This window comes from Bos javanicus, chromosome 7 (genome assembly GCF_032452875.1).
Source record: "Bos javanicus breed banteng chromosome 7, ARS-OSU_banteng_1.0, whole genome shotgun sequence".
Lineage (NCBI taxonomy): Eukaryota > Metazoa > Chordata > Mammalia > Artiodactyla > Bovidae > Bos > Bos javanicus.
In genome coordinates, this window is record NC_083874.1 from 15,069,142 (window position 1) to 15,179,653 (window position 110,512).

The 110,512-nt window shown below is 50.7% G+C and overlaps 2 protein-coding genes across 10 annotated transcripts; one reads left to right on the plus strand and one right to left on the minus strand.

Annotated features, from left to right (window-relative positions):
• Window positions 1-4,849: 4,849 nt before the first annotated feature.
• LOC133250684 (WW domain-binding protein 11-like) lies at window positions 4,850-19,628 on the minus strand. 3 transcript variants are annotated; one of them, XM_061422195.1, is made up of 3 exons: window positions 18,697-19,628; window positions 17,105-17,184; window positions 4,850-5,294 (listed from the first exon to the last, which is right to left on the minus strand). In XM_061422195.1, the coding sequence occupies exons 1-2, from the start codon at window positions 19,140-19,142 to the stop codon at window positions 17,112-17,114; spliced, it is 519 nt and encodes a 172-aa protein (XP_061278179.1). In that variant the 5' UTR covers window positions 19,143-19,628; the 3' UTR covers window positions 4,850-5,294; window positions 17,105-17,111. The 3 variants fall into 3 exon arrangements, with proteins under 3 accessions (XP_061278179.1, XP_061278178.1, XP_061278180.1); XM_061422194.1 differs by lacking the exon at window positions 4,850-5,294 and adding an exon at window positions 9,285-10,577 and having other exon boundaries at window positions 18,697-19,624; XM_061422196.1 differs by lacking the exon at window positions 4,850-5,294 and adding an exon at window positions 11,841-12,269.
• Window positions 18,739-109,029, plus strand: SMARCA4 (SWI/SNF related, matrix associated, actin dependent regulator of chromatin, subfamily a, member 4). Of its 7 annotated transcripts, none has more exons than XM_061422161.1 (35): window positions 18,739-18,823; window positions 34,893-35,145; window positions 37,007-37,139; window positions 38,039-38,419; window positions 38,724-38,822; window positions 39,708-39,966; window positions 41,900-42,026; window positions 42,888-43,061; window positions 44,401-44,574; window positions 45,899-46,066; window positions 46,159-46,209; window positions 52,146-52,276; window positions 52,598-52,655; window positions 59,290-59,411; window positions 60,712-60,862; window positions 62,235-62,398; window positions 66,654-66,720; window positions 67,846-67,956; window positions 69,920-70,162; window positions 71,524-71,637; window positions 72,203-72,310; window positions 73,546-73,632; window positions 74,640-74,686; window positions 76,285-76,451; window positions 79,252-79,415; window positions 81,491-81,718; window positions 82,018-82,116; window positions 82,383-82,460; window positions 83,101-83,319; window positions 87,636-87,889; window positions 105,341-105,449; window positions 105,697-105,798; window positions 106,560-106,692; window positions 106,789-106,931; window positions 108,519-109,029. In XM_061422161.1, the coding sequence occupies exons 2-35, from the start codon at window positions 34,924-34,926 to the stop codon at window positions 108,549-108,551; spliced, it is 4,920 nt and encodes a 1,639-aa protein (XP_061278145.1). In that variant the 5' UTR covers window positions 18,739-18,823; window positions 34,893-34,923; the 3' UTR covers window positions 108,552-109,029. The 7 variants fall into 7 exon arrangements, with proteins under 7 accessions (XP_061278145.1, XP_061278148.1, XP_061278146.1 ...); XM_061422162.1 differs by having other exon boundaries at window positions 18,740-18,823; window positions 34,896-35,145; XM_061422164.1 differs by lacking the exon at window positions 82,018-82,116.
• The last annotated feature ends 1,483 nt before the right edge of the window (window positions 109,030-110,512 follow it).

Below are 110,512 nucleotides of genomic sequence, written 5' to 3' on the forward strand. Positions count from 1 at the left end.
CTACTTTTGCTTTATTGACTATTCAAAAGCCTTTGTCAGTGTGGCTCACAACGAACTGTGGAAAATTCTTAGACATGGGAACACCAAACCGCCTTACCTGCCTCCTGAGAAATCTGTATGCAGGTCAAGAAGCAACAGTTAAAACAAGATATGGAACGACAGACTGGTTCAAAATTGGGAAAGGAGTACGACAAGGCTGTATATTGTCACCCTGCTTATTTAACTTATATGCAGAGTACATCATGTGAAATGCTGGGCTAGATGAATCACGAGTTGGAACCAAGATTGCTTGGAGAAATATCAACAACCTCAGATATACAAATTATACCACTCTAATGGCAGAAAGTAAAGAGGAATTAAAAAGCTTCTTGATGAAAGTGAAAGAGGGGGGTGAAAAAGTTGGCTTGAAATTCAACCTTAAAAAAAACCCTAAGATTATGGCATCCAGTCCCATCACTTCATGGCAAGTAGAAGGAGAAAAAGTGGAAGCAGTGACAAATTTTATTTCCCCGGGCTCCCAAATCACTGTGGATAGTGAGTGCAGCCATGAAATTAAAAGATACTTGCTTCTTGGAAGGAAAGCTATGACATACCTAGAAAGCATATTGAAAAACAGAGACATCACTTTGCCAACAAAGGTCTGTGTGGTCAAAGCTATGGTTTTTTCAGCAGTCATGTGTGGATGTGAGAGTTGGACCATAAAGAAGCTGAGTGCCAAAGAACTGATGCTTTCGAACTGTGGTGTTGGAGAAGACTCTTGAGAGTCTCTTGGACTGCAAGGAGATCAAACCAGTCCATCCTAAAGCAAATTAACCCTGAAAATTCATTGGAAAGATTGATGCTGAAGCTGAAGCTCCAATACTTTGGCCACCTGATGGGAAGAGTCGACTCATTGGAAAAGATCCTGATGCTGGGAAAGATTAAAGGCAAAATGAGAAGGGGGCTGGCAGAGGATGAGATGGTTGGATAGCATCACTGACTCAATGGACATGAATTTGAACAAACTCCAGGAGATAGTGAAGGACAGGGAAGCCTGGCATGCTGAGTCCACGGGGCTGCAAAGAATCAGACATGACTTAGCGACTGAATAACATTAACAATTGTACATTTGTTTTCTATACCCATGACTCTGTTTCTTTTATGTAAACAAGTTCATCTGTATCATTTTTTAAGATTCCACAATAAGTGATATCAGATATTTGTCTTTGTCTTAGTTCACTTAATATGATAATATCCAGGACCATCTATGTTGCTGCAAATGGTATTATTTCATTTTTTTAGTGACTGAGTAGTATTCCTTTGTATATATATACCACATTTATTTATTCATCTTTTAATGGACATTTAGGTTGCTTCCATGTCTTGGCTATTGTGAACAGCGCTGCTATGAACAATGAGGTGCAGTTATCTTTTTGAATTAGAGTTTGCTCTGGATATATGCCCAGGATTGCAGGATTACATAGGAACTCTATTTTTAATTTTTTTAAGGACCATCCATACTGTTCTCCATAGTGGCTGTAACCAACCTACATTCCCACCATTCCTCCCACCAGGAGGGTTTATTTTTCTCCGCATCCACGCCAGTGTTTATTATTTGTAGACTTTTTGACGATGGCCATTCTGACACATGTGAGGTAATATCTCATTATAGTTTTGATTTGCATTCCTCTAAATAATTAGTGATATTGAACATCTTTTCATGTGCCTGTTGGCCATCCGTCTGTCTTCTTTGGAGAAACATCCATTTAGATCGTCTGCCCACGTTTTGATTGAGTTGCTTTTTTGATGTAGAGCTGCATGAACTATTCGTTTATTTTGGAAATTAATCCCTTGCTAGTAGCATCATTTGCAAATATTTTCCCCCATGCTGTAGACTGTCTTTTCATTTTGTTTATGGTTTCCTTTGCTGTGCAAAAGCTTTTAAGTTTAACTAGGTCCCATTTGTTCATTTTTGTTTTTATTTCCATTCATCTAGGAGATGGATCCAAAAAAGTATTGCTGACATTTATGTCAGAGTGTTCTGCCTAGGTTTTCCTCTAGGAGTTTTATACTATCTGGCCTTACATTCAGGTCTTTAATTCATTGCAAGTTTATTTTTGCATATGATGTTAGACAGAACACACTTGATAGTTTATGCTAACTCAGTGACTCATGGTGGACTCCTGGATTGTTTATGCTAACTTGATGACTCAGGGTGGGTGCTGTTCGAGCCAGAAAGACCAAACACGTAATTAGATAGTTAGGCCTGGAGTCACAGGATATTAGCCTGACTTCCAAGGAGGGTAGGTGGGGACGGGGGCAGGAGACTGAGCCACTTGGGCAATGATCCGATCATGTAAGGATTCAATCAGTGATTCCCACCTAATGAAACCCCCGAAAAACTCTGAACACTGAAACCTGAGTGTGCCTTCTAGGTTGGCAATAATCTCTGTGAATATTGCGGATGGGTGTGTCTGGAGGATAAATGAATCCCTGAGGACATCAGAAACTTCTCGATGTTAATTCTCCAGTGTCATTGCCATTGTCAATGCTGGAGAAATATTTGCCATATTTTTCTATATGACCTATATGTTTTTTATTGTTGTTTATCTTAATTTCTTCATTACTGTCTTCTTTGGTGTTTGATGGATTTTTTTCCTGGTGGGCCATTTTCATTCCATATTCCCTTCAGTCTGTTGCTCACCCTTTCTGCCATCTCTTGCCCGAAAAGTCTTTTTAAAAAATATTATTTATTTATTTGGCTACACTGGGTCTTAGTTGTGGCACACAGGATCTTTGTTGCAGCATGCAGGATCTTTTTTTTTTTTAATATAAAGTATTTTTAATTATTAACACTTATTTATTTGGCTGTCAGGTCTTAGCTGCAGTGCAGAGACTCTGCAGTTGTGACCCGTGGGTTTAGTTGCTCCGTGGCATGTGGAATCATAATTCCCTAGGGATTGAATCTGCCCCCTCTGCAGTGGAAGCGGGGAGTCTTGGGATTGAACTCAAGTCCCCTGCATTGCAAGGTGGATTCTTAACCACTGAACTGCCAGGGAAGTCCCGAGATGCAGGATCTTTAGCTGTGGCACGGGAACTCCTGAGGCATGTGGGATCTAGTTCCCTGGCCAGGGATTGAACTTGGGCCCCCTCCGTTGGGAGCTCAGAAGTCTTAGCTACTGAACTACCAGGGAAGTCCCTCGATGTCTTTATAACTTTTGACAGATGCCACCGGGAAATTGCCCCAGCCCTGGCACTGCTTTGACGGGGGTGAAACTGAAGCACGCCTCTGTACTAGTTCTTGGGGGGAGCGGGACTGAGGGCAGGTCAAATGCACAACCACGTGTTTTGAGAACAAGATCCACATTGCTCCCCACTCCCCACCTGGGGGCAGCATCAGACCCACAGGTTAAGGTCTCTGGTCAACGAGAGCGCATCCCAGTCCCTTTGATACCAGTTGCCACTTCAGGTTGTCCTCTGTGCTTCTGACCGACTGGCTGTAAATCAGAGGTACCCACGACACCTCCTTGGGTTCAATTATTTTGCTAGAGCAGCTCACAGAACTCAGAGGAACATGTTACTTCCTAGATTACTGGTTTGCTACAAAGGTTATGAAAGGATCTGAATCAACAGCTGGATGAACAGATGGACAAGGCGAGGTCCTGAACACAGGAGCTTCTGAGTTGGGGATTTGGCAATCTGGAAGCTCTCGGAAACCCCATCCTTTTGGGTTTTTATGGAGGTTTCATCACATATGCAGGATGGAAGAAATCATTGGTAGATGGTGATGGATTCAAACTCCAGCACCTCTCCCTTCCCTGGAGGTTGGTGGCGGGGTTAGGAACCAAAAGTTCCATCTTTCTCGTCACAGGCTTGCTTCCCTGGACAACCAGCTCCCATGCTCGGGTGCTTTCCAAAAGTCCTCATCAACATAAACTCAGGTGTGTAGAAAGGCACTGGTTACCACTGTCAAGACATCTTTATTGCTTTTACCGCCTAGGAAGTGCCGAGAGTTTTAGGAGCTCTGTGCCAGCAATGGGGATGAAGCAAATATATTGCTGTTAGTATTAGTCACAATATCACGGAACACAATTTGAATGTAGAACTGATGAGCAATACCAGAGGAACAGGATGTGAGGGTGAGAGAAAGTGAGGTGGTGAGCAAGACACTGAGACGTTTGGCTTGAACACCTGGAGGGGCGAAGCTGCTGTGGATGGACAAACAAGGCTGTTATTACTGTGTTTCAATTTAATTTTGCACTTTTTTTTTTTTTTTTGCCACATTATGTGGCTTGTGGGATCCTTGTGCCTGGACCAGGGATTGAACCTGGGCTCTCGGCAGTGAAAGTGTGAAGTTCTAACCACTGGACAGCCAGGGAAATCCCTATTACTGTTTTTTAAATGTAAAGTACTACCTTAAAAATAATTAAAAATCGTTCATATTTTGGTCTTTCTTCTCATTCAGGAAACACCTCTCAAATTCTAAAGCAAAGGGTCCTATCCATGGCTCGTGCAAAACCCATGGACTAGCCCACCAGGCTCCTCTGGCCAAGGGATTCTCCAGGCAAGGATACAGGCCTGGTTGCCATTTCCTCCTCCGGGGCATCTTCTGGACCCAGGGACTGAACATGTATGTCCTCCATTGGCAGCGAGACTCTTTACCACTGAGCCACCTGGGAAGCCCATTGGTAGCTCAGATGAATTAATTTATTTAAGGTTTGCTGAGCACCTACTACACACCAGCAACTATTAATATTACAGACACATGGGAAAAGTCAATGAACAATTCAAAGGCCCTTGCTCTCATGGAGCTCAGATGATAGTGGGAGGGGTGGGGGAGCACACAGGACAGAGGAGACGGCCGTTGGTGTAGTTAATATACTATTTAAAAATTTATTTATTAAAAAATTATTTATCTGTTTGGCTGCACTGGATCTTTGCTGCAGCATGTGGGATATAGTTTCCCTACACGGGATTGAACCCAGTCCCCCTGCATCGGGAGTGTGGAGTCTCAGTCACTGTACCACCAGGGAAGTCCCTAAATATACTACTGACAGAGTGAATAAGGAAATCAGAGAGCGTCTTAGAAAGTGGTGAGTGCTATTGAGAAGTGGGGCTGAGAGCGCTAAGTGCTGACAGAGGGGCTGAAATACCCAAAAGGGTGATCGGAGATGCTGAGACTCGAGTAAGTCTAAAGGAACTGAGGGAGGGACTTCCCTGGCAGTCCAGTGGTTAAGCTGCCCTGCTTCCACTCACTGCAGGGGGTGAAGGTTCAGTCCCTGGGGACCTAAGATCCATCGTGCAGCACACAGCAGCTAAAAAAAAAAAAAAAAATCATTAAAGGAACTGAGGGAAGAGCAAGGATTTCTGGAGAGAGATTGTTCCAGGCAGACAGACAGCAGGTGCAAAGACCCTGTGGCAAGACCATGCCCAGCAGGCTGGAGGGGTGGCGAGGAGGCCGGTGAGCCTACAGAGCATGGGCGGTGGGGACTGGTGGAGTGGAGGGCACAGGGCCTTGTGGGCCACAGTCGGGACTTCAGCTGAGGTCAGTGTAGCAACTGAGGCTAATCCTTCTAGCCTAAGTAGATCCCAGAGGCTCTGATTGCAAGAAATGCTGTCTTTTTTTTTTTTTTTTAATGGAAGATAATTTTGCTTTACAATGTTGTGTTGGCTTCTGCCATACAGCAACATGAATCAGCCGTAAGTATACATATATCCCCTTCCTCCTGAATCTTCCCCCTACCCCATTCCACTTCTCTAGGTTGCCACAGAGCACCCAGTTGAGCTCCCTGTGCCCACAGAGCAACTTCTCACTAGATATCTGTTTCACACACGGTAATGTGTTTGTTTCAACACTACTCTCTTAATTCGTCCCCGCCTCTCCTTCCCGTGCGGTGCCCGTAAGTCTGTTCTCTATGTCTGCATCTCTATTCCTGCCTTGCAAATTGGTTCATCAATGCCATTTAAGAAATGCTGTTTTTACCTTGCCCTAGTTGTGGTGCTGGAGAAGACTCTTGAGAGTCCCTTGAATAGCAAGGAGATCAAACTAGTCAGCCTTAAAGGAAATCAGTCTTGAATATTCATTGGAAAGACTGATGCTGGAGCTGAAGCTCCAATACTTTGGCCACCTGATGAGAAGAACCGACTCATTGGAAAAGACCCTGATGCTGGGAAAGATTGTGGGCAGGAACAGAAGGGGGCAACAGAGGGTGAGATGGTTGGATGGCAAATAATGCGATTTGCAGAAATACAGATGGACCTAGAGTTTGTCCCACTGAGTGAAGGAAGGCAGACAGGAGAAGTCTCTATGGCATGCCTTATACATGGAGTCTACAAAGAAATGACACAAATGAACTTATCTACAGAAAGAGACTCACAGACTTAAGGGAATGAACTTATAGTTGCAGGGGCAGGGCAAAGAATGGGGGGAAGGGATAATTAGGGAGTCTGGGATGGACATGTACACAGTGCTCTATTCAAAATGGATAAGCAATAGGAACCTACTGTATAGCACATGGGACTCTGCTCTGTGCTCTGTGGTAGCCTGGGTGGGAATGGAGTCTGGGGGAGAATGGATGTATGTATATGTATGGCTGAGTCCCTTTGCTGAAACCAGACCTGAAACTATCACAGCATTGTTGATCGGCTATACTTCAATACAAAATAAAAAGTTGAAAAAAAAAAGACCTAGTGAGAAGTCCCAGGGAGAAAATCCAGAGGAACCCAAGATAGTGAAGCCCTTCCCAAGCATGGCTGACGCCCCACCCTGCAATGCCTTTCCTAGGGGCCCCCTGCTGACAGCTGCTGATGCACAGGTCATGTTGGAGGAGGCCCAGCTTGGGCAGAGCAGAGATGGGCTTTGTTTCTCCAGTTCAGTGTTGGACAACCTGTTCTACCACAGGCTGGAGGATGCCACACCCCTGCGTAATTTGCACTGCAGAATGAGGTCAGTGGAAGAAAGGGAGAAGATGGCGTGGGAAAGGCAAAGAGGAGGCAGATGGAGGGGGGCCAGGTGAGAGGGCCACCTGGTTCTGTCACAGCTAGGCCGGCTTTATAATGTCTCTGCCTTTTAATATGCTGTCAAGTTTGGTCATAGCTTTTCTTCCAAGGAGCAAGTGTATGTGTATGTCCTGGTGTTCACCTGTATCTAGTCTGTTTTGGTGATTGATGGCTAATGTTATGTGTTAATTTGACTGGGCTGTGGTGCCCAGTCATGTGGTCAAACGCTATCCTGGATGTTCCTGTGAGGGTGTTTTTGGATGAGATTCACATTTAAATCAATAGACTCTGAGCAAAGCAGATTGCCCTTCATAATGCAGGTGGGTCTTGCATAATCAGTTGAAGGTATGACTAGAACAAAAGACTAACTCTCCCAAGCAAAAGGGGATTCTGCTGGCAGATTGCCTTGGGGGTGGAACTGCAGCATCAGCTCTTTCTGGGTCTCCAGACTGACGACCCATCTTGTAGATGCTGGATTTGCCAGTTTCCTTAATAATCTGGGCTTCCCTGGTGGCTCAGTGGTCAAGAATCTGCCTGTCATTGCAGGAGAGGTGGGTTTCCATCCTGGGTCAGGAAGATCCCCCGGAAGAAGAAATGGAAACCCATTCCAATCTCTCCTTCCTGGGAAATCCCATGGACAGAGGAGACTGGTGGGTTACAGTCCATGGGGTTGCAAAAGAGTCAGACATGACTGAGCGTGCATGCTCCTCCTCCTTGATCACCAATCACCTTAGTCTGCTCAGGCTGCCGTACCAACATACCATAAACTAGGTGGCCTCAAAAACAGAAAAACCTTTATTTTCACAGTTCTAGATGCTGAGACCGGAGAAGGCAATGGCACCCCACTCCAGTACTCTTGCCTGGAAAATCCCACGCATGGAGGAGCCTGGAAGGCTGCAGTCCATGGGGTCGCTGAGGGTCGGATATGACTGAGCAACTTCACTTTCACTTTTCACTTTCATGCTTTGGAGAAGGAAATGGCAACCCACTCCAGTGTTCTTGCCTGGAGAATCCCAGGGATGGGGGAGCCTGGTGGGCTGCGGTCTATGGGGTCGCACAGAGTCGGACACGACCGAAGTGACTCAGCAGCAGCAGATGCTGAGACATCCCAAGATCAAGGTGCCAGCAAATTCAGTTTCTAGAGAGGGCTCCCCTCCTGGCTTGTAGATGGCCACCTTCTTGCTGTATGCTCACATGGCAGACTTAGAGATGGAGATGGAGGGAGAGGGGAGAGACAGAGAATAAGATTGTTCCCTGGTGTCTTCTCTTGTGTGTGTGCATGTCCAGCTGCTAAGTTGTGTCCAACTCATTGCGACTCCGTGGACTGTAGCCCACCAGGCTCCTCTGTCCATGGAATTCTCCAGGCAAGAATACCGGAATGGGTTGCTATTTGCTTCTCCAGGGGAATCTTCCTGATCCAGGAATTGAACCTCTGTCTCTTGCATCTTCTGAACTGGCAGGTAGATTCTTTACCACTGAGCCACCTGAGACAGACAGAAAGAATAAGACTGTTGTCTGGTGTCTGCTCTTATAAGCACACTAATCTTATCATATCAGAACCCCACCCTCATAACCTCATTTAACCTTAATCATCTCCTTCTAGGCCCTCCTCCAAATATAGTCACAGTAAGAGTAACAGCTTCAACATGTGAATTTTGGGGGACACAATTCAGTCCACATCAAATCTCTTTCCATCCATGTACACATCCTATTGGCTCTGTTTCTCTGGGAAACCTCGACTACAGAGGTGAGATGAGATCTTCTAAATAAACCAACCCAAGCTCTCTCAGTCACAGACCACTGAGCCCAGGTGATGCTGGCCACTAGGGTTCCCCTTCTCTCTCTGGCTCTGTGTGCCACCTGCAGGCAGCTGACTCCTGCCCCATCGCTAGCCTGCACTTTCTTTTGCTCCCATCACTGGCAGCAGTGGTTAAGGGCATGGCTACCAGAGTCCATCTACCTGGCTCTGACCAGGCCAGCCTGTAAGGACAGCGTTGACCCTGGGTAGATTATTAACCTTTTCTCTGCCTCAGTTCCCACTATAATGTGGGGGCAATGGTAGGAGATGCAGCGAGGGTCATGTACATATATGGATATGCATGTATAGGTTTTAGACGAACAGACTTTAGTTTTCAAAGATTTATTTGGCTGTGTCAGGTCTTAGCTACGTCATGTGGGATCCTTCACTGTAGTGCACTGACTCTCAAGTTGTGGCGTGCGGGCTCAGTAGTTGGGGCGCACACACCAGGGATCAAACTCACATCCCCTGCACTGCAAGGGGGATTCTCAACCACTGGACCACCAGGGAAGTCCCCAGACTTTATTTTTTAGAGCAGTTTTAGGTTGACAAAAAATTGAGCAAATGGTATACAGTTCCCATATAGCTCCTCTCCCCATCAACCATCTATCCCATAGTTTCCAGGTTCCCTTATTAACATCTTGCATTAATGTGAGATACTTGCTACAACTGAAATTGGTTACAACTGAATCAATATGGATACATTACTACTGGCTGAAGTCCATGGTTCACATTAGGGTTCACACGTATTGTTGCATATTCCATTTTTAAAAAATAGGCTTTAATTTTTAGGGCAGTTTTAGGTTCACAGCTAAACTAAGCAGAAAGTACAGAAAGAACAGTACAAGTTCCTTAGAGCCCCTGCCCCCCTCACATGCACAGCCGCCCCCACTGTCAACAGCCCCCACCAGAGTGGTACATTCGCTGCAACTGCTATACCTGCCTTGACACATCACCATCACCCACAGTTTGTATTAGGGAAAACCCTGTGTTGCACATTTTAGGGGTTTGGGCAAATGACATGTATCCATCACTGACTGTATCATATAGCATGGTCTCACTACCTCTCTTTCACCCCCAACCCCGGGGGGAGGGTCTCCTTTTATGTTCTCCAGTTTTGCCTCTTCCAGAATTGCCAGAGAATTAGAATCACATGGTATATAGCCATTACAGACTGGCTTCTTTCACTCAGAAATACGCAATTAAGGTTCCTCCATGTCTTTTTCCCCCTATTTTTTTGGCCATGCTGCGAGGCATGCAGAATCTTAGTTCCCAGACCAGGGATCGAAACCATGCCCCCTGCAGTGGAAGTACGGTTGTGGGAATTGGGCTGCCTGGTCTGATCTTGTTTCTCTGTAGTGCTAACATTCCATTGTCTGGATTTATCACGGTTTGTTTATCCATTCATTTATCGAGGGGCATCTTGGCTGCCTTCAAATTTTGGCAATTGTGAATAAAGCAGCTAGAAACACTTGTGTGCAGGTTTCTGTGTGGACCTAAGTTTTTAATACATTTGGGTAAATACCTTGGAGCAGAACTGTGAGATGATAAGAGGATATTTAGTTTTTCCTTTTATTATTTTGTCTTTGGTTGTGCTGGGTCTTAGTTGCTGCATGGGCTTTTTCTAGTTGCAGCAGGTGGGGCCTATTCTCTAATTGTGGTGTGTGGGCCTTTCATTGCGGCGGCTTCTGTTGAGGAGCACGGGCTCTAGGGTTTGCAGGCTTCAGAAGTTGTGGCACTCAGGCTTAGTTGCTCTGCAGCATGTAGAATCTTCCCAGACCAGGGATCGATCCCGTGTACCCTGCATTGGCAAGAGGATTCATAACCACTTGTGCTCCAGGCAAGTCCAAGGATATGTTTGGTTTTGTAGGAAATTGCCATATGGTCTTCCAATGTGGTGGTACCAACTTGCATTTCCACTACATTTAAATTTACAGATTCCCGGCTTAGAATAGCAGCTGGCACCCAGGAAATGCTATGCAAGTGTTAGCTGTTGTTGCTCATATTAATTTCTGGTCCCTCAACGGCGGCTTGGCTTGCTAAGCTCATCCTTTCAACACCTTTGAAAAAGGATTCCCTCTTGTGTCTCTATTTTTCCCAGCAGAGGAAGGGTGTCTAACCTGTCTGGGGTGGGGAGGGAAGCTAAATCTAAGCCAAGTCTTCCTGTAAGATGCCAGGGAGGGAGGCAGAGAGATGGCATTCAAGCTGGGGTTGTTCAGTCACTGAGTTGTGTCTGACCCTTTGTGACCCCATGGACTGCAGCACACCAGGCTTCCCTGTCCTTCACCATCTCCCGGAGTTTGCTCAAACTCATGTTCATTGAGTTGATGATGTCACCCAACCATCTCATCCTCTGTCACCCCCTTCTCCTCCTGCCCTTAGAGACTAGAACAGGACAAAAGGGGACCTTGCATTAGGTGTGCAAGGCTGCATTCCCAAGCAGGTAGAGGAAGATCTGCAGTGGGGAGTGGGGTGGGCAGGAGAGGACAGAGCCTTGTGGGCCTGCTACTTCACAAAGCCTATTTCTGAGCCATTCAGGGTTTATTTAAAGTAAGCAGGTGCGGACTTCCCTGGTGGTCCAGTGGTTAAGAATCCACCTTCCAATGCAGGGGACATGCTTGCAATGCCAGTTTTCAGGCCCTGCCCCAGGTCCGCTGACCAGATGCTCTGTGGGTGGGGACCCCCTGCCTGATCAAGAAGATCCTGATAGACACACTAGTAGTGTGTTCTCTAGTACACGTTTACATCTAGAGTTTAAAAATATGGTCACATGGAATTAATCACGTGGCTACACTAGTTGTAAATTACTCACCAGACTCACCCTTGCCTTTCCCATTGGTAGGCAGGTGGGTAAGTTTCTGAGTCTGTGGATACTTGCCACTGAAATGATTGCTCCCTCACCTGTTCACAGACGGTACCGATGCCAAGGCTCACCTGGGGCACTTTCTTTTTTTGGCTGCACTGAAAGACTTGCAAAATCTTAGTTCCCTGACTAGGGATTGAACTCGTGCCCTCAGCAGTGAAAGCGTGGCGTCCTAACCACTGGACCACTACGGAATGTTCATTCCTTGGGCACTTTTTAATTTATTTATCTTTGACTGGGCGAGGGCTTTGTTGCTGCGTGCGGGTTTTCTCTAGTTGTGGTGCACGGGCTTCTCATTGCAGTGGCTTCTCTTGTGGCTCATGGGCTCTAGAGTGCACAGGCTTAGTTGTCCTGAGGCATGTGGGATCGTCTCAGACCAGGGATTGAATCTGTGTGCCCTGCACTGGCAGGCAGATGCTTAACCACTGGACCACCAGGGAAGCCCCCTGGACATGTTCTATGAAAAAAATTTCTAGAGCTCCACCAGATAGGGTCTCAGAACTTAAGAAAATTCTCCAGGCTTGTGTTTTGAACTAATCTCCCCTTGGCGATTCCCCACACAGGTTAATGTTTCTTTGTCTGTTTCTTTAGAACAGAAACCTCCATGGGGGCAGAGGAGTTGCACAGTACCTGAAAATAAATTAAGCAATGGATTAAATCACTTTTATTGAACTGTCTCCTAAACAAAAATCACTTACATTGAACTCCTTCCCAGCTGGCCCAGTGGTGAAGAAACTGCCTGCCGATGCAGGAGATGCAAGAGACTTGGGTTCAATATCTAGGTCGGGAAGATGTTCTAGAGAAGGAAATGGCAACCCAGTCCAGTATTTTTGCCTGAAAGATTCCACGGACAGAGGAGCATGGGGAGCTACAGTCCATAGGGTCACAAAGAGTCAGATACGACTGAGCATGCATGCACATACAAACACCTCCACCAAGACTGTAGCTCCCAGAAGGCAAGACCGCTTTCCTTTTGTTTTTTTAAATTTATTTGGCTGCGCCAGGTCTTAGTTGCAGCATGTGGGATCTAGTTCTCTGACCAGGGATCGAACCTGGGCCTCCTGCATTGGGAGCTCAGAGTCCTAACCACTGGACCACCAGGGAAGTCCCCTCCTTCAAATTTTCTTCCAGCAACTAAGGTATGATTACGACAGAGAAGGGACCCAAAATATTACAAGATGTATCTTCTTCAACTTGCTCATCTGTTCATTTGCCCAGATTTGCAGAAGTACCAGAAGTCAGACGAAGGTAAATAAGTGGATGTGATACGCAGTTCGTGGCATTAAGCTGAGGGCAGAGAGTTCTGCAGACTGCAGAATATTGTGCATTGTTTCTCCAGATGTTGACAGAGGGTGATGCCATTAGAGTCAGGCTGTCCCCTCTTACTGACTGCATTGGGAAGGAGGGGAAGCGGCAATTACTGAGTGCACTGACCAGATCTCACAGCGGCTCCTGTTGACTCTGCAGGGTAAATACCCAGGAAGGCCACAGAGGGTGTAATTACACACACACTCACACAAGAGCAGGAGATACCAAACAACCCAAACAAATATGGCAGGCCATGAGGTCTTTTTTTTTCCTTTACATTTTTCAAGCAACAACAAAATAATTTCTTTTGCTCAGTTCACTGCATAACAATTTCTACCCAATCCATTACACAAGAATCTTTTTAAAAATTAATTTTTATTGGATTATAGTTGATTTACAATGTTGTGTTAGTTTCAAGTATATAATGAAGTTTCAATCATACATATACATAGATCCACTCTTTTTTAATTCTTTTCCCATATAGGTCATTATAGAGTAGTATAGAATTCCCTGTGCTATACAGTAGTCTCTTATTAGTTACCTATCTTATAGTACTGGGGATATGTCAATTCCAATCTCCTAATTTATCCTTTCCCTCCCCTTTAACGCTTGGTAATCATAAGTGTGTTTTCTACATCTGTGACTATGTATGGATGGAGCCTGTTTTCCTTGTAAATGCTATCCTAAGCTTCTCCCTTCCTCCTCTGGATAGAAGGTTCAACACATCTGAGAAAATGCAAGTGATCTGCAGCTTTGCTTCATTTGTCATTTAGTCCCTAAGTCGCTTCAGTCATGTCTGATTCTTTGTGACCCCATGGACAGTAGCCCACCAGGCTCCTCTGTCCATGCAATTCTCCAGGCATGAATACTGGAGTGGGTTTCCATTTCCTTCTCCAGAGGATCTTCCTGACCGACCCAGGGATCAAACCTGCGTCTCCTGCATTAGGGGCAGATTCTTTACCGCTGAGCCAGCAGGGAAGCCCCCTAAATAAGACATACCTATAAAACACTTATAAAACTATGAAAAATGTGGGTAGTTTCCACCTGTAGTTGCAGAAAGTGACATAGTTTGCCGCAAGTGTAACACAACATTCTTGATCATCTGCTGAGCTGATTTAAAACGGGCTTCCAGCTAAAAGAAATCTATTGCCCTGGGTTTGTAATTTGGAAGGATGGCTTCTTGTTTTCTGCACAGCACATCTCATTGCTTGATTTGGGGAAACAGTTTTCTTGTGATGCCCATTTTTCAGGGCAATAGGTCATGTTTGAGGAATAAATATATATTTGGTTAATAAATTAGCAGTTTTATGCCTAAGTAAGATCTGAAGAGATACTCAAAAAAGTATTTCCTAAAGGAAATCAACCCTGGATAGTCACTGGAAGGACTGATGCTGAAGCTGAAGTTTCAATACTTTGGCCATCTGATGCAAACAGCTGACTCATTGGAAAAGACCTTGATGCTGGGAAAGATTGAGGGCAGGAAAAGAAGGGGGCGACAGAGGATGAGATGGTTAGATAGCATCATCGACTCGAGATGAATCTTAGCAAACTCTGGGAGATAGTCAAGGACAGGGAAGCCTGGTGTGTTGCAGCCCATGATGTTGCAGAGTCAGACACGACTGAGCAATGAATAACAGCAGCATCCACTTTACTGTGGCAACTGAAGAGTATGCATTTCACATTGTCACCCACTGGATGTGGGTGAGCATGTTATTTCAAGACCTTGATTTGAGTCAAAAGAGATTAGTCCATTTTCTCTGTAATGGTTCATCTTGTGTATCTGTTTGGCTGGGTCATGGCACCCAGCCATTTGGTTAAACACCAGTTCCTATGTTGCTGTGGAGACTTTTATCAAAATGGGATTCATGTTTAAATCGGAGTCACGATGTTGAGTCAAACCGTGGACTCTCCATCGTGTGGATGGGCCTCATCCAATCATATATAAGGCAAAAACTGAGGATTCCCAGAGAGGAAGGTCTCAAGACTGTGGCACAGAAACCTTGCCCGAGTTTGTAGCCTGCTGCCCTGTGGGATTCAAGCTCAAACACTGCAGCATCTTCTCTTCCCTGAATTCCCAGCCTCTGGCCTGCCCTACAGATCAAACTTCAGACTTGCCAGATCCTACAAGCCCCGGATGCTGGGAAAGATTGAAGGTCAAATGAGAAGGGGGCGGCAGAGGCTGAGATGGTTGGAAGGCATTATCGACTCAATGGACCTGAGTTTGAGCAAACTCTGTTAAGACAGTGAAGGACAGGGAAGCCTGCTGTGCTGCATTCCATGGAGTCACAAGGAGTCAGACATGACTGAGCCACTGATCAACAACAGTCATGTGAGCCAGTTCCTTAAAATAAACATCTTTCTCATTTATCTATATACATATATATTAATACATATATGTGTGTGTGTTCTCTTTCTCTCCATATGCATATATACTTCATTTCTCCAGTGCAACAGAATCAATAGGATGTGTGTGTGTGTGTGTGTGTGTGTGTGTGTGTGTATCTGGGATTTTTCAGGCGGTTCAAGTGGTAAAGAACTCACCTGCCAGTGCAGGAGATGCGGGTTTGATTCCGGGGTCGGGAAGATCCCCTGGAGAAGGAAATGACAATCCACTCCAGTATTTTTGCCTGGAGAATCCCATGCACAGAGGAGCCTGGCGAGCTACAGTCCATGGGGTCGCAGAGTCAGACATGACTGAGTGACTAAGCATGTGTGAATGTGTATGTATATCCAACATCCTATTGATTCTGTGTCTCTAGAGAACTCTGACACATCCTCTGAGCTACATGGGAAGCTCCTACCTAATAGGGCCACAGATACGAGGGTGTAGATGTGAATGTAGACTCTAAGACTCCTAAGACCAACTGGGAATTGTATTTTTGCCACGTGGGGAGTGATGCTGCAAACATCTGGATTGCTACACTCCTCTTTGCATCCTTGCAGAGCACAGCTTCCTCATGCCCCTATCTGGCCCTGTTCTGCCCACTGGGGAAGGCAGGAGGGGCAGCTATCATTGTAACAGGCAGCATATGGGGAAAGTGGACACAGGAGATGAGGGGTGGAGCCTAAAGCTCTGACTTCACTCTAGGCATCTCCCTAGTGGCATTTGAGACGTCACGGGTGTAATACTGAGGCCTCAACAAGCATCTCATAAACTCTGATTTTGTGTGAGAGGCAGCATGGGCCACTGGAGAGTGCTTCTTCAGCCTCTTTTCCATGCACCAGTCACTAGGCACTGTGCTAGGTGCTGGAGACAGACAGAAAGCTTATGTTCCAGCGTGCAGGATGAGTACAATGGAGAGAAATCACCTGGGGATGTAGGAGGTCGCATCTGTAACATTACAGAGATTCTCTGGGAGACACAGCCATGCAGGGGTCAGAAGCACATGTGCAAAGGCCCTGAGGCAGGAATGTGCCAGGTTTGAAGAATATTAAGAATTGTCCACGAAGCCCTGCCCTCCCCGGCTACTGCAGACCTCCCCCCACAGAGCCACAAGAGCTGTCCTCTGTTCCCACGCTCCTTTCCCTCTTCAGGGTCTTTGTACATCCTGTTTCCTCCACTGAGTGCCCTCCTCCTTTGGGTCTTGGCATATGGAGAGTCTGACCTGACTTCTCAACCCCAGGAAGACCCCATATTATCAACCCCCGGGGCTTTTCTTCCAATGCATTTAGATTTTTCCTATCAAGTATTATTAGTGTGATCGGTGTGGGAGATCATTAGCTGAACTCATGGACTATCTGCTCCAAGGGCCAGAACCCTGCCTGCTCAGTACATCACCACACGACTAAGACCAGCTCGGCGTTTTTGGGTTTTTTGGCTGGGTCAGGTCTTAGTTGCAGCATGCGGGATCTTTAGTTGCAGGGCACGGAATCTCTAGTTGTGGCTCTTGTGCTCTGCAGCATGTGGGATCTTATTTGCCCAACCAGGGATCAAACCTGCCTGCATCCCCTGCATTGCAAGGCGGATTTTTTTTTTAATTTATTTTTAATTGGATAATTGCTTTACAATGTTGTATTATTTTTTGTGCAAGGCAGATTCTTAACCACTTGACCACCAAGGAAGTCTCCTGCTCAGCATTTAAGATGTTGAAGGCACTTTAGAAATATTGCTTGAATGAATGAGACAAGCCAAAGTCCAGACCCCACCTGCCCATTACCTGTCCGTTATCCAACGTCACAAGTTAAGTCACCGAGAGCTTCTCCATGGCCTGTTTTCATGGATTCCTCATAACCAACCCTGTGGAGATGAGTGCTGTCACTGTTTTGACTTTACAGGTGAAGAGACGTGTGGATGCCTCCAGTAAACTTGCCTGGCATCCCCCAGGTACTAAGGAGAGTCAGGTTTTCAATGCAGGTCTTTTTGGCTTCAGGCCAAGGTATTAGCTGCTGCTCTATGTTCTAAGGGCCTCACCTTGGGCTTGGAAAGGCCCAAAGAGCTGATGATACACACTCCATAGAAGCTAATATATATTCAATTAAAAAAATATATTTTAAGGTATCTAGTGTGTGGCAGAGGGTGGCACCACACTAGACATTCGGTATTCACTAGGGACTAAAATTGACAACACTGTGCCATTCAAATCGAGGTTAGGGAGACAGATATTAAAGGGGTTACCCAAGAAATGTGAAAGGAAGGAAAAGGAGGTGGTGATCAAAGAGGAGGCAAGGCCAGGGGAGGTGATGAGTCAGCTGAGACCTGAAAAATGAGGAAGAGCAGGCCTGAGAGAAGCAGGGGTAGGGAGTCACAGGCTGTGGGACTTGGTCCTGGGGACCGTTTGTCCAGTTGTGGGGCTAGAAACAACGTATACAGACTCAGAGATACTCTCAAAATTTAAGAGATGAAGCTTCCTACAGTCTCCGGGCCTTCACACTTGCAACAACGCTCTCTCTCTCACTGCTTTTATGTCTTGACTCAAATGTCTTAGCAGCGAGGCTTTCCCTAGTTGCCCCATTTAAAACTTCCCCGACCCTTCAGGTGTCCATTTCAACATAGTGTATTTTACTGAAGAGTTTTCTTGCCTCGCGCCTGCCTCTCCCACTAAAATGAGCGCCACAGAGGCTGAGATTTCTCTTCGGTACTACAGCACCTCAGTCTGCGGCAGGTCAATAGATATCTGCTAAACTAATAGCCCTAGGTAAGTTTTGCGGAAAAGGTAGCCACGGTCTTTGCCCCCCAGGCTTTGCCGAACGGGCACCGCCATCATCGGAACATCGACCTGCACTTGGCCCAGGGGCCGGCTCTGCTCATCCCCGGCCCAGCCTGTCCGCCTCCTGCCTTCATGCACGATCTTGGAAGCCTCACTTCTGAGACTCAGGGGTCCTCGGCCACGCTTTCCCCACAGACCTCTCTACCACCCATCCCATCCCATCCCCCAACCTCCCCCTGCCGCCTCCATCACCGCCGCAGTGCCGCCTGCTCTGCGCATGCTCGGCGGCGTTGAGACGCGCGGCGTGCGAGGACGGAGAGCACCGCGCGCAGGCGCATGACCGTCCCACACGGAGTGGGGAGGCGCGTCGGGCGCTCTAGCTCTCTCTGGCCCCACCCACCTCTCCCAGACAACCCCGGCTAGACGCGCACGCGCGCTAGGAGCGGAAGGGCGGGCGGGCACGCGCACGAGGACGGGCCAGCAGCGGAAGCGAGAGAGGGAGTTCGTGGTGGGGGGAGGGGAGGTGGCGAGTGCGCGCGCAGCGGGGGCGCGGGCAGCGTGGGGGGGCGGCTGAGGCAGGCGGGCGCGCGCGCGAGGCTTACCCTCGCTCGGCGGCTGCGGCGGCTGCTTCTTTGTTTCGTGAGAAGAAGCGAGACGCCCATTCTGCCCCCGGCCCCGCGTGGAGGGGCGGGGGCGGCGCCGGGAAGGCGACGGCGCCGGCGACTCCCGGTAAGGAACGCGGGTCGCGGGGGGAGCGCGGCGCGGGGCTTGGGAGGACGGTTTGAATGGAGCCGGGCCGCCAAGGGGGGAGGGGGCCGCCGGCGCCCGGAGCGGGGCCGGGGTACGGCGGCGCCCGAGGGTCAAGAAGCCTGGCCGGCACCGCGCGCGCGGGGAAGGCCACAGGCAGTGAGGCCTCGGCGACTACAGTATCCGCGGGACGGCGGGGTGGGGGCCCGGGCCGCGTGGAGGCCGCGCGCCCCTCGCGCGCGCTCTCGCCAGGGTCGCCGGACAAAGCGCGTCGCCCCGTCGGCGGTCCAGTAGCCCACATCCCGGTGTCCGCCGGGGCTGCAACAATAGCCAGGCGTCCGGGCTTTTCTGGTTACGTTCTAACGGGTCCGACTCGAATGTTGGGTTTTGGCGAGACTGCAGTCGGAGCTCAATAGAAAAACCCTAGGTGTGTCCAGCGTCGCCCGGACACGAACATTAGCAGCCCCCCTGGGTTAGCCGACGTGAATTTTTATTTTTAAAAAAGTCACGTCGTTTTAGATTTTCAAGGAAAGGTAAAGAACTCTGCTAACCCCTCGAAAGTAGTGACTTGAGAACGTTTGCCCTGAAGCCGGGGGTCGGCAGCAGTGGGGAAGGACGGAGAGAACTGTTTGCTGTTGAAAGCATTGTTTTAGTTTTGCATCCTTCCCCCTTTCTGCCAATCGATTCTCCAGATTAAGGTTTTTATTTAAAACGCAAATCTTTCAGGAGAAGGTGTTTTGTGAAGGTCTTGAAGACACTAGTCTTGATATTTTCTCCCCCTAGTGAATCATTGGGGAAAGTAGGGAATAAGCAGTGAGAGAGCCACTTCCTAGGAATTTGGAACAAGTTTTCACTTTTAAATGACAGGCCTGATTCGAGTTTGACTCCTGGCTGTTGCTGGTCACTTCTCTGTGTGACAGGAGGCAAATAGCTTAATCTTTCGGAACCTCTCAGTGTCCTCATATGTGAAATGAGAATAACGGCACGAATGGAGCTGGTGAAAACCTGTAAAATGGTTCCTGTCAAGAGGGAAACACTATTGTTGTGTAGTCCAATCTCTTCCATTCTTGTTCAACACATACTTGTTGAGCCCAGCTGGGTGTTTGGTAGTTGGAGGTTGGGTGCCCAGAGCAGCCTGTTCGGTCTTGTAGGGGAACAGGTGGTAAATGTGGGAACAACTGGAGGCCTGTCATATGTGAGGAGCACAGCAGATGGGTGCGAGTAGTGGAACCAGAGATCAGGGTAGTTGCATGGAAGAGGGGGCCTTACTCAGGGTTAGGGAGGGCCCCCAGCTTGTGTTGGACCACTCGGGACCAGTCATTGCTCCCGTCTGCTGCTTTTGCACATGGTCATCTTGATCCTTTCTTGTGTTAGGAGTTCCTCCCGTTTATAATTACACATCTTTTCTCCAAGGGCCATCAGAGCTGTGTCTGTGTAATCTCCGTTAGTGTACCCTGGCCCAGAGTGTAGTAGGCCTTTAGCGAACATTTGTGGATGAAGGAGGAGGGTACTCTTGAGGATTGAGTAACCTTGTGTGTGAAGTGCTTGGCCCAGGACTTGAGGGCCAGTTGCAGACAATACATATTAGTTGCTGGTGCTGTGTTTTGCTTTGTTTTTAAATTTTTTTCTAAAGCTTTCCAGGCCATTTTCCCCAAACCTCGTTCCCTCAACAGTGAGGGTGTGGGGTGGTGGTTAATAGGAGGTGGTGTTGTGGAGTGCTGGTTCTGGAATTGGACCTCCTGGATTCACAGTCAGCTCTAAATTCTAGTTTGACCTCAAGCAAGACACTTACCAGTAGGTCCCCCAACTTGAGAAACAGATATGACAGTGGTGCCAGCTCAAAGAATTGTTGTGAGGGTTGAAAAGATAGTATGGGAAGTGGTTTAACACTGTAGAGTCTGGCATGTAATGAGCTCTCAATTTTTCAGAGGTGGTTTTGTTTATATGTATGTATTTGTAAATTAACTGTTCAGAAAACTGAAAACATAAGAGTCATCCTGTATCCCAGAAACCCCAGGTTTGATGTGCTGGTTATATACATTTTCCTAATTTTCTTGAAACTCAGTACATATACGATTATGAAAATAATAAGTGTTCCTCCTCATGCCACTTGAAATCATTTGTGCCCAACCCTTCAGGGGGGCTTCCAGGTGGCACAGTGGTAAAGAATCCCCCTGCCAATGCAAGAGACATAGGAGACATGGATTTGGGACCTGGAGGAGGGCTTGGCAACCCACTCCAGTATTCTTGCTTGGAGAATCCCATTGACTGAGGAGCCTGGTGGGCTATAGTCCATGGGGTCGCAGAGTCGGACACGATTGAGCACACACACCAGCTGTTCAGGAGATGTTGATTTTGCAGGTTTTTTTTGTCGGGGTGTTCATCGTGGGGTGACCTCATCAGAGCTTTGGTGCAGGGCAGTGCAGTGGTCTCCAGACTTTCTGTCAGTGAAAAGCACTCCAACATAAACACATATTTATTTTTTTTAAACACATAATTTATTTATACCCCTTTGCCTCTCTTGTGGGTCCTCAAAACATTGGGAGGTAACTGTAGACCAGCTTCCGGTCTTCACTGTTTATCAGATGTGGGAGAGGGGGAGGGACTCGGTGTGTTGGGTGAATATCCCTTGAGAACGTTTTGCCAGTGAAGAAACTGAGGTCCAGGCATATTTCACCAGGGCGCCTCGGATTGAACATACAAGTCTGACTCCTGGGTTGGCCAGTTTCCCTCTTGGTACCTCCAAGAAATGGGGTAAGTCCTCAGACATGACGATTGATTTTGGCCTGGGTCATCAGGGCTGCCGTGGCTCAGGGCATTCAGATTGACCCTAAACAGAGCACAATGTCCGTGGCGCCCCCCTGGAGTTGTGCAGGAAGTGGCCCACCCATGCATTCCCCATTCATATAGGGAACAGGCACGCACCTGCTATGAACCTGGTGCTGCTGGGGGCTGGGGGTTCGGCCAAGAACAGGCAGACAAGGGCTCTGTCCTCATTCACTCATATCCATCTCCTTATGTGCAAAGAGGGCTGGTCCAGTAATAGTACCCAACTTGGACGATTGTTGCAAGGACTGAACTACAGCAAAATGATGGATGACCGATGTTAAGCGCTTAGGAAAGTGCCTGACACACAGGAGTAGACAGTTTGGCGCTGTTGTTATTTATTAGGATCCCAACAATATCCTAGCGGGTTAAGATACAGAATAGATTTGTGCCCCATTGCAGTAGTTCCATATGTTTTCAAAGTGGTAGGAAAGGAATTGGTGCCTCCGTTCTGTCCTTAATAATTTAAAAATGCTGTGCTTTGCAGTTTCACCATACGGCACTGGAAAGAGGGAAGTGTGTTAGGTGGCTTGGATTTTGAAAAACGTAAAATGTTCGTTTTCCCTTTCACATATCTCCTCGTAACTGGATTGGAACACTGGAGAATCAAAGTTTAAAAAAAAAAAATAAAAAGAATGAGCAAAACCTCTAAAAGGGAAGTAACAGCGCTCGAATATTGGTGAGGGGAGAGGTCTGAGGGTGAATCTATGAGAACTGAGTTGAGATCATGTGAGCTCTTATCTTCCAGGTGTCATCCCTAAGAAGCAGGAAGCTCTTCAGTGTGATCAGTGATATCTTCGTGTTTGCTGTTGTGTGCTTAGTCATCAGTCGTGTCCAACTCTTTGTGACCCCCATAGACTATGGTCCGCCAGGCGCCTCTGTCCGTGGAATTTCCCAGGCAAGAATACTGGAGTGGGTTGCCATTTCCTACTCCAGGGGATCTTTCCGACCCAGGGATCGAACCCCCATCTCCTGCGTCTCCTGAATTGCAGGCAGATTCTTTCCTTGCTGAGCCATGGGGGAAGTTTTTCAGGATATGGATTTGATGGGCATGAGAAAGTGGGCCTCTGCTCATCTTCCTGAGTGGGAAGGGGCCTGGAGCTGCCTCCAGGCGTAGCTGGGTTTCTTGGGGGATTCCGTTTCCCACAGCAGAGGGAAGGGAAGAGTTGTAGTCAGTTCCCCTCAGGGAATGGGCATTGTTGTCCTGGCCTCTTCCTGGAAGCCAAGACTGGTTTCCAGAGCTTGGTTTTGGGGCTCCGTTACTTTGCCTAAGGGCCGTGTATTCATTTTTGTGTGTGGACACTTGTAACCCGGGAGCAGTCTTGAGTTTTGCTCACTGTGAAGTCTGCCAGCTCCTGGAGTGTGATAAAGAGGAAAGCCTTTACCAGTGAGGACCTGCTGTAAAGCCCGGGGGATTGTACTCAACATTTTGGCATAGCCTGTAGGGGAAAAGAATCTGAAAAGGCTTATGTACAAATATCACTGAGTTGTACACCTGAAGCTAACACATGGTAAATCAACTAGACTGCAATTAAAAAAAGAGAGGATGGGCTTTAAAATGGCTCCCTGGGGTGGGGTAAGTTCTCCTTTCACTGGCGAGTCGCGCCTCGCTGGTTCAGGAAGCAGGTGGCCGTGTGGCAGTTGCTGCCTCACCTGGTACCGTGCGAGACGGGAGGGGGCAGGGTTGCCCCAAAAGCCTCAGGATAGTTGGAGGGAGGGTGTCTCTTGTGCCCATGGCTACACTGATGCGCAGGGGGCTCCTCCGTGCGCCCTGGGAGCCGCTTCTGGCCCTGGTGAAGCTTCTGGCCCTGGTGAACTCCGCGCCTCCTCAGAACAGCCCTGGAGGCTCTTGCCTCAGGGGTGCTCCCTCTGCTGCACTTTGTGCTCCTCGGGACTCTCCTCCTTCTGTGTTTTCTGTTCCTCAGCCGGCATCGGTGCTCAGGCACCAGACTTAGACAGGCTTGAGGCAGGCAGGATTCTCTTCCAACGTGACTTTGGGCAAACAGCCTCTTGGAGCATAAACCCCCTGTTTCACCCCAACTGGGTGTGAGTTGAGGCCAAAATGCAGCCTCTCTGGGCTTTGTTAAGCCTGGTTCCAGGGCTGGTTGCCCCCAGGGAAGGGACACTTTCTGTATTTCTTTTTTTTGATAATTCTATTTATTTATTTATGGCTGTGCTGAGTCTTCATTGCTTCTCAGTCTTATTTTCCAGTTGTAATAAGCAGGGGCGACTCTTGTGTTGCAGTGCACGGACTTCTCAGTGCCATGGCTTCCCTTGTTGCGGAGCACAGGCTTTAGGTGTGTGGGCTTAAGTAGTTGCAGCTCCTGGGCTCTAGCGCACTGGCTCAGTGGTCGTGGTGCACAGGCTTAGTTCCTCTGGCATGTGGGATCTTCCCGGACTAGGGATGGAACCCATGTCTCCTGCATTGGCAGGTGGATTCTTGGGCCACCAGGAAAGCCCCCTGTATTTCAGATGGCATGCCATGTGCCAGCTGAGGCCCCTCTGGTCACTTTGGTCGTCCCTGTCTCCTCTTATTCTCTCACTCTCACATCCATTCCATCTGCTGGTTCAGAAAAATCCTCTAAAACCATCATCAGACCATGTCGCTGCCTGACCTGCGATATACCAGTGGTTTCCCATTGCACCTTGGGTGGACTTCTGCTCCTCACCACTGCCCTCCAGGCCTGTGGTCTGTGCTCTTCACCCACCTCTGACCTTGTCGGCGGCCTCCCCCTTCTCGCCTCCTCTTCTCCTTCAGGGTCCCACCCCAGGGCCTTTGTACTTGCTGGTCCTGTGCCTGCCCACGGCCACTGGCTCCCATCGCACTCCAGGTTTCTGCTCAGATGTGTCCCCGTCACTGAGACTCCCTGGCCACCATGACTGGAAGCGCACCTCCCATCAGCTTGACTGTTAACCCACTTGATTATGCGTAGCTCTTCCACCCACTAGCAATGTTGTGTCCTGTTGATTTGTGTCACTCGGTTGTCAGTTCCACCAGGCAGAGACTTTGTTCTCTGCTGCGTGCCCAGTCCCTGGAACCCGGTTCAGGGCGCGTGAGCTCTCCCCAAGGTGTTTGGAGGTGGCTGGAGGGCCTGTCACAACACCGCCACAGGTGGCACTTGTAGGTGCCGCACGTGCACTCTGTGCGTCCAGCCGTCTGCAGGAGTCACGGCTAATGCTCAGTGTTGAGTACAGAGCAGGCCTCGCAGCACACTCGGTGGTGGTCTTGCTGTTCATCCAGTGGGGCTCGGTCAGCCTTAACAGAGGAGAGGGGGAGAGTCTACCCAGGGTTCAGAGGCGGAGCAGGGTCAGCACTGAAGCTGAAGCTCCAGTACTGTGGCCACCTGATGCAAAGAGCTGACTCATTGGAAAAGACCCTGATGCTGGGAAGGATTGAGGGCAGGAGGAGAAGAGGGCGACAGAGGATGAGATGGTTGGGTGGCATCATCAACTCAGTGGACATGAGTCTGAGCAAATTCCGGGAGATAATGAAGGACAGGGAAACCTCACGTGCTGTAGTCCATGGGGTCGAAAAGAGTCGGAGACAACTGAGTGACTGAACAAGGGTCAGGAGAGAACTGTAAAACTTGTTATGGTTACTTGATGTGTGTTTATGTTGGGTCACCTGGAGTCTGCTGTGCTCAGTCGCTAAGTTGTGTCTAACTCTTTGCAACCCCATGGACTGTAACCCGCCAGGCTCTTCTGTCCATGGAATTTTCCAGGCTAGAATACTGGAGTGGGTTGCCATTTCCTCCTCCAGAGCACATGGAGTCTGGATCATAGTAAAAGAGTTTGTTGTAGATAGGCAGTGTTTGTGTTCTGGAAGGTAGACAGTTTTATCTCCCTGCCAGATTAGAGCTTGAACTCCCTGAGGGCCTGGTTGCCTGCGTGTCTCTTGCCACGTTATAAGTGGGGAGGTACTCTTCAGTGGTTTTCAAATGAATGAAGTACTTAAGGGCGGAGTGGGAGGGGGAGGATTCCAGTGCATCAAATGATGCATAATTCCCAGTGCTAAAAGTAATACTCGCTAACAATTTGGCATGTCTGCCTCTTCGGTGGACCTGAGAAGACATTGTCATCATCATCATCACCATCAGGACATGGTTTTTTAGTTTCTGAAATTTATTCTCTTTTAAATGCAGGGCAAGTTTTTACTACTTAATTCTGTTGCAGGGATAATGTTTGCCACAGAACAGCCAGCTTCAGGGCAGCTGTGGGCTCAGGAATGTGCTATTTCCATGTGGTCCCTGAAACCCCAGGTGCCCCGACCCACATGTCCTTGCTGGTTTGAGGACTGCTGCACCCCACAGCCTCAGGTCAAGTGTGGAGGGTTTTATTAGTTGTGGAGTATCTAGGGGAAGTCTCATTTTGTAGTTTAAATGTGACGAATGAGGCTGGATTTGCTGAAGCCACCTGGCCCAGCTGCCTTGAACTCTCTCTGAGCTCCGAATCATGACTTGACTGCCATGGAGCTGCCACTGAAATGTGTCTTCAAACAAATTTCTCCACACCTCAGAAACAAAACAGCAGCTATCCTGGGACCAAACTTAAATATATAGCCGGTTTTTAGGCAAAAAAAAAAAAAAAACCTTAACTGATCATCTCAGTAAGCAGATTTCAGAGGGTCCCCATTGCCCTTAGCAGCCTGTCCTGCTGCGGTGATCAGCCACCACGATCCTTTTAAGAGAAATCGTGGTCCTTAGAAGAGAAGCACTAAGGCCGGTACGAAAGAAGAAACGAGACCTCTGATACTGAAGCAGTCTGGTTCCACATCTGAACATCAGCACAGCAATTTTGGTGAAGTTGAAAGTAGATGGAAAATAACACAGTCTCCAAATGCTTTCATTGTCCTTGTTTATTTCCCCAGAGACTCTTCCTGGGCATCTTTTCTGGGTGTTGACTTCCCAGGTATTTTGTCTGACCTAGTCTTTTTTTTTCCCTTAAAAAGTGTGTGTGTGTGTGTTTAAATCGTGTTTACAGAGGTAATAGATGGTTAAAACAAACACACACAAAGAAAAAACTCCAGAAGTCTGTGATGTGGAACGTGTTAAGTTCCCCATCACACGCCTCCGTAGAGAGCCACTGGCAGTTTGGTGCATGTTTTCTTGGGGCTAGCTTCTATGCTTGGATTAACGTGAGGAAATTGTTATTCTTAGCAAAATGGTACTCAGGCCTACACCCCTGACTTTGACGGTACCTTCTTCCCCCGCTTCATTTTGGACCATCTCCATATACATATGTACAGTGCTACCTCAGTCTTTTTTTTTTTTTAACTTATTCATTTATTTACCTCTTTTGGTTTTGATTGCCTGGTTTGATTTGCTGGGTTTGGGTTGCTTCACGCACCCTTTCTCCGTTTGCAAGCAGAAGCTATTTTCTAGTTGCAGTGCACAGGCTTCCCATTGCAGTGGCTTCTCTTGTTTCGAAACACAGGCTCTAGGCACTTGGGCTTCAGTGGTGGCAGCACTTGGGCTCAATAGCCCCATGGCAGTGGGATCTTAGTTCCCTGACCAGGGATTGAACCCATTGCCTTGCCTTGGCAGGCAGGTGGAGCTCCAGGGAAGTTCTGCAGTCAGCCAAGGGAAGGCACCTTCCCGTGATTACTTTGTGACTGATGTATCCTCAGTAATAGTCACAAGTGACTAGTAATAGTCACACAGAAGCAAAACATAATCCCCCTGAATTTTGAAATATTCCTTTCTTTCTGTATCTCAATGACCTTGAAGCAGTTAAGGAAAACCTGCTTTCTCTTGTCACAGTACTTTTGACACCAAACATGTTTTTTTTCCCCCACGCCAAACAGTTCTCCAGGTTTTTATGGACGCCATTCGGGTGTCCAGCAGTTCATTTGAATTCTGGCACTAACCACCCAGAGTTAGTGGAGACCTCACGGGTTAGGGGTTCAGTCCCACGAGACTGATGCCCCTTCAGATGCCAGTTGCAAGTAGTGAGTGGGTTTCCAGGTTACCCACACCCCTGTCCAGCTTGGCTGCAAACAGGGATTCCCATGATGCCCTTGGCAGGTTTGATAATTTGCACTGCTGCTGCTGCTGTTTCGTCGCTAAGTCGTGTCCAATTCTTTGTGACCCCATGGACTGTAGCCCCCAGGCTCCTCTGTCCACAGGATTTTCCAGGCGAGAATATTGCAGTGGCTTGTCATTTCCTTCTCCAGGGAATCTTACTTAGGTTTACTGGTTTATAAAGGCTGCAGAAGAACAGCCAGCAGAAGAGATACGTAAGGTGAGGTCCAGAAAAGTTCTGAGTGCAGAAGTGTCTGTCCCCATGCAGGTGGGGTACACCACCCTTTTGGCACATGAATGTGTTCACCAACCCTGAAGCTCTGTGAACCCCATAGTTTAGGGTTTTTGGTGCTTTGTTACATAACCATGATCTATGAACTCAGTCTCCAGCGCCTCTCCCCTCCCTGGAGGATGGAGCTGAAGTTTCTAAACTATTAACGTCTTTCTTCTCACCAGCTCCCATCCTAAGTTATTCAGGAGCCCACCTGGAGTAGCCTCATTAGAACCAAAGACTGTCCTGTCTCTGAGGGAATTCTAAGGGATTTTGGAGCTCTGTGTAAGATGCTTTTATCACCCTTATCACTTAGGAAATTGCATGGATTTTAGGAATTCTGTCAAGAACTGAAGGTAGAGACCACAAATACATTATTTCTCATTGTCACAGATAGACATAGATTTCTTAAACAGAACTCCAGAACCATTAATTGTAGAAGAACAGACTTGATAATTCAGTTCAGTTCAGTTGCTCAGTCATGTCCGACTGTTTGCGACCCCATGGACTGTAGCATGCCAGGCTTCCCTGTCCATCACTTAACTACTGGAGCTTGCTCAGACTCATGTCCATTGAGTTGGTGATGCCATCCAACCATCACATCCTCTGTTGTCCGCTTCTCCTGCCTTCAGTCTTTCCCAGTATCAGGGTCTTTTCCAGTGAGTCAGTTCTTCACATCAGGTGGCCAAAGTATTGGAGTTTCAGCTTTAGCATCAGTTCTTCCAGTGAATATTCGGGATTGATTTCCTTCAGGATTGACTGGTTTGATCTTGCAGTCCAAGGGACTCTTCAGAGTCTTCTCCAACACCACAATTCAAAAGCACCAATTTTTCGGCACCCAGCCTTCTTTATAGTCCAGCTCTCACATTCATACGTGACTACTGGAAGAACCATAACCTTGACTAGACGGATGTTTGTCGGCAAAGTAATGTCTCTGCTTTTTAATATGCTGTCTAGGTTTGTCATATTCTTTCTTCCTTTCTTCCAAGGAGCAAGGGTCTTTTTAATTTCACGGCTGCAGTCACCATCTGCAGTGATTTTAGAGCCCAAGAAAATAAAATCTGTCACTGTTTCCATTGTTTGTCCATCTATTTGCCATGAAGTGATGGGACTGAATGCCATGATCTTCATTTTTTGAATGTTGAGTTTTAAGCCAACTTTTTCAGTCTCCTCTTTCACTTTCATCAAGAGGCTCTTTAGTTCTTTGCTTTCTGCCATAAGGATGGTGACATCTGCATATCTGAGGTTATTGATATTTCTCCCAGCAATCTTGATTCTAGCTTGGGCTTCCCTGGTGACTCAGCTGGTAAAGGAACCACCTGTAATGTGGGATACCTGCATTTGATCCCCGGGTTGGGAAGAACCCCTGGAGAAGGGAAAGGAGAAAGGGAAAGGGTACTCCAGTATTCTGGCCTGGAGAAGTCCATCGACTGTATAGTCTATGGGGTCGCAAAGAGTCCGACACGACTGAGTGAGTTTCACTTGATATATTGGACATCATTAAAATTAAGAACTTGTTTTCATCACTGCTGCTACTGCTGCTAAGTCACTTCAGTCGTGTCCGACTCTGTGACCCCATAGACGGCAGCCCACTAGGCTCCCCCGTCCCTGGGATTCTCCAGGCAAAAACACTGGAGTGGGTTGCCATTTCCTTCTCCAATGCATGAAAGTGAATAGTGAAAGTGAAGTCGCTCAGTCATGTCCGACTCTTAGCGACCCCATGGACTGCAGCCTACCCGGCTCCTCTGTCCATGGGGTTTTCCAGGCAAGAGTACTGGAGTGGGGTGCCATTGCCTTCTCCTTTCATCACTGAGAGACAGTAATTGTAATCACTTATCCCCAATAAAATGTTAGTGAAAACTTAGAGCCTGTATAAAAGTGGATCTTTTGGTGGCCATTGAGCCTGTGAAAAGGCACACTGTTCGTCACAAGGGAAATAGAATTTAAACCGTAGAACGATTATAAATTAAAAAGACCGACAGCACCAAATGTTGAATTAGAGGAACTAGAATGCTTACTCTGCTGCTGCAGGGAGGGCAGTGAATGTGATTATTTTGCTGATTTGGAAAACTGACGATATCTGCCAAGCTGACGTTATTATGCCTCCCTTATGACCAGCAGTTCCCCTCCTGGACCATGCACAAGGAAAATGTGCACCCACGTCCCCCTACTGACATTGTTCACATCAGCCTTACATGTGCTGGCCAAAACTGGGAACAGGAGAATTGATGGTGTCCCTGCAGCATGGATGCGCCTCCCAGACCTGACGTTGTGCAGAAGTAAACTGTATGACCCTCCTTTCAGACGGAGTTCAATAGCAGGTGGAACTAACCTACAGTGAGAGAATCAGAGCAGGGATTCCGCCGGGAGGGTGGTGGTCATGGCTGGAAGCAGGTGCTGTGGAGGTGCCATATCTGATCTAGGACTCGTGTAGCTGTACACCTGGGATCCGGACCCTTCAAGTATGCCACAGCCCGAGAGGCTGCAGCGGGGGCTGGAGGGCTGCTCCCTGCTTCCCTTTTCCTGTGCTCCACACCCATGCGATGCTGTAGGTCTGCCCCCCTGTGTCCATGGGTGGTACGAGCACCGGTGCCTAATGGGTTGCTTTTTTTTCTTAGTATTTATTTTGGATCTTAGTTACAGCATGCATGATCTTTGTTGCAGTATGTGGGATCTTTCGTTGAGGTGCACACACTCTCTAGTTGTGTCACACAGGCTCAGTAGTTGCAGTGTGCAAGCTTGGTTGCTCCTTGGCGTGTGGAATCTTTGTTCCCCGACCAGGGCTCGAACTTGCGTCCTGTGCATTGCAAGGCGGATTCTTAACCACGAGGCCACCAGAGAAGTCCCACATTTTTTTTTTTTTTAATTGAGGTATAGGTGTGTGTGTGTGTGTGTGTGTGTGTGTGTGTGTGTGTGTGTATGTGCATGCTTAGTTGCTCGGTCATGTACAACTCTTTGTGACCCCATGGACTGTACCCCACCAGGCTCTTCTATCCATGAGATTCTCTAGGCAAGAATACTGCAGTGGGTAGCCATTCCCTTCTGCAGGGGATCTTCCCAACCCAGGGATCGAACCCAGGTCTCTTTAATTGCAGGTGGATTCTTTACTGTCTGTGCCACCAGGGAAGCCCGAAATACAGTTGATTTACAATATTACATTCCTTTCAGATATACCACATTGTGATTCAAACATTTTTCTACATTGTACTCCATTTAAAGTTACCATAAAACATTGGCTGTTATTTCCTATGCTCCACGATATACCCTTGTAGTTCATTTTATACATACTAGTCTGTACCTCCTCATCCTCTACCTGTGTCTTGCCCCTCCTCCTTCATCTCTCCCCAGTGGTAACCACCAGTTTGTTCTCTGTATTTGTGAGTCTCTTTCTGTTCTGTTATATTCATATGGTTTATTTTTAGGTTCCATATGTAAGTGATAACAGAGTATTTGTCTTTCTCCTAATTGACTAAGCAGAGTACCTGGCAGGTCCATCCGTGTTGGAAATGGCAAAGTTTCAATATTTTCTATGGTGGGGTAATATTCCACTGTCTAGACTATTACTCCATCCATCTGTTGGTGGACACTTATGTTGCTCCCATGTCTTGGCTGCTGTAAACAATACTGCTGTGAGCATTTGGGTGCATATTTTTTTTTCTGCATGTATTCTTGCCTGCTTTGGTGTAGATTAGCTGACCCTCGTTGCATGGTTTGCTTCTGGGCTCTCTATTCCGTTCCATCGATCTCTGTGTCTGTTTCTGTGCCGGCACCGTACTCTTGATTACTCTGGCTTTGTAGAGCAGTCTGAAGTCAGGGAGCATGATACCTCTAGCCCCATTCTTCTTTCAAGATTGCTTTGGTAATTCGGGATCTTTTGTGTTTCCATACAGATTTTAGAATTATTTGTTCTAGTTTTGTAAAAAACAAAAAATGCCATGGATATTGTGATAGCGATTGCATTGAATCTGTAGATTGCCTGGAGAGGTTTGGGTATTATCTTTCAATCCACGAACACAGTGTACCTTCTCTTTGTGTCATCTTCAGTTTCATTCTTCTTTTGTGTGTGTGTGTTCGTGTGTGAGATTTCTGTTCGTTTATTTTGGCTGTGCTGGGTCTTCACTGCTGCACGGGCTTTCTCTGGTTGCGCAAGCAGAGGCTGTTCTCTAGCTGCAGGATGCGGGCTTCTCACTGCAGTGGCTTCTCGTTTTGGAGCACAGGCAGATTTTAGGGTGCGTGGGCTTGAGTAGTCATGACGCACGGGCTTACGGTGGCATGTGAAATCTTTCCGGAGCAGGGATTGAACCTGTGTCTGGTGCACTGGCAGGCAGATTCTTAATCCCTGGACTACCCAGAAAGTTCTTCAGTTTCTTTCATTAGTGTCTTAAAGTTTTCTGAGTAAGGTCTTCTTGAATCATCTCAGATTTTGCTTCCAAATGAATTGGTCTCGAATTTGTTCTTTGGTTTTTTACACTTGATCTTAGCCAAAAGGCCGAGAAGCAATTGTTCTTTGTTTTTTTAAAGTTTGATTTTTCTTGAGCACATTGGGTTTGGGATGTGTGGGGAAGGGATTGTGAGCATGTTCTCTGATGCTCCTGTTGGGTGTATTTAGAGTTCATCTCCAAGGCTCCTGGAGCTCTGGAGGAGACCCGGGATGCAGGCAGAATGGAGAAATGTTTGCTCGTTTGGTTGGGTGTGTTCACAGGCAGGGGAGGTATTTGGGCCTGCCGAGGTTTCTCATCCTCTTTGTTCCCGTTATTTAGTTGTGAAACTGGAGTGAAGAAGTACGGGCTTTTGATCTGTTATCCAGGAAGATACACCCGCACCTGTCACAGGAAGACCTTTTTTTCTTTTTTTAAATCAGGAAAATTTAAAATGTCCCTGGTGGTCTAGTGCTTAAGACTCCGTACTTCCAGAAGGAGGGGGCACGGGTTCGATCCCTGGTCAGAGAACTAAGATCCCACATGCCATGCCATGTGTTGTGGCCAAAATATTAGAAAGTAAAATAAAGCATGTTTAAAGTATCCCCAAAAATGTTCCTGTACCTTTTCAAGATTTATCCTTGAAATCAGGAGAGCCTAGTAAAATTTAAGTGAAAGTGAAAGTGAAAGTCGCTCAGTCGTGTCTGACTCTTTGCAACCCCATGGACTATACAGTCCATGGAATTCTCCAGGCCAGAATACTAGAGTGGGTACCCTTTCCCTTCTCCAGGGAACCTTCCCGACCCAGGGATCAAACTGGAGTCTCCTACTTTGTCAGGCGGATTCTTTACCACTGAGCCACCAGGGAAGCCTGACCTTCATGAGAAAAGAATCTAGAAAAATGTGGATATATGTATATGTATATATCCACTGATTCACTTGGCCAGTTCATTTTGCTGTACAGCAAAGTGATTCTGTACAGCAGAAAGGAACACAACACTGAACTAACTATATTGCAATTAAAAAAAAAAAGCAAGAGGGGGACTTTAAAACAACAGAATGCATCAGTCCCAGGAAACTTGGTTGAACCGCTAGAATTTGCAGCTTGCAGACTACTAAATGATGAAAGGGTCCTAAGTATGATTCTCTGAAGGGAAACCGTGCCTGGAATGTGCTGAGTAGCCCTGTAGAGCGAGCGTCTGCCTGTGTGTGGAGTAGCCTCGAAGGAGAGGCCCTGGAGTGTGGCGGGGTCCCGGCGCCAGCACCAGTCAGACCTCCTTCCTTTGGGGGCTCTGTTGTCACAGCTCTGGGGGGCTCTGAGGAGCTGTAGCCCTTCCTCCCCACAGATACCCCTCAGCTCACCTTCCTGGGAGGGTAAGAGGGCAAGACTGTTTCTTGCTGTCTGCAGGGCCAGCAGACACGTAACCTCTGAGTCTGGTGGGTTGATTGGTGATTTTTCAGTATTCTTTTTGTATTTTCCATATTTCAGCACTGAGAATGCCTTACTCTGTCATCAGGAAAGGGGTTGTTACATTAAGGAGAATCTTTGTTAAGGACATATAACTGCACAGCAGATTGAAAATTGAACCCTTACTATAGAAAGCCCTTATAAATCAGCTCATAGGCCAAAGGAATCATGACTCAGCTCACATTAGGAATTTTTGGGCTGATTTTTGAATCTTGTGGAGGTTCTGGGTCATAATTCTGGGTATCAGATTTTAGTTTGCAGCCCTTGAGTATCACTTTAAATTAAAAAAAAATTTTTTATTTGACTGCACTGGGTTTTAGTTGCGGCATGTGGGATCTAGTTCCCTGACCAGGGATTGAACCTAGGCCCTGTGCACTGGAAGCATGGAGTCTTAGCCACTGGACTACCAGGAAAGTCCTGAATATCACTTTGGAGGTATTTGAGATATCAGAGTGCCATTAGTTATGTAATTTGTTATTAGTTATGTAGTTCGTTATGTAACTATGCCCTTAGTTATGTAGGCTCTTTAAAGGAGCCTACTTTTAAAACTTGGATTCATTTATTTTAAAGGAAGCTTGGTCTCACTGCATTAAGTTGAAACCAGCATTCCTTGCCATGAATATTTGTTTTAGTTGAATTGATGAAGGTTCAGTCACATGCTGTTGCCGGCAAAGGTTTGAGCCTCAGTCACACTCCTCTTTTTTCTTAAATGGGAAGATGAGCAGGCATTCAGAGGGCATGAAGGCTGTGTCAGCTCTTCCCTGAGACGCGCCCTCTGTTATAACTAGAAAGCTGCCAGGGCACGCCAGGCAGTATCTGTCACCTGGTGCCCCACCTCCTGGGTCCCACCCCTTCCTCAAGGCACTTGGGTTTTTTGGGTGTCTGACTATCATCTGCTCGGAGAGGAATGGGGGAGAAAGGCCTGGGTGGCTGGGGGTGCCTGTCAGAGGCTCTGTCTGACCTGACCGTGTGTGATCGTCCTTGACCTGCTGTGACCCACCCCAGCCAGGGGCTGTGACCCGCACACTGACCAGGACTCTTTTCCCAGCAGGAGACTACTGTCCGCAGCTCCTGTGAAGATGTCCACACCGGACCCAGCCCTGGGCGGAACTCCTCGGCCAGGCCCTTCTCCCGGCCCGGGCCCCTCCCCCGGAGCCATGTTGGGCCCCAGCCCGGGCCCCTCCCCTGGCTCCGCCCACAGCATCATGGGACCCAGCCCAGGGCCTCCCTCGGCAGGACACCCCATCCCGACCCAGGGCCCTGGAGGGTACCCTCAGGACAACATGCACCAGATGCACAAGGTAGGGAACCCCGGGCCCTCAGCCCCACCAGCTGGGTCCACACGCGCAGGGGTGGGGGGTGCACAGTGTGTCCTGAGCCCCACTGCGAGCTGGCAGCCGTCCTAACCCTGGGTCTCTCATGCCTGTTGTTTTATTAATGAATAAAAGTGTCCAAATCCTGAAAGATGGCCTACAGCCCGTGGTTTCCTGCTTGGCTTACCTGCGTGACTCACGGAGCACAGCAGCCAGTGCCCTGTGTCCCCACTTGATCCTGTACTTGGGTATCATTGTCCTGACCACTCACCTGGGCACATCAAGGATGCTTTAGCCAGTGAGATGAGAAAAGCCTCTTTTCACACATATAATTTTCTCTTTTTTTGTATTCCTGGGAGGTGGTTGGAGGAAATACTTTCTTATGGATAAAAAGCATCTAAAGGAAAAGGTGCCTTTTTCAAGCATCTGGGATCACAGGTGGCCATCACAGTAGGAGATGCAAGGCCTGGGGATGAGGGGTCTCTGCCTACCCCTCTGGCTTCCCTGCCGGGCTGTCCATGTGTCCGTACCCCAGTTCACTTAATCCCCTCCTGCCAGCCCATCAGGTGCAGGTATGTATTGTGCACATTTTGCAGATGAGGAAGTAGGGTCTCAGCGGGATGGTCACTCAGCAGAGCCATCTCATCCCTTTGGCTTTCCCTGACCTCCGGCACAGTGAGGTGACCCCTCCCCCCTACCCATCACCCATATATTCCTGTCAACTTGGGTGCAGTATCTGTCTGGTCATTTCTTCTTAGAAAGCTGTTGAAGCTGTTGACGATTCTCTGACCGCTGCCCTTAATGCTGACTTAGGCCCGTTTCTCCTCCGTTTCCCCTCTCTGTTTTGTTTCTTCCTGGACACCTGACACGTCTCTCAGACACCTGCCATGTGTCTGGCTGGCCCAAGAGTTGAGGTCTGGTGGTCCCCGCCCCTTCCCCTGCCTGCAGAGAGCTCCTGCCCTGGGGGAGGGGAGCCTGTCTCTCAGCTCCCCAAGCCCAGGGGAGAAGGAGCAGAGGGCAGGCCCCACCCAGGGGTCTGCTCAGCATCCCAAGGGCCCTACGCTGCTTCTGGTTAGGAAGCTGGCCCTCTGCTCTTGGCCCGTGCCTTTTCATCCTCCTCCTTTCACGGTACACATTGAGCTGTGGCTGACTTTGCCTGGCCACCTCTTAGACCAGAGAGGTGGACATTGGCATCCGAGCCTGGGAGGGTCTCGGAAGACGTCCACTTTGCCAGCCATTCCATGGGGGGAGCGCTTAGTGCTGAACATCAGGAGGGAGGCTGTGTGTTTCTGTCCCACCAAGATCTGACCGTGTCTCCTAGGAGGGGCAGAACGATGTTACAAATGGCCCCCTCCCCGCTAGCAGGCAGGAGGCCGATCTGGGATCAGTGAGGACATTTGACTGTTGCTACTGTACCTCGTGGGCAGGAGTTACTGCCTGTCTCTGATTTACAGTCTCCCGGGCTAGAGGGTCCCTGTGGTCACAAGGTCTTCTTGTGACGGCTAGAACCGCTCCTGACCTGGAGCTCTGTGCGTGCTTCCCTTGTGAGATTTGGGCCATCAGAAACTGTCCCCCACCTTCCCCTGGGGTCCTCGTCCGGCCGTGCCCGTGCCCCTAGATCACCAGTCTGCAGGTCCCCTAATTGGCGTTATTTCACGCACAGGCTTTGACACCTAAGTAGGCATCAGGACCACGTCTTGGACCTAAGCTTGGCCATGGCGGCTCAATAAGTGCCTGGTGACTTGAATGCACGTTTTCAGTGACCTTGAACTTCTCTCGTGTGGTGCATTTCTGTGCTGTCTCTTCCCATGCCCCCTTGCTGATCCTGCCTTGTTGTCCACTCTCGCAGCCAATGGAGTCCATGCATGAGAAGGGCATGTCGGATGACCCCCGCTACACCCAGATGAAGGGGATGGGGATGCGGTCAGGGGGCCATGCAGGCATGGGGCCCCCACCAAGCCCCATGGACCAGCACTCCCAAGGTACGGTTTCCTTTCTCCTCTTTCCTCATGTTTCTCGCCCTCTGGAAGTCCCAAGCTCACTTTCTTAAAGGAGTCACCCATAGATGGATTCCGAGGACCCAGGACAGTTGAGCCTTGTGGTATACCCTGCCATGGAGGGCTGTTGAGCTTGGGCTTAGCTGGCGCCCTGTTCAGGCCGTCTTGTCCTAGAGCAGCCCCAGGAGAGTGGATACTGGTGGGATGAAACCATGTTCCACGCCAGCTGTTAGACAAGGGCTGGGCAGGACAGGGTCCTTAGGACAGTGGCTCTGGTGTCACCCGGGAGTGTATTAGGAATGTAGACTCTGGGAATTCCCTGGAGGTCCTGTGGTTAGGACTTCCACTGCTGGGGCCCTGGGTTCGATCCTTAGTTCTTGATCTGGAAAACTAAGATCCTGCAAGTCCTGTGACGCAGCTGGAAAAAAAGGAAAGAGAAAGCAGACGCCTGGTCCCTGCTTCAGACCTGCTGAGTCAGAATCTCAGGAAGGGGGCAGGGCTGGGCTTTATCTTTGCTCAATGGGGGTGGCTTCCTGTCAATGGGGCTGGAAACTCAGGGGCTCTGCAGGTAAGGGAAGTGAGGGGAGTGGATCTGCCCAAGGTGAGGGGCAGGGAGGCGGGCCCAGAGAAAGCCTGGATTTTTGTGTCACCTCTGCTTTAATCATTGGCAAGTTACTAAGTGGGCCGAACCAAGCGCTATGCAGGCTGCCAACCAGGCTGTGAGCGTGTGCCCTCTGGGCGTCTCTGTTTGAATCATGAGTACAAAGTCATTTGGCTGTCCTTGTCTCAGGGTAGTGGCCAGTGTAAGCTGGGCCCCATCTTTTCCTTAAAAATCACTGGAAATGTGCTGCCAAGTGACTGCCCAGACCCATGTCTCCCCACAGGTTACCCCTCGCCCCTGGGCGGCTCTGAGCACGCCTCCAGTCCGGTTCCAGCCAGTGGCCCGTCCTCGGGCCCACAGATGTCATCTGGGCCTGGAGGGGCCCCGCTGGATGGTGCTGACCCGCAGGCTTTGGGGCAGCAGAACCGGGGCCCAACACCCTTCAACCAGAACCAGCTGCACCAGCTCAGAGCGCAGATCATGGCCTACAAGATGCTGGCCCGGGGGCAGCCCCTTCCCGACCACCTGCAGATGGCCGTGCAGGGCAAGCGGCCGATGCCTGGGATGCAGCCACAGATGCCAGCTCTACCTCCGCCCTCCGTGTCCGCAACAGGACCCGGGCCCAGCCCTGGACCAGCACCTCCAAATTACAGCAGGCCTCATGGTAGGGCCCACCGCCCCGGCCCTTGGGATGGGGAGGGATCTCAGGGCCAGCCAACAGGAATGTGGACATGTGCGTTGGCAGGTTTGGGCTCTGCCATCCATTGGCTTCCCCGGCACCAGGGCTGCTGGTGATAAATGGTGTTTCTCTAGCTCCCTTGTCTGCTCTGGCGCCCACACCAAGGGGCTCCTTGTTAAATGTGTCCCCTGGAGCCAGGGCTGCCCGTGGTGGGGGCAGGGTGTGGGACCGGTGCAGGTATAAACACAGGACACGTTTTATCCTCTGGTCTGTTTTTCCTTGCATGTAGGTATGGGAGGGCCCAACATGCCCCCTCCAGGACCCTCAGGCGTGCCTCCTGGGATGCCCGGCCAGCCCCCCGGAGGGCCTCCCAAGCCCTGGCCTGAAGGTGAGTTCCCTCCGTCCTACTGACATGTCTGTGCCCTGATTCCCACGTCGAGTTCATACTGTGCAGACCCTGAGATGAACCCGGTCAGAGAGAGTGGGTCGGGGACACGTCTGCTGCTTCTGCCATCTTCTTTGGGTCTCACCTGGCCTAGCTTGGCTCCCAGAGCCTTGGGTTTGGTCCCATTCCTCTCTACCTACCCACCCTTGTCTTTTGGGTCACAGTGACCCTGGGGTCTCTGAGCCAGTAGCAGGAAGAGAGGGACAGTAAGGTATGAGTCCACTGTGCGACTCAAGTGAGAGGCTGCAGAGCAGACACCATCCTTCAGGATGTAGTGCCCTGGGCCCAGAGGTCACGGCCAGCCCCTTTCCCTCCCGAAAATGCCCCCAGCGCTGTGGAGGCAGGCTGGAGGGCAGGGTGACTCAGGGTTTTGTCACCCCTGTGTTCAGTGTAAAATGTAGTTAGTACTTATTTGAGGGTTATTATCTGTGAGGTCAAAGCTGTGGATAAAACAGACTCATTCCTGTCGTCTTGGGGCCTGAGGATCAGTGATGGGCATTGAAGAGCCAGTCCTGTAAATCAGATTCTGCTGCAGCTGGGGTGGGTGAAAGGCAGGCTCACCCCATACCCACCCCGGGTCGGCACCTGGACCAGTAGGGGCTTTGGGGAAGGGATGTGCAGGCTGAGACCTCAAAGAAGAACAGGGAGCCAGACCTCTCAAAAGTGAGGAGCCATGGGGCAGTGAGGGGTGGGGGGCTGGGAAGCTGCCCAGCCCATGTCAGCCTTGGGACGAGCTTGTCCCCGGGGCAGTCAGCACCCCACAGGCTCTTCACCTCCCAAGGCTGACCTGGGACTTAACGTGGTGGCCCACTTCTTGTCTCCCCCCAGGACCCATGGCGAATGCTGCTGCCCCCACGAGCACACCTCAGAAGCTGATACCCCCACAGCCGACAGGGCGCCCCTCGCCCGCACCCCCTGCTGTCCCACCCGCTGCCTCCCCTGTGATGCCGCCCCAGACACAGTCACCGGGGCAACCAGCCCAGCCTGCCCCCATGGTGCCGCTCCACCAGAAGCAGAGCCGCATCACCCCGATCCAGAAGCCGCGGGGCCTGGACCCCGTGGAGATCCTGCAGGAACGGGAATACAGGTGAGGTCCTGCCACCAGCCAGGGGTGCCCCCCCAACCTGTCAGCTCTGACACGCATTGATGGTGGTGCTCAGTTGTAAAGGCCAGTGGGGTATGCAACCAGAGGTCTCCCTCCTGCCTTGGTCCCCAGCCTTCTAGTTCCTGGTGTGTGTGCATCCTTGCAGAGAAACCCCATGTGTGTCAGAATAAAGGTGTCCACACAGCTTAGTTGGGGTACAGGGGATTTATGTGCACGAGGAAATTTCATAGATTCTGCAATACTGCCCTCCATGGAGGTTGTACAGATAGATACGTGTTAGAATGAACATGCCTGGTTCTCCTCTCCTATCCAACTTTTGGCTCATCCACATTCAAAAAGTCTCCTGGCGAGCTTTGCTGTGGACGTTTCTGAAACGTCACTCACTGTCTGCCTTGCCCGGGCCTCCTGGGCACTGGGCACTGTGTGAGGGGCCTGGCACACAGTAGATCTGTATCACCCTGTCCGACAGTTCTGGAGGTGCCTGAGATTCACTCCCTGGACGCCTCACGCTCCCCACTGTTTCTCCATTGTGTTTATCATCTCTTCAGGGCTGGCCTCCCTGAGTAATGGTAGCTCTGTCCAGGGAGGGGGCCTTGCCTCATTCACCGCAAATCCCCAGATACATCAGTGACTCAGCTTAATGACAGTCTTCAGAGTGTATCTCCAGCTGTGATGAGCCCTGGAGCTCCAGCGCCTGGGCCCGGGTGCCTCCCCTCCTGCTCCATCCGAATGGCTTAAAGATGGCCTGTCCATATGGCCCGTCTCCCTTCTGTCTCTATTCCCATGTACCTACCATCCAGCACCAAATGGGCCATGGGACCTTGATCCTTGCTCGCGGTGTCCCCTTGGTGAACTCTCAGCTTCTTTTCCCTAAGTGCAGTTCACCCTGCCAGCTGGCCCGCACTCCTCCCCAGCCTCCGTGCTCGCAGCCTTGGCTGTGCAGGCTGTTTTCCCTCAGGTAACTTACATTACACCTATTTCTTGGGTTAAAACTGGCTTCCCATTATCAATTTTGCAACCCTTTGTCTTTAACCCCTGCCCAGTGCTCTGTCCTCACCTCCTTGACTCTCCTGGTTCCTCTTTCTGTTCAACAGGTTAGACTCATTCCTGCTCCAGGGCCTTTGCACGTCCTGTGCATGACTGCTTGTGGTTATTTAAACTTTATTGCCAAGGCCTCCGTGTGGGAGAGACTCTGTCTCCCACACCCCTCCTTTCTTCAAAGTACTTCTTTGGAATAGCTGTAGATACTTAATTTTTTAATTTCTTTATGGCTTTTCTTCCTGATAAACTTATGAACTCTGTGAGAGCAACCAAGAGCCCTGGTTAGTCTTGTTTAATGCTGAAGCCCCACACATCGAGTGTTCCTTGGCATACAGTAGGTGCTCAGTAATTAAGTGTGTGAAAATATGGGGATTATTCCATTTGAACTTTATGCTCTACCCCGCCCTTTTTCTTTTTTTGGCTGTGCCGTGCAGCATGTGAGATCTTAGATCCCCAACCAGGAATCGAATCTGTGCCTCCTGCAGTGGAAGCACGGAGCCTTAACAACTGCACCTCCAGGGAAGTCCCCTGTTTGAACCTGAGACCAAGCCTGTAGGGTTGCTCTGAGGGGTCTCCCCATTTCATAGCTGAGTAGATTTCCAGGGCCGGGATGGAGGCCCCGGCCCGCCTGACTCCAGAGATTTGCTCCCACTGCTGAAATGCCAGAAGCCGGCTGTGCACTTTGAGCTTTCCTGTGTGTTGCGGCTCCTGGGGCCTCTGTGGCTGCCGTCCTGTGTGCAGTCTGTTGTGTGCATCCTTGCTCTGCCCTCTCCTGTCTCAGAACTAGTGTTGGACTCCACTGATGAGGATTCTTTTCCCTGTAAACTGATGAGATCTCACGTCATGGGTCATTTTTTCCATCTTCGCACCCTAGGCTGCAGGCTCGCATCGCACACCGAATTCAGGAACTTGAAAACCTTCCCGGGTCCCTGGCCGGGGATTTGCGAACCAAAGCTACCATCGAGCTCAAGGCCCTCAGACTGCTGAACTTCCAGAGGCAGGTGGGCGCAGATATGGGTTGTGGGGTTAGGAAGAGATCCTTCCTGCCAATACTGATGCTCAGATTCAGAGAGATGCTTACTGGGCAGTTTTTTTTTAATCTTTCTTTCGCTCTATCTCTCTCTGCGTTGGGTCTTACTGTGGCATGCAAGATCATCGTTGTATCACTTGGGATCTTCATTTGTTAGGCACAAGCTCAGTAGTTGTGGCATATGGGCTCCAGAGTGTGCCGACTCAGTAGCTGTGGCTCGTGAGGTCTCTAGGTGTGATTTGAGAGCTTGATAGTTGTGGCTACAGGCTTAGTTGTCGCAAAGCATATAGAATCTTAGTTTCCTGACCAGGGGTCAGCCTTGTGTATCTTGCATTGCAAGGCAGATACCCAACCAGCAGACCATCAGGGAAGTCCCTGGGACAGTTATGAAGTATACCCTGACCCTTAAGCCACAGTGCTCCCCCTCACAGTCACCCACTGTCCCCGCTTCCTCTCCTCGTCCTGCCATTGGAATGAGCAAGTGTGGGCCTTCCTTAAGGTGGCCGTGGCCAGCTTGCAGCAGGAGGCTTGGATGGGTCTATTTCTGAGGGTCCTTTGCTTTTGAATGAGCAGTAAGAACTTTTGTGTGTGGTTGCGGGAGGGCAAAGCTGGAGACCTGAAGACGTGAGAGGCGCTCTCTGGGGGTCCAGGGGCAGCCGTGTCCTGCACTGTGGGTGCCTGCTAGCACTGCCCCCCCAGGTCCTCTCCATGCGTGTGTTTGTGCTCTCGGGTCCTCCTGGGTGTGGCAGCCCGCTGCCTGGTTTGCATTGTGGAGGCACGTGGGCATCACCGAGTTATACCAGTTGCCAATTTCTCCCCTTCCTTCCTGAAGCTGCGGCAGGAGGTGGTGGTGTGCATGAGGAGGGACACAGCCCTGGAGACGGCCCTCAACGCCAAGGCCTATAAGCGCAGCAAGCGGCAGTCTCTGCGCGAGGCCCGCATCACCGAGAAGCTGGAGAAGCAGCAGAAGATCGAGCAGGAGCGCAAGCGCCGGCAGAAGCACCAGGTGCATCCCTGGGGTGCAGGTCGTCAGCCCCGCACTTTGGGGTCCCAGTTTTTGTCTGCACACACAGTCTGCGTGTGTCTCTGTTCATCATAACAGTATTCTAGGCGCCGAGAGTACTTCAGTGAACAAAACCAGTAAAGACAGTCGGGGAGATGGACTGTAATCAAACTCACATATGACGTTTGGGGAGTTAGTAGGGTGTCAGGAGACAGGACATGGGGATAGACAGAGATGGAGGAGCCATTCACATGGGATGGTCGTTCAGAGAGGGCCTCCTCGAGAAGGTGGGGTCTGAGCAGAGACCCGAGGGAGGAGCCACACGGATGTGTGATGACAGAGGGTAGATGCAAAGGCCCTGGGGTTGGACGGCACGCTGGTGTTGCATGTGGTCAGAGTTGGGGGAGCGTGCGTGAGGGAGGGAGGGAAGTGAGGACAGGGAGGTGATGGGACGAGCGTGTGGGGCCCTGTGGCAGAGGGAACCACTCAGCTTTGTGCTGGGAGTGAGGTGGGCGCCACGGAAGGCCTGAGCAGAGGCAGTATCTGACTGAGGTGGTTACAGGGTCTGTCAGGGAGACCAGATTCTCTATTCAAGCAGGGTTTGGGATTATTTTGTCTGTTTACATTTATATTTATGTTTTTTGTTTTACTTAATATAAAAAGATTTGTATTTTCTAAAGTTTTTCTCCAAACAGTGTCTGTTATTGGCATAGTTTAAAATAACAAAAAGTCAACATTCAGCGATTAACCACTGTTAACTTCTTGGTATATATCATTGCATTCTTTTTTTTTTCCCTCTATATAAACACAGTAGTCATAAGTTAAATAGCTGTCTTTAAAAAATATATAGACATGGTGACCTGTTGAAAGTATTACTGAAGTCTACATTGCCTTCTGTCTCCAAGTGCTCAACATTCAGTGGTTTATGAAACCATTTCCCTGTCTTGGGACACACAGCGTATTCTCCACTTCCCACTGTTAAAAGTGACGCTGGGCTAGGCATTCTTGGACTTGAATTTTGGCGCCCATCTCTGCCATTTTTCTTAAATCCCTCGCAGCGATGGTTTGGATGGGGGAGGGGATGGGGGCGGATTTTGCAGTGGTCGGTGGGCCCTGCCAGGTTGTCCCAGCCAGGGCAATTGCCCTGGCTGCTGAGGTGGGGTTGGAGGGGGGCCCTTCCCACCACATAGTCCCCACAGAGAATGGTGGACCTTGTCAGCAGGCAGTGTCGCAGGACCAGTTTGATCACACCCCCTTGGTTTTCACCAAGCCCGCTTTGGAGTTTTGTCTCCCTCGGGGCAACATCCCGTAGTCAGTCGGCTCTTCTCTTTGCGCTCTGCAGGAATACCTCAACAGCATTCTTCAGCATGCCAAGGATTTCAAGGAATATCACAGGTCGGTCACAGGCAAAATCCAGAAGCTCACAAAGGCGGTGGCCACGTACCACGCCAACACCGAGCGGGAACAGAAGAAGGAGAACGAAAGAATCGAGAAGGAGAGAATGCGGAGGCTCATGGTACAGTCAGCCATGGTGACCTGGGTCCCTTCAGGAGGGTGATGGGTGTTGGGAGCCTGGGGATCAACCACCCAGGATTACGCTGGGGCATTTTGCTGCTTAGTGTTAGAGGTGGGACAGAGGAAGAAAGGATTTGGGAGTCCGAAACACCTGGCCCCAGGTCTTTGCCTGGTCACCCTGATTGTCAGTGACCTCTTGACCTCAACCAGTTAGCCAGCTGCTCTGTGGTCTCTGAAAGCTGGAGGTGGCACTGCCCCCTAGTGGGACAGCCACCTAGTGTGTGCCCAACCTCCCCACCCCTTTGCATGTAACCACGTATTATTCACGGAGGGTTCTCTGATTGGGCCAATATCGACAGCCCTGCTGCGTGGACAGGGACCACAGTAGTAAGGAGGACGTGGTCCCTTCCCGCGTGGGGTCATGCTGGCCCTAGAGAGACAGGTGCCCACAGAGACAGACAAGATGGTTTTGGGGGGTGAGAAGTGCACAGAGGAGAACAAAGCAGAACCAGGGAGTGGGGATTAACTGTGTGTTCCAGGTAGGGTGGGCCTGACCCACGACTGCAGAGCTCTGGGGCGGGGGGTGTGCCTCCCAGCACAGAGGGGAGCCAAGAGCATAGACTCGAGGCAGGAGGAAGCTATGTGTGGGGCTTAATCAGTACCCCCTAGAACAGCGTGGTTCAAGGCAGTGAGGCTGGAGTCCCACCTCCAACCTCCTGGTATTCACGGGGGGCCTGGCAGGCCATGGAGGGCTTCGGCTTTAATTCTGACCCTGAATGGGAGGCTGTGAGCTAGAGGAGGGCAGTGTGGTCTGATGTCTTCTCAGAAAGCCAGGTGGGAGAGTAGTGGTTTGGAAAAGGTGGAGAGAATGGTTGGAATTTGGGTGTCTTGTGAACAGAGGGGATGGGGCTTTTTTCTTCCCAGTCTTAGTCTGGCCACATTTCATGGCATGTGGGATCGTAGTTCCCCAACCAAGGATTGAACTCATACTCCCTACAGTGGAAGAGTGGAGTCTTAACCGCTGGACCGCCAGTGAAGTCCCAGGATGGGCCTTTTAAATGGCTCCTGCAGGACCATGTCTGTCCAGCTGGACCCTGTGGGGCCTGGTAGGGGTGGAAATTGGGGACGTTCTGCAGGGGAGTTCATAGATCACATCAGTGAAGGGCATGTATAGAGCACAGTGTAGGCCGTGAGCTCAGTGCTTCCTAAATGTGGGTCTGGCCACTGGTTAGCAACACCCCACAGGCTTCTGAGTCTGTTGGCTGCCCTGGGTGCTGGTGGACAGGTGAGTCACAAGCTTCCGCCATAACCACCCGCTTTTGCAGGCCGAGGACGAGGAGGGCTACCGAAAACTCATCGACCAGAAGAAGGACAAGCGCCTGGCCTACCTCCTGCAGCAGACAGATGAATACGTAGCTAACCTCACGGAGCTGGTGCGGCAGCACAAGGCCGCCCAGGTCGCCAAGGAGAAGAAAAAGAAGAAGAAGAAGAAGGTGCGCCCCTTGGTGGGGCTGGAGTGGCTGTGTGTGGGCATGCACCTTGGCCTTCTCTGTCAGGGGCTGACTGTCTCTCTCTTCCCTTCCAGAAGGCAGAAAATGCTGAAGGACAGACGCCTGCGATCGGACCTGATGGCGAGGTGAGCAACCAGGGCTTTCTTCTTGTGGACATGCCAGCCCATCCCCGGAAGTTAGGTCAATTTCACCCTTAAAGTTTTTTTCGTTCTGAAATTATGAAATGTATGGTGCTGGTAAGAGTCCCCCTCGGTCCCCTGCCACCCCCCCACCCTTCTTGCCCCCACTCTCCAGAGAGCACATCGTTCACACGTGGGTGTGTTTCCTTCTGGGGCTTTTTCTGTTCATGGGCTGTTATTTCTTTCTTAGTTCTTTCTTTAAAATTTTAGACTCCCCAGAGAGGTGTAAGAACAGTACAGAGAACCTTTGTGTGTTCATCACCCACATCCCCACTGTTGATACTCATTTTTTATAAGCCATTTGAGAGTCAGATGCCAACATGGTGGCACTCTGCTGCTCTGTATGTTTCATGTGTACATCCTAAAAACAAGGCTGTTCTTTTCTATAAGTGTACAGCAGTCAAAACCAGGAAATGAACATTGACGCAGTGCTGTCATCTGATCCACAGCCCTTGTATGGACTCACAGTTGACCCTCTGGTGTCCTTCACAGCAGCAGGAAGCCCTGGAGTGACGCAGGGTCCTTCTCCATGCATCACATGGGGAGTGTGTGGCGTAGATTGCTTCCCTCAGTGCTGACCTTGATCCCTTGGTGTCAGCCTAGGCGTCTCCAACTGCAGTGATTGGAAGTACGCTCTGGGGAGGTACTCAGACTCTGGAGATACTGTAGCGCCTGAAACCTCCACCCACTGTTCCAGCGTCCACTGTGTTTGCCTGCATCAGTTTTTGCCATAACGGTTGCAAGATGGTGATTTCTCCAGGCAGTATTCCTTCTGTGTTTATTAGTTGGCTTTCTGCAAGAAGGGAAAGTCTTCCTTTTTTCTTTTCAAATTGGAGTGTGCTTAACAATGCTGTGTTAGTTCCTGCTGTATCCCATTTAGGTCAGCTCAGAGCATTTAGTAGAGTTCCCTGTGTTATATAGCAGGTTCTTATTATCTGTTTTATACATGTGTGCTGTGCTAAGTCACTTCAGTCATGTCTGACTCTTTGTGACCATGTGGACTGTAGCCCACCAAACTCTTCTGTTCATGGGGTTCTCCAGGCAAGAATACTGGAGTGGTTGCCATTTCCTTCTCCTGACCCTGGGATCAAACCCACGTCTCTTAAATTTCCTGCATTGGTGGGCAGATTCTTCACCACCTAGGAAGTCCATTTTATACATAGTAGTGTATATGTGTCAGTCTCAATCTCCTAATCCATCCCATACCCTCTCTTCCCTCGTTGGTAGCTATACATTTGTTGTCTACACCTGTGTCTCTATTTCTACTTTGCAGATAAATTCACTAGTACTATTTTTCTAGATTCTACATATATGCATTAGTATGCGGGATTTTCCTTTCTGACTTACTTCACTCTGTGTGACAATCTGTATGTCCATCCATGTCTGTGTAAATGGCACAATTTCATTCCTTTTTATGGCTGATAGTATTCTGTTATATACATGTACTATGTCTTTTTTTTCCGTATCAGTATTGTGTTATTGTAAGGGTTCCGGTTTCTCCACGCCTTTGTCAATACATGTTATTGCCTGTCTTTTTTAAAAGTTTATTTTATTTTTGGCTGCATTGGATCTGAATTGATGTGTTGGGGCTTTCTCTAGTTGTGGCGAGCAGGGCCTACTCTCAGTTGCAGTGCACAGGCGTCTCATTGCAGTGGCTGCTTTTGTTGCAGAGCACGGGCTCTAGAGCCGGGGCTCAGTAGCTGAGGTGCACAGGCTTAGTTACCCGTGACATGTGGTATCTTCCTGCACTGGGGAGCGAACCTGTGTATCCTGCGTTGGCAAGTGGATTCTTAGCCACTAGACCACAAGGGAAGTCCTGCACCACATTTTCTTTATCCATTCCTCTGCTGACGGACACAACCTTCTGTTCTTTATTTGGCTCATGGGCCATGGTTTGCCGACCCCTGGTACTGACTCATGGATTCTCATTTGGTCTAATGGATTTACTTGGTTTAATCTTTGCACTGTCATTATAGATTTTGATGCTCAAGACTGTTCCAGTTTAGGCCAGTGGGAACCCCTTCACCTTAACTCCTGTGTCCCTCTGCCCCATTGTTCTCTGAAGGCGTTGTGACTTCCTCACACACCAGAATGGCCCCAGGCTCATCTGCTTTCCCTCCTGAACTCAGCCATTCCTCCAGGGAGCCCTGACTCCTTTCATCAGAAAAGAGTGTTTGGAAACCATGATCTACGTGTGCTCATTGTTACTGAGCTTTCATTGTTTGGGGGCCCTCTCAGCGGACATATCTAGGAAATAGATGTGTGTATGCACGCACATCCACTTTGGTAGTTACATGTATTAACTAGTTATATAAATTTAAAATGTTGCAGTTGCACTGATACCTCCAATTCTGATCCAATACCCTGGCTTCGTTCTCTCCTTCTCCCTGCCCATGTTATGATAGCCCCAAACTGACTCCTGTCTGCCACAGTATAATCCCTTATTCGCAGAGTCCTAGAAGGCGCAGGAAGTACATTCAGAGTGGCTAACGTGTGGTCAGTGTTTGTTTTCAATTTAAAATATGTGCTCCAGGGACTTCCCGTGGCTAAGACTCCGAGCTGTCAGTGGGGCCTGAGTTTGATCCCTGGTCAGGGAACAAGACCGCACATGCCACAACCAAGACCTGGCACACCCAAGTAAATAAGTTATTATTTTTTAAGTATATGCTTCAGATCCTTTGTTCAGAAGATTAGTCCTCCCAATTGTGAGGTTCCCCCCAATCCTTGTTGGTTTTATTTATTTGTGTGCATGTATGCTCAGTCCCTCAGTTGTGTCCGACTCTTTGTGACCCCATGGACTGTAGCACACCAGGCTCCTCTGTCCATGGTGTTTCCCAGGCAAGAATATTGGAGTGGGTTGCCATTTTCTCCTCCAGGAGATCTTCCCGACCCAGGGATTGAACCTGTGTCTTTTATGTCTCCTGCATTGGCAGGGGGATTCTTTACTACTGGGCCACTTATTTACTCCTCACTTATTTATTTAGTATGTGAAATATTAGCCTGGTCCCAAAGTCAGAACCATGCAAAGAGGCCCCCTAGAGAGGGGCTACTATCCCCACACATCCGTCTCTTCCAGAACATTCCTTCCTGCCTCCTGAAGGCAGCCATTCTCACCTGACACACTCATGTGAAAAAAAGATGTGAGATGTGCAAATGAACGGTGTGTTGTCTACCCTCTCCCTGAACCCCTCCTCTAAGCCCCTTCCCAGAGGGAAGCCTTGAGTAATCATGGGAGTGTGTGCTCTGGGGTATCTGCTGTATACATGCCTCCTGGAGGTTTTCTTTTCCCCGCCTGGTGCTGTATTTTAGTTTTTCCAGTTTCACTCTTATTTATTTATTTATTACCCTCACCATACTCTTTTTATTTATTTACTTGTGAGATTTATTTATTCTTTTTAATGTGGATCATTTTTAAAGTGTTTATTGAATTTGTTACAGTACTTCTGTTTTATGTTTTGGTTTTTGGCCAAGAGGCATGTGGGATCTTAGTTACCCTACCAGGAATTGAACCCACACCCTTTGCATTGGAAGTGCAGATTTGTAACCACTGGACGGCCAGGGAAGTCCCACCTGACTCTTTTTAATGTCACTGTATTAGAGATGTGGCTGTTGCTTGCTTCTTTGAATCATAAATGCGATACTTCTCCTTGGTGAAAAAATGATAACATGAAATGTGAATGTAGTGACGACGTGAGAAGTAGAAGCCCCCATGGTGCTTGTTCTCTCATGAGCGTGCATGTTGATTTCTGGTTGACGTCTCTCTCTACACCTTTCCCAGAATCTTCGTGCTTGCATTCCCTTTGTTTTGTTTGGGAACCATTTGGGTTAGTCTACACATAGCAAGACTTCTACTTGGGAGAGTATCTTGGACCACTTTCCATATCAAGCCATTAGTTCTCTTATTTTTTTGTATTGACATACTTAGAATCTCTTTCATCGTTCAGACCGATAGCTGTTTAAGTTGCTTCACATCAGTAGATACAGCAGACACCCTGCACCAACCAACTCTGATGGACCTGTGTACCTCCTCCCTTGTTGGTAGCTCTTCCCCCTGTTTGCTTTCTTTTTTACACGCACATTGTGGTAATGAGCCTCCTTGTACTTACCTTTTGATGCTCTCTTAGCTGGTATGGCTTAAGCATCAGAAATACATGTTTTTATGGTTATGAAAGCTGGAAATTCAAGCTCAAGGTTCAGCAAGGTTGATTCCTGGTGAGGACTCTGTTCCTGGTTTGTAGCCTCCTGCCTTTTGGCTGAAAAGAGAGCAGGCTCTGGGGTTTCTTCTACAGTCACTAATCCCATCATGAGGACCCCACCTTTATGACCTAATTATGACCTTATGACCTTAACCTGGATTACCCCACCCCCTCACTCCCACAGGGCCCTGTCTCTAAATATAGTCACATTGGAGAGTTGGGGCTTGAGCTTTTGAGTTCCAGAGGGGACACAACCTAGCCCATAGCAGTTGGCACACTTTTGCCTATTGGCCTGATTCCAGAAATGAATGGCTATAGTGATTAACTCACATAATGTGTTGATACTTATTCCACAGGGTTTTATTTGAAATATTGAATTTTTTAAGAAGAGATGTGGGCTCGCATTTGACCACAGCACAAAGCCTTCCTGAGGCCATTTGGGGCATTCGTATGGCGGGAAGCTGAGGCCCAGGGAACTCTGGAGGATTGCCACTGCAGCTGCTCATCCTGTTACAGTGACAGGAAGCACTGCTCCATGGTGGCTGCTGGTGGTCCACAGCCTTGGCTGGACATCATTATCACCTGGGGAACTTCTGAAAATTAGAGAGGCCTGGGGTGAGGACCCCAGGGCAGTTGAGTCAGGATTCTGGGGATGGAGAGGTCCCACCATCAGCACCCTGATTGCTCCCAGGAAAGATGCAGGGGTGACAGTCACTGACCGAGGCAGCCTGCAGAGCTTGTTTGTGGGGTGGTGGTTAGGCGGGTTTACAGTCCATGGGGTTGCAAGAGTTGGACACAACTGAGCGACTAAACAGCATCAATAGTCTCTACTGAGGGTCATTGTAGGTGGTGAGCACAGCCTGCAGGGAGGTTTGGGAGGTAGTAAGTTCCTAGTGGGTGCAGACAAAGGTTTCCATCTTCATCCTCATCCTGAAGGTCTTGCCAGGAAATGTGAAGGATCTGTTGAAGGGGAAAACTTCATCTGAAGTCAGTATCTCAAGAAATCAAGGAATTAAATATTTGTTGCTACAAGGAAGTTGTTTGATTTTTCAAAGATTCTAATTAGCTGTTTAACAAAAAAGAATGAGGACCTTTGATGAAGTCTACAAATCCAGTATGAATGGAAGCAATCAAGGGCCAGAAGAATGGGAATAGTGTAGTCACTTGGGTCAAAAAGGAATGAATACAGAAGACCTTGTTTCTTCTGTGTGGAATTGATCTAGGAGAACACAGCAGAAACTGATTGTGGTGGGCACCTGTAGAGAGAGGGACTGTTGAGTTCCGGGGTGGGGATGCGGAGAGTCAGCACTCCATCTTCTTGAATCTTGGACTGTATGATTTGTTATTGAGTTGGCCAAACAAATGGGCGTTGGGTTGGCCAAAACGTTGGTGTGGGTTTTTCAGTCCCATCTTATGGGGAAACCCCAACCAATGTTTTGGCCAACCCAATACCTATTTGAAAATCGAAAACATTTATGTCAGTTATTTCCAAGACACAGCTGTTATCAATTGGTTACATATATTTTTACTGAGTTATTAACATTCAGTAACCCGGCTTGTGTGCCATTTTTCTGGGCTGGAGTTGGGGTGGGTGGGGGGCAGTTCCCAGATGGCCCTGGTGCGTGGATGGACGCCCAGGGTACGAACCCTGCAGAACCTCATGTCCTGCGTGTGACTCTCTTTCAGCCTCTAGACGAGACCAGCCAAATGAGCGACCTCCCGGTGAAAGTGATCCACGTGGAGAGTGGGAAGATCCTCACAGGCACAGATGCACCCAAGGCTGGGCAGTTGGAGGCCTGGCTGGAGATGAACCCGGGGTGAGTGGGGTCTTGCGGGCCAGTGGCAACCAGCATCCCAGGTTGAAAGGCAGCCTCGTTCCACGGGAGCTAGCCACCAGGGGTGGTCCTGGTCGCGTTGGGACCAGGCTGATTTGCTAAAGAAAGTGAATCATGCTGGTTCTGGGGAGTTTGTTTTTTTTTTAATCTGTGCTGCATGACATATGGGATCTTAGCTCCCCCACCAGGGATTGAACTCATGCCCCCTGCATTGGAAGCTTGGAGTCTTAACCACTGTACCTCTAGGCAAGTCTCCTGGGAAGATGTATATTACAACACTGATTTTTTTTTTCCCCTCTCCAGGTATGAAGTAGCTCCAAGATCTGATAGTGAAGAGAGTGGCTCAGAAGAAGAGGAGGAGGTAAGAGTTCGTTTGCTGACCATCCAGGCCCTCGGGGCTCTGTGGTGTGACCTCTACCACCATGGATGCTAAGCTCCTCTTCCACTCAGGCCAGGCATCGAGTTGGGTAAGAGATGGGCAGGGGGCCGCTGAGGCTGAAAGTTGGTTTTTGAGAGCCACATTGCTTAATATGGTAGCCTCTCATCACACGTGACTGTTTCCACTCTAACTTCATTAAGTAAAATATAGATGTCCTCAGTCACACTGGCCATATGCCAGGCACCCAGCAACTCTACCCTCCAAAAAATGCCGGTATGAAGTTATGAGCATGCGATCGTGAGCATGCAGATTTTGCCCCTTATCATCTGTTCTTTGAAAACCTTATACATGATTGTATTTATTGTGCGTATTCTCTAAGTCGTTGAATTATGCCCTCTGAGGTGATTTTTAGAGTTTCCCTGGTTGTCAGAGCTCAGATGAGAGTCTTATCCCTTTGTCTGTCCTGGCCAGCCTTGGGAAGGGTGACTGGGAGGAAGCCCGGGGATGCAGTGTCTGTGGGGAGGGTTCCTTCTGCACGGTTACCCCCAAGAAGGGTACTCCTTGCACTCCCCCATCAACTGTGGTGAGGGTGGCTTACAAGGCTTTTAAAAAGCTTTCGCCCCCTCCATGAGGTTAGAGACAATTTTAACAGGCATATCTTTGCTTATTAAGATCAAACATTTTTTCAGGTGTTCTGACCACCTAGATTGCTCCTTTGAATGATTTGCTTCACTTGCCCATTTCAGATCAGTTGTGTATTTTAGCTGAAACTTTAAGTGTTCTTTATGTATTTACCTCAGCCTGAAATCAGCTTGGTGTTTATCTATATCTTTCTTTTGATTTGTCCTGTCTTCACTCCCCTCCTTCTTACCTCTTCAGGTTACCTGGAATTTATTTTGTGTAGGAATTCAGATGGAGTCCCTTTCCCCCCACTTCTAGTAGTAATAAGTCCCACAGACAGAGGAGCCTGGCAGACTACAGTCCATGGGTTGCAAAGAGTAGGGCATGACTTACTGATGGAACAACAGCAAAGTAGTATTAAGACAATGGGTATACTGTTGGTTCACCGCTTCCCCACTGACCTGTGATACTTTTAAAAAATTAATACATTGGAAAAAAAAAATTAATACATTGGGTTTTTATATCCACCAGTTTTTTTTTTTTTAATTTTAAGAATTTACTTTTCTCGTTATTTTGTTTTATTTGTTTTTAAATATTGAGGCATAGATACATAGTTGATGTAGTATTTAAAATTCCTTTTAAAATTCTAATGATTTTTAGACTAATAATGCTTCATTGAAATTTTTTTAAACAACTTTTTGGAGATATAATTTGCATACTGTAAAACGCACCCATAAGAAGATTACTCTTCAGTGATTTTAGTGAAGTAACAGAATTGCATAGTCATCACACTACACCAACTTTAGAATGTTTTCATCACCCCAAAAAGCTTCATCTCACTGATTTATAGTTTGTTCTCGCTACTTCCTCCAGCCCCAGGAAATCTCTGGTCTGCTCTGCTCTATAGATTTGCCTTTTCCAGAGTTTCACATAAATGGAATTATACAACATGTGGTATTTTTTGTCTGGCTTCTTTTACGTGGCATGTTTTTAAGTTTCACCTATGTTGTCTGTATGTCAAAAGTTTGTTCTTCATTGCTAATTATTAGAGAAATGCAAACCAAAACTACAATAAGATACCACCTCACACTGGTCAGAATGGCCATCATTAAAAAGTCTACAAATAACAAATGCTGGAGAAAGTGTGAAGAAAATATTTGCAGTATTGGTGGAAATGTAAGGTGGTGCAGTCACTATGGAGAACATTTAGTTCTTCAAAAAACTAAAAATGACCGTGTGATCAGAAATCCTACTCCTGGCATATATTCAGATAAAACTATAATTCAAAAAGATACATGCACCTCTGTGTTTATAGCAGCATTATTTACAATAGCCAAGATACGCAAACAGCCTGAATGCCCGTCGAGAGGTGAATGGTTAAAGAAGATGTTAAAGATAATACACACAGTGAAGTATTAGTCATAAAGAAGAATGAAATAATACCATTTGCAGCAACATGGATGCACCTGAAGATTGTCATACTAGGCAAAGTCAGTCAGAGAATGACAAATACTACATGATATCATTTATACATTAAATCCAAAATATGATGTGAATGAACTTATCTATACAATAGAAACAGACATAGAAAACAGACTTGTGGCTGCCAGGGGGCAAGGGAGGAGGAAGGATTGGGAGTATGGGACAGGCAGATACAAACTGCTATTTATAGAATGGGTAAACAGCAAGGTCCCGCACACGGAGAACTGTATTTAATACCCTGTAATAAAGCATAATGGAAAAGAAAAAGGAAGATATTCTCTGCTTTGAGGGTGTAGATTTAACCCTTATATGCATATTTCCAAACTTAACAAACTCAACTATCAAAATTTTTGATAAGATGTGTACATTTTACTCTTAAGTAATTTATACCTCAATTTAAAAATATTAAAAAGAAATATTGTGGAGAAGCCATTAATAAAAGTTAAGATGTTAAACAAATTTTTTTATTCCTGAGTCGTGTTCCTTTGCATGGATATACACATTTTGTTTGTCGATTCACCAAATTGTGGGCATTTGTGTGTTTTCCATTTTCATTTCTCTTGGGTAAATACTTCGGAATGGCATTGCTGGGTCATATGGTAAGTTTATGTTTAACTTTTTAAGCAATTAGCAAACCACTGCCTGAAGTGATTGTACCTTTTCACAGGTCCCCAGTTTCTCCGTGTCCTTATCAACACTTGGTATTATCTGTTCTTTACATTGTAGGCATCCTAGCGGGTATGTAATGGTATCTCTGGTTTTACTTTGCATTTTCCTAGTAAGTAGTGACGTTGAGCATCTTTTCAAATGTTTATGCACCATTCAGATGTCTTCTTTGGTGAAAATCTACTGAAATCTTCTGGTGATTTTTAATTGGGTTGTTTGTCATTTTATCATCGAGTTGTAGGAATTCTTCATATGTTCTTGATACCTGTCCTTAATCAGATATATAACTTGCAGATATCTTCTCCTGGTCTGTTTGCCTTTTTTCCCCTCAGTGTTGTCTTGAAATGTAAAAATGTTTCATTTTGATGGAATCTTTTTATTGATTTTTTTCTTTTGTGAATTGTGCATTTGGTGGTATACTGAGAACTGTTTGAAATCATGAAGATTTTTCTTATGTTTTCTTTTGGAAGTTTTATATTTAAGCTCTTACATTTAGGGTCATAGTTGAGTTGATTTCTGTGTGATCTGAAGGTCTAAGGGTTTCTTTGTATATGGATATCCACCTTACCCAGCACCATTTGATGAATAGGCTATTTTCCCCCATTGAATAGCCTTGGCAGCTTTGTGGGAAATTAGTTAGAATAAGGGTTTGTTTCTGATTCAGTGTTTTTCTGTTGATCTGATTATGTTTATCTTTGTGTCACTGCCACAGTATCTTGACTATTGTAGCTTATAATAAGTTTTACAATCAAGTAGTGTTAGTCCTTCAACTTTTTTGCTGTATTGGCTATTCCAGAGCCTTCACATCCCCATGTACACATTAGGATCAGCTCATCAATTACTACAGAAAGGCTTGCTGGGATTTTTGGGGGGGATTGTGTTGAGTCTAGATCAGTTTTGGGAGAATCACGTTTAATAGTACTTCGTCTTCCAGTCCATGAACATGAACTGTTTCTCCATTTATTTTGATAATCTTTAATTTCTTCTAGTATTGTTTGGTAGTTTTCAGAGTACAGTTTTTGTTTTTTTGTTGTTAAATTTTTTCTTAATTATTTTATCCCTTTTATGCTACTATAAATAGAATTGTTTTCTTAATTTTATTTTTGAATATTTTGTAGCTTTTCTGTGGAAATAACATGGAAAAAAATTTTTTTATGTTGATCTTATGTTCTGGGAACTTGCTAAACTCATATTGGTAATTCTAGTAAGGTTTTTTTGTTTGTTTGATTCCTTGGATTTTCACAAACAAGATCATGTCATTTCTTGGATTTTCACAAACAAGATCGTGTCATTCATAAATAACCATGACTTCTTCCTTTCCCATCTGTGTGCCTTAATTTTTAATCTCTTTTTCTTGCCTTGTTGCACTGGCTAGATCCTCCAGTAGAATGTTGAATAGATGCATCCAGAGCAGGTATCATTGGCTTGTTTTTGATGTTAAGTTTGAGGCAGTTACTCTGCCACTGTTTAGTGTTAGCTGTAAATTTTTCGTGGGTGTCTTTTAACAAGATGAGTAAATCATGTTCACATCACACTCTCTTCCTTTTTTGCTTATCTTACAGTGAATGTTGTTGTTTAGTCGCTAAGTCATGTCTGACTCTTTTGCGACCCCATAAACGGTAGCCTGCCAGGCTTCTCTGTCCATGGGATTTCCCAGGCAAAAATCCTAGAGCAGGTTGCTGTTTCCTTCTCCAGGGGATCTTCCCAACTCAGGGATGGAACCTGGGTCTCCTGCATTGTAGGCGGGTTCTTTACCTCTGAGCCACCAGGGAGCCCACAGAATGTTTAGTAGAAGGCTGTATTAGCCACTCTGGGTTCTGACTTTCACCCTTGTGGGTTCTTTTTTGGTGTTTTTATTTGTTTAATAAATTATCTAGGCTGAATCTGTGGGATGTTTCCCCAGGGAATGTGCTGTCTGTGGTGTCTGCTCGGTTTATTGTTTTGCTTTGTTTTTTTCTCATTTTCATTTTTAATCCTGGCCCTCTAGGAATGGGTTGTATTTCTTCATAACGTAGCAGTCACCTCCAACACCTTGAGCCAGTAAAGACTGTGTCTCCTGCCAATAGATCTGTGTATGTAGAAGAGCATGTTCTGGGTCTGGCTCATTTTCAAGCCTACCCTGGCTTTTACTTTCCGCCGGGCCCTGTTTCATTTCCTTTGCGCATGTGCAGAGCCCTCAGCTGGTAGTCTGCTCTCCCTACGCGTGGCTGAGGTCCTCAGCTCCACTGACTGCTGCTGGCCCGAGCATTGCCCACTGCTGTAAAACAGCTAAGTCCCCCATCAGCCTCAGTTGCCAGGCCTCATGGCCCGCCTACCCTGACAGCTTACATGTCAGGAGGGGAGAGGAGAAAACACCCACAAGTAAAATCTCTACAAACTCCCACCCTCTACTTACTCAAAGCTCGGCAGTTTTTTTAAGCATTAGTGCCTCTCAGACTCCAGTTCTCTGGAATGGTTCCTGGTGCTACTTTTGTCCAGCTGTCATGTCACTTTTTAAGGTAAAATTTGCTGATCCCCTTTAATTGAAATCAGCCAGGCTTCCCATTCCTATTTAATTCCTGGTAATATCAGCTTGGAAAGTCTTACAGTTATGATTTTTGGGGGCCAAAGTGTGTGTGCTATCATCACGTGTTCATTATTCCCAGTAATCTATAAAATTATTTTGCTTTCTCCAAGGGAAATTTCATTGGAGTCTGATTGGAATAATTTTAACAGGTTAATTAACAGATACTTTCTTTTTTTTTTTTTAGTTTTATAGCAGTTCCATTGTACACACACATTTTGTGTGATTTAAACAGGAATACAAGGATAGTTTAATGTTAAGGAGTACATTTGTGTGTATTTTATCAATATGTCATACAGAATCCCCTTTATTATCTGCTAAGTTAATGTTAAAATATCCTTTTAATGAAACATAATACTTAAATAGTAAGTCCCCTACATACAAATGAGTTCCATTTCGAGAGTGCGTTCGTAAGTCCAACAGTTCACATAGGTAGCCAGCTAACACAGTTTACCTATATAGTACCATACAGTAACAGGTTTATAATACTTTTCACTCAAAGAATACATAAAACAATCATGAACTATAAAGAAAACATTTTCACTGTTATAGTATGGTACCTTGAAAAGTATAATAGTACAGGTCAGTAGCTGACACTCAGGGGTGGGCATCTAGTGAACAGGCAAGAAGAGTTTACGGACTGGAGCGGGGAGAGGAGGTGGGAGATGGCAGAGCTGGAGGATCGTCAGCAGTAGGAGACGGAGGGCAGGCTGCTTTGTCATTCACACCTGACGTTGATGGATTGCATGTTCACATCTTTGAAAGTTCTCAACTTGAAGGTTCATATGTAGGGGACTTACTGTACTCACATTTATAGAAAACCTCTTAGTAAACTATGGTGCCTGTTACCACGAGTCTTATTTGACATGTTTTAGACATTTGGGCTGTGTCAGTAAAACCAAAAATAAATCAGGACCAGCAAATATTGAAGGTTGCCTATGAATATTTAATACCTAGAAAATCCAAGAGAGTTGAAAAGCTGTTTTAGTGGCATACATTATGTAAGAAGAGCTGGGTGCAAATAGAATCTACTAGCAGCAACTGAAGTACAGAAATATCCTGAGATATCCTTAAAAAGAAGTGTCTGGACTCTGCTATGAAAACTAAAAATCATGTACTGAGCAGCTAAAAGAAGATGCACGTGAAAAGCATGACATGTTTGGGGATGGGCAGGAAGAAGGCGTGTGGGTTGTAAAACCATCCCTAGTTTCTGGGCTTCTCCCTCGGGCGCCCCAGGCCCATCCCTGTGGTGACCTGGGGAGACACAGACCTGTCTCTTGGCAGGAGGAGGAGGAGGAGCAGCCGCAGCCCGCGCAGCCTCCAACCCTGCCCGTGGAGGAGAAGAAGAAGATTCCAGATCCCGACAGCGATGATGTCTCCGAGGTGGATGCCCGGCACATCATTGAGTAAGGATTCTCTCTGCCCGCTCCCACTCTGCCAGCTCCCTGCGTGGGAGCACCAGCTGGCAGCCATTGCTGGACCACCTAGGTCAAATGGACTTAACTTCAGATGTCTCTGATTTTCATAGGGTGTGATGACAGTCCATCCATTCACGTGGTTCATCTTGTGTGTAGGAGATGGTGGGGTTTACCACGAAAGATTTACCACGCTTGTGCTCCAGCTCAGCCCTCCCCCTCTCCTCCCTGGGAGAAATTGGTTCCTCCGCGTGTATCTTCCATGCATACCCTCTGCTTTTTTTTCCCCTTTTCATTTCTGGGACACTCTTCTGCCCCTTGCTCCTGTGTCTGTGTACACACAGCATCTCACTCTGTTCCACATCTGGCCGCGTGGTGTCCCTGCCATGGTCTTGTACTGTGGCCTTTGTCTAGTGGTGGTCATTTAGGTTATTTTTCATCCTTTGCCCTTGAAAGCAGTTAAAATTATTATACCAGTTTCCTGGTGGCTTACAGTACAGAGTTAGTGGATACTCTTAGAGGATTGAGAATGATGTGTATTATATACACTTCAGGCATGGAGGGGAACCATTAGAACAAACATACAATCTTTTTAATCTATTAGAAAAACCCTCTAAGCCTCCAGGCCGCAGCCCGGTACCTCTGTCAGATCAGCGGCAGCATTAGATTAGCAATAAAGTGCTCGATAATATGTAAAGTACTTGAATCGTGGTGAAACCACCCCACTGCACTCCCTGGCCTGTGGAAAAACTGTCTTCCATGAAACCAGTCCCTGGTGCCAAAAAGTTTGGAAACCACTGCTCTACGCTAAGAAAACCCAGCTTAACTGGGCAAGTGGGTAGGGTGATACAAGGACAGAAACATAGCGTAAAGCAGTATGCGGGACATCGGGTCACCTGTATCTGTCACGTTAACAAAAGGTGAGTAGTTTACTGTCATTTTTTAAAAGAATTCCAGATTGGATCACAAAACCTCCAGTGTATAAATGATTCAAGTTTGCGAGGCTGTCAAGTGTACATTTTCCCTTGAACTCAGTAGAGAGGGTGGGCCATGCAACCAGCCTCCAGCTGAAAGTAACTCTCCTTCCCAGGCGCCCCCTCGGCACACAGAAGTCCAGTATTGGCCCCTAGGTTAGTGTCTGCTGGCTTGCCCGTCCTCAGACTGTGTGGCCGCTCTTGGGCTCATCTTCCGGCTCAGACTGTAAAAGCTGCTCCGCAGAGGCTTGTGTCAGAAGCATGTTGTCCCAAGTAAGAGTGTTTGTCTTCTCATGGCCCTTCCATTTTCCTCCCAGGAACGCCAAGCAAGATGTGGACGATGAGTACGGCGTGTCTCAGGCCCTCGCTCGTGGCCTGCAGTCCTATTATGCTGTGGCCCACGCCGTTACCGAGCGGGTAGACAAGCAGTCGGCGCTTATGGTCAATGGCGTGCTCAAGCAGTACCAGGTAGGTTGGATGGGGCCGAGTCCGCACGGCAGTCCTGACAAAGGGGTTGAAATGAAATGGTGCAATCAGTCTGTCCTGCGTGCTTGGTTCGTGCCTGGCAGAACAGGAGCACTGACAGGCTTTTAGCATCTGAATTCCCCCAACAGCTTTGCAGTAGGCACTGTGATCCTCCAGGTTTCATGGGGAGTTTGAGGGATAAGTAAGGAGCAGATAGATATAGCAGTTTCTCAAAGTCAGATGGTTCAGAGGGAGCTCAGCTCAGTGCTCTGTGATAACCTAGAGGGTGGGATTGGGGGGGTGGGAAGGAGGTTCAAGAGGGAGGGAATATGAATATACTTACGACTGATTCATATTATACAGCAAAACCAACACAAAATAGTAAGGCAGTTATCCTCCAATAAAGAAAAAAAAAATCACACGGTTTGGGAATGGCTGAGCCAGAATGGGACCCGGGTGTGGGGCCATGGGGGCTCTGTGCAGTGTGAAGCAGCGAGGAGGAGAGCCTAGCAGCTCTAGACTTAGTCCTTTCTTCTCAGAAATGCAGGCCTGTGACGGTCATGTGGTCATGACTCTAAAGCTCTGTGTCAGGGCCTGGCCTGGAGCAGCCAAGAAAGGGAACTGCTCGTCATAGAAATTTCTTTTTCTGTGACTGTGGCCCCTCACCCCTGTTCATCTCAGCTCCCAGGAGACAGCTGGCATACCTCCAACCAAAGAATACGTTCCCTGTCTGCTGCTCAGTGTGCTGGTAACCCCTGAACCCTGCTTTTCCTTACAAGCGCACTCAGCACCTCTGCTGACATGAGGTTCCAAAGGTGAATCCTGTGACTGGTGGAAGTTTCCAGAGAGGCCTGTAAATCACAGAAATCAGAACATGGCCACGACTTACTTAATCCGTTAGGAAACTTTCCAGATTTTCCTTGAGGACAGTCTTCTAACGGCCTGTGGCAGAAAGCTTCGCAAGCTTTGGAAACCTTTCACTTCATCTTGAAATGCTGTCGAGGCAGTTAGTCGTGTGGTGCACTCATTACCCTGATGCCCCAAGGCTCCCCTGAATCCAGAGTCACACACTGAGGGCAGGCTGGTCCCAGTGGGCTGTGTGGCTTGGTAGCTGGCAGTGACAGAGACTTAACAGTTTAAACATGTGCCTGGGAAGGATGTTTCATACCTGGCTCTCATGAGCACAGCAGCCCTGTGATTCCAGAGAAAGGAGTGTGAGATGGGCCGAATGGGATAGAAGAGAGTGAACAGAGCACAATGCCGAGTGAGCATGGCAGCGGGTGGTCCCTGGCTGGGCTGGAGCTTGGAAGTCTCCAAAGCGCAGGGAACCTTCTCGCCCCACCCGGGCCTCAGCTCTGGCCGCTCGTCCTTGCAGATCAAAGGCTTGGAGTGGCTGGTGTCCCTGTACAACAACAACCTGAATGGCATCCTGGCTGACGAGATGGGCCTGGGCAAGACCATCCAGACCATCGCACTCATCACGTACCTCATGGAGCACAAGCGCATCAACGGGCCCTTCCTCATCATAGTGCCCCTCTCGTGAGTGCCGCCCGAGCTCAGATGCCCGTGTGTGAGTTTGTCTGGGCCACCCTCATGAAGGACCACAGCCTGGGTGACCTCACCGCGGGCCCTGCTTCCCTGGAAGCCCGAGTCTGGGTCCAGGGTGTCCGCAGGCCGGGTTTCCCCCGAGGCCTCTCTCCTGACCTTGCAGACGGTGTCTTCTCCCTGAGTCTTTACTTCGCCTTCCCTCAGCGTGTTTGTACCCACATTTCCTGTTCTTATAAGGAAGTCATATAGGCTTGGATTAGGGCTCACCCTGAGGACCTCATTTTTATTCGTTACCTTTTTTTTGTTTGTTTCCTAATATTTATTTACTTGGCTGAGTCCGGTCTTAGTTGCGGCACACAGGATCTTTGTTGCAGCGTGCAGGCTTTTTGCTGTGGTTCACGGCCCCAGTAGTTGGGGCACACGGGCTTCTCTCTAGTGCTCCCAGGCGCTAGAGCACAGGCTTAATAGTTGTGGTGCACAGGTCTAGCTGTTGCGCGGGGTGTGCGGTTCTCCTGGATCAAGGATCAAGCCCGTGTCTCCTGCACTGGCCAGCGGACTCCTTGCCACTGAGCCGCCAGGGAAGCCCTGCATCGGGCTGTAGTTGTGGCTCGCTGGCTCAGCAGTTGTGGCGCTCGGGCTTAGTTGCCCTGCAGCATGTGGGATCTTAGTTCCCCAACCAGGGATCAAAATCACATTCCCTGCCTCAAAAGGTGGATTCTTAACCACTGGACCACCAGGGAAGACCCTTCTTTACTTCTTTAAAGACCCTATTTCCAAACATAGCTGGGCTCTGGGTATGAAGATGTCAGCATGTGAATTCTTGGGGGTCACACCCAGTGCACGGCTGCCTGCCTCTGGGTTCAAGGCACAGGGTAGAGGAAGGGCAGGTTCTGGGGTGCCTGCCCATATGATCCCTGTTGGGGCGACTCTCACAGGCTATCCTTGGTGTCCTCTTCAAGTCCTACAACCAGCAGATTCCACTCCAGGTTGTCACAGGAGTCAGATAACTGCCCAGTAGAACGTGGAGTTTTGGTGTTTGTTCAGGTGCTGTTTCCGCTTCCTGCTAGGGCTCTGCACTCTGCCGGTTGCGTCCCAGCCCAGTCCAGGCACCACAGGTGCTCAGCTGTGGTGTCTGGTACCTGAGTGGCATCCTGTGGAAGCTCTCACTTGCAGTCTCTTGGTGGTTCCGGCCTCTTCCTCCCCACAGACACCTTTCTGGGGCCAAGATTCCTTAGCCACTCCGGGGCTGCCTCTTCCTAGCTCTGCATATGACACACGATGGTTCTGCCTGCAGGGTTTTTCCAGAAATCCTGGGACTGGCTGTCCTTGACCTGGTTCCAGTCACATGCTAGGCGGCAGTCCAGCTGTGGGCCCAGGGGATGGCCTGCTCTGATGTGGCCAGGCCTGAGTGTGTGCACTTGGCCTGGCTCAGAAGGGGAAGCCCTTGCCTTCGGCCCAGTGTGCAGTAGGGGCCACGTCAGCTGTCGAGGCGGGTGATGGGAAACCATGTCCTCATCCCCCAGCCCATGGGAACATACTTTCCTGCCTGGAAGACGGCCAGGCCTTCAGAGGCCATGTACTCGTGGCTGGGGGGCCTCAGGAGCCTCCACAGTTTACTGGGAGATGTTGATTTCCCCTTTTGCTTTCTCTTGCTCATGGTGGTGTAAATCTGGTTGCCTTGGGGGGAATAGATCTTCATAGAGAGGGAGTTGCTTCTAGAAGTGGCAGGAGGTCCTGGGCCTGCAGCTGGCCTTGCTGCGTCCTCCCTTGGGTCGGCCCAGCTTCTTGTCAGTGCCCGCGGCCCTCGCCTGTGTACTGTCCACAGCCCTCCAAGGGCTCCTGTCCCCTCCCTTCTGTTTAGGTGGGACACCAGAATAGCTCTGTGTCCAGTGTGCTATGCACAGACTGGGTTGTTTTTTTTTTTTTTCTTGGCTGCACCTTGCCGTTTTCCGGATCTTAGATGAGAAAGGGGATAGTCATAGAGCTTCTCAATACCCTCAGCAGTGAGAGCACAGAGTCCTAATCACTGGACTGCCAGGGAGGTCCCATGGTTTGTCTCTTTTTTGAACATACGTTTCTTTAAACTTTATTTTGTATAGGAGTATAGCCGATTAGCAATGTTGTGACGATTTCAGGTGGACAGCAAAGGCGCTGAGCACATGACAAGCTATTCAGCATCACTAAAGAGAAATGCACGTCAAAACTACAATGAGATACCAGTTGTTAATTTTCATTTAAAAATTTTTTTAAGGCTTACAAACAACTGCAAAAGCAGCTTAAAAAGTTCCTGCACACCTTTTAGCTGGCCTCCCAGAGCTCACATCACCTTAGGACAGTTTTAACACCAGGCTAGTAACAACATGGTGATAAATCATCACTGTTAGTGACTCCAGAGACACAGTTCAGATGTTGTCAGTTTCCCCATTGAAGACCTTTTTCTGGTCCAGGGTCCCTCCCCTGCCTCTTGTTGTCATGTGTTGTGATGTCTCTGTAACAGCTGCCCCGCTCGGCTTTGTTCTTCTTGATCTTTGTGAGCCTGAATCCCGGGCAGGTGTTTGGTAGACCATCCCTCCTTAGACAGGGCTCATGTGATGTGTCCTTTCTGGTATTCTGGCAAGAACCTCCAGGAGGGGCTCTTGTGCCCTTCCTGAGGCTTCACATCAGAGAGCACAAGCCCAGGGCTCCACAACAGGAGAGCATCACTTTGGTCTGCCCTTTTATCTTTCTGCCGGATGGTGCAGCGCAAGGGATCTTAGTTCCCCGACCAAGGCTCGAACCCTCGCCCCCTGCAGTGGAAGCATGGAGTCATAACCGCCGGACCACCAGGGAAGTCCCGAATTGTTCTCTTCCTGTGTGGTACCTGCTGGTTTCCCCATGCAAACGTAAGAGTTTTCCTTTGTGATTTATAAGTATCCCGTGGGAAGATTCTGAGAAACTCTGTGACTGTCGCATTTCTAAGCATACTCTTCTCTGTAGTTTCAACATCTATCAGAAACTCTCGCCTGAAACGATGATCCCCCTGGAAGGTGCCCAGGCAAGGTTTTCTCTTTCCAGCGTTCCTTCCCCACTCTTGGAATCTACTGCAAAGGAAAGCTGTCTCTTCTCCCCTGTGTAGTAGTTTAATGGTTTAGTTCTTTGTAGCAGCGTAGGCTCATGGAGTCTATCATTAGCGATTTTGCTGAAGAAAGAAAGTGAAAGTGAAGTCGCTCAGTCGCGTCCGACTCTTTGCGACCCCATGGACTGCAGCCCACCAGGCTCCTCTGTCCATGGGATTTTCCAGGGAAGACTACTGTGTCCTTTCAGCACGTCCCCACCATTGCCTTGTGATGGTTTGTTTCCTGTCGAATAGCATCCACTTTATAGAAAAGTTGGAAGGATGGTACCCAGAGCTCCCGGTACCTTCCTCTGGTTCCCCCTGTGGCTGATCACATCTTTTTTGCTTGTGTGTTTGTGACTGGGCATTGAACCCGTGCCCCTCTGCACTGGAAGTGCAGTCTTAATCAGCGCACCACCGAGGAAGTTGCTGTGGTTGATCACATTTCACGTGACCCTGTTACGTTTGTCACAAGTGAGGAATCCCCACTGGCCCATTATATATAGAGAGAAAGTGTGACTGAACACGTTACCTTATGTAAACTTTATGCAGATTTTACTAGTCTCGCCCTGACTTCTGTCTTCAGCCTCAGGAGCCCATGTGGCATTTACCCTTCACGTGTCTTCAGGCCTCTTCTGGTCTGTGACTGTTCCTCAGACTTTGCGTAACTTTAGTGACTTTGATGGTTTTGCGGAGATTGGTCAGGTGTTTCATAGGAGGTACTTCAACCTGGGTCTGTTTGGTGATTTTCTCATCCTTAGATGGGATGATGGGTTTTGGGAACAAAGACCAGAAGGGAAGCCCGCCTCTCAACTCATCATGGGGCAGTTACTGTCAACGAGACACTTCACGCTGGTGGTTGACCTTGATCACCTGGCTGAGGTAGTGTGTGTGGCAGGTGTCTCCACTGTGAAGTACTTTTTCTTCCCCTTTCCATACTGTATTCTGGGAAAAATACTCAATTTAGCCCACACATAATAGGTGGGCAGTTAAGTGCTACCTCTTAAAGGGGAAATCACTATACAAATTATTGGAAGTCTACCTGCCAGGATCACGGCCACGTCAGCCTTTACGTCCTCAACGGACATCAGTGTGGACAGTGAGCGGCTGACGCCAGACCTAGTACCTGACTGTCTTCCTTGTTTTCCCCAGAACCCTCTCCAACTGGGCCTACGAATTTGACAAGTGGGCCCCCTCGGTGGTGAAGGTGTCCTACAAGGTACGTGCCGCCTGAGGAGGTGGGCGTGGGCAGGGTGTGGGGGTGGGAGATCCGTGTGGTGAAGAGGGATGTCGACCTGCATTAACGACAGGACGCACGTGTGCCTGCCTTCTTAGGTCAGCCACGTGGGGGCTTGGGTCATTTCATTTCGAGGAGGGGTGCTTTTGCTAAGTTCTGGACTCAGTGCGTGGACTGTGCTGGTGTGAATGCACTCGCCTGAAGTTTGTTACGCCAGCTGACCTCCAGACCTGTCCACATAGGCAGACTCAGTGAGTGTCGCACAGCTGCTGCTGTGTGATGGGCTGCTCACTGTCCTCGCCATCTCTAGACCAGTTCACCTGTGCACTGGGGCTGATGGTGCCTCCTGTCCTTGTTGGGGGAGGGAGGGCGGGGCGGGGTGCCTCATGCAGCCACTCGGTGGCAGAGCTCAGTCATGCCCTTGGCACAGGGCTCCTGGGTCCAGGCTCGCCACTCTGCCGCGGAGCTCTCAGCCCTGTGATGGGAAGAAGCAGGTCCTGGCAGAGATCACAGCATGTGCAGGGAGAAATTGGTGCATTTGAGAAACTAAATGTTGTCCTTCTGCCAAGAGCTTTTGGGAATGAAGCAACTTATACTCTAGTTTAAAAAAAAAAAATTCAAAAGGAAAAAGAGCTTTTGGGAACGAGTGCAGCTCAGTCTGTCAGGAACAGTGAGCTTGAAACGGGGAACCAGACAGATTTGCTAACCAGGGAGAAGCTGGAGCTGCCAATAGGGAATGGTCACCGTGGACTGAACCTGTGTGGGAGACACGGTGGCCTGAGTGGGGACCCAGGAGGAGGCAGACATGGGAAGCGGAGCTGGTTGCCCACCAGGAGTGGGGCAGGTGGAGGTACAGGCTGCAAGCCACCCAGGGCCTGCATGCCTCTCTGCTCCCTGCACGAGGCCCTCTGCATGGAGGGTGGAATCAGGGAGGGGGAGCAGTCTGGGGGTGGAGTCCAGGGAGGGACATCCACTTGGGGCCAAGTTGGGGAGAGCAGCAGTCTGAGGTGGAGTCGGGAGAGGGTCAGCAGCCTTTGCCAGTTCTCAGCCTTACCAGGGCCCCAGAACTTGGGGGGCTGAGGCGTGTGCGTCTTCTCTCCCTCACAGGGCTCCCCAGCAGCCAGACGTGCTTTCGTCCCCCAGCTCCGCAGCGGAAAGTTCAACGTCTTGCTGACGACATATGAGTACATCATTAAGGACAAGCACATCCTTGCAAAGGTAGCGTGTTCACCTGTAAAACAAGGCAGCTCGGCCCATCATGTGCTGTCCGGGCGCCTGTGATCCTGCCCAGGCTGGTCGTGCATGGGTCACGCTTCTCATCTTCTCAGACCCCCCACACGTCATTGCTCAGTGATCCCCTGCATATGCATAAGGACAGCTGCTCTGTGGGTGTGAAAGGCCTCAATCAAGGTGGCTTGGGGTTTGCTTCTCTGACTGTGTGTTCCCAGGCTTGCCCTGGATCACGTCCAGAGACTGGCACCATCTACATAGCACGTGGACCAGCTTTTCTCGGGGCTCCTGCCCAAAGAGCCTGGTCATCTGCGATGCCTCCCAGCCTTCCTGTCCTGCCTGCCGTGTCCCTCACAGGGCCATGTTGAGGCCCTCCTCCATCTCCACTTGTCTCTAGAGGCCTCAGACCTGCCTCCCTGGTGGCTGTGTCTTCGCACCCCAGCCTACAGGAAAGCAGCCCGTGAAGCAGGTGGGGTCTGGCCTTCAAGGCAGTGTGCTCTGAGGTCCTGTGTGTCCCATCGTCCTTGAGCCACTGAGCTGGTGTGTTTAGTGGGTGTCGTGCGGCTGGGCAGCCTCTTAGCTGACTTAGTTGCGAAGGTGGCTCTAGTTGGGCCACCATTGAGTTACCAAGAATAATACTATGACCCAGCTATAAGACAGGCACAGTCCTTTGCATCCAGAAAGCTCTTTTCCTGGGGTGGGGAGGGGTTGGGCTGCCACGTCTGGCCTCGCTGACCGTATGGGGAGGAAGTCCAGGGCTAGAGCGCTTTACACGTTAACCCCCACCTGTGGGGCATGTTCATACTGATGACATTCGGTGCTTGATATGCATCTCTGAGCTACAGGTGAGGAAACTGAGGCCCAGCCTGCTTATCCTAGGGCTTATGCTGCGGGTCACCCTTCTGACCCAGGACAGAACCAGGCCCATCCCAGACACGAGAACAGGGCTCTGAAAATCCTGTGTCTGACAGTGGCTTTAATCAGGGTAAACCTCCCACCATGGGGGTTACTTGTGGGAAAGGGCTGCTGCCCCCCGCCCCGGTCAGTCCTGCCCTTTTCCTCTGGGACGCCTGATGTGCAGGGCCTCAGCTGGGCCGTGCTTGGTCCCCAGGAGCTAGATGCCAAGGCCCGAGTGGCTCTGAAGGGCATCACAATTGCATGTAAACGGGAGTTTATACCTGCAGCCCCTGCCTAGCCAACCTAACTCCCAGTTAGAATTGGCGTCTAGCCTGTGTCCATTGGCCAGCGACCACTGATAGGCTCTGGGGTACAGGCGGCGCCCCCACAGCACAGTCTGCCCTCAGCTGTGCCTCCCTGCCTCTGAGCCACCACCTGCTGACTGGAAACGTTTAGTTGCTCAGTCATGTCCGACCGCCATGGACTGTGGCCTGCCAGGCTCCTCTGTCCATGGGATGTCCCAGGCAAGAACACTGGAGTGGGGTGCCATTTCCTCAACTCTAGGGGATCTTCCCAACCCAGGGATCGAATCTGTGTCTCCTGCATTACAGGCAGATCGTTTACTATCTGAGCCACCAGGGAAGCCAGATTGAAATGTACCTGTTACCAAACCATGTCTTCTCTTGACTGTACCTCAAGGACCTATGATCAGCAGGCTGTGTGTTATTTAGGATTTTGTTTGCTCTTTGCCAGATACTTGGCGTATGTAGTTTTCTTGGAAAACCAGAGTTCTTTTCTGGACTTAGCTTTGTTCACCTGACAGCAGCTCCCAGCCGTCGCCCTGTCCACGTGTCCGCCCTCCCCACGCACCACGGAGCTGCAGTGTGTGTCTGCCCCTCGGGGTGTGGCCCCTCCTCTGATGCTGTCGAGTTCACGTTCCCCACCCTGCTGGGCCGAGCTGCCCAGAGCCTTCATGCCTGACGGCAGTGAGCTACTCACCCAGGGGACAGCCCCACCGCCTGTCCTCCCCTGACCACCTGCTCTCGGCGCGCAGATCCGCTGGAAGTACATGATCGTGGACGAAGGCCACCGCATGAAGAACCACCACTGCAAGCTGACGCAGGTCCTCAACACGCACTACGTGGCGCCCCGCCGCCTGCTGCTGACGGGCACACCACTGCAGAACAAGCTGCCCGAGCTCTGGGCGCTGCTCAACTTCCTGCTGCCCACCATCTTCAAGAGCTGCAGCACCTTTGAGCAGTGGTTCAACGCGCCCTTCGCCATGACTGGGGAGAAGGTGGGCAAGCGGCCGGCCACGTGGTGGAAGGGGGCGGGGCGGGGAGCCATGGTCTTTGGCCACAAGCAGCTCCAAGGACTGTCCGAGGTCACAGTCCTGGCCCAGCCGGCTTCCCCAGGTGGTTGTGGATTGAGTGCCCACCGCAACCAGCCTGGCCACATACATGGCAACCCTGCCACCAGAGAAGGGAAGAGAAATCTCAGGGGATCCTTGGGGCTTCCTGACCCTGTGCCCCAGACACAGAGCGGGACATGACACAGCAGGGCCTGAGGTGTGAAGGTTGCAGCTGGAGGGCTTGAGGGGAATTTAATTCTCACACTGAGGGCAATGGGTGGCTCTGGTAGTTTCAGTGAAGAGAGTGGTCAGATCCTGCCCCTTTTGTTTTTAAAGAAAATAAAAAGCTGTGGGCTGTGGCTTGTATCTCTCACATCTGTCTGGCTGTGGGTGGAGTTGGTAGTCTGCTTGTGGGCCAGTTGTTTTCTGTTGAAGGAGGTTGACGGCCTGAGCCTTGTACTGAGGAGGTGGGCTCGACTGCAGGGTGGACGAAGAGCCCCCTCGCCCAGCAGCCACATCCAGCCCACTGGTCCCCAGTTAGGAGATTCTCTTCGGGTCTGGGACAGTTGGGACCACCATGCTCTTACAGGGGGACCTCTGCATCGTCCCTGGGGTCCCCCCTCCTTGGCACTGGCTGAGGCAGAAGCCCTCCTAGAGGAGAAACTGAGGCCCTTTCAAGGCTCTCATGATTAAAACAAGCCCCCTGTTTTCAGACTTCTAGGACTCCCACCCCAAGAGCAAGGGAACAAATGCCATGGTTTCACCTATTTTCAAGTTGAGTAAAAGCTTCACCCAAAGGGTCCTAAAGAAAAAAATTCAAATGTCATCTTATCATTCACTTAAAAACTGTTTTAATTCAAATTTTGGTCAGAGTAGCAGGCCCACAGGAGAGCAGCCTTTCTATCCGTCTCTCCCACAGAGGCTGAAATGAGAGGGTATTGGGGCTCCCGGTAGAGCACCCCCAGTTTGCACCATGCGCTCTGTGCATGTTACCCTGCAGTGCTGGCCAGGTTCCCTTTGGACATGTTCTCAGGATTCCAGACACATGAGTTTTTACTCTTGGGGAGGCCACTCAGTGTGATGCCGTGTTTCTTGGTGCCCTGGGAGCTTCGCTTCTGTGTCCCAGGACTTCCATGGAAAGTCTCAGGTCCCTGCAGTTTTCCACAGGAAGAGGGTGCCCCGCCAAGCTCTCGTAAAACATAGTGCCACCTGGAAAGGGGGTGCAGGGCGACACCAGGTGGCCCTGCCCACGCGTCGCTGCTCCCCTGGAGGTAACACTTGGCTTGCATGTCTCGTTGTGGTGCCAGGTGGACCTGAACGAGGAGGAAACCATCCTCATCATCCGCCGTCTCCACAAAGTGCTGCGGCCCTTCCTGCTCCGGCGGCTCAAGAAGGAAGTGGAGGCTCAGTTGCCTGAAAAGGTGCTGTGTTTACTTTGAGTGGAGGGAGCCCTAATGCAGCATTCAGCATTGTGTGGGGGTCGCCCCAGGGTTGGGGTCCCAGTTGGGCAGCTCTCTGGAGTCCCCCAGCCTGGCCCTGTTTTGCTCAGCATTCAGGAGTCAGTCTCGCCTGGGGCTGGCTGCTCACCTGCACGGGTCTCTGAAAGCGCAAGGCAGGTGTGCTGGGGCCAGCTGAGTCCCACCTGCCGGCCGTAGCGGCCCCTCCCCCCTCCCTGAGGGGGCTTTGGGTCCCCGCCAGTCACCCCTCATGTCACTCTTGCTCTTTGATCATGGGCCGGCTGAGGGGAGGCCTTTGAAAGAAAGCTGTGTTGCCCCTCTGGCCCAGGAAGCCCCCACACTTCTAGCCCCCCGCATATACTGCAGCTCGGCTTCCCTCATGCCCTGGGTGTGGGGGCTTTTCACCATCACCCTCGTGTGCCGCGATCAGAGGCCAGGGCCCAGGATGCCCGAGAGGCTGGGAGGTCAGAGTCGGGCCCAGGCTGGGCTCTGGGGCCTGGGCTCGGCTGACGGCGGCGTGTGCCCACAGGTGGAGTACGTCATCAAGTGCGACATGTCGGCCCTGCAGCGCGTGCTCTATCGGCACATGCAGGCCAAGGGGGTACTGCTGACCGACGGCTCCGAGAAGGACAAGAAGGTTGGCCCGGGCCCCTGTCCCACCTGGGTATCCATGGCAGGCGGGTGGGTGGGCGGCCTGGGAGCAGCTGGGTGCGTGGGAACCAGCAGGCTTTCTCCTCCTGGGAGGTGATTTTTGTGACCAAGGCCCTATCTGGTTGTGATCCTGAGGGTATTGACCAGCCCTGGTTTAGATCATAGCTGGTGTGGTTCGGTCCAGTCTGTAAGGCTAAGGGAGCAGGGGCTGAGGGCCTGTTTTCAGGGGGGCCTGAGCCTCCCAGTCAGCAGTCTAGGGTCCTCTGTTGTGAAGTGCTGGCTCCTGTGGGCACATCCGTTAGCAGTGAGGATCCAGCACGGACCATAGCAGTTAGAACATTCAGGCGTGTCCCATCTTCCCGACAAGCCACGGCCACTGGCTCCCTTTTCCTTGTCATTACGTGAGCTTGGGGTGATGTTCATTTATAATGGAGAGGAGTGGGGGCTAGGTGGGCTGCTACCTCCTGGGCCTCTCTGAGACCCCGGGCCTACCCTAACAATTCTCTTCCCACCAGGACTGAAATCATCCTTCCAGGTCCCTCATCTCTGTGCCTCGAGCTTGGCCCGGCCTCCCCATTTCCTCCTCCACATGTTTGGTTTGGGCTCTTTACCTGGGCTATTGTGGCAGCCCATTTCCTGGCTTACTTCTCTGCCCACGGCACCCACCCCCGCATCCTTCCTTCATCCCGAAGCCAGAGGTCTTCCACAGCCATCACGGCCCATCTGGCTGCAGGCCCCGGGGACTCTCTCCCAGTGCTCACGCAGCTGGCCTTCTGAATCACACAGTGTTTGTGATCTGGCCTCAGCGCTTTGCCAGTCCCTTCTGTCTTGCTGGCCGGCCTGGCCCCTCCTCACTCTCTACCCTCCAGGGTGCCCAGGCGTCTCTGCTTCCCCCAGCGCTGGCTTTATGCTGGCTTCTGAGCCCCAAGAGGAGCCAGCTCCACAAGCCCTGCCTCCCCCTATGTCCTCCTTCCACACCCACCCCCACCCCACCCCAGACAAGACCAATCTGGGAGCCTCTTATGACTCAGCTGGTCAAGAATCCGCCTGCAACGTGGGAGACCTGGGTTTGATCGCTGGGTTGGGACAATCCTCTGGAGAAGGGAAAGGCTACCCACTCCAGTATTATGGCCTGGAGAATTCCATGGACTGTATAGCTCTTGGGGTCGCAAAGAGTCAGACACGACTGAGCGACTTTGACTTTCACTTGTGCCTCCTCAGGGCAAAGGTGGTACCAAGACCCTGATGAACACCATCATGCAGCTGAGGAAGATCTGTAACCACCCCTACATGTTCCAGCACATCGAGGTGAGGCCCAGGTGGGGGGCCTCAGCCCGCACGAGGCCCTGCTTCCCCAGCAGAGCTGGGACACTTCTCTCTGCAGCTTTAAAGATGAAGAGTTTGTAATTAGGTGATGCGCGTACATTTGTCTTCTTATTGAGATTCTCTCTGCAAGTCCTTATTGTGAAGAATCCAAACAGTGTAGGGAAATACGAGAGAGGGGGACTCTCCTGGTGGCCCAACGGTTACGACTCCGCGCTTCCACTCCGGGGGCATGGGGTTGATTCTTGGTCAGGGTACTAAGGTCCTGCATGCCCTGTGGTGGCCAGAAAGAATACATAAAATTTTTTTTATAAAGGAAAGAGGAAAGAAGTATGTGAGAGAAATGAAAGTCCCACCTCGGATGACCACGAAGCCTTCCAGGCTGTTTTCTGGAATTGCTTCCCACCCAGGGTGGGAGTGGTCATGCCACCCCTGCTGGTTGGCTACTAGCCTTCCCCTCTCGGCAGTGTGTGGGGCCATCCCAGGTCAGCATGTGGAGAGCATGTCCCTCTTCGTGACAGCTCCAGCCATGACCTTTCTGGGCCCCAGTACACTTGAGAATCTGGATTCTTGCTTCTGAAAAGCACACATAACGACTTCCCTGATGGTCCAGTGGTTAAGGCTCTGTGTTTTCACTGCAGGGGGTGCAGGTTCAATTCCTGGTCTGGGAACTAAGATCACACATGCCACATGTTGAGACCAAAAAAATCAAATAAATTTAAGTGAAAAGCACACATATGTCTACACATTCTGACATAAAGTTTCAGGGTCATTGCACCCCTGACAGTTCCTTCTCGGTGCTCCAGAGATGATGTCAGGTGCCTTATGCGCACCTTTGGTGGTTAAGACCCTATGGGAAGGCATGTCGGTGGGGTAGAAAAGCTGTTGTCAGCACTTCTGTGTGGTCTTGGAGCTGCTGTGGGTGGGCTCGGAGGCATGGGGCCGGGACACCTGTTCCTGCCCCCACTGACCCACGTCTCATTCCGTTACAGGAGTCCTTTTCCGAGCACTTGGGGTTTACCGGCGGCATTGTCCAAGGGTGAGAATCTCCCTCACTTAACGGAGTGGATGGATGGTCCACTGTTTTCTCTCTGTGGTTGACTTTGTTTCCGTTGTCATAGTTGTCTGCTTTCAAAGGCAGTATATTCCTGGTAAAAAACTTAAAAACATAGATGAGCCCAAAGAAGAGAATAAAATTCTGCACTTTGAGGGACTTACATGGTGGTTTAGTGGTTAAAACTGTGCTCCAAATACGGAGGGCCTGTGTTCGATCGCTGTTCAGGAAGCTACATTGTACCTGCTACAATTAAAGATCTGCATGCTGCAGCTAAGACTCGCTGCTGCTACTGCTGCTGCTGCTAAGTCGTGTCAATTGTGTCTGACTCTGTGCGACCCCATAGATGGCAGCCCACCAGGCTCTGCTGTCCCTGGGATTCTCCAGGCAAGAACACTGGAGTGGGTTGCCATTTCCTTCTCCAATGCATGAAAGTGAAGTCGCTCAGTCGTGTCCAACTCCTCGCGACCCCATGGACTACATCCTACCAGGCTCCTCCGTCCATGGGATTTTCCAGGCAAGAGTACTGGAGTGGGTTACCATTACCTTCTCTGAGATCGGTGCAGCCAAATTTAAAAAAAAAAAAAAAAATCTGCAATTTGAGAGTTGACCAGACATGGCTTCCAGGTCCCACTCTTGCACTTCTGGGTTCTGTGACCCGTGACAGCTTCCCTCTACCCTCTTGAGCCTAAACTCTGCCCACCAGGAGAGAGGCACTTTTTATACAGTGTGCCACCCAGCTTGCTGTGGGGGTGTTTTCCCCAGTATTGTTTATAAAGTGCAGCCCCAGCGTGGTTCAGCCTTAGCATTGGGCTCGGATATAGCCTCAAGGTTTCACTCTTAAAACATTCTCAGCGCTAAAGCCACCATCACTTCTCTGGGATAGTAAACTATTTCTTAGAGCGGGAACCCTGAATGAAAGAGCAAAGGTCCTTTTGCTGTGTCTTTTTTTTGTATCAAGTTACATAATGGGGTCCCACAGACCTGGCCTTGAGTCCTGGCCCTGGCAGGTCAGCAGCCATGTCACAGTGCCCCCAGCCTCAGTTTCCATACCTGTAAACTGAGAATGAATGACCAAAGCCATGTGGCCCTCAGCCCTTCTTCTCACTCTTAGAAAGATCGTAGTTGCTCCATAATTCCACAGTCACCCTTGACCTGGGGGGCTTCCCTGGTGGATCAGATGGTAAAGAATCTGCCTGCAATGCAGGAGACTGGGGGTCGATCTCTGGTCAGGAAGATCCCCTGGAGAAAGAAATGGCAAGTATTCTTGCCTGGAGAATCCCAAGAACCGAGGAGCCTGGTGGGTTATAGTCCATGGGATCAGAAAGAGTTGGACATAACTGAGCGATTAACACTTTCACTTGACTTAGGGTGGCCTGAGTTTATTTTAGTTGGATTGGAATGGCTCTGCTGAAACTTTGGGGGCTGGGTAGTCTGCCAAGGGAGACATTCGTGTGCTCCTGGCCCTGGTGGCCAGCCCACCCAGGACTGGTCAGGTAGTGGGTGGGAACACGTTCTCTGCCTGCCTTCAGGGCCCTGTGGTTCATGTCCTGTGTGTCCTTCCCCGCCCCCACCCTCCCCAGGCTGGACCTGTACCGAGCCTCAGGGAAATTCGAGCTGCTCGATAGAATTCTTCCCAAACTCCGGGCCACCAACCACAAAGTGCTGCTGTTCTGTCAGATGACCTCCCTCATGACCATCATGGAAGACTATTTTGCATATCGCGGCTTTAAATACCTCAGGCTCGATGGTGAGTGTGGCCGGGGAGAGAGATGTGTTTGAAAGGGCCTTGTTATCCACTGCTGCCGAAGCTTCTGGAGGGTTTGCCCTCCCCTGTGAGGCAGGGCCAGGCCCAGAGACTCCAGGTGTAGTGTTGGGAGTGGACACAGTGGCATGCTCAGTGACGCAGGCCTGTGGGACTGGGAGGGGTCCTGGGAGTATTGTGCTGGTCTCCCGAACACAAGGCTTAAAGTCCTTGCACATTAACGCTGGGTCCAGTGGCTAATGTGTATCCCATAGACTTAATTTTAGTGGGAAGTGACAGAAACTCATATCCTGTGGGCATAGGGAAGAAAGCCTTAATAGACTCACATAACTGAACTTTAAGGGTAAGGGGTAAGCTTGCTTCAGGCACAGCTGGATCCAGGTACCAAGATGGTGTTAGAGGAGCTTTTCTGGGGCTCTCGGCTCCTTTGTCCTCCATGTTGGCTTCATTGTCAGGCATCCCTTCCAGGCTTTTCTTCCACCCACAGAAATTGGGGTGTCCCCAACACTGAGCAGACACAGTGTCCCCAACAGAGAAGCAGCTTGTCTTTTCCCCCAGGGGTCTGGAGTGAGCTTTCATTTGACTGCTGTGAGCGACATGCCCCCATCTCCACTGCCCTGGTGGCTCTGGGGCTGAAATCAGACCTATCCATGCCGGAACCACAAGCACGGGGAGAAGCAGGAAAGGGCAGGATGGAGGGATCCAGATGTGGCAGGGGTGATGGGGCATGTCCAGTGGGAACCACGCTGGCCTGTGACCATCAGAAGCCTGGCTCCTGCCTTGTTGCCAGCATAAGGGAGTCCTGGGGAGATGGGGCTGAGCACAGTGGTGACGGTGTGCGGGACTCCTGATCTGACACGTGTCCGCTGCCCAGGACGGCCCTAGGGGGAGACCCCCGCTCTCCGTAAGACGGAGTGAGTGGGGCTCTCAAGAAGAACTGGACTTGGGGGACTTCCCTGGTGGTCCAGTGGCCACGACTTCACCTTACAATGCAGCGGGTGCAGGTTCAGTCCCTGGTCGGAAGCTAAGATTCCCGTGTGCCTTGGGACCCCCAAAACTAAACACAAAACAGAAGCAATACTGTAACGAATTCAGTAAGGACTTTTAAAAAACCAATTCACATCAAAAAATAGCATTTAACAAAAGAGAGACTTGAGACTCACTGGAGTAAATACAGTTAAGAGGCGCGGGGTAGACCACATTTCTGCAAGACGTTGTCTAAACTCGGTACCAGCTGCATCCATCCATGGCTGGACACCCAAACCTCTGTGCCTCTGTTGTGTGTTTCTCAGTGCCTCTCGTGGTACTGTGGATTTTCAGACCGTTAACTTGTGATTGCTGGGTGGACCTGTCCTTTGAAATCGGCCCTCCCCACTCCTGCCCAGAACCTTTGCTGCATCTCCGTCTTGCCTTCTTTCAGCTGTTCTTAGAATTCCATCCAGGGTAGTAACCTTTACAAACATAGCTTTGGTCAGGTGCTCATGCGTCCTGAGGCTGAAAGCTGCATCCCTGCCAAGGCCTGTGTGGCCTCAGTGCGCTGGCCTCTGTTGGGTCTGAGCTTTACGATGGTGACACCGCCCCCTAGTGGACAGGCCGAGAGCATGTTCCCACCCACCCAAGTATCTGTCCACTTGCCCCCCAACCCCTTTTTCTCTCCATGACAAGAGTCCTCTGTGTAAGTGAGGACATCCGTTTGCTGGACCACGGTTGCATCTCTAGCATTTCATGTGGTCACTGCCACATGGGTGGAAACTCTGGGAAAGAAATTCCTGGTGGTCCAGTGGTTAGGACTCTGTGTTTCTACTGTGGAGGCATGGGCTCAATCCCTGGTCGGGGAACTAAGATCCCACAGGCCTCTCTGCCCCCAGCCCCCTAGAAGGAATGGCAAAGGGTTGGGGAGCTCAGTGACATGGGGAGCGGAGCCTTCTGCTGTCGGAGTGCTGAGAATTGAGGGTGCACCCAGGGGTACTGGAGCAGCCCCTTGACCCGGCCCTGCCCAGCCGTGCCTGAGGCCTTAGCCCCTCCTAGGAGCCAGGACAGCCCAGGCGCCGTGGACCTTGGGCCTCTGTGCTGTTCGTCCTGATGTGTAGGCGAGTGGCTAAAGGAGCACCAAAAATGACACCTGGTTTCACCAGAGGCACCTCTGCTTTGAGTTGATGGGAGCCTGAGGAGCTTAGATGCCCCTCTGAGGATCACGCCCGGGGCCCTCACATTCGAGTCACTGTGGCTTCAGGAAGTGGGGAGCCATCCTGCCCACAGAGAGATGTATCCCCATTGTACAGTCGCATGTGCTTGCCTGTACAGACGGTTCCCTTTGTGAATGGAGAAAACCCACCACAGGGGCATGGAGGCAGGCTCCAGCCTCTGACCAGTCTGTCATTACCATAGCAGCACCGTGTGTCCACCCAGAGGCCCCTCACGGGTTCGGAGAGGCGCACTGAAACAGCGCGGCTGCAGCGTCTCCCACCACCCCAGAGAGGTGGTTACAGCAGTGCTCAGGGGTCAGCCTGTTGCCTGGGTGTCTGCGGGGTACCAGCCCTGCGCTGCAGTGCCTGCCTGTCTAGTGCCTGTGGCAGCCCCAGTTCACATGGTGGGGCTCATTTTCTTCTACTGGGGTGGGCAGACTGGCGGTCAGTGGTGTCACCTGGATCTGAGTTGCTCGTCAGTTACAGTCCACAGCCATTGGTTGGAAGGCGGCGGGCGTGGTCGCTGCTCCCAGATGCAGGTGTCCCTCTGTGTCTCCTCCCTCGGTCACCCTGCTAACACTGGTCTACCCACCCGGCAGGAACCACGAAAGCGGAGGACCGGGGGATGCTGCTGAAAACCTTCAACGAGCCCGGCTCCGAGTACTTCATCTTCCTGCTCAGCACCCGGGCCGGGGGCCTGGGTCTGAACCTCCAGTCGGCTGACACTGTGATCATTTTTGACAGTGACTGGAACCCCCACCAGGTAACAGCGCGCACCCCCCGGCAGTGACCATGCCCCTAGTGTGAGTGTCCGGCGGCCTCCTGACATTTTCCTAGAGCCCTGGCAGCGCCTGGAGAGAGGTGCAGAGGGCAGTTTCTCAAAAGCAAACTAATTCTTTGCTCTGATTATGAAAAAATACATGTTCTACTATTATTTTTAAAAAAATTTTCTGAAAATTCCCCAGCTGTCCAGTGGTTAGGACTCCACACTTCCATTCCTGCCGGCCTGGGTTCGGTCCCTGGTCTGGGGACTGAGCTCTCACAAGCTGCGTGGCACCATCCAAAAGAAGGAGAAAAAAAAAAACAATCCTGGCATCCCATAGATGTGCAAGAAAATGGAAAATGGCCCCGTCCTATGGTCTGGTAGTAAGGGTCCCCGTTGGTCACGGGGTCCTTCCTGGCCATGTCCTGGCCTAGCCCTCACGCCGGGGCTCCTTTGTATGCTCTACGCACTGCTGCCCTGATGTCTTGTCCGCGCGCCTGCTTGGGGCTCCATGCCCGTAGTTCTTTCAAAACGCAAATACCAGTAACTGAAAGTAACAAACGGAAGTGTGCATTTTTTCCCTTCCCTGCCACTCCCACTGTACTCTGAGCACATGCCAGCCTCTCCCTCTGTACACACAGATGCTCTGGCTTTGGCATGAACCTGGCATGTGCCAGCACGTGTCTCTTCCTGCCACCGGCTGGTGTATTCACATTTCCGTGCAAGTGCACCAAGCCTCTGCCTAGCGCATCCTCAGCAGCCAGCCTTTCTGGTATATGGCGGCCCCAGGCCTTTTAACTCAAACCCCAGTGGGCAGTTGTCCAGGTTTCCTGTTTCTCGGCCTGACCGCTGTCCTCTCATGGAGCCCTCTTGTCCCTCTCTCAGAGCACTGGCCAGGCCCAGGCTGAGCGAGAGGTGGGGTATCTCGGCCCACAGGCCTGTGCCCGTCATGTTCATGTTGGTTCTGCCAAAGTGGCCTCCACCAGGCTGCCCAGCTCGCGATCCTGTTGATGGTATGAGTGAGCCCTTCCCCACGCCCAGTGACCCTGGTTATCAGCATGGGAACCATAGCCTGTATGCCAGCGAACGTCTGGGGTGGTCACTGCCATCAGCCTGGGTTGGAATGGTTCCCACCCGGACTCCCATGACTGGCCTGTTTGCTAGGAGGTGGTGGGGCTGTGCTTCCCCCATCAGCAGGCAGCTGGGGGAGAGGCCTCTGTGGAGCCCCTCCTCCCCACTGGGAGGCATTGGAGGTCATGAGACACACGGCAGGGGTAGGTGTATCATGAAGCGCCAGTCCTCCCTGCCGGGAATCATGCAGGCCGACCAGGAGGCCGAGCCGTGGGGCCAAGACACGCCTGTCCCACCAGGGCAGCCTCTGCTGCCCTGTGGGGTGCAGATCTCTAGGTCAGCTCCACGCGGCCCCGGACCCAGGATTCCGTAGGCGCCCTCCTGGCTCTGCACTGGGCTCATGGGGTGACACAGATCGTGTTGGCACCACACCTCCCACTCTACCGGCGTTTGCTCCACACTAGGCACTGGGTATCCGTTGCCCGTTGGCTCCTCATGCACACAGTATCCACGAGAGGGGCAGGTGTTAGCAGTGGCTCCCAAGGCTAGACTGGTGGGACCTGGGCCTGGGGTTGCCTGGCAAGGAAGCAGCAGGGCCCCCAGTCAAACCCGGCATCGACCTGGAGTGGTGTGCAGCTTCGGCGTCATTCTGTAAACAGTGCTGTTGCGTAATGCGGCCCCACCTAGGGGGCCTAGTCGCACAGTGATGGGCCCCCATGCAACTGTGACGGGATCTGCTCAGGAATATAACCCCTCAGGCGGCCTTTTAAAACCACGCTTTCTTCCCGAGTATCTGCCAAGTTCCACTTAAGGTAGAAAGAGACGCTTTTGCAGGATCTCAGGGTGAAGTCCCCTTGGCGCAGGCTCCAGGTCTCGTTCCTGAGTTTCCTGGCTGTGCAGCTGCTGGCCAGGCAAGTGCTTGTGTGTCTCCCAGCAGCATCCAGTGTCCCAACTCCCCTTTAACCGTCTGGGGCTGACGGCATCTCCCCCAATCCCGCCCCCAGGACCTGCAGGCACAGGACCGCGCCCACCGCATCGGGCAGCAGAATGAGGTGCGGGTGCTCCGCCTGTGCACGGTCAACAGCGTGGAGGAGAAGATCCTGGCCGCGGCCAAGTACAAGCTCAACGTGGACCAGAAGGTGATCCAGGCCGGCATGTTTGACCAGAAGTCCTCCAGCCACGAGCGGCGTGCCTTCCTGCAGGCCATCCTGGAGCACGAGGAGCAGGATGAGGTGAGCGCAGCACTGGCCCCGACCCCCTCCCTGGCGTGAGTGGTGGACGCATGAGCGGCTTTCGTTTTTGTTTTTTTTACCTTTTTTTGCACTTTTTCTTTTTCTTTTTTTGTTTTTTTTTTTGCATCCCTTTGGAGTAAAGGGAGTGTGGGCTGAAAGGAAAGACGATGAGTATACTTGCTTTTTCTTTGAAGTGGTTTTTTTTTTATTATTATTATTATTAAAAAAAAAAAAACAACTGCTGGTGAAAGACGCCGGATTGATAGCCCTGGAGACTGAAGTCCTCTATCTATCCACAGAGCAGACACTGCAGCACGGGCAGCGGCAGTGCCAGCTTCGCCCACACTGCCCCTCCGCCAGCGGGCGTCAACCCCGACTCGGAGGAGCCACCTCTAAAGGTGAGCGGGGTAGTTCAGTCTCCACGCCCATTCAATCCTCGGCTTCTCGGCTGAGACGGCCAGCAGAGGGCCCTGACCCCACGGAGCGTGCGTGTGCGTGTGCGTGTGTGCCTCATCGCTGCCGCGTGGGTCCCCATCCACCGCAGCCGGACCAGGGACCGCCAGCTCCGCTCCCACGGACCGCCGCCGCTCGCCTCCGAGCCCGGCCGCCGCCGCCGCCCACCCCGGCCTCCCCGCAGCCGGACTAAACGTGTGACGTCTTGTAGGAAGAAGACGAGGTGCCTGACGATGAGACGGTGAACCAGATGATAGCCCGGCACGAGGAGGAGTTCGACCTGTTCATGGTGAGCGCCGCGGGCACTGGCTATCCCACCTGCACGGACCGTGGGCCGTGGGGCTCACATGCCCCTCTCTGCCGACACCCAGCAGACCGAGTGGTCTCTGACATCGGCGTCCCCAGACTACTGAAGCCGGGGGCAGCCCTTCGAGTGGGCTGCAGACAGCACCTAACTGACCCCACTTTGTCCCGTGGTCTCCTAAGGTCTCCTAAGCGTGTCATAGGGATGGCAGGACACCCGGGCGCACCCAGTCCTGCTGGTGCCTGTTGTCCTTGAGGCTCTCTCCCTTTCAGAGGGCATCATACTGTCCCGGGCCGAAGAGCTGAATCGGGCCTCGGTCTCGGATCTCCCTCGCCCTTCATGGGTGTGGAATCCAGGGCGTCCTTGGCCTCAGCGGGCCTGTGCCTCCCACTGAGGCTGTCCATGGAACCGCCATCCCATTTCAGCCCTGCTTCTGTCACCTCCACGTCCTTCCCAGTTCTCTCTGCCCCACAGCAGAGTCCCAGCCAGGGTCTGACCTGAGAGCTTAGCCAGTTTGGCCACCACAAAACCCAGCTACCATGTAACTGGGTCCCCAGGCAGGGCGCCCCGCGTGTGCCTGCCGGCCGTCCCTGCGCTAACACTTCCTTGGCCCCACACCCCATAGCGCATGGACCTGGACCGCCGGCGTGAGGAGGCCCGCAATCCCAAGCGGAAGCCGCGGCTCATGGAGGAGGACGAGCTCCCCTCGTGGATAATCAAGGACGATGCCGAGGTGGAGCGGCTGACCTGTGAGGAGGAGGAGGAGAAGATGTTCGGCCGTGGCTCCCGTCACCGCAAGGAGGTGGACTACAGTGACTCGCTGACTGAGAAGCAGTGGCTCAAGGTACATGCTGGAGAGGGCCGTGAGAGGGGCTCAGGCAGCACAGGTTTGGCTGCCGGGTTAGGGGCCTTCATCCAAACCCTGGGCAGCGCCCTTTAGCCATTCTCAACACGAACGGCAGCAACCCTTCACACACGGCTCAGGTTCACTCAGTTCCTCCTGTTGAAACGGTGGCAGGCACACCTTTGAGGCTTCCGAGCCGCTCAGAATGCACTGCTGGGCGGAGCTGGCCATTCGTGTGTCAGGTTAAAGAAAACTTGGTGACCTCGGCAGGGGGCTGGCCAGAGGACCCAGAGCTAGACTAGGGATGTCACAACTCCCTGTAAGATCATTGGGAGTGCTAATGGGGTCAGGTGCCCTGATCAGGGTGCATCATCCCTGGGAGCTGCAGGGAGGAGGGAGCCAGCACCCCGCCCGGCCCCCCGGAACCCCCCAGCCCCCGGCCCTCGGCTCCCAGGGCCCAGCACTGAGGCCAGCATCTGGGTTACCATGACACATCAGACCCCACCCCTACCCCAGAGCTCTGAGTGTAAAGGTGACAATTGAGAGTCCAACCCTCAAATTGTTGTCCCTGAAACAGTACTTGCAGAAGGCAGGTGGCGGCTTTTGGCTACGCCCTGCTGCTTGTCACACCCTGGAATGAGCAGCTGCACCCCAGGCCTCTGATCACACACCCCGAGGTTCCTCTTGATTAACTGTGGTCGCGGCACTTCTGGGCTGTGAAGCCGGGTGGCCCTGATCCTCTCCTGAGACCTCAGAACACCCGAGATTTGCAAGCTCACCCACTGAGCTATGCACCAGAGGGAGCTGTTGAAGCATGCCAGGCAAGAAACCAGCAAAACTCAGATGAGGCAGCTGGGGTGTCCTGTCCCCAGCCCTCAGCTCAGGGCTCTGAGAGGCAGAACAGAACCTCTGACATTAGCCCAGCCATAGACCTTACAGCTCCCGTGGGACCTCTGCCAGCCCTGCATTGCTAAGGCAGTGGGTGCCCTTGAAAAGGGCTTCCCAGGTGGCTCAGTGGTAAAGAATCCCTCTGCAATGCAGGCAACACAGGTTAGATTGCTAGGTCGGAAAGATCCCCTGGAGGAGGAGATGGTAACCCACTCCTGTATTCTTGCCTGGAAAATCCCATGGACAGAGGAGCCTGGAGGGCTGCAGTCCATGGGGTTGGAAAGCACTGGACGTGACTGAGCACACATGCACACCTTTTAAAAAAAACTGCCCACTTGTGTATAATAATAATTTATGCACATTTCTTTCTCTGCATTTTTTGAGGAATAACTTACATACCACGGAATTCGCCCACTTAAGATGCACAATTGAGTGGTTTTGGTGTGTTCACAGAGTTGTGACACTGTCATCACAAGGGAAGTGAAGACCTTTCTCCTCTCAGAGAAACCCTTTCCTCTCCAGCTGTCTTCCCAGCCCATTAAATCCTCTGAATGGCTTTTTGTCAACAAAAATTTTGACTATTCAGGACATGGTCCATGTGTAAGATCATGGAATACATGATCCTTTGATGTCAGGCTTCTTTCACTTAGGAAAATGTTTTCCAGGTACATATAGATTCTCGCGCACATCAAGAGTTCGTTCTTTTTATGGCTGAAGGATAGACCATTATGTGGGTATACAGTACAACATTTGTGTATCTAGTCATCAGTGGGTAGACATCATTGGGGTTGTTTCTGTTTTTCGGCTGTTATGAATAATACACTTGAGTATTTGTGTATACAAATATTGTGGACACATGTTTTGATTTCTCGGGTGGATGCCAAGGAGTGGATCATAGGGTCATTCTCTGTTTAACCTTTGAAGGGACAAAACCCTTTTCCGAAGCGGGTGAACCATTTTACACTCCTGCCAGCAGCACAGAGGGTTTCGGGTTCTCCACATCCTCACGGATGACTTGTTTTTTGGCTTTGGCTGTGCCAGGCGGCATGTAGGATCTTAGTTCCCTGCCTGGGGATCAAACCGGCACCCCTGCATTTGAAGCTCAGAGTCTTAACTGCCGGACTGCCAGGGAGGTCCTATTTGCCTCTTTGATTCCAGCCATTCTAGTGGGTGTGCAGCGGTATCTGTGGTTTTGAACTGCATTTCCAGGGGGCTTGTGGTGTCAGGCCCCTTTTCATGTGCTCGTTGGCCATGTGTAGATCTTCTTTAAAAGCCTATTATCAGACATATAATTTGCAAATATTTCTTGTTCTGTGGGATGGTTTTTGTTTTTGTTTTTCACTATCTTGACGGTGTCCTCTGTAGCACAAAAATATAAATTCTGATGAAGTCAAATTTGTTTTTCTCTTTTAGTCTTGGTATCATGTCTAAGAGTCAGTCCCTTGCCAAATTGAAGGTCACAGAGATTTACCCCTGTGTTTTCTTTCAAGCCTTTTAGAGTGTCAGTTCTTACATTTAGGTCCATGATCCTTTCCGAATTAACTTTTGCCTATGGTATGGGGTCAAGGTCCAGATCCATGCTTTTGCACGTGGCCTCTGGTCATCCCAGCACGGTTGTTGGAAAGACTATTCTTTCCCCTTGGATAACATCCTTTTTTTTCAGTAGTTCATAGTCGGTAAAATTTGTGTTAATAAAAAAGAGATTTACCCAAAACAGCACTCCTCGGTCTTAGCTGTGGGTGTGAAATTGGCACCGCTTCTGTGGCAGCCACTGCGCCCTGTATGCACACAGGCCCTTCAGAACGTGCCTGCCTCTTTCCCCACTGTGCTGACCCACATGTCTTGGGTGTAGGACTGGAGGCTCCAGTATTGGATTCCAGAGCCTCCTGTAACAGTGATCTCAGATGCAGTGACTTTAACACAACAGGAATTCAACTTCTCACAGTTCCACAGGCTGAAAGTCTGAAATCTAGGCATCAGCAGGGCTGTGTTCTGTCTCCAGGCTCCTTCCTTGCCTCTTCCAGCTTGTGGTGGCCCCAGCATTCCTTGGCTTGTGGCCACATCTCTCCCGTCTCTGCCTCCATCTTCACATGGATGTCCCCAGGGTCTCTCTGTATGCCCTTTTCTGTCTCCTAGAGTCTGGTCCACCCTAACAGAGGATGGTCTCATCTCAGTCCTTGAGTTATTACGTGTGCAAAGATCCTGTTATCCCGTAAGATGGCACTCTGAGGTTCCAGGTAGATACAGATTAGAGGGCACACGCTTCAGCCTTCTGCATGCCTGCCCCTGGGCCAGCCTACTCTCAGGCCCTCCTGCCTGCTCTGTGCCCCTGTGCTATTCCTTTAGCCTGGGTACCTCCTCCCACCGCCCCCCAGCCCCCAGGTCTGCTGACGTGCCCCACCCCGGGGAGCACGTCCCACCCCCGACCAGGACACATCAGCTGCCGCACCCTCAGAGCACCACTCACCCTCCCCATGGCAGTCAGCACACTTGTCACCACGTTTGTGGGGGGTGTGACTGTCTCCCCTCCACAGGGGGCAGTGGTCAGTGCCTGGCCCCAGTGCCTGGCCCCTACCTGCCCACAGTTGCAGCAAGTCACTGAGATGAGGAGCCAGTGCCTCCCCTCCTTTTGGCTCCAGGCCCCCCTCCCATTTCTGACTCCAGGCTCCCCTGGACACCTGGCTTCCTCTCACTGGGTGTTCAGATTAGTTACTACTTTGAGAATTCATCTTTGGGAACTATTTTAAAATGAGCATTCATATTCACGTCCTTCAACTCGGCAGTTTCACTTCCAGGAATCTATCTGAAAGACAGACAGATGCCTGGTCATGGCATTACTTAAAAACAGCCCACCCCCTCACCCCACCCTACCCTAAGTTGGAAAGAACCTAAATTGCCCAAGAACAGAGGTTCAGTTAAGGCCTGCTGTGTGAGAAAACACTTAATAGACATTAAAAATTGTGCTGCAGAAAAACGAGAGGAAGTGTGTCTAGGACAACTTAGTGAGCAGAACGACGGGTCGAGGTGTGGTCTGGGCTCTATCCCACTGCCGCCTTGGTTGTGCAGACAGGTGGAGTGTGGTCCACCTGTGGGAACGTTCCTGATACCATTGAACTGCACACCTGACAGTGTTTGAAGCACTTGATTCTGTGGGATGTGGGTCTTAGCACAATTGTTTAACAACATGGCAGGTCAGGGGCACAGTGTTGACCAGGTCACCTCCCGGTGGAGGGCTGACAGGCACCCACTCTTTGTGGCTCTGCACCATGAGACTGTGACTCTTCAACTTATCACAGATGCCATATGTCCGTGAAGGACAGGGTTGGGGAGGCAGAGTTTTCCCCCCCTGGGCCCACGGGTCTGCGCGCGGCCTCTGCTTGTCGACCTCGGTGCTGGCTGTCCTATTTTTACCACTATTGACCCTGAAGGCCATCGAGGAGGGCACGCTGGAGGAGATCGAAGAGGAGGTCCGGCAGAAGAAATCGTCACGGAAGCGCAAGCGAGACAGCGACGCCGGCCCCTCCACCCCGACCACCAGCACCCGCAGCCGCGATAAGGACGACGAGAGCAAGAAGCAGAAGAAGCGCGGCCGGCCACCTGCTGAGAAGCTCTCCCCTAACCCGCCCAACCTCACCAAGAAGATGAAGAAGATCGTGGATGCCGTGATCAAGTACAAGGACAGGTAAGTGGGGGCTCCGGGGGGGCCCTGTGAGCCCGCTGCCTCCAGGGCAGTCACTCCACAAGCTCTGATTGGTTCTCCGTCTCAAGAGTCTCTGACCTCATGGGACATGATGTTCACGTCCTGGAAGACGGGAGACAGTGTCAGCCGTGATGAGAGGGCAGGAAGGTGACCTTTGAGAGGAGCCCCAAGGAGGGCAGGTCTGGGGCCAGTGCTCCAGGAGGGGCCCCACTGTGGGGTGAGTGGAGGACAAGGGTGTCTGCTGTGATGGAGGCCGATCACGTGTTCAGTGGACCGTGGTGAGGAGGCTCCTGTGGCTGGAGCAGAGAGCCAGTGGGTCTCCTGTAGACACCTGCCCCTACGCTCGTGCCCTCTTCCCACCTGCTGTAGTCTCCCTGGGCCATCGCAGGTCAGCCGCTTGTTGAGAAGACATAGACCTGGGTCCCTGCCCTCAGAGAGATACCAAGTAGAAGACTGTGTGCTTTCTGCTTCAGTGAGGGTCCTGAGTGGATCAGGAGCTCTCCTTAAGAGAGGGGCTTTTCCTGGTGGTCAAGCAGTTAAGGCTCTGTGCTGCCTTGCAGGGGACACGGGTTCAATCCCTGGTCAGGGAACTAAGATCCCACATGCTATGTAGTGTGGGCTAGGGAAAAAAAAAAAAAAGGATAGAAAAGGCAGAAAAAGAAAACCATGGCTCTCTCACAGCTCTCCCAGGAGATGCGTGCGTGTTCTGCCCACCAGGGCAGGTTGTGTGCAGGTGTGCAGGGCAGCCAGGGTCGTCCTTCAGCCCCCCAGTGTCTGTTCCGCTTCCTGCTGCATCCGGGTCGATAAGGCTGTCCCCATGGCAGGAAGGCTTGAATTTATAGCAATGCTTAGCAGTTAGTCACAAGCAATGTGGGGGGAATTAATCTGTGGGAGGGAATAGTGTGAAGGTGTGAGCCCAGGGGGCATCCCTTGGAGACACTGTTAGTGTGAATTTTGGAGCGAGTAGTGACTGTTATAGAACCCAAATAAAGGATGCAATTTGTGCTAAGAATTTTCTGTCGTAAGAAGAGAAACAATGGATGAAGTGGAGAAGAGGCAGATTCAAGTTCAACTGCTGGGCCTAAAAATGTATAATCTGTGTCATTGTTGAGAACAAAATATCAAACTCATTTGGACACTTCACCTCTGAGGCAGATTCCACAAAGAAAAAGAAATGTAGAGCAGCAATTATTCAAAATATGCAGTGTACCAAAATCCAGTGAAAATGACAGACCCTGGTGTTTTCTTCCTAATAATATTCTTCCAAAAGAACCTTGTTAGAATCGAGAAAACAAAGACCCTTGGAGGTCAGTGGGGAAGGATGGGTTTTTCTGAACGTCATGCAGATTGCTGGCATATCCAGACACAGAAGATGAATCTTGACCTCTCCCTTCCCTGCACACATGTATTAATTTTAAATGGATGATAGACAAATGTGATGTAAATGAGCTGTATTTCAGTAAAGGTTTTTTTTTTTAATGTGAAAAGAGCAACTTGGGAGAAAATCTTCATGGCCTGGAAGGAGGCTAGACTTCTTCAGGAAGTCAGAAATGCCACTAGCAGTAGAAGACTCTTAAGTGAGACTTGACTAAAGTTAAAAACGTCTGTGCATCAGAAGACACCCTCTTAACAGATGGGGAAAGTTGTTACAGACTGGGAAAGGAAAATCAGATTTTAAACAGGCGTAAAGGGACTTCCATGATGGTCTGTGGTTAAGACCTTGTGCTCGCTCCCAATGCAGGGAGCACAGGTATGATCCCAGGTGGGGAAACTGTAAGATACTATGTGCCATATGGAGTGACCTTAAATAAAAATAAAATGGGCAGGGACTTCCTGGTGGTCCAGTGGTCAAGAATCTGCCTGCCAGTGCACGGGACGTGGGTTGGATCCCTGGTCTGGTAAGATGTCACCTGCCACGGAGTGGCTAAGCCGGCGTGGCCCAGCTGCCAGTCCTACACTGTCGAGCCTGCGCTCTGCAACGAGAGGCCACCACAGTGAGAAGCCTAAGCACCCCAACTGGAGAGTGGAGGAAGCCCGTGCATAGCACTGAAGACCCAGCACGGCCAGAGGTTTGAAAATAAACAAAACGGGCAAAAGGCGTGAACAGACACCTTCCAGAAGAGGATGGCTTGATGACCAGTCAGCATATGAAAAGGTGTTCTGATCACTGCACAAACGTCATGACCACAAGGAAACGTATGAGTGGATGGGAGTGATGTGCCCCCTCATGTGCCCCAGAACGTGGAGCTCCAGGACCTCACACGCTGCCCATGGGCGCACCGGGCTCTGGGCATTGTCTCCCAGAGCTGGACACACTGACTGCACTTCTGACGTGGCCACTCCAGTCCTAGTGCTGAGCGCACACGCCCACCAGAAGACACGCACAGGTGCGTCCACGGCAGCTCTGATCACAGCTGCCCTAAAGGAAACAGCCCAGCGTCCACCCCCGGGAGAACATGTCCACGGTGGCCCAATGGAGAGCAGAATTCAGCCAAGCACAGAAACAGCCAGCGTCGGCTCCCTGGAAGAATCTTACAGATGCTTTGTTGAGGGAGAGAAGCCAAACACTGACAAGTACACGTTCTGCGCTTCCAGTTACAGGAAGTTCAGAGGCTGATCACTGGTGATGGGTGTGGATCAGTGCTTACTTCCGGTGGGGGGACTTGACAGAGAAGAGGCACTAGGCCCTCTGGGACTTTGGAATCTGGGTCTGCACTCGAAAACCTTTACTAGGGGTGCACCTCAGATGTATATACTTCCCCATAGCAGGCTACATCTCGGTTACAAAAAAAACCACAGGGCTTCCCTGGTGGTCCACTGGCTAAGAGGACCAGTGCGGGGGGCCCGGGTTCCACGCCTGCTCAGAGAACTAGGTCCCACATGCGGCAGCTAAGAGTTCACATTGCACAACTAAAGACCCCGCCTGGCGCAACGAAGACCTGGTGCAGCCAAGCAAATCAGTAAATAGACACTTGGAACCAGCATCTTACTGACAAGACCCTGGATATGTTCAAACCAAAGACAAGATATGTCAGCTGTCAGCCCACCTGCTGTCATCCTGTGACTTAGAGAAAAATCCATCTGAGCATCGTGTTTCGCCATCGGGACACAAGAGAAAGTGGCTCCCCCAGCTGCTGGGAACCGCCATTCTCCTGGCCTGTGTGAAATGGGTGGTAAATTGGTCTGGCATGGTGCAGGGAACCCTCGTCAAGACTAGTCTTTAGAACACAGAGATCCTGTTAGGGATTCTGCCATCCAGCCTGCCGAGAAACCCAGCTGCAATCACAGAGCTGAGCTCCCAGGCCTGTTGGACCCACACAGTGGTGCCTCCATTGAGGGTTGGAAAGGTGGCTGACATCTAACCTCATGTCCTCCTGGAATAGACGGCCACGCTAGATTGGGCATGCCTGCTAAATCGCTTCAGTCAGTCCACCTCGTGTCCGACTCTGTGCGACCCCACGGACTGTAGCCCACCAGGCTCCTCTGTTTGTGGGATTTTTCAGGCAAGAACACTGCAGTGGGTTGCCATTTCCTTCTCCAACACTAGACTGGGAACTCTCCGTTAAGCTGGGGGAACTGCAGAGCAGTTACAAGAAGGACCGCGAATAAGACCATTCCAGGAAGTCCGCCCGCACTCCAGCTTTGAGATGAGTTTGGTTCTTGACTGGAGCTGGGCCTTCCACTTGCTGGGTTGCTGGTGGCCGCACAGGAAGAGATCAGACGAGGCACACAATTGCTTCAGAGATGACGTGTGGGAACAAGCTGACATTTCTGATGTTCTCAGCAGACAGTTTGAAGTCCCGGGGAAAACCTCAGTGCGGTTCGTGCAGCTGTAGGATTAGGCCCTGCCCTGTCTCTTCTGACCACAGCTGCAGAGTCCAGGGTCTCCAGGTCCATCCTCAGACTCGATGATCCCCTGGAAGGACTCTCAGAACATTCTGAAAGCTGGTGTGCTCAGGGTGATGGTTTTTTACAGCGAAAGGACACAGGTTAGAACCAGCCGAAGGGAGAGGCATAGGGAGCAGCATCCTTCTGTGGCGTTGCAGGCAGCACCAACGTTGCTGGCAACATTACAGGAGGATGCACACGGAGCATTACCAGCCCGCAAGCCTTGCTGTCTGGGAACTCGGTCACATAGACATGACTGAGCACCCACGTGGCTGCCTGGTCTCCACCCCCTATGGTTGAGCTGATGCCGTGTGACCCCACACCTCTGCCTAGAATCACATTCATAGACTCTGTGCCCAAGGCCCCCAATTAAAGAAAGTCACCCCCGTCCCCCGTCCTGCCCAGGCAGGACATTCAAGGGCCGAGAGATGGCCTCCCAGCAGCTGAGGACAAAGGCCAGACCTTTCTTTGGGCCAGGTTATAATCTCTGTGATGCACCTGTCACCTACCTGGAAGGTTCTGAGGGACTGACCAGTGCGCCACACCAAGGAGAATAGACATAGAAATCGGAGGCAACCTAACGCACTTTTTTGTCTCAGACTTCCGACCACTCCTTCCCAGAAGGAAAAGTAAAACTTTGGGCTTAAAGATCCCATTTCACTTCCAGAACCCTGTGATTAGCTAAGCACTGTACTTGAGTTAAACGTGGATCTGAAGGAGAGACTGTTACAGCTTGATTCTTCTGGCTACCACAGAATGGTCACCAGACATTATCAGTAACTGGCTTCCATGGAGGGAGCCTGCCTTGCTGAGCCGGGCTCATGGAGCTGCCGTTCCAGCCCCTGGTGGTCATGGAGGCTCGATGCGGTCTCTCCAGAGAGAAGTGGCTGGGCCCGCCCTGAGCTGCCACTGATCAGCACCACTCCAAAGTTCGCTTTCAAGTGTTGATTTCAAGATCGCCCCACAGTTATGTCCAAATACCCATGCAGTCATGGTTGCTTGCACCTTCGCATCTATATCCTTGTCTGCATGCAGGTAATGTCCTGATTTGGAACCTTTTGCTCCCTTCATGTGTGTTCAGACTTAGGGCTGCCACACCCACCCTTCCCCAGTTCCCTGCCGCCCATCCATGTGCCCTGCGAGTAGCACGCCCTGGAGTTGTACGGCTTCTGACATTGGCATGTGCGGCTTCTGGCATTGGCAGCTACAACCCCCTGCTATGTCAGGATGAGGATGCACATCCCAGGACTTCACTGGTGGTCAGTGGCTAAGACTGTGCTCCCAGTGCAGGGGGCCTGGGTTCGATACATGGTCAGGGAACTAGATCCCACATGCCGTAAGTAAGAGTTCACATGCCACAGCTGAAGATCCTGAGTGCTGCAGCTAAAACCTGGAGCAGCCAAATAAATGAATAAGTAAATATATTTTTTAAATGATTAAGATGGTAAATTTAAAAGAAAGAAAATGCACCACCCGCTATGGGTTCACTATGGGAAAATGCTTGAAGAATCTGCAGTTGACCAGTCCTGGCCTGGGCAGCCCTGGAGGCCAAGCCTGCGTGCAGGGCCTCTCAGGGCACCTTCTTCTTGGTGCTTGGAAACCTGAAAACTACACAGAGGAGCCATCTGTTAAATAGCCATGAGTGAAACCAGAATTAATTAAGTTGGAAATAGAGATTTCCACTTTAAGCACGCAAATAAGTTAGGCTCCGGGGTCTGGCCAGGGACTGTGTGTGGTACCAGCTGCTGTCTTCTCCCCCGACCCTTCGCAGGGAGGCAGCTGCTGGTGGCCAGAACATTTGGGCGCTGTCTCCAGATGCCAGTCAGCGGTCATGTGTCCCAGGGCCATGGCGCCTTTGGGACGGCTTCAGAGAAGTGCATCTTCTAGAAGGCCCTTCCTTCTTCAGGGTTCAGCCTCCTTAGGACCCCACAGAACCCCCTCTGTGCCCAACTGGCTGGGGTGTAGAGCTAGACTGTTAGCAGCTCCAGGGCAGAGCTGTGGCTGCTGTAAAATCTGCATGGATGGTGGAGGCATGTCGGCACCAGGTGTCCTGAATTTGCTCACGGAGCTGAGGTTGTGCAAGAGAACATCTTTGTTTTTAGGAGATTCTCAGAAGTTATTCCCAGAGGGTTCAGAAAGCTGGTGATGTGTACAGGTGCCCAGGCTAAGCCTCCCAGAGCTGAGCTCCACTGGGTGGGGACCCAGAGGGCCCAGGTCCCCTTCTCCTGTCTTCTTACCAAGGACCCTGGAAAAACTGTAGGGGTCTGTAGATCTAGGGTCCATTACAAGATCCAGGGCTCCCCTGGTGCCTCAGTGGTTAAGAATCTGCCTGCTAATGCAGGAGTCATGGATTTGATCCCTGGTTCGGGGAGTTCCCACATCCCTCTTGAGCAACTAAACGCGCTCACCGTGACTGCTGACCCTGTGTTCCAGAGCCCACGTGCTGCAGCTGCTGAAGCCTGCAAACCCTAGGGCCCATACTCCACAAAAAGAGCAGCCACCGCAATGAGAAGCCCAAGCCCCGCAACTGGAGAATAGCCCCTGCTTGTCACAACTAGGGAAAAGCGTGCCCACCCACAAAGACCCAGCATAGCCAAAAATAAATACAATTATTTTTTTTTAAAAGGCACCAGAGTTCCCCTTGGGTGATGAAGGGCCCCATGGCATGCACCATGGCAGCTTCACCCGGGTCTGGGGCCCACTGCCCAGACCCTCTTGGCATTTGCCCTCTGCCCTTGGAGGCGGAGGGCAAATGCCTTGATTAGAATAAAAAAGCAGATACCTCTCCGGGGGAAAGGTTGTGCCTTGATTCATAAGAAAAACCAGGGCAGAGTCACAAGGCCCGGGCAGGTTGTTGAGCCGAAACCTTCTGTAGGAGAGGATGCCCCAGTTGGCTCCAGTCCCCTCAACATGGGCCTCTGGGGAGAAGAGAGCGGACGACAGTAGGCGGTCTTAGAGCCCTTTCCTGAGCGGGCAGGGAGGCCTCAGGCTTCTCCTGCCTCAGCCTGTGGCAGGCCACACTGTCCCTCTGTCAGGAGCCCAAGCTTGGGTCCTCCAGGGGCAGGAGGCAGGCCTCCACCTGCAGGGCCAGGTCTGGGGTCAGCGTCATCTGCCTGGCACCCAGTCTCCAGCCTGGCATGGGAGGCGCCCGGGTGAGATGTTGTGAGAAAGAGTGCTGATTGCTATCATCCAACCCCAGGCCAGTCAGCGTGGGCATGGGCCTGGCTGTTAGCCAAGTGGGGCTCCAGACCACAAGAAGGTTAACTTGGGTGGCCTTCTTGAGCCAGAATGAGATTCTGAGCCTGCCACAGACTCTGCTAGAAGAAGCTCCAGCTGCCCAGTGTGTCAGGCCAGTTCCACCCCCAGGCTTCACTCTCTGCTGGTGATTGCTGTGGTCTAGACAGATGCTTACTCCTTGGAAGGAAAGTTATGACCAACCTAGATAGCATATTCAAAAACAGAGACATTACTTTGCCAACAAAGGTCGGTCTAGTCAAGGCTATGGTTTTTCTAGTGGTCATGTATGGATGTGAGAGTTGGACTGTGAAGAAGGCTGAGTGCCGAAGAATTGATGCTTTTGAACTGTGGTGTTGGAGAAGACTCTTGAGAAGTCCCTTGGACTGCAAGGAGATCCAACCAGTCCATTCTAAAGGACATCAGCCCTGGGTGATCTTTGGAAGGAATGATGCTAAAGCTGAAACTCCAGTACTTTGGCCACCTCATGCGAAGAGTTGACTCATTGGAAAAGACTCTGATGCTGGGAGGGATTGGGGGCAAGAGGAGAAGGGGACGACAGAGGATGAGATGGCTGGATGGCATCACCGACTCAACGGACGTGAGTCTGAGTGAACTCCAGGAGATGGTGATGGACAGGGAGGCCTGGCGTGCTGCAGTTCATGGGGTCGCAAAGAGTTTACATGACTGAGCGACTGAACTGAACTGAACTGAGACAGAGCACGCTGAAGACCACAACAAAAAAAATAGGGATCCCGTTCTAATGGTCTTCGTGGCTCATGTGCTCAGTCGTATCCAACTCTGCCATGCTAAGACTCCGTGCTCCCAATGCAGGGAGCCCAGGTTCGATCCCACGTGCCACAGCTAAGACACCTGGAGTAGATGGCACACCTGAGAGGTGGCCTGCGTTGTGATCTGCCTTCTGCCACTTGTCGTGTGGCCCTGGGTCTGCTGTCTTTTCTCCAGCAGAAAGGTTTCATTCAAGCTAAGTGGTTTCAAGTCCAGCATAACGGAGTTGGGGTTAGGTTTTCTTTAAAATGAGATTTGGATTTCATTGTTGAACTGTATTAAGAAACATGAACCTCAGGGACTTCGCCGACAGTCCAGTGGTTAAAAAACTTCCTCTTCCAATACAGGGGGTGTTGGTTCGATCCCAGGTTGGGGAGCTAAGATCCCACATGCCTCTAGGCCAAAAAACCAAAACATAAAAACAGGAGCAATATTATAACAAATTCAAGAAAGACTTTAAAAATGGTCCACATTGAAAAAAAAATCTTCAGGGCTTCCCTGGTGTCCCAGTGGTGAAGAATCCGCCTGCCAATGCAGGGGACACTTCTAACCCTGCTCTGGGAAGATCTCACTTGCAACGGAGCAGCTAAGCCCTTGCGCCACTACTACTGAGCCCGTGCTCTGCAACAAGAGAACCATCGCAATGAGAAGCCACGCACTCCAGGGAAGAGTAGGTCATTACAGCAAGAGAAAACCCCACACAGCAGTGAAGACCAGCACAGCCAAAAGTAAAATTATTTTTAAAAAGAGACATAATGCCAAATGTAATGTGACCGTTGATTTCAAAAAATATTTTAAAAAGGAAGAAAGAAACATAAGCCCTCGGGCGTGTCATTGGCCCCCATAAAGCAGTCAGTTCACTAGAAATGTTGGTTCATTAGGTGCTAATTAATCAGCATCGTCACTTGCAGCCAGTCCAGCCCTCCTCAGGAGGAGGATCCTGTAATAAGGTCCCCCTTCCCCCTCCTCTGTTGGGAGAGTGTGTTGAGAGTGCAGGGCAGGTGGCCTAGAGACCTTTCCTATTGGCAGGTTCCTTGGTGAGTATTATCTCCTTTTACTCGTACATGAGGCTGGATTTTTCCTACACCACACAGCCATAAATCTGACACTTGAGATTGATCTCATAGCAGTGGATGCCCGGCAGGTGGAGGCTCTTAGTAAATATCTGTAAGTGGAACTGCTGTAGGTATTTCACTTTTCTGATTCTCGAAATGTCCTTGACTTTGTAATGGGTCAAAAATTGAACCTAGTAAGTAATTTTGTTCTAACATTTTTTGTAAAAAATAAGGATACATGGTTTTGGTGGGGTTTTTAAACACTTATTTATTCGGCTGCATCAGGTCTTAATTGCGGTACACGGGATCCTCGTTACAGCTTGCAGGTTCTTCACTGTGGCTCAGGGGCTTCTCTAGTGGCAAAGCACGTTGAGCTTGTGGGCTCTCGTCAAGGCGTGTGAGCTTAGTTGCCCCACAACATGTGGGATCTTAGTTCCCCAACCAAGGATCAAATCCATGTCTGCCTGTCATGGAAGGTGAATTCTTAACCACTGGACCATCAGAGTAGTTCCTGGACTAATAGCTTTTTAATATGTTTCATTATTTTATTTTCAGGTTTCGTGTATGATGTGCATGCATGTATCTTGAGATGCTGTATCAGATGAATGTTCTGCTGCTAGATCAGTTCGTAATATCCTGAGCTGCACCTGTCTGGGGCTTCTCTGGTGGCTCAGATGATAAAAAAAAATCTGCCTGCAGTGCAGGAGACCTGGGTCCAATCCCTGGGTCAGGAAGATCCCCTGGAGGAGGGCATGGCAACCCACTCCAGTATTCTTGCCTAGAGAATCCCCATGGACCAAGGAGCCTGGTGGGCCACCATCCATGTGGTCAGAGAAAGTCAGACACAACTGAGTGGCTAAGCACAGCTGCTCCTATCTAGGACCCTTGCTGATACATTTTACTGACTGAGTCAAAAGAGAAAATGGCCCAGGGCGAGAAGATGTTATCTAGAGGTGACGCTTACTCCTTGGAAGGAAAGTTATGACCAACCTAGATAGCAGAGACATTACTTTGCCAACAAAGGTCCGTCTAATCAAGGCTATGGGTTTTCCAGTGGTCATGTATGGATATGAGAATTGGACTGTGAAGAAGGCTGAGCGCTGAAGAATTGATGCTTTTGAACTGTGGTATTGGAGAAGACTCTTGAGAGTCCCTTGGACTGCAAGGAGATCCAACCAGTCCATTCTGAAGGAGATCAGCCCTGGGATTTCTTTGGAAGGAATGATGCTGAAGCTGAAACGCCAGTACTTTGGCCACCTCATGTGAAGAGTTGACTCATTGGAAAAGACTCTGATGCTGGGAGGGATTGGGGGCAGGAGGAGAAGGGGACTCCAGAGGATGAGATGGCTGGATGGCATCACTGACTCGATGGACGTGAGTCTGAGTGAACTCCGGGAGTTGGTGATGGACAGGGAAGCCTGGCATGCTGCGATTCATGGGGTCGCAAAGAGTCGGACACGACTGAGCGACTGAGCTGAACTGAACTAGGAAGATCTGCACTCTAGGAAGGAGAGCGGTGCTGAGGGACAGGGTGGGGCAAGTAGTAGGATCTATCAGGAGCACCATCTTCAGTTGACTGCTTCTGCTTGCCTGAGGCTCTCAGTGCGAAAGACAAGAGTGCTGCTGTGATCCATTTGCAGTGTCTGCCCCTGTCAGAGGATGAGCAATGGGAGGCACCAAGCTGTATGTTATCATCCTTGGTACAGACATTCTTCCTGTTATTTTTAGGATTCATAACCAGGGCTCAACAAACCAAATCAGCAGAAATAAGTTCTGGCTCACCACTTGTATGTGTATAGTCTGAATTAAGAATTTTTTCTTAAATGAGTTTCAGAGAATCAAAAGAATACTATTTGGGGACGTCCCTGGCAGTCTACTGGTCAGGACTCGGAGCTTCCACTTTAGGAGGTCTGAGTTTGATCCCTGATCAGGGAACTAAGATCCTGCAGGGTGTGTGGTGAGGCCATGAAAAGAAGATGACAACTATTTCATGGTATGAAATTATATGAAAATCAAAGTTTGTTTTTTTATAAATGACATACCTGGATAGTGTATTAAAACCTTAGACTGCATATTAAAAAGCAGAGACATCACTTTGCCAGCAAAGGTCCGTATAGTCAAGCTATGGTTTTTCCAGTAGTCATGTATAGATGTTAGAGTTGGACCTATAAAGAAGGCTGAGTGCTGAAGAATTGATGATTTTGAACCGTGGTGTTGGAGAAGACTGTTGAGAGTTCCTTGGACTGCAAGGAGATTAGTCCTGAGTGTTCATTGGAAGGACTGATGTTGAAGTTGAAACTCCAATACTTTGGCCACCTGATGCGAAGAGCTGACTTACTGGAAAAGACTCTGATGCTGGGAAAGACTGAGGGTAAGAGGAGAAGGGGGCAACAGAGGATGAGATGGTTGGATGGCATCATCAACTCAATGGACATGAATTTGAGCAAACTCGGGGAGACAGTGGAGGACAGAGGAGCCTGGCGTGCTGCAGTCCATGGGGTTGCAAAGAGCTGAACGAGACTTAGCAACTGCAGAACATAAATGAGGAACACAGCCAAACTCCCTTTGCCTACATGTTCTGTGTGGCCACTTCGGTGTGACAACGGCAGAGTTGAGTCATTGTGACCGAGGTGATATGGCACACAAAGCCTGTAACATTTACACTAGCTGTTCACAGATGAAGTTTGCTGACCCTCGATTTAGAACAGCGTGAGGGAAAGGATGGGAGAGACCCCTGACTTGGCCAAGGAGACCTGTGCTCGAGTCCTGCCTGCCCCCAGTTCCCAGTGTCCGGGCCAGCTCTCATAACCTCTCTGGTTTCTCCATCTGTTTGAATGGCATAACCAATGGATGATCTCTTAGATACTGAGAAACTTTTTTTTTTAAGGGTTTTGTTTGTTTTTACTGCTTGAGGTCTTCGTTGCTGTGTGCAGGCTTTTCTCTAGTTGCAGTGAGTAGAGCTACTTACTAGCTGCAGAGCACAGGCTTTAGAGCTTGGGCTCAGTAGTTGTGGTGCACGGGCTTTGTAGCTCCTTGGCACATGAGATCTTCCCAGACTAGGGATCAAACCCGTGTGCCCTGCATTGGCAGGCTCACTGGACCACCAGGGAAGTCCTCTGATTCTTTATTTCTCCTTCACGTGTTGTAGGTTTTAAAAATATTTAGTTACTTATTTGACTGTACTGGATCTTAGTTGGGGCCTGTGGGACCTTAGTCCCCTGACCAAGTGCCCTGAACCTTGGCCCCCTCCATTGGCAGCATTGAATCATAGCCACTGGGCCACGAGGGAAGTCCCCCACATGTTGTAATTTTGTTTCAAGAACACGTGAAAGGATGTGTCATTTAGACTTTGGGGCTCTCCCCCACAGTGTGGTCAGCCTGGTTGTGACAAACCTCATTGAATAAGAAAGGACCAGTGGGCTAGATGTGGGAGGGGTTGAGGCTCCAGGCAGGGCCCTGGTCGCTCAGCCCCTCTGTGTGTCATGTCCCGTTGTGACAGGGACAGGACAGTGAATGAGGGAGAAGATCCCTGCTGCGGGAGCTAACATCTAGAGGCAGGAGATTAATTTCATTGTCATAGGTAACAGCTGCCATCGTTGCTGCCAAAGCAGGTGGCAGGGCAGGCTGGGGGCATGAGGGCCGTGGTGGGCGCTTCCGTTCTTTGTGTCTGAACTGGGGTCCTGGGAGGGTCCTGACAGCCTCGGGGTTCTCCCAGGCTCTTTCACTCCCCTCCCCTCTGCTACCGGGCGGCCGGACACAGAGCAGGGCTGGAGATGGAGTTCCAAGCAGCTCTGCCTGCAGAAACTTCTTGAGAGCCAGTCCTCACAGCAGCACGCTCTCTGGGCAGTGGGGTTCCTGCTCTTGCTGCCAGGGTCCTTTCTGGAACAGGGTGCTGTATGAATGACCATGTAGGGGCAGGGCAAGGGGGCATCCTTGCTCAGAGACGGCCCTGCTGAAACCTGAGTTGGCACACTGCTCTGTGACCTTAGGGCTTGCACCCTGAGCCGTTTCTTCATTTAAATAATGTGTATTGAGCACCTGTTGTGGACCAGGGTTTATTCCTGGTGCAGAAGATAGAGCAGCAAATAAAACAGGCAAAGCCTCTGCCCTCGTGGCTTGTGTTCCAGCTAGTAAAGCCAGGCAAGACATGGTAGGGAAGATGATAGTTGCTGTGGACAAACACTAACCAGGATAACCAGCCTCGTGCCTAATGGAAAGGATTAAAGCAGCAAAGCTTCCGGGGACTTCCTGGTGGTCCAGTGGTTAAGACTCCATGCTTCCACTGCAAGGGGCTTGGGTTCAATCCCTGGACAAGGAACTAAGATCCTATAAGCCTTGTGGCATGGTAAAAAGAAAAATAGCAAAGTCTTTCAAGAAGGAAATGCAATACTTCCATGACCTAGGGGTAGATAAAGATTTTTTTCACAAGACGAGAAACACCAGGTATAATAGGAAATATTGGTAAATTGGACTCAGATTAAAACTAAGGCCCCTTCCTCAAAAGACACCATCAAAGGAGTAAGAAGACACACCGTGGGGGCCTCCCTGGTGGTCCAGTGGCTGTGGCTCCGTGCTCCCAAGGCAGGGGCCCAGGGTTCAATCCCTGGTCGGGGAACTAGATCCCACACGCCACAACTAATGATCCTGCATCCCATAGCTAAGACCCAGTGCAGCCAAATATTTTTTTTAAAAAAAAGACATGCCATGAACTGGAGGTGTTTACGATGAATGTGCCCTACACAGAATTCCCAGGAGGAAAAGTAAGAAAACAAGGACTGCCTGGGAGAGGTCATCACATGACCAGTATACCTGTGATGATGCTCATCAAGGAAACGTGAATTAAAACCACAGGAGAGTCTGTGGCCATACTACCCTGAGTGTACACGAGCTCGTCTGATCTCAGAAGCTAAGCAGGGTTGGGCCTGGTTAGTACTTGGATGGGAAAACAACAAGAGATGCTGGTAGATGGCTCACCCACGGCCAGAAGAGTGAACATGGGCTCAGTTGCTACCAAAACAGCGCCCCTGCCTCCAGGACCAGGCCCCCCACCCCCCAGGGACCTTCCCACGTGATACAGGCCAAGAACTGGGACACAGTGTCTGCGGCTGCTCACCATTTAATATCTCAGACCATAGCCCAGGTTCCTGCCACCAGCAGGGGGACAAGCAGACTGTGGCACATGCCCACCATGGAGCATGTGGCGCAGCACAAGGGCCAACAAGAGCAGGTCTCAGAGCCATGCAGGGGGGCGGCCACGCCTGGGGGCGCACCCTCTGGGATCTCATGACTTAAAGTTCAAAAAGAGGCCAGGCTCAGCCAAGTCCTGGAGGCTGGGGGGCTCAAGGAGTGAGTAAATGAAGATGTGTGACACCTTTATCTTTTTTCTTTCATATGTATTTGCTTATTTGGCTGCACCAGATCTTACTTGTGGCATACAAACTCTTAGTTGCAACACGTGGGTTGTAGTTCCCTGACCAGGGATTGAACCCCAGGCGCGTCCCCCTCTCCTGCATGGGAGTGTGGAGCCTTAGCCACTGGACCACCAGGGAAGTCCCTGTGCCTGTCTGTCTTTCACCTCAGCCATCCATTTTCATTGTCGTGGAGGTGATGTTTATATTGAGGCAAAGGCAGGAGCCAGGGTTCCCTGGGGGAGCAGCTGCTTGGGTGATTCTGAGGCGACTGAGCAGGTAGAGAGAGGCACGGACATCGGAGGTGGTGGGCCGCCCATCCTGGAGAGCCAAGCAGCCCCCAGAGCGCCGTGGGTTCTGTTCTCAGCAAGGAGGGACTTGGTGAGCAGGCCTGGAAGGCTCCCAGCCCCAGTGCATAGTGGGTGGGGGTGAGGTACTCTCCAGGGGATTTCTGAAGACAAAAAAGGATCTCTCAGCACTTTGGCAACCAGAGTTTTGCGGCAGTAGCTTTCCAAGAGGTCTGCATTGTCAGAGAAGATGGTTTTCAGAGTCCCCGTGGCCCTGGCACCCTGCCCCTCCCTCTCACATGACCAGTCCCCGGCCATCCATGCTCAGCACAACACACCAGACAATGGTTTTCAGGCAGGGTGGGCCTTCATTCCTCAGGGAAAAGGTTCCCCCAGAGGTTTGTGAGAGGGTTTTATGAAATGTTCCTCTGTGTAATGGTGCTAGAGTCCCCCGTCCTAAGTTCCCTGAAGGGCTCCAGGTACCCTGAGGCCAGGTCACCTGTATGATGCTACAGGCAGGCATGTAGCCTTGGCACCACACGCATGCCCGTCAGTGAGCTGCAGAATGAGTTCAGTGGATTTAAAACTGTCGTTTCATTTTATTTTGTTGTTGTTTTCTTTTTTAATTAACTTATTTGTTTATTCAACTTCGCTGCATTGATTCTGCATTGCGACACATGGCATCTTTAGTTACGGCATGTGGGGGTCTAGTTCCCTGACCAGGGATGGAACCTGGCCCCTCTGCATTGGGAGAGCAGAGTCTCAGCCACTGGACCATCAGGGAAGTCCCCAAACTGGTGTTTCTTAAAAAAAAAGTGAAGTAAAGCGGGAATTCCTAGCATACACTACTGTGCAGGCACTTTAGTTACATCATACCTGCAGGCCCGTGTCCTGCTCAGAAGCGTAGTGATACTGCAGTCAAGATGGTAACGGAGAGCCCTTTGCTCAGGTTCCATGGGGAGGAACAGGGCCTGTGTGGGTTGAGGAATCGGGCGCAGGTCTGGGCTCTGCTGGAACATCAGAAACCAGTTTCCCAGAGTGAGCGGGGTTGGCTTGTCTCCCATCACCCCGAGTCCACTTATCTGAAGTAGAGGCCCCAGCGTATTTCATGCCTGTTCGCGGTTTTTTTGGAATTTATGTGAACAAATTCCAGTTTTCTTGTGGCCAAACCACCCACCACCCTGTTCATGAGAGAGAGGACACCTGTGCCCCTGGGGACAGGCCCTTGGGTGGGGACAGTGGCCTGGAGCTGGCCTCCCTCCCCACCCCCAGTGTGTGACCTGCCAGCCCCACACAAGGCAGGATGTGGCTGAGAACTCAGCCCGGAGGAAAGAGGGGGCTGGCCCTTGTTGAGCACAGGCGACCCCACTTCACGCTGGCAGGGAGGCCAAGACCAGCAAGGCTGGTGTTCGGGCTGAGCTTCTCACCGGTTTCCTCATTACAGTTGGAATAACATAGTCCCTTGAGAACACGTGTGTCGTGCATCTGGCCCAGAGATGGTAGGAGGCCAGTAATGTGCAAGGCCCGGGTTCCAGCCCCCGTGTTTCCCCGGGTGTGAGAGGGGGCCAGGGGCAAATGGCAGCAGCCTCTGGGGCGGGCAGTCCTGGCCAAGCTGCTCCCTGATGCCGCTGTGAGATGGGGCATCTGGCGACAAAACCCGAGAAGCAGTCAGGTCGTCACTGCTGTCTTCCTGGCTGGTAGACCAAAAACAAGCACGAGATGTGTTGAGGACGTGCAGACAGATGGACAGGCTGCCACCCTGTTCCCTGAGGACTGTCCTGAAAAGACCAGGAAGGCAGCAGTGTTGACGGGAGGCGGTGCTCCACTCCTGGTGCCCCCAGGACCGAATCTACCATCTCATACCTGCCTTGGAGGAGCCTGTGTTGTGAAGCAGCCAGGAGGAGCCCAGGCAGTGAGCGGGACCTAAATGAACCCACAGCCAGAGCACATGGAGCCCCGGGTGGAGAGAGTGGGAAAGGAGGGTGACCAGGTCCCCAGCCCCCTGGTTGGCCGCGCAGAGCCTCTTCTACCGTCTCTCTGGGAGACAGGATCCCCCTTCTGGAGGCTGAAGGGACGCTGGGGGGGGTGTCTTGGTTCACCCCATTCCTTGTCCAGGCCCCCAGGGGGTTGTCGCCTTGGAGCCCAGTGTTTGGATTCCTCATTTCATGGCCACTGACAGCTCTCCTTTCCTCTGCTCTCTGGTACAAAACCAGCGCTGCTTAGTGGAAAGAACTAGGAAACAGCTCTAGTCGCCCATTAGCATCTTGTCAGGGGGCGTCTCTCCTTGGGTTTTTGCCTAGTTCTCTGAAGTTCACTGCTCATGAGCGCTACCCGAGTGAGGCACAACATGCTTGAAAAACCCATCTCTGAAAACGCTGTCATTTAACACTCCCGACACGAGCAAACTGATTTCTGTGTCATATGTAAATAAAGAGTTCTCCCTCGTGCAGGTGCCAAGGCTCTTGCTGCATGTGGCACGTGATGCTGTTTCCTCCAGGGCTGGGGTGGGGGGAGGTGGGTGAGTTCAGAGCCTCCATACAGATGCAGCAGCAGACCTCTCTGCTTGGCTGCCCCTCGGGAATGTTCCAGAACTCAACGAGTCTGCTCACATAACAGGAAATGACTCCTGAATGGACTTTAAAATTTCTCACTATCTCTGTCCTCCAGTGCCCAGGGTGGGGTAGTGGTTGTTGGGAGGAGGGTGCCGGGCAGAGGTAGGGGCTCCCCGGCAAGCAGGGCCTGCGAGTGACGCAGCCACGTCTCTCCTTACAGCAGCAGTGGACGCCAGCTCAGCGAGGTGTTCATCCAGCTGCCGTCCCGCAAGGAGCTGCCCGAGTACTACGAGCTCATCCGCAAGCCTGTGGACTTCAAGAAGATAAAGGTAATCCCGAGTCAAGTGCTTAGAGCCATGGGAAGTGGGAGCAGGGGTTCTTGGTCTTGGGAGCCCCCACCAGGGGCCCTGGTCATTGGCCACTGGGGGCCTGAGGATGTGGCAGGTGACCCCATCACCCATGGCTGGGCCCCTGAGTCCACACACAGCCGGGGAGTTCCACTGTGACCTCGCCTTAGGTGGCTGGGACCCCGGGTGCCAGGGGGCCCCGAGATAAGGCCGCTTCTCCTGCCCCCAGGAGCGCATCCGCAACCACAAGTACCGCAGCCTCAACGACCTGGAGAAGGACGTGATGCTGCTGTGTCAGAACGCGCAGACCTTCAACCTGGAGGGCTCCCTGGTGAGCGGTCCTGGGCCCCCACTCCCCACCCCCGTGAATTGACCGGTTCAGAAAAAGGTTCCCTGCACCTCGGAGCACATCGCTCATTACAGAGGCCATATGTGTTCATTACTGAAAACACGGCAGAAGATAAAGATGAGCAAAATAGAAGAAATAGACTCAGTCCCATCCGTCCGTGGGGCCCTGGGCACACTCTGTTAACGTCCTGGAATCTGTTATGAAGTCATTCAGGGACGCTTTTGAAAGGACGTCCAGCTCTGTGCTGGGTCTTGTCCGGTGATGAGATTCACACACACAGCCTCAGCCTGGCAGTTTTCCTCATTGCTGGGATGAATGCCTCCTAGCAAAGAGACTTTAGAGTCGCACATGCCGGGGAATGCTGGCTTCAGTGAGGCCGTGCGTCTCTGATGCTAAACTACAGGCCATCTCAGAGCCTTTAACCGGGTGCTCGCTGCGATTCTTCAAGGGGAGAGAGGGGGACTTCTGTGGTGGTCCAGTGGCTAAGACTCTATGCTCCCAATGCAGAGAACCCAGGTTCAGTCCTTGGTCAGGGAACTGAATCCCAGGTGCCACAGCTGAGAGTTCATGTGCCACAACTAAGACCCAGCGCAGCTAGATAAATAAATACTTGAAAAAAAAGAGGGATGCCTGACCTTCTCTCCAGGACCGTTTCATTGAGCTGTCCCTCGTCCGGGACCAGGCGGGCAGGCAGGCAGCCCCTCATCGGGCCCCCGACCTGAGCCCCGTGTGTCTCCACCCAGATCTATGAAGACTCCATCGTCCTGCAGTCGGTCTTCACCAGCGTGCGGCAGAAAATCGAGAAGGAGGACGACAGTGAAGGGGAGGAGAGCGAGGAGGAGGAGGAGGGCGAGGAGGAAGGCTCCGAGTCAGAGTGTGAGTCCTGGGGGTGGGGGTGGGAGGTCACATCCACCCCCAAGACACCCTGGGGCCCCGCGCTCACGTCTCCTTTCCTTCTGGTCCCCTCCCCAGCTCGCTCAGTCAAAGTGAAGATCAAGCTTGGCCGGAAGGAGAAGGCCCAGGATCGGCTCAAGGGGGGCCGGCGGCGGCCGAGCCGTGGGTCCAGGGCCAAGCCAGTGGTGAGCGACGACGACAGCGAGGAGGAGCAGGAGGAGGTGAGGTCCCCGCGCCCCGGGGCGGGCAGGTCACTGGCATCTATTCTTCTTGCCAGGTCCTAGACCTGTGGGATGTTTTCAGACCCCCCAATCCACAGACGAGGCTCAGTGTTACAGAGCGTGGGACTCAAACCCAAGTCCGTGCAGCCCTGGAACCAGTGCTCTTGGAGCCACTGAGCGTCGGGTTCAGACAGGGCATCCCTCCTCCCTACCCGACCCCCACAGTTCCCACTGCACAACCCCAGGCTGACCGTGAGGGGGCGGGAGGCAGGGAGTTGGAGATGCCTTCAGAGAGACCGGCCCCGCTCCCCCAGTGCTGTGGCATCCTCACCACACTGTGCTCCCCAGGCCTCTACTTGTGGCTCCGTCCTGGCCTGCCTCAGAGGGTTTCCAGACAGTGGTGGTGGGTTGCATAAAGCAAACAGAAAGTGAAAGTCCCATAGACCACAGTCCTATAAACAGGGGAGCTGACACCACGAACGGGGCTGTGAGTGGTACCTCGGTGATGGTCCCCCAGGCACACCAGGGAGGAGCCACGAGAACCACAGGAGCACCAAGCCTGTACAGTCTCCTGGGCCTGGGGACAGGAACAGACTCGCTTGCTGCGTTTTAATAAGTTTTGCCCTCTGGCTCCCACCTGGACGCCTGGCCCTTCCCTGCTGCAGGACCTCTGAGCCTGCCTCCACTTCCACAAAGTAGGGAGGTCAAGTGCATTTCACGGGCCCCAGCTCCCAGCAGAAAGCTTGACAAGCACCATTTCATCATCGTTAGTCTTCTTGTAGAGCTATTTGCAGTAATAGCAAAACCAGGTGCCTCAGAATAATCCTGACCACTGACGTCTGTGGTCTTACGGGGATGTTAATGACATTCTGAACACGGGGAGCGGTGGCCTTGTGGTGGCCAGGAGAGTCTGGGCTGTACAGCTCCCTGTCTGCCCAGTCTGGATCCAGCAGCACCTTCTGTGGCCCTTGCTAAGGTGTTGAAAATGTTTACACAGAAGAGCAGAGATTGTGCGTGGTCAGGAATACCCAAGGTGGTTTTAAAGCCTCAGGTCAGGGGAATTCCCTGGTGACCCGGTGGTTAAGACTCAGCACTTTAACGGCTGAGGGCCTGGGTTTAATACCTGGCCAGGAAACTAAAATACCACAGACCTTGAGGCTCAGCCACAAAAACAGACAAAAAACCCCCCACAGGTCAGGGGCACAGGGACAGGCAGTCAGCAGTGGGACAGAGCTGAGAAGGCCCAGCCTGCTTCCCAGGAACTAAGGAGTCGTCAATGTGAGGGTGCAGGGGCCAGTCCTTGGGAGAAAATGACATTTGGATGTGACCTTGGCAGCAGGGACTGAGGGCAAAGGTCACTCCACCCCAGCCTCAGTGTGGACAAGGCAGTTCTGCCTGAACTGGTGATTAAGTATATTTAAAGCAAAGGTCGGGGACTTCCCTGGTGGTCTAGTGGTTAAAACTTTGCACTTTCACACAGAGAGGCATAGGTTCAATCCCTGCTCGGGGAACTAAGATCCCACATGCTGTCTGGGTGCTCCCAAGGGCCAGGCTGACTCTCACTCTCCTCTCCTGTCCCCCTCCCAGGACCGCTCAGGAAGTGGCAGCGAGGAAGACTGAGTCCCGACATTCCAGAGTCTCGACCCCGAGCCCCTCGTTCCAGAGCCGAGACGGTGTTAGCCCTTAGCAGTAACGGGTAGAAGCAGATGTAGTTTCAGACTTGGGATAAAAACTGTATAAACGAAAATCTTCCATATTTATACGGCAGAGAAGATGTAGGACTGTCTGTGTCTGGCCCTGTCCTGGCATCAGTAGCGTTTGTAACAACATTAACTGTTTAAAAGGAGAAAAAAACCGAATTATGAATTGGGGAACACACGACACCTGTCTTTCTTCCCTTTCCCTGGCAGTACTGTTTCGGCCGCAGTTTGGAATCACTGTAGTTTAAAGCTGTGGATGCATGTGTGTAGCCGTCCACTCCTTGTACTGTATTTTATTGGACAGGTCAGACTCGCCGGGGCTGGGGGCCCAGAGGCCCGGCGAGGGTATGTCAGTGTCACTGGATGTCAAACAGTAATAAATTAAACCTCCAACAAAAGTCTCGGCTTCTGCTGAACTCATTGCCGGCTCCTGGCACGGGGGGAATGTCTGCAGCCGCCTACCCGAGCGACGCAAGGCCCTGGCTGAGGCCTCACTGTGTCTGCAGTCCTGTCCTCCCGTCACCAGATCCTGGGGGGCCCATTTCCTGGGGGAAGACACTGAGGCCCAGGCAAAGGAGGACCTTGCCTGGATGTCACACCATCTTGACTAGCAGCCGGGGCTCTCTCTGGGTCTCTCTCCACTGCCACTCCCCATCATTTGTTTAAGCCCACCATGTCATGCAGAGAGCAGACAGATCAGTCCCTGCCCCTTTGCAGCCACAGTGGGGTCAGGAAGACAGGTAAACAGGCAGGTGCCGTCAGCAGTTGGAAGTCCTGACATAGGAAGCCCAGGGCATTGTGGGAACCCAGGTGATAAAGAGCTTCCAAGTCCAGAACTTACTTTAGGTCCTATTCTGTAGTTTTTGTGTCTCCCTTAAGATCTTACATTTGTGAGTCACTGTCATCATATTTGCCATTAATTCTTCATAAACATTGTTCACTTTAGTTTTATGAATGTTTGTACTGACTGCTTTGGGTGCAACATCTGGTCTCCCTCAGAGAACATTTCTATCAACTTACTTTTTTTTCCTCAGGGTAGGTCACACTTAGCTCTTTCTTCACATGTCTTGCTGCCTTTTCTTTCTTTCTTTCTTTCTTTTTTTCAAAAACAGGCTTTTTTTTTCGGCCGTGCCATGTGGCCTGTGGGACCCCAGCTCCCCGACCAGGGATTGAACCTACACCCCTGGTAGGAAGAGAGCAGTGTCCTAACCACTGGACCACCAGGAAACTTTCTCAAAAATGGACATCTCTGGGGACCTCCCTGGCTGGCAGTCCAGTGGTTAAGAATCTGCCTTGCAATACAGGGGGATGTGGGTTTGATCCTTGGCCAGGGAACTAAGATCCCACATACCACAGAACAACTAAACCCACACACCCCAGCTAGAGAATCTGCGTGCCACAACAAAAGATCCACATGCCTCAGCCAAGATCCAACACAGCCAAATAAATAAATGATTTTAAGAAATGAACAGTTTTTTAAATAATAGATTTTAGCAACTCTGAATTCCTCTTTCCCCACACATGCAGGGAGTTGTCCTGGTGGTGGTTTTTTCTGTTTGTTTTAATAAGTGCTAAGTCGACTCTGTAGGGTCCCTCTCCCCACAATGTGCAGCTGTTGATGTCTCTGCTAAATTTTTGAGTTTCTGCTTTTCATTATTTTTAGGCTGACTCCCTCAGGGAGTCACCCCTGGTTCGGTCTAGCTTCGGGGCCAGCCAGCGATGGCTTGGTTGTGCTCAAACCCCTGAGTCAGTGGGGCCCAAGCCTGGGGCGTGTGCTCCAGCCAGTTTGCAAGCCAGACCTGCCTTTGCTTCTCGCCCGTCCCTCTTGCATTTTCTCAGCGTGTGCACATGGCCTCCTGCAGGGCAGGTTGCCTGCGTTTG

Excerpts from the sequence above, each read along its gene's own strand:
- LOC133250684 (XM_061422195.1), bottom strand. The coding sequence starts at position 19,142 with ATGTGGGCTACTGGACCGCCGACGGGGCGACGCGCTTTGTCCGGCGAC. Across the intron at positions 17,185-18,696 it reads GCCGCAGCCGCCGAGCGAGG|GGTTGGTTATGAGGAATCCA; the intron begins GTAAGCCTCGCG and ends TCATCTCCACAG.
- SMARCA4 (XM_061422161.1), top strand. The coding sequence starts at position 34,924 with ATGTCCACACCGGACCCAGCCCTGGGCGGAACTCCTCGGCCAGGCCCT. Across the intron at positions 76,452-79,251 it reads TAAATACCTCAGGCTCGATG|GAACCACGAAAGCGGAGGAC; the intron begins GTGAGTGTGGCC and ends CCCACCCGGCAG. Across the intron at positions 82,117-82,382 it reads CGGAGGAGCCACCTCTAAAG|GAAGAAGACGAGGTGCCTGA; the intron begins GTGAGCGGGGTA and ends GACGTCTTGTAG.